This window comes from Punica granatum, chromosome 6 (genome assembly GCF_007655135.1).
Source record: "Punica granatum isolate Tunisia-2019 chromosome 6, ASM765513v2, whole genome shotgun sequence".
Lineage (NCBI taxonomy): Eukaryota > Viridiplantae > Streptophyta > Magnoliopsida > Myrtales > Lythraceae > Punica > Punica granatum.
This window is the reverse complement of record NC_045132.1, coordinates 17341532-17485710: the sequence shown is the minus strand read 5'-3', so window position 1 is coordinate 17485710 and position 144179 is coordinate 17341532. Positions and strand designations below refer to the sequence as shown.

General features: G+C 36.8%; 12 protein-coding genes, 1 long non-coding RNA gene and 1 pseudogene across 18 annotated transcripts; 8 read left to right on the top strand and 6 right to left on the bottom strand.

Moving 5' to 3' along the window:
• Positions 1–1575: 1575 nt before the first annotated feature.
• LOC116211590 lies at positions 1576–2429 on the bottom strand. Its single transcript, XM_031546038.1, has one exon. It carries the CDS (start codon positions 2315–2317, stop codon positions 1799–1801), a length of 519 nt encoding a protein of 172 aa, XP_031401898.1. The 5' UTR covers positions 2318–2429; the 3' UTR covers positions 1576–1798.
• An 8490-nt stretch (positions 2430–10919) lies between these two features.
• Positions 10920–11249, bottom strand: LOC116212207. Its single transcript, XM_031546776.1, has one exon. It carries the CDS (start codon positions 11247–11249, stop codon positions 10920–10922), a length of 330 nt encoding a protein of 109 aa, XP_031402636.1.
• Positions 11250–15696: 4447 nt separating this feature from the next.
• Positions 15697–16587, bottom strand: LOC116211618. Its single transcript, XM_031546073.1, has one exon. The coding sequence runs from the start codon at positions 16570–16572 to the stop codon at positions 15928–15930; it is 645 nt and encodes a 214-aa protein (XP_031401933.1). The 5' UTR covers positions 16573–16587; the 3' UTR covers positions 15697–15927.
• Positions 16588–41125: 24538 nt separating this feature from the next.
• Positions 41126–42083, top strand: LOC116210094 (GATA transcription factor 23-like). The gene is made up of 2 exons (XM_031543905.1): positions 41126–41451; positions 41560–42083. Exons 1-2 carry the CDS (start codon positions 41368–41370, stop codon positions 41761–41763), a joined length of 288 nt encoding a protein of 95 aa, XP_031399765.1. The 5' UTR covers positions 41126–41367; the 3' UTR covers positions 41764–42083.
• Positions 42084–44395: 2312 nt separating this feature from the next.
• On the top strand, positions 44396–45674 carry LOC116209823. The gene is made up of 2 exons (XM_031543540.1): positions 44396–44659; positions 44870–45674. Exons 1-2 carry the CDS (start codon positions 44483–44485, stop codon positions 45455–45457), a joined length of 765 nt encoding a protein of 254 aa, XP_031399400.1. The 5' UTR covers positions 44396–44482; the 3' UTR covers positions 45458–45674.
• A 644-nt stretch (positions 45675–46318) lies between these two features.
• On the top strand, positions 46319–47270 carry LOC116209824 (histone H1-like). Its single transcript, XM_031543541.1, has 2 exons — positions 46319–46464; positions 46556–47270. Exons 1-2 carry the CDS (start codon positions 46417–46419, stop codon positions 47015–47017), a joined length of 510 nt encoding a protein of 169 aa, XP_031399401.1. The 5' UTR covers positions 46319–46416; the 3' UTR covers positions 47018–47270.
• A 10965-nt stretch (positions 47271–58235) lies between these two features.
• Positions 58236–59297, top strand: LOC116209978. Its single transcript, XM_031543750.1, has one exon. It carries the CDS (start codon positions 58352–58354, stop codon positions 58802–58804), a length of 453 nt encoding a protein of 150 aa, XP_031399610.1. The 5' UTR covers positions 58236–58351; the 3' UTR covers positions 58805–59297.
• Positions 59298–70946: 11649 nt separating this feature from the next.
• LOC116211184 (protein DEHYDRATION-INDUCED 19 homolog 2-like) lies at positions 70947–75704 on the top strand. Of its 3 annotated transcripts, XR_004157626.1 has the most exons (6): positions 70947–71313; positions 71416–71567; positions 72448–72525; positions 72653–72891; positions 74235–74484; positions 74730–75704. XR_004157626.1 is itself a non-coding variant. In XM_031545437.1 (5 exons), the coding sequence occupies exons 1-5, from the start codon at positions 71247–71249 to the stop codon at positions 74347–74349; spliced, it is 651 nt and encodes a 216-aa protein (XP_031401297.1). In that variant the 5' UTR covers positions 70947–71246; the 3' UTR covers positions 74350–74672. The 3 variants fall into 3 exon arrangements, 2 of the variants coding, with proteins under 2 accessions (XP_031401297.1, XP_031401298.1); XM_031545437.1 differs by lacking the exon at positions 74730–75704 and having other exon boundaries at positions 74235–74672; XM_031545438.1 differs by lacking the exon at positions 74730–75704 and having other exon boundaries at positions 70948–71313; positions 71419–71567; positions 74235–74672.
• A 41-nt stretch (positions 75705–75745) lies between these two features.
• Positions 75746–76940, bottom strand: LOC116212206 (annotated as a pseudogene).
• A 10906-nt stretch (positions 76941–87846) lies between these two features.
• LOC116212465 (L10-interacting MYB domain-containing protein-like) lies at positions 87847–90566 on the bottom strand. Of its 3 annotated transcripts, none has more exons than XM_031547093.1 (5): positions 90379–90566; positions 89413–89753; positions 89232–89325; positions 88618–89114; positions 87847–88429 (listed from the first exon to the last, which is right to left on the bottom strand). In XM_031547093.1, the coding sequence occupies exons 1-5, from the start codon at positions 90560–90562 to the stop codon at positions 87908–87910; spliced, it is 1638 nt and encodes a 545-aa protein (XP_031402953.1). In that variant the 5' UTR covers positions 90563–90566; the 3' UTR covers positions 87847–87907. The 3 variants fall into 3 exon arrangements, with proteins under 3 accessions (XP_031402953.1, XP_031402955.1, XP_031402954.1); XM_031547095.1 differs by having other exon boundaries at positions 89413–90132; positions 90379–90525; XM_031547094.1 differs by having other exon boundaries at positions 89413–90268; positions 90379–90499.
• A 4682-nt stretch (positions 90567–95248) lies between these two features.
• On the top strand, positions 95249–99679 carry LOC116211629 (nicotinamide adenine dinucleotide transporter 1, chloroplastic). 2 transcript variants are annotated; one of them, XM_031546090.1, is made up of 9 exons: positions 95249–95705; positions 95941–96036; positions 96210–96316; positions 97192–97240; positions 97344–97450; positions 98064–98158; positions 98255–98343; positions 98421–98528; positions 99169–99679. In XM_031546090.1, exons 1-9 carry the CDS (start codon positions 95636–95638, stop codon positions 99207–99209), a joined length of 762 nt encoding a protein of 253 aa, XP_031401950.1. In that variant the 5' UTR covers positions 95249–95635; the 3' UTR covers positions 99210–99679. The 2 variants fall into 2 exon arrangements, with proteins under 2 accessions (XP_031401950.1, XP_031401949.1); XM_031546089.1 differs by having other exon boundaries at positions 95251–95705; positions 98421–98515.
• A 5194-nt stretch (positions 99680–104873) lies between these two features.
• On the bottom strand, positions 104874–106641 carry LOC116210374. The gene is made up of 2 exons (XR_004157490.1): positions 105924–106641; positions 104874–105454 (listed from the first exon to the last, which is right to left on the bottom strand). It is a non-coding gene; the product is annotated as an uncharacterized LOC116210374 (long non-coding RNA).
• Positions 106642–117902: 11261 nt separating this feature from the next.
• Positions 117903–126053, top strand: LOC116211613 (kinesin-like protein KIN-14I). Its single transcript, XM_031546068.1, has 19 exons — positions 117903–118314; positions 119522–119688; positions 119778–119921; positions 120004–120240; positions 120340–120405; positions 120849–120917; positions 121141–121206; positions 121338–121463; positions 121585–121666; positions 121783–121878; positions 121958–122131; positions 122228–122334; positions 122473–122651; positions 122820–122981; positions 123221–123474; positions 123920–124083; positions 124173–124367; positions 124827–125299; positions 125647–126053. The coding sequence occupies exons 1-19, from the start codon at positions 118191–118193 to the stop codon at positions 125774–125776; spliced, it is 3015 nt and encodes a 1004-aa protein (XP_031401928.1). The 5' UTR covers positions 117903–118190; the 3' UTR covers positions 125777–126053.
• A 1860-nt stretch (positions 126054–127913) lies between these two features.
• Positions 127914–128776, top strand: LOC116211753 (pathogenesis-related protein STH-21-like). Its single transcript, XM_031546263.1, has 2 exons — positions 127914–128187; positions 128296–128776. Exons 1-2 carry the CDS (start codon positions 128004–128006, stop codon positions 128592–128594), a joined length of 483 nt encoding a protein of 160 aa, XP_031402123.1. The 5' UTR covers positions 127914–128003; the 3' UTR covers positions 128595–128776.
• Positions 128777–144179: the final 15403 nt, after the last annotated feature.

Below are 144179 nucleotides of genomic sequence, written 5' to 3'. Positions count from 1 at the left end.
AACGAGATGAAACTTTTTCTGCCATGTTTCTGATATTATTATAAAGGTCCACACAGATTTTCAGATTTTTCTGAGCGGTGAATCTTCAGATAAAAAATATTTACCCTTTTTTTTTGTATTCTGATTTTGATAGTTTTTTGTGAACCATCCGATCTAAAAAATAGCTTAAACTTTTAACCCATATTCCTGATATTATTATAAAGCTCCACACTAATTTTTAGATTTTTCTAGGCGGTGAATCTTCAAATAAAAAAAGGGAAAAATAGTCTCATATAGCACAGTTTTACCTTATTTTCACTTCCTAGCGCGTTTTTAAAAGTTGTCACGATCTAGCACGAATCACCATTTTACTCCCTGATCTAGCACACCGTTACACTTCGTCTAACGGTGTTTAATGGTTTTTAGACAGAGTTTAACGGTGTGCTAGATCCGGGAATAAAATGGTGATTCGTGCTAGATCGTGACAACTTTTAAAAATGTGCTAGAAAGTGAAAATAAGGTAAAAACTGTGTTATATGGGGCTATTTTCCCTAATATATATAAGTAAGCAACGGCTTCGTCTTATATTTATTTTATTTCATAATTTATTTTTTAAGGAGTCGGAATCGGAGTATCTTCAGCAGAATTTCTATAGGTCTCTGACATCAAAATATTATATGCCGAGTCGAATATGAATTTACTTCAGGGTCAGCGCGGGGAAAGAACATAGAACATCTCCTTAATATAATGTCCATGAAATGACTTGGATACCATCCAGAAGTTCCGCGACATACTGCACTTCTTAGGTTGTAAGGGACCTAAATGGCAATAGAAGAGTAAGAAAAGTAAAATAAAATAGCATGAAAATTCTATTGGCAAAAATCTATATTGAAATATCTTAGTTTTGAGTTTGCTTGTATCATTACATTGAAATACCATGAATACGCCAAGGGGGCGGTGTGCAATCCCCTAAAATACTGGGTGTAGTGCAGTGGCTAATACGTTCACCTGGTAACCTAGAGATTTCGAGTTCGATTTTCATCAGTGGAACTACCTGTGTCCCTTTATTTAGATTTCCTTTATATTTCCTTATACCAGGCCATGAACCTCTTATTTTAACCAAAAAAAAAACACTGCAAATGAAGATATATCAAATTTAAAGATATATTACTAATTAAAAGAAATTGTAGCTTGTAGTGTAGTTATGCACGCTCTCAATTAGTAATGAAGAGATTTTAGATTTGATATTCACTGGGACCATCCGTACCCGTTTATTAACTATTATGATTTCTATTTCATTATATTAAGCTCATATGTCTCCCTTGTAACTTAAAAAAATATATATTACTACCTAATATATAAAAGATCCCATGAGTATAAAAGTTTTCCCATAATTGGTAGATTTTCTCAATCAAGTATTCTGTCTCTATTCACCCAAAAAAAAAATTGTCCTATCTCTATTTCAAATAGAGAGACAGATTTTTTAGACGGAAATTTATGTCTTTATTTAAAAATAGAGATAATTTTTCTTCATAAAGACAGATGTCTCTATAAACGTGATTCCTGTAGTTTATTAGGGAACGGGTGATAACTGAATTGCATCCATACCAAAATCATCGTCAAATTATATAAGAGCACTTCGAACTCAATATGATGAACTCTCAGTATATACAATATAGTACCGCAAAGCAACAATGTCTACAAAACTATATAGCCGAAAAGAGCTAAAAATATCAACGGGCCAGGACCCGAACATGAATGTACGTATGATGAGCTTGCCCAATGCATTTTCCGGGATTTGGATGATTAGTAACAATGCTCATTGATTGTATTGCAAGTATGAGATCTGCCTTTGAAGCTTCATCTGCTCGTAGAACTTGGCAATGAACTCCTCGGCTCTGAGGTCGATATCTTCGCCCTCGTCCTTCTCCTCATAATCAAACCCTCCATCTTCTATGAAGCTTTTCCTCACACTATCGCATGATTTGCACCCGTAAGCAACGTCAGCGCCACCCTCTCCATCAAAATCATAATCAAATTCAATTTGAGGATTAATGCAGGGGATGCGGGGCACGAGGAACCGCATAGAGTGGGGCCGGTGCATCGGAACGTGGAACACGGGAGTCTTATCAAAAGAGAGCTCATACTTCCTTATGTAACCGATCTGGTCATTCCTCCGACGGCTGTTGATGTGTCCAATGTTCTTCAGGAACTTAGGCACGAGCTGGAGCTCCACCATGAGCCGCCTCCTGAAGACCCCGCCCTTCCGGGCCCAGAACAGTACGACCCGCAGCAGGCTCCACACCCTCTGTCCGGCATTCGAGCTCTTTTTCGGCATTGTCGTCAGTCAAGTGCGTAGAGTAGAGAAGGAAGCTAGGCTGTCGGCAAAATTGTTTGCAATGGAAGCCTTTCTTTTATTGGATAAACTGCAACGGAAGATTTATATGAAGAAGAGAAGGGAGGAGATGTTTATATATATGAGTGATGGGGTGAAAAGGAAGATTGTGGGAGACGCGAGGGAAGGAATAGGGACAGAGAGAGGACAGTTAAGCGATGCGTGTGAAAACTGGGAAAATGGGCGGCGGACTATTAATTATTACACTGTTTCGGTGGACACACGGCTTAACAACACGGCTGGCCAAATGACCAACGGTAAGGTTAAGTTGTCACTGTGTTTGTCAATATATATGTGGACGAAATATTGCTCCCTATATATTGTTTCCATCAAGGATTTGATAAGAAGGGACTAGAGTGTTGGAGTGATTCATACATACGGAGAAGGAAATTTATGTGTAGATTGACTGACATGAAATTCTTTATAAATATCTTTGAGTATATTCTCCTTTTACTAGCCGCCGACTAATCTAAGAGCGTTATTATTTAGCATTATCAATGGGGTCTTTATGCCCCGTCTTTGGCTTTCTTAATTTTTATTTTGCATCGGGTCATAGGGCCTCGTTTTTTTACTATCGAAAAAATACGAAATATATTAGAGAAATATATTCGGATATTTCTAAAAATATTATTTACTTATTTTATATAGGATCTTTTATGGTTGTTAAAAGTGCCTTGGTGGGTGGAGCCCTGGACACCTTGTAGGGCCAGTGAGAGAGACTGAAATCATGGGCTGGTGATGCTGCGATTTCTCGAAGAATTCTCTGGGTTTTGTTCTTGTAATCTCGGTTTAGAGTGAGAGGATTCAGAAAATTGAGAGATTGATTTAGAAACTTTTCGGGATTGCATTTGTAATGTGGCTGGGATGAAGACATATCTCTGACCGCTGTAATATTTGATTTATTCATCTAGCAAGGATTCTTCTGCTCTATATGTGAATGTTTTCCTCGGTTTTAAGGATTTTATCATGTATGCCTGATGTTCAATTTTATTTTTCTATTATCTCATCGTGTTTTAGGCATCTTGTCACTACATTGTTACTGCATTCATTCTATTCCTCTTTTTCTTATTTTAAAAGAGATTCATGAATTTAGTAAGCGGAAACGAGAATCATAAATAAAGGGCTACGAGCAATCACATTAATATGAATCGAACCTTAGTTCAGAGATAAGCATGTGTCACTGCACCAAATTATCACATCTTCCTTCTCTTAATGTGCCCATTAATTTCCTAAATATTATTTAAGATGGTGGATCATCTCATAGAATTGCGGGAATAATGTATCTTATGGTTTTTATCTTAAAAAAATAAAAATAAAAATAAAAATAAAAATACAAGAAGCTGGAATGTGTTGCCATTCATATGCTCTTCGGTTGACGGTTCGTCCAATCTGTATAATAATAAGATTTCAGTTATTTACCGAAGTTGTTAACAAGTACGAGATTATTTACAGCCAATAAATTAAGAACAATTTATGATCTCTCAATATAATAAATTATATTAATACTACATTAAACAAGAAAAAAAAGAAATAGATTCAAGTTGCAAACATGACGCTTCATCTCCATTAGCATTCCCTTTTTTTTCACAGGGAAGTAGAATTACATTGTAGACTTCGTGAGAAAAATAATGTGTCAGATTCTGATTGAAAAATTTGTATATAACAGAGTCATCAATGGAAAATATACAGTAGGTCGAGAGGATAAATAAGACATTGTCATAGTGTATTTTGGTCAATTTTAAAATTTGAATGATGTGATAAATCTGACTATTTGGCCACTCATACACCATGCAGTAACACAGAAATATCCGATGCTGTCTCATTGGTGGAGGAATATTTGGATGGGAAGTTCGAGCAATCATTGAGCAGCCACATATAATGTGAGTTGTCAATCTTTTGGTTGGATGACAACTATATATATTACGTCCAAATCCGCCGTTGCATGACGTACGTCCACTTCTGATGATCGGCTTGACCAAAATGCTGCTGGATACACGCAGTAAAGAGAAGATCAATAATTTTTTTGGTAAATAAATTAGAAGAACATATCGGTTTTCCTCGGTTAATCTTATGATTAGAGGATAGGATACTATTAGTTAATCAGGAATAAAAAATTTGTACAGAACCGCATGTAACGTGGGCACAACATCTAGTATATATCTATACATGTAACATTCGGATTTCTTTTGTCAAGTAGCGTGAAAGAGCAGATAGTTCAGTAATGATATATGGGGGCATCATGAATTGCAGTAAGCTTGTGCTTGTTTAAACTTAATTTTAAGTAGTGAAAATTTAGTGTTTAAATTTTTGGCATCAGATGAAGTAATTAGTTGATTGATTAAGTGAAAATCATTTGGTTGGAGCAAATGTTGAAATCTGAAGTTCTTTCGTGTTGTTACTTGCCGGCCCAATATTTTCTCTTCTTTTCACTTATACCCAGTATTTAATATCTTGTAATTTTTTTTTCCATTTCTGAAAATAAAAAATAAAAAGGAGAGAGCTCTCGTACGATCAAGGTCCCACAAATAGAGAGGGAGTGGTGTTGGCCCAGTGTCCGACCAGCACTAGCACAGACGAGGCCACAGGCAACGTTGCTTGGGCGGTAGTGGCCAGCACGAGATCTATCATTTGACACCGCTGATGTTTTCGTCACAGGAATATGGAATGGCAGCAAAAATAAAAACCTTGATGCCAAAGAAAGTGCCCTTTGGCGACAAATATATAGCCACGAAAAAGGCATTGTGGCACATTACTTATTTGTCCTAACAAATATATGATCGAGGGAACAACTTTGGACTACTAACCACAAATTGCTCGTAGTTATGATGTACCTCAATAGTTAGAAACGCAACTATCATAACAAGAATATAGAATGGCGCCAAATAAATAGCCTTTGGCGGTAAATATATAGCTATGACATCGGTTTTGTGGCAAATATGGTATTTCCTCCCACAAATATACAATTGAGGCAATTGTTGTTGCCTACTTACCACGACTAACTCGTAGCGATTACATACCTTAGTATCTACAAATGCTATGATCGTCACATGAATACCCATGGCGCCAAAGAGACACTCTTTAGCAGTAATTAGATAGCCACGATATCTTATTTGTGGCAAATCACTTATTTCTTCTCACAAACATACAATGGTGGCAACTGTTCGTGGCCACTAACCACGGCCTACTCGTAGTAATGAAGTATATTAGTAGTTACAAAGTGTTTTATCGTAATAAAAAGTACAACTGGCGCCAAAAAGATACTATTTGGCGGTAATCAGATAGCCACGATATATAGTTTATGACAAATAATATGTCTTCTCACAAACATGCAGTGATGACAACTGTTTGTGACTACTAACCACGACCTACTCGTAACAATGAAGTATATAAGTAGGCACAAATCATTTTCCTGTTACAAAAAGTGCGACTGGAGCCAAAAAATTCAATTTGGCAGTAAAATTATATTCAAGAAATTATATTCATACTAGCTAATATTTCGGTCGTTGCTATTGCAGTGCTTTGTTGCCACGATATACCTATTCGTGGGAATCAAAATTAAGAACGGCCACGAAAGCCCACAATGTGACTATAAGGGAAGTTATTGCCCAAATTGTCTTATTCGTGAAAAAAAAGAAGAAGAAGTCGTGGCTACAGAACCGATCCGTTACTGTGAATTTGTTGTAATTAATTACATTCCACCACCTGCCCACTAACACCGTCAATGTTCTCTGACGTGGCAAAAAAATCGACATGGCCCAAATATTAAAAATAAAAATTTCTTTTTTGTCCTGTAGTAATTCTTTTTTAGTTTTATTAAAATGAAATAAATTTTTTTTTGAGAAAAAAGAAAAAAGGCTCTCCTCTTGATCTCTCCCCCAAATCCCCAACCTTCTCTCCACATCATGAGGCGCCCCCTGAGGTCCAGAGCTCCGATATGGAGAAATCACCGAGATTGAAGGTCACGTACGCGGAGGCATCTAACCTCGATTACCAAGAGGGGGCAAACGAGGCTGCTGCCAAGGTGGAGGGGCGGTGTTTGAGAGGGGTGTTGTGATCGTTGGCAAAATTGGAGGTGTATCTCCTTTTACACCTTGTGGTGCTGGTCACCCCAGGAAGGTTCGATTCTAGTGGTCAGTAGGGCCGATGCCATAAGAAAAATCGCCACCGGAGATTGGATCCATTGGGTCCGGGCCTAGTCGTCGCTGGAGATCACTCACACACACACACACACACACTCTTTCTAATCTGAAGATTTGTGAACTAATTTCTGGACATGGGACTGTTCTTCAACAAAAGCCCAAAACTTTTTCTTTTCTGGTTTAAAAAGAAAACAAAGAGAGAGAGAGAGAAAGAGTTGGTTGATTTGGGAAAGATTAAATACAGGGGCGGGCTCGAATTTGATTTGAAACCTTTTGTCGATCTGGGAAGTGGGAAAGGGATAGCGGGAGCTAGAGAGGATTGTGAAGGTTAAGTTTTTTTTTTTTTCAATTCATTTCTATTTTGTGCTTTGCCGACACGCCGTAGGGCTAAGATCCATTAATGTTTTCAGCAGATCTGGCTTCTCCAACTCGAGACCAGGCGGGAGAAGTTCATGTCTGTGCCGTAGATGGATGGACAGTGGCGGGAAGGGTTTGTGATTTGCACAATTCGAAAATTTAAAGTATCTTGAAGGGTGTTTAGGTCTTTTTGTCAATTTAATTTGCTTTCGTCTTATCTCTCTCTGTTTTTTTTTTTTTTTGCCATATCAGATGCCCTGTCATAAAACACTGATAGGGTTAGAGGGCAATTAACGGAATATAATTAATTGAAATAACAAGAAGCCCAAGCCCAAACTCAAATAAGCATATCTTGGATATATCAAGAAAATATTCTCATGATGTGAAAAAGAGAAGATAATATATCTTGATCCATAGACTATGATTATTATTATCTTAATTAGATAGTATATTTTATTTAGATAGAAATTTATTTAGAGTTAAGAGTTTTAAGTTTCCTATTTTGGAACAATTACTTGTTTTGTTTTAAGAAGTTACATTATAAGAGTCTATAATATATTTTTCTATTTTAGTATCTTCTTAATTGTCTTAGGCCAATGTATATGTAGTCCATCTCATTGTACCGGAACGGCTAGAACTCTATATCTCAAGAATAATAATGCTTCTTTGATAAAGTTGAGAGATTTCTCTTTTTATCATGGCCCTTTGGGGTGTTATTTGTCGGGTTTAGACGTGCTCTATTCCCTTCGACTCTAAATTCAAGTTTAGGCGTGAGAAACCGTGATCCATGCTGCGTCAGTTGGTATTAGAGTAGGAGCCGCCTAAATCTGATATGGCGAACGTAGCGAATCATAACTTTGATAAGTACAATTAAAGTATTGAAAATGATTTTTAGAAAAATAAAATTAATTTAATTTTAAAAAAATTATTTCAAGAAAATTTATCCCGTTGATATATTTTTCTGACTTGATCTTTCATTTTGATAGAATATTCTAAACAAAAAATAGAGAAATGAATCTAAATTTTTACTAAAAGTTTACAAAATAATTAACAGAAATATTATTTTCATGAATAGTCTTGCAATGACACCCATAACTCGGAAATCCAGAAAAATCCGAACCAAATTGATCAACAAATTTCGAAAATTAAACACCTTAAGGGTCAGGGTTAAGTTTTAAAGAAATAAAATTAGAAGAAAGTTGATTGAATCCAATTTTATGCATATATAAATTTATTTTAGTAATTCATATTATATATTATAATTTATACTTAACAAATAAAAAAAACCAATTACACTTTATATCCCACCTAAGGTGGAAGAGTAAATTTAATTTCAGTTGCAACTGATAAGTTGTATTGATAATCGATATTAGATTTACATTTGAAGTAACTTATCTCTTTCTTTTTAACGTGTCCTTGAGGAGTAAGAACGAAAATTTACCTAGATCTCGTGAAGGAGGACATTGACCGCATGAGGATTGTAAGCTTGTGCAGCAATATTAGCAGGTGGTGGCGACAGACACTATAATGACAATGGATAAAATGGTAGCCAATGCATGTGAACTTAAGAAAAAGAAAAGAATAAAAATAAGGAGAGAATAAGAAACCTAAGATAAGAGAAAATAAAATTAAGTAAAAAAATTAATAAAACATATTCGTCTTCTCGTTCTTTCATTTTTATTCTCCCAAATGCATACTTTTATAATCATAGATTCCCATAAAAAAAATTGATTGGACTTTGAAAATAAATTATCGATGGCATAACGTCTTAAATAATTTTTAAATAAATTAATATAAATTTTGAAAAATTCGTCAAAAAATATAATTTTTTAATCACAGGATATAAGTCAATAATTCATCAGAAAATATCAATCTATAAAATAATTTTTAAAAATTCTTAATATAAATTTTGAAAATCTATCGATACAAATGTAAATAGAAAACATGGTAGAGAAACCGTGAGCGTTGAATGGAGAAGTTATTTCACATTTGATACGTTTGTTAGAATGAGTAATTTTTAAAAAGAACATGCCAGGTAGTTTCTATAGTGAAAACTTATGAAATTGTGCCTTGAAATTGAAAGATCATGAGAAAGTATAGGTATAAGTTGATTTTTGAAACTATAAAAAAATAAAAGGATTATGGTCAAAGAAAGAGAATACAGGAATTTTTTTTTAATGATTACCAAAGTCAAAGAATAAGAATAATTAAAGGAGAAGTAAATAAAAACCAAAATAGAAAATAGAAAAGATACAAATGTAAATAGGAAAGGGGAAAGAGGAACCGTAAGCATTGAATAGAAAAGTTATTTCATATTTGATGCGTTCGTTAGAGTGAATAATTATAAGAAAGAACATGTTAGGTAGTTTTATAGTGAAGAAGTATGAAAAATGTGACTTCATAAAAGTTATGAGAAAGAATACATAAAAGTTAATTTTTCTATTAAAACGAGTGAAAGGATTACATGCTATTGAAAAGATGTTTTATTTAGTAACATTCGTACCATTTGAGTAAAGGGAAAAATAATAATATTATTAATTTACCAAGGGTAAAAAGAAAAAAAAAAGTTGGAGAAACACTTTGAAAAGGGTCGTGCTTTAGAAGAGATGTTCAAAGTTTACTCTGTTGAGGCAATATATGATAGAACATATGAGCTAGCGACTGTTGAGAATGAGCGATGAATATAAAGTTAAAAGTGTGTGAGAAAAAATCATACTATCAAAACACATCAAAAGTGTGGAAGTAAAATGTATGAAAAAAATGTAAAAGTTTATGAAGGATATTGGTATTTTTTTGCACAAAAAATTGAGAAAATAAGAAATTTTGAAAATAACTACCTGATCGCTATAAAGAATGTATGAACTTATTAGGACAACAGAAGTTGAAAATGAACATATGATGCAACGAAATTTTGAAACTATAAATCGTTATGAAATAATAATATAAAAAACATGCATGTGATGCAATGGCTAGCTTGGTTTAGAGAGATGTAAGATAATAAAGCGTAAAAAATGAGCAATGAATAGAAAAGAGCCGGTTTATATATATAGTTAAAATGTGCGATCAAAAGTAACAAGTCAAAAAGGTGTGAGAAAAATTAATGAAGGTATAAGGGCATTTTTTATATATTAAAAATTGGAGAAACTTGCCATACTTTTATATGATATAAATATATATTGATTATGGAAGAACTATTCATAAGGACAAATTATCTATTCTGTATAGTAAACAATTTAAAATAATACAATAATGAGAACTCGTATATTAACTGATAATACAAGATTAATACGACAACTTTAAATCTCATAGCTAGAATCGATTAATCAATTAAACAAATAATCTAAAGTATTAACTATCTTAATATATAATGATCAAGAATTATACAAATGAAATTTATGATATGCGCAGGAATATGGATCCTATATATGAATTCTAGGATATAAATAGACAATGAAACCAAACGGATTATTATTTTCGAATTGAAGATAAATGAAATTAAGTGGAGTAGAGTTAAAAAAATTTGTGAAACCAAACGGGCCATTATTTTCAAATTGATATCAATTGATTAGGATTGAGCTCGTAATCACTAAATTTCAAATTGGAAGACTTTTGTCATCATACCAAGCAAACTCCCTTACCCTCTTTAGTTTGACGACCACGATGACACCAATTTCTATGTCAGATATAAGATCTTTATTTATCCCTAACAGATAAGATCCAAATAATGCTCCAAAAACATACAAAGCCAGTAGGAAAAATAATTTCAACTTCTTAATGAGAAATTACATCACATACTGTCCCAATGGTCCCCAGAAAAAACACTGGAGAGAAAAGAAAATGAAAAAAAAAAGAAAAAAAAAAGGTACAAACATCAATAAAGAGGAAAAATTGGCATTAAAATCAAAATATGAGAAATTTCACCTCCTCAGCCCTCAAAGTCAAAGTGTCAAAGCTCAAGTGCCAATCCCCCTTCCAATGTCTCGTTACGTGTTAGTCTATCAGCTGGGGCCCGCACCAATGCAAGCGACACGTGTCAGGATCACAGGGGCTCAGTAACCGTGCACGATCTGGGAGCACTTGTCCTTGATCCACCTGATCCCTCTCCTCAGCGACGCCTTCAGCCTCCCTTCCACGCCATACGCCTTGTACCTCGCGATCCTCTTCTTCCTCTTCATCTCCGGGTCCGTGAACCCCCACGGCTTGGCCGCCGCCGCCGCCGCAACGCCCGAGCCCTGGCCAGGCCAAGTAGCCCGGGTCGGACCGGGGGGCGGATCGAGCGGGTAATGAGGGGGCCGGCCAGCGCTTTTGCCGCTCACTATCTCCATCCTCCGGTCGCCGCCATAACCGTACGGCCTCTCGGCCGAGCCGAACCCATCCATCATCGGGGAAGCGCCGACTGGAGTCGAAGAGAGGAGCTTTTGGAGGGGTTTTTAGGGTTTTTAAATAGAGGGCGGAAAGAGAGGGAAAGTGAGAGATTCCCAGCAGGGGAGGGAAAAAGCACTTTTCTTGTATGAATTAAATTTAATTAATTAACCAGATCAAATTAAATTAATCTGGGTTAGGGGGTTAATAATATGATAGGCATGTGGTTTGATCAACATTCCAAATTTAGCTTAATATAATTACACGAAGCAGCATTTAAATTTCATCACAATGCTAAACATGACTGTCAACATCTATAAAAAAATCCTCATCACATTATGATAAGGCACCTTTACTGGCCCGCCGTTGCACACATGAAAACTTGCCACATAAATATTTAACGGGAATTTTATATGAACATCAATGGTCATGCTAGAACTGGGAAAGAAATTTAAATTATATTTATTGTTGTGTAATTATGTAAAACATGTATTAAATCTGAGACATCAATCCAAACATGTCTATCCATGATATTGATATTGACCCCCATTAATTAAATATCAGAGAGCAAAGAATTTTTTTGAAAATTTTTTAAATTTGAAAGATTGAAGTTAGATGTAAATGAAATTAAATTAGTGGGAATTTGAGATGAAAATTTTGCACCTTTTTGGTGTAGGGGGACAGAGACAGCCTCGGTTTTGTCGATCTTTTGCTGGGCAAAATCATGTGTTTTCATTTTTTTCTGATCGGAGGAAAAAGGTCCTAGTTCGCTTTAATCGATTCTATAAAAGACCAAGCAAATTCATTAATAAAAAGTTATTCAATTACAATCCTCCAATTGGAATATTCAAATTTGAAATGAAACTCCATTGAGAGCTTTTCTCCGGATGGAGTTTTGTAAAGTAAACAATTCATACACAATTTTCTCATAATTCAAACAAGGCCTAACATAGTAGCGCATGATTTTGTCTAATAACTTAATGGTTCCAAATTCGATGCTAAAATAAACCATTTATTAAATATTTAGAATTTATATTTCATTATAATATATAGAATCATAACCTTCCTTGTAATCGAAAAATTCTCATATTAAGAGTGGCGGGTGGTTTAATACGGACGTGCCTTGCTTAATGTACTTCTTACAATATCATCTCAAAAAGTCCTTGTTAACCGCATTTGTCCCCCACTGGATAAGCTTATATCCCCCTCTAATCGAGCTTCGTTTTAGGGAGAAGAGCAACTGACAATGTTGTCATTGTTCGAGAGATCCTCCACTCCATGAAAAAAAACAAGGCAAAGGATGGAGTAATGGTTATTAAGCTAGACTTAGATAAAGCTTATGACCACCTCGATTGGTCTTTCATCCGTGGGTTTCTAACTCTATTCAACTTTCCCTCGAAATGGATTAAACTCGTTATGAAATGTGTGACCTCCACTAACATTTTTGTCCAAGTAAACGGAGGACAACTCGAATCTTTCAATCCCTCTAGAGGCATTTGTCAAGGGGACCCCCTATCCCCGTACATCTTTATCCTCTAAACAAAGGTCCTAAGCTTCACGATCACAAGGGCGGGGGCTCCAGGAAATGGAAAGGTGTTAAAGCTTCAAGATCTGGCCCTATCCTCTCACACCTATTTTTCGCAGATGACCTCATCCTTTTCGAGAAAACTGATCTCAAAATGTGCTCTTGTATTCTCGATATACTCGAGACATTTTGTTCCCTCTCAGTCAAAAAATCAACCTAGCCAAATTAAGAATATGCCTGTCATCAAATGTCTCTGATCAAATCCAGTCTTGCACTGCGATGACATTCATATTTCACTCACCACAGACATTGGGAAATATTTGGGTTTCCGGATTGATATGAGAAGTTGAAGTACTAGTTATGACTTCATTGTTGATAGAGTGAAAGACCGCCTTGCTCGATGGAGAGCAAGCACTCCATCCATGGCTGGTAGACTCACCCTGATCAACTCGGTCACATTGACAATCCCCACATACTTCATGCAGTGCGCCATGCTCCCAAAAAGAATCCTCAATTCCCTTGATAAAATTAATCAAGCCTTCCTTTGGGAATCCTCAAATGAGAGAAGGAAACTTCATATGGTCAATTAGAACATGATCATTAAACCCAAATCTGAAGGGGGACTAGGGATCAAATCTATCGAAGGGCATAACAAGGCACTCGTCGAGAAATTTGCTTGGCACACTCTTCATGTCGGTTACGCCTTATAGTGTACGATGCTAAAGGGTAAATATATTGATAGCCTTAAACTCCCTAGGAATTCTCAAACATCTTCTGAGTCTTGGAAAGCTTTAGTGCGAGGACGAGATCTCTGTCACAAGGGCATTCGATGTGTTATTTGAAATGGCCAAGCCACTCGATTATGGTCCGACAATTGGACAGGGTTCGAGCTCTTGAGGTCCATCATTGCTGGCCCTTTAAACTCTGAAGAAGAAAACAACCTTGCTCACCAGTTCATTGCCCAGGGAACATGGGATCTCTCAAGCATGTCCATAACTCTTCCTGATAACGTTGTCGATTGCATTCGAAGTCACCCCATCCAACTGAACCAATCGACCGATGACCAAATAGCCTAGAACTTCTCCCAAGATGGGCGGTTCGATATGAAATCAGCTTATGACATTGCAATGGGATGGGACCCAAGCAGAACTGAAGGGAGAAATTGGGATTGGGTCTGGAAAATAAAATGCTGGCCGCGAATACACACATTCATTTGGCTTGTGGTAAAAAATGGAATCCCTGGCTCCCAAACTCTTGCTCATTTCGGTCTTTCAATCAACCCTCAGTGTTCCCGCCGCCTTTCCTCTTCGGAATCCACATAACATCTCTCATGGAATTATGATTTCACGAAAGAACTCTAGAATTCTCTTGGCCAGCCTCTATCCAAACGTGCCACTTCAACATCCCTTCTAATTCGTGGCTTCGTGTCAATTGCCAAGCTTATGAGTCCCATGCCCATCCCATTCCTTGGTCCATCAGATTCCCATTTGCTCTTTGGCATATTTGGTTAGATAGGAATCATAGAATTTTCAGAGGAAAACCATTACACCCGAACTTAGCACAACTCAACTTGAGTCGTGCAACCGAATCTTATAAAAGAATCCTTAGCATGATATCCAAGTTAGATGGATTCCCCTGAGACCAGGTTGGTATAAGCTTAACATTGACGGGTCTACGCTAAGTAATCCCGGTAAAGCGGAAGGAGGAGGCACCATCCATGACGAAAATGGCCAATGGAAGGTAGGCTTCACCCGTAGGATCGCATGGACCTCCAACATCACAACCGAATTATGGGCACTCTAGGACGACCTTCAATTGGCTACCGATTACGGCCTCACATATCTAGAAGTGGAACTTGATGCTCGTGTCGTTTACGATATGATCTGGGGTGATAGCAGGACTAATGTACTACTTGAATCCCTCATCAATGACTGCAGGTGCTTGGCTAGCAAATTCCACAGACTCCAAGCTAGGTATATATATCGGGAAGCTAATTACTGTGCGGATACCCTCGCGAAGAAGGGAACTATCCAGCAAGCTCATTTTGTTATATTTATCTCAGCTCCTGTAGATTTGTATTTTGTTTATTTTGCGGATTGTATGAGTATATCATGTACCAAGATGGTCAGTAGACCATCGGACCTCCTCTAGTTTGGACTTTATTTTGATTGAATGAAGAAGTATGCCTAGCTTACAAAAAAAAGACCCTAGCCAGGATTGGAAATTCACGCTTTGGAGCCCCGATTTCCAACTCAAGCACTTTGGTGGATTTGGGCCAGAATTCGATTGAATTCCGGCCCAAAAAGAAGCCCAAATGATGGAATTGCAACTGCGCAACTGAATTTCACCGGATTTGCATTTCCAATTATACTTTGCTTCCGCTCCATTTCAGTAATGAATATCATCACTCCTTCAGGAGAAGGGGGTAAAAGAAAATAATAATAATAATAATAATAATAATAATAATAATAATAATAAGGGGGAGAGAGCATGAAATTTTGAGGTTTGAGCTTGGTATGATATAATTATTTCTTGATGAAAGTATATAAATATAGCATCAAGTGATATTACTGCTCTTTCAATAAAATAAATTTAAACTACTAGTAATTACACTACTAACGTTGTTTAGTTCAAGTGATTTAACGTTTATTTCCTTATGTAAGGTCTCTTGTTTCGAGTTTTGCGAATGGAAAAAATCTATACTATGAGAGTTTTACTCCCTTAGCAAGCTACTCGGCTCGAACTGAATTAGTCGTTACCTATTGGACTTTTGAATAGTATAGTACACACTGGGGAAAAAAATAGTAACTATACCAAGGCACATCATAGACCATGTACTTTTTGGTTCATTGTTATATTACTGGGTTTTATTAAGTTAATCCAATGAAGTTGATGATTTATATATCAACCAAATCAAGAGAACAGTTTTTTTTTGGGGGGCGGAATTAATCAAGAGAACTATTTCATTCAAGCAAAGTTTACTTATGATATAAGCAAGCTATCAATCTGAAATAATTTTAGATGAACATCCGGTCGGATGAGCTACTGAGGGATCTAACATAAGGAATTCCTCAAACATTCAGAGGAATGACGAGCTAAAACTTGATCAAACATCACATGGAATTTCTCCTGACATTTCAAGTCGGCCATGGATCACTCTCAAGTCTCTATTATGACGTCGAAAGTTTGAGGTGAAGATCAACACCGGCATCCATTTCTGGTGATTTTCTAGACATTGTGCTGTGCAATGGCGACACCATAGCCCCGGCAACAGGAGAAAGCCCTACACGCCGCGGTACGTCGAACACATGAGTGTGAGATGGGGGAAACGGAGAGAGCAAAAATGGCCGCGAAGAACGGGAGTGATCTCTCGTTGGGAACTCAAATCTGGCAACGGCACCATTGCCCGAGATCAGAGCACCACGGAATAAATAATTGGGTGGTGCGGATCTCACACCGTGGGGCATGATCACCGGAGTCCCCGCCAATATGCACCGCGGTCTGTGATCCCCGTGATGGTGATACGCCCATTTGGCCCTCTGACGCTCCCTCTTGTGAGCGTTCTGATGGCCCCCCAGGGCTTGAGAGTTAGCGAATACTCGGCGGCAAAAATGGCACTCGAATTTTTTGCTGATAAGATGGTCATCCTGCGTACTCTGGACAACTTCTTGCCTTTCAGGAATCCTCTCAGGCTCAGCTATTCGGAAACCGAAGAGCTTAACCGGAGAAGATGGACTATGAGGAGATGGTTCCATGGAAGAGAATTGACCTTGGCTGGCTAATTTTGCTAATTTATCGGCGGAGGCTTCTGCCATGTTATGTGGTGTGTGAATGTTAAGATTGAGATATCTCTTGTCATATATATACTGCCAAAGTGTAGGATACATAGTATGATATACTTTTTATTTGCAAAACATAGATATTGGCTTTTTCAAGTTATGGTTTTGTATTGGAATATTCATATAATGGTATGTACATCTTATACATTTTTCGATTAAGAAAATGACACGTCAGCCCAATATAAAAGCGAGATATTGAGAACTCAACGGTATCCTTAAAGAAAAAAGTATGAATGCCGACGTCAGAACTGAATGCCTAGAGATAGACGCTATGTCCAAACCAAATAAAAAGGAGAGTTAGTGCAGCACCAGCCATCACGATCCTCAATTCGAGATCATAGATTAGATGATAAGCGAGATATTCTATACTTGATTAATTTCTTGTTACTTATACTAGATTTATAGACATCTTTTGTATATCATATGCGAATTAAATAAATTTACGAACTGTAGGGCTAGCTACGAGCAAGTCAACCATGACCTTGCTGGCTATCATTCCTAAATCCTGGTTCAAGGATTCAGTGCGAAAAGCTATCGAGACTGGTCCTTTTCTAGAGCCCCCCAAATGGGAAGTGAGATTCGGAAGATCTAAACATTTTCTTCTTTGCTTTTAGAGGAAAAAAGAAGGGGGAAAAAAAAAAAAGGAGCCAAAAAAACACGGGGGAGAATTTGTCTTTGCCTGTGAGAGGTTCCTTTCTTTCACAACGCGGGGGAAATTGTCCTTACCCTTATTTGATGACTTTATTGAGATTAGATCGATACGTCTGGTCTTAGTCTCGACCGAGTTGTTTTTGCCCATTTCTTCTTCATGTCTGCTTGCTCCATACCTTTTCATGTCTCCATATGAGGGAAAAAAAATGTTGATGATTTTAATTACAAAAAATATTGGAATTTGATTCGTCAATCAAGTTCAAGTGTTCAACATCGTAGTATGGATGCTTAATTACCGGTTGCAAGGGTCTTGTAGCCACTGATATTGTCAGCAATGCTTTGATCGATTATGAGAGCAAACTATGGAAATATCGAAAGGTTAAAGATGTGCGAAATATCGGCGGTTGTAGATGGAAAGCAACTGAGTGCTGTAGTTTGAGGCTGCTGACATTGATGAGGGTTACATGAAGATAACGAATTCGCCAATCCGAGTCATTGCTAGCAACCAGAATTTTCAATAAGCTCGAGAGAAATCATGATTAAGTTATGGATAAGGGGGAGAGCAGAACCGAGATAAAGGTTTCGAGCTGAAAGCGAATACGCGACTTCTTGGCCATCGAAAATGTTTGCTTCCGTCAGAATTACATTAAAGAGAAAAGGAAAAAGAGAACCAGACCGACGGGCTTGTGGGGCACGTAATACATAAGTCATGTACATAAAACACGAGCTCCTGAGATGATATTGAATATATAACCGTTTGGTTTTGTGCCCTGAATTGAATTCAAGTCATATTTTCCTTTCCCGGAAAAAAAAAAGGTTGATTTTGATCCTCAACATGTATAGCTATTTTTCTGTTTTCGTTCCAAACCAGCTTTTGTGCTGAATTTAGTCCTGCATTTTTTCCAATTTGTTCGGTATTGGTTTGTCATCCGAATTTCCGTTCAAAATATTGATGTGGCATTTATTAAAATAAAAATTTAATTTAAAAACAGAAAAAGAAAAAACGAAAGCCTTAAAGGAAAAAAAAATATGGAAACGAGAACTGCAAGGGTGGAGGCCGGAGGGGTTTGCCAATGGCCAGCTGCCGGCCCTTCCCCATAGAGGTCGTGAGGGTGAGCTCTATGATTGCTGGCAACCTCAAAGTGAGAGGGATTCCTATTGATGAGGTTCCCTTCCTATCGAACTGGGAGATCTCAAGTCGAACTAAGATCTCTAGATTCGGAATGAGGGGCTTCGCGAGTGACCAACCCTCCCTCTTTGAGGTCGCTGGCATTGGGCGCTAGCGGAAGAGGTAATGGCTAGCCACCAGCGAGGGGCCCCCTCATTCCCATGTTGTTTCCTTTTCTTGCTAGTGTTTTAGTTATTTCATAATATAAAATTTAATATTTATTATAATAAATGCCATTTCAATATTTTTGGACAGAAAATTGGATGGCAGCTTAAAACATAATAAATTAGAAAAATATTAAGAACGAATCTTTATCTAAAAAAGTTTAGGACGAAAACAGAAAATAGTTCAAATAATTGAGGATTAAAATTAATATTTTTTCGGTGTGAATCATGGTATTCGGAAGTCCAATTTGACTCCGATTGATCCAGTCGAGCCAAATCGGATACTACTAAGAAGTAAAACTCTCATGATATGGATTTTTCACATTCACAAGGATGCAGAAAATCCATGCTAAAATCAAGCTTTTCCAAATTCTTTCTTTTTATATTTTGTTGCGTTTTGTAATTGAATTTACTGCCCTTTTGTCATTTTGGATTAAATAAAGTCATTCAAAGCCTTTCAAAGAATAAACGGCAAAAGAAGGAATTTTCGAGGAAAGAAAGAGGGGAGACGGACTATTCTCTCCTCATATTTGGGCTAAAAAGTGCACGCACATCATTGCTTGTACTTCGATCACATATATAAACACCAACAAGAGGTCACCGCATCCTTTACGTGTCGACTCACTGTCCGATCGTCCATATATCAATAGATATAGCACTGTCGGCCGCTCATCGTGGAGAAGGGTTTCCCAACTTTGTATTAAGCACAGTGTCTCCCATATAGAAATTATAAAGATTTTAGAGTTAAATAGTGCTGCGTTTAATTTTAATTGAATTGTAATGATTGTGTTATTGACTTATGAGAAAAAGTATGAAAAAGTAATGAATAGTTAAGAGAAAGTGATGATTGTGTTATTAAATTGTTGAAAAGATAATGAATAGTTGAAAGAATTTAGTATTCAAAATTGAATGGAGTATAATGGAGTTATATGTGAATTTATATATGTTGCTTATCCTTTTGAATTGGAAGAGTTGATTTTTGTTGTATAGTCAGTAGAGTTAAAGTTAAAGTTAAAATTTTAAAATCAAATTGTAAAAGCAAACGAGATGTAAGCGTATCATTTTAGCAGTAGATTAAGTGAATCGACGACCTCGAACGCTAGTATATATGTGAAACCATCAAGTTGCCGGTTATGATAAATATGACTGCTTAGGAGCTAGTACAGATAGATCAGTCAATATAGTGCCAACTAAATCAAAATGATAAGATGCTTTTTATTTATGTATTAATTAACGATTGATTCAATCAACAACTCATATAATGATTTTCTTAGACATATACCAGCCAAAATTAAATTTTCTCCATTAAACGGCTGATGTAAAAGTTTGCTATCTTCCTGTTACTTAATCCTTGAAAATTTATATATTTTTCAATGTTTTCTTGCCAATTTGATGTAATTTGTTGAAAGAATCCACTCGAAGAACCAGCATTCATACATTTATTGATCTTTTTTTTAAATTTCAGCCATTACTTTATTTTTGAACGTTCTTAGACCTTTTCATCCCTCTTTGTATTCCTTCCATCCAAATTACAAAGAACTTCAAGACATTATAGCTATCCTTGGGTTGGACGAATTATCAGTCTAATTTGCATTTCAAGTTACTCAAGAGACCAGATAGCTTATGAATTTCTTTTTTGGCTGAATAGATTTAGCTTAAGAATTTATCAAACAATTTGTGGGTACTGTAGAAATTAAAAGAACGGACTTAGGAATTGTGAAATATCCACATACGATGAGTGCACATGAGACAGAAAACATATAGGAGAGTATCGATACATAAATTGAAAATTCTCCATATATTATGAAATGTAAAGAAACATTCTATGAGACCTTCTATAAGGTCCATCCGCACTTCTACATCCCGATATAGGCGCAGGTTAGTAGTCATGACGCAATCATGATGTTTTAAAGAGCCAATAGAAGTAAAGGAAGATCATCCTACTTCATCTTCAAAGTATACTCTTTGGATTGATTATTCGTGTGACTCATGCAGAATTTTTTTTGTCCAAGCTCGATTCATTGGATACGCATATCGATTTTACTGTGATATACTTAAAGTCCATTCAGAGATTCTTGTCAAATTCATGAATATCTTACTTATGGTGGTCATTTAGAGGGGAAAAGCTAGGGAATTATTCTTGAGCATATGAACTTCAATGGAGCAAAGGCTTATCTTTTGCAATAGGAAAACATCAATCCATAGTCAAACTACGAATAATGCGATTCTCCAAACGCATCATTTCAATATTTAATCGCGATTAAACTCTTGATCTAAGTGTTATTATTTAGTAGTAAATGGAAATGTTATTGCGCGCCATGATAGATAAAAAGGTAAATGTGTTATGGCACTCTCCTGAATGAACTTTGGTCGTATATGTGCATAACTTCTACATGCTAGGAAAAAGTTAACTTATGTTTTTATTATTGATTTTCTTTCTTAGTGTGCCGAGCTGGCCGTTCTATAAGTCATTATTAGGAGAAGCATATTAATTTCTAATCATCTTCATCCACCCAATCAGTCTCTGCTTTTTGTTAAATTTTACTAATAGAGAGATTTTGAACGGTAGTGCAATTGATATACTGCGCCACAACTCGTATAAGTATTTAAAATTTAATGGAAGTACTTAATGATTATATTGATACTTGCTCGGAAATTAATTTCAGTCAACATGATAACATCACTTGTAATCTCACTTAAAAAATAAATAAATATATATATATATATATGAAAAGTAATATTCTCTTTATCTTTTTTCCTGTATTTCCCTTCTCATTATTTGCCCAAACAAATATATCACTTAAGCTCAAATAAAGGAGGCATAGTGTGATGATAGTATCTTATAAAAGTTTCAAGTTCTAATTCTCATCATAAAATTAATCATTTCTGTTTATTAGATTTTGTATATCATTGTATTAAATTTATAAGCCTCCCTTCTATTTGTAAAAAAAATATATTAATTAAACGAATAATTCTCAACAATATACATATCTTTTTTTTTCTTTTTTTTTTTGCTCAAGTAGTTAAATGGATCCTTTATTAATCCACAACAAAAATAGATATACGGTAAAATGCCCGATCGGAGATTACAAGACTAGAACAAACGGTTTATCCAACAGGCAAACTACAAAGGATAATCATAAAAACATCAGAGAGGATCAAATACAATTGTAGTTTGTTATTTTGAAATCGTGAGCTCCGAGCACTACCTGCTAACGAAAATTTCATCGTGGACCTTCGATAGTAATCGATGAAATTCCACTCCATGATGAAGTCGGGTAGTCAGGGTGTCTTGAGCCAGTATCCGAGCGCAAGATCCCACCAACAATCGCAACCAACAAACATAATTAGTCTACCAAATCCCTAAGTAATCAAACCAAGAAGTCTAAGGCTCCTTGGTTGGTTCAGACCAGCGATTAAAACAGCCCAGTTCCTAAATGATCAAACCAAGGAAGCTCAATGCCCTTTGATCAGTTCAAACCAGCGATCACGACAGGGGAGCTGAGACCTACAAGACCAACATATCAGGCAAGCCACAAAGTCGGTTTTGAAGTCAGGAAATAGGACTAACGGATCGGCAGTGTGATTGTATATCTAGGTCGGTGAGGATACCATCGTAGGGGTGAAAAAGCCGTAGAAGAGAAGCCGCCATTGGAGGGGAGAGAAGGGTCAACTAGACAAGTAGTGGCATTGGGGAGGGGTGACGACAGTAAGAGGTGGATGATCGGGTCGGGGCGGAATTATCGGAATGGGGTCGAATTGCAACGGATCGTGGTTGGATCAAATCAAATCGATCAGAGGAAAGGCAGGCTGCCGACTCCACTCACCACCCTAGAACTGATAAAAGGGAGAGAAGGTGCAAGCACCGGCAGGGAATAGAAGGTCGCCACCACACACACTAACACCAAAAACGGAGAGGAGGGGAGGAGGCCCTCTACGACCACCGGGACACCATCAAATACCAGCTCCGCCTCAGATCGTTAAGGAGGCTGCCATTGAGGAGCCCACTGTGGAGGAGCTTGTCGATGTTAAGGAGGCTGGCGAGAGCTACTTGGAGGAGGAAACTGTCACGGAAGGCCACGATCGGGTCTGGAATTGGGTCTGAGGATGACTAGCGAGTCGTCCACCAAGATTTGCGACCACACGTGAAGGTGGCCGGCGAGAGGAACCAATCATCGCGAATGCATTTGAAGCAACAAGATCGCTACTCCCAAAAACTCCTAAAACGCCATCATTGTGTTTGAGGAAGGAGGGAGAAGAGATGAAAAGGGGAGGGAGTCACCAAGTACGAAACAACCAGGAGAGGGAGGACTGCTCCAATTGTCCGATCTCGTTAGCAGTGGTGCCGGACGTGCCTGTCCGAAAGTGGACGCACCAATAAGATTGCTGGAGTTAAGGTTTGCTGAGTTGGCTGTAGAGAGAAAGGAGAGGAAAGAGATTCATATCATTCTATTGCAATAATTGGAGTTATAATCACAAATTCCGTTATACTTATCTAATGTATCATGCGTAATTGTGCATGGAGCGCGTCTATTTTCAAACGGTGAGGCATCAAAACAGGACAAAAAAAAGTAGGAGGGATGCCTCCGCCACTGCGAATTAATTGGTGTTAGATCGTGGGCTCTCCTACAGTCTTTGGGTTCACATTGAGTCGTACCAAAATCATTTTAGCTCCCAAATATGTCCCCACTCCTGCCTAATATCTCCACCACCTTTTCAATAAAAATCAGTTGTTATTATTTTTTTTATAAATAAGATCCATAAATTTAATATAATAAAATAAAATTTAAATAATTAATATAATAATACTGATAATATCATTTTAAAAATCAAATTTAAAATCTTTTGGTTATCATATGAGAAATTGCGCTACTGTATTATGACATCTTTCTCAAATATCAATTATCAAACGAAAGCCAAATCGTCATCCCTTCCCCTTCTTTCATTTTGTTTTCATTAATATTAGTTCTGTTTATAAGCTATAATTAATTAGTAACCCAACTCTACAAATTCATGTCCTCGCTGAACATGATTCAATCGGTCATCAGGAGAACACGCCCGTTTAAAATTAGTGATATTTAAATCGAGCGAATATGTACCGAATTATTTGAAAGGTCAAGCTTGTTCATCGGATAAGTGGTACTCGATGAGTTCAGCTCCGGTAAATCAAGTGAAGGTTTTACTCTCGGTCATTGATCGTGCGTACTATGGAATCTAGAGGGATCGATCGACGCGAGAGTTGTCTGCCTAGAAGACATTGGGGTTCGGTTGCATTATGTATGTGTGGTCCCATTTTTTTTTTTGGGACTACCCCTATTTCAAGAATGACACGAGGAGCATTTTGCAACGTCGGTTGGGGCATACAGCAACTTCGTCTTAAGACTTCTCTCTATATCATGCCCTGTCTGAACAATTTCAATTGAAAGTACTATGCGTTGTGGCTATTGAGTACGAATTAATGTAAGGTCATAGGTTCCAAATTATCAATAAAGGGCTGTCTTCTCTTTGGATCTGCCCCTCTAGAAAGGGATATCTCTTTCGATGTTGTGGGGCTGGAAAATTTCAATGGGAGAAGATACATTTGCGTCACCCTCAGTTCTATGAATACAATTAACGATGAATTAATATTCAAAGAATTTAATCGAAAGGGAATTGGATTTAGAGTTCGTTTACGAGTGCAGTGGAAGGTTTTACAATCACTTTTTTCATGGAGAAGCAAACATTTATGGATATGGATCTTCGACTTAAATTCTTAATAAATTACTTAAAATTCGTTATAACAAACTACAAATTAAATTACTTAATAAATTACTATAGAAGTGGATTATGCTCAAAGGCACTAGCTTGTTTGGACTGATACATACATACCATAATCTAGCTAGCTAGCTAGCTAGCCATGAAGTAGTGGGAGGGACACCTTGATTGGGTCTCCCCAAAGCCATGTTAGAAAAAGGTTGGGAGGTATCTTTCTGATATGTACCTTTGCCAGGACAGCTTCAGTGGTTCATGTGTCTTCATTCATTAGATGAGAGGGACAAAAGAGGGGGGGCTAAGCAAAAGGAAAATTTGAATTTGATCTTCAAATCTCTCTCAGTGGCTATATGTATATATAAAGTAAAAGGATAATAGATGAAGAGGAATGTCTAATTAAGGAACTCCACCAACATGGCGTGGCCCCTATTGATACGAGGTAAGGGCATGGAGATTTGTTTGCCCTAATGGGACAAAACCAGGATGAAGTGGAAAGGGAACTCTGAGGTTGTGTGATGGGATAGTCTATATCCTTTGTAGGTCAATAATAGCGCATATTGGATGCGGGTTTGGTTAGCTTTTGGGGTTTGACGTTCCAATCAATGAAATTACCATAGCAATTTTGTATTTCTTTCTCATCTTCCTTCTCCAAACATATGTCGGGGTTGTTTGAATTTGTTTCGAGAAACTTTTGGTGGATTTTGAATCCCAGAATATTTATTATTATGTGAGATCATACGGTGTTTATGCATTAATTGTTAATCTCCTTTATTGCAACTACCTTGAAAATTCATTCAAAATGCGGATGGATATTTAATGAGTCACCACTCAAATTGATCAGGTAGTTTACCACATATTCCATACTCTTAAGTATGATAATGGGCCCGAACCATGTTGCATCAAGTTTCTTGGTCGTAGAACATGTCATTGGACCCGAAACAACTCTGATTATATCTTGGGCTGCATCCAGAAGCACATCACAAAGTCATAGAAGGTTTTCTTCAGATCAACTGAATTGTACCTTGCCGTGGCTAAGGATGAATCAGTGTGCAATCTTACAGCGTTGCGTTAATTGAATCTCTTAATAAAATCAATTATAAATTCCCCGTACTGTCTATAGTCCGAGAATATAGGAGTTCGAGGCATATACATAGGTCCAAAATCCAACTCTGAGTTGATTCGATGGCATTAATAGGAGGCCATCCCTACAGATATCAGCTCCCATTCAAGGATGTGGGCTCTTTATGTTTGCCCAAGGGGTCAGATCTTGGGCGATCTGCTTGGGCTTGGGCTCGGGCTATACTTCGAAACTCCTAAACCTTTTCAGAATTTCCGTTCATCGTATCAAAGGGTCAGGACAGGGACACGACTAGGACTGACCATGTCATGGAAGAGGTTGCTCCTGGCAAATTGGTGACTGGATGCTGACTTTAGTATAAAAGAGAAAGTCATGAGAACTGAATGACCTCTTGTCGATGATTTGTTGGGGAAAAAGGTCGGGATTGTAGCCATATGTTTCCCGCCCACAAATTATAAATATACAAAGGAACTTCATTAATATAATGTTGTTGACAGTATATCCGTCCTAAGTTCGTTGATTCAGTTCCCGAGATATGTCCCTAGGACGTCAGTCGTGGCTTGTCTAGTTACACAGAAGAATTGCTGCCCGTTAGAGATGTAATGTGTAAGACTAGTGATTTCACAGGGAAGAATGGAAGGATGTTCTGCTACACTGGTCACTGTTCTGCTTCACTGCTGAAAGCCGGAAAGCTCGAAGTTTTTATCTCGGAGCGGTTTTGGTCTGTTCACATTTGTTAAGAACTTTTAAGCTACTGCATTTGCAGCCCTGGCACCGGCTGTCTTCACTACAGAATCCTGGATGGAGGCCCATGCCGCTTTCAAGTTTTGCTTGCAAAACTAAATGCCGTCCTGTGCCTGAGAACCGAGGATCTGGTGAACAAGTTGCGACAACTGTGTATTTTGAGTTTTATTAAGGAGTACTGTTGTCTTTAAGCAGCCCATGATTTGTGCATATCTTTGGAGCAAATTGAGCTAACTTACAACAGTAGGACTTCGACATTACAGATCCTTACTCTGAGTTAGCAGCTCTATGTTCCTTCTGTTATTAAATTATCCTGCTCTCGAATGCTCATCGTTCTCAAACGATTGTACTCCACTACTCATCACTAGTTTTAACTTTCGGAGACAAATTCGTTTCTGTAATGAATGATACCTCATGATGCTCATAAGAGAAGATCATAATTGAGCCTTTCGCCGGATCACCAATCAATCATCGATAAAGAACCTTGATGTTCAGTAGAACTCACTACACTTTATTATATACTTTATATAGTTATTAGTATGCATAAGATATTCTTTAAGGTAGCAACAATAAGACAGAGTGAAATGTTACCTTCTTGTATTACTCTACCTGTTCCAAATAAGAAACCTTGCTTAGCCTACTCGGTGGGGCCCTGAGAGTCATATCCTCGGAGCTTCTGCCCTTCGATCTGTTTCCACTGCGGCGGCTGCTGCCTGAGCCATAATATAGCGCTCTGTGCGCAACGACCCGCCCAAACTGGGATCCAGCTTGGCCAGTATTTGTCTCCACTTCATCAGTGCTCAGATTTTCGCTCGTGGCATTGCCGTATTTGGAGCTGGACGAGCTTCCACTCTGCAGGCTTGCTTGTATCTCCTTTGTACAGGATTCTCCACTGGCCATATTGCTGTATTTGTTGTTAACAGAAGCAGTTAAGAAGAGGAGTGCTGTGTGATTTATATACGGACAATTTAGATAAAGTACACTATCTAGAGGAAGGGGCCTTACTGCAGTGGCCCAAGAAGTCAACTCGGAAGAATTTTTAATTTCGACCTTCACTTGTGGGATTTATATGCCCCTTTATTTTGCTTTTGCTCTTATCTTTGTAATAGGCCCATGGGTCTCCTTTCAAATCAAAAAAGAAAAAGTATATTATCCAAATAAAGCGAGGATCTAATCCAATTCTTACATCGAAGATGCCACTCGTCATGGTTTCGCCCTATTCAAGATAAACACGTAACGAAGTTGCTGCAGACCAATATTCGGCTTCCTAAAATACCTTTGCCATCATAACATAGTTTAAGAGTGAAATTAGTCTCAGTCAATAGGCTGAGAATATCTATAGTGATTTCAATTTTTTTAGATACTATATTTCCATTCTTTGGTGCATGCCAAACTAATAAATATGATCTGAAAACCACATACAGCCTCCAATAGTTTCCTTTTTTATGCAGTTATCAGGTAATTTTTATGTGCATTTATTTTAGTTTCCTGTCAATTCTATTCTCTATGATATAAATTTATTTTATGACAAATTCCGACAAAGTGATTTGATCAACTCCGGCATTATGCTGTATGGGGATTTAAAACGAGTGGATTCAAATATTAGGATTTATGAATTGATAAAGTGAAATCGAAGTAATTAATTCAAGCTTTTGAGTTAAAAGTTAATTGTACAGCCGAAAAGAAGAACAGAATGTATCTTTAATTAATTGAGAAGCTACATATTACATCGACAATAGTATATTCCCCATTATTATATTATTATTATTATTATCTATCATAACTTTTTTCGGCCTTAGACGAGGACATGATTTGGCCCATAAAATCTTGAATGATTTAGAAGAAATCTTTAAATGGAAAAGCTATTACTTGTGATTAAAAAATATATATTACATATGAATATATATATATATATATATGTTAATTGATCTTATTGCATACTATATACTAAATTATTATCACTTCTCATAAAATTTCCCCTAGAGCAAAATTTTTTCTTGCGATGGTAATGGGAATTATTATTGTTCTTTTATTCCCCTTTTCCTGTTCCCTACAGTCTTTGTGCTTATTCTTCAAGCGGCATTTCTTTTGTTTTTGGAAAATTCTTATGTGATTGTACATCATCACGAGACATGAGAAAATATCAATCAGATTATAACAGTTAAGTTTATTAGTGTTAATCACTTGGATAATTACTATATATGGTTCTTAATAATAGCAATTTTGTTATTTTTTTTTGTCATATTATTGTAAGGTAGGACCATGTAAGATTTTTTCCCAAAAAGTTTCCTAGGAAAATACTATATCAAATTTCATAACAAAAAAAAAAGACTGAGAAGTGAATTTATTCCCGCCCTGGCTGGTACTTTACCTTATCGATATCTAAGAATATGTCTTCTCTCTTCATCGTAATCGAATCACTAAGGGGTTAAAGAAACAATATAGCCTACTCTTTAAGAATTTATGTCATGATTCTAGTCAAACCGACTAAGTTGTACCAAACCGAATAGAGGTTTCTACGATATATATGTATGTGATCGTTTCATTTTTGTAAAAAAGATTAAAAACAATCAATTCGTTCGATCTGATTCAGGTAGAACCGACTTGAGACTGCTACATAGTGGCATTAAGTGCGGTATGTTAAATCAAATCTTGGTACGGTTAGAGTCTTTGATATTCGAAACGAGCTCACACAATTAACTGGAAATAGATTGCTTTGCCTACGTAAATAAGATCTGGCAGTGTGTGTGAACAAACATAACTGGAATCCACCAAAAAGCTTCTACTTTCATTTTTAATGCGCTCTACTTTATGAGGATTGAGAGGAATGGCGTGGGACTCAATTAATCCATTGCCTCCCCAGTTGAATAAAACACGACAGCTACAGCTCCTTTTAGACTTAAAAGACTGCGGTCGTGTCGGAATGACTCCAAATGATAGGTAAATTAAATCTATGATATCTCCATTCACAGTGCCTTTAGAAATATCCTCCTCTTTTTTTCTTTTTTTTTCTTTTTTTTTTAGTGAATGGAATTGTGGCTGAAATTGCATGCACTCCTAGAATTACAGCTGAGTTTCTTTGAAGAAAAGAATTCCATGCATGATCAGATCTATGCAGCTTGAAGAATCTCACGTAAGCTGGTAAACGAAAGCTCTTCCTTGCTCTAAATAGTAAATAATTAATCCATTGCCTCGGGAAACATTAGTCTTGGATACGTTTCTTGATAGGAACATCATCTTGATGTTAATCTACCGATAGTGCTAGATCATGGTCCTTCGAGAGTACATAGTCGCGGTCTGGCTTCAGCCGGCTAGCTTGCATCTCGTGGAAGAAGAGCGCAATCATAGCGTCGAACGAGGCAGAGTTAAAGGGCCTCAGGGGCCACAGCCATGGCGTTGGTCCAGTGACAACAATGACACTGCTCGTGCCCGGCCCGTCGTCGCAGTTACTTGCAACAGCCATTGGGCCCTGGGTCTGGCTGTCTTGTGGGATCCTTGGCCTTTGCAAGTGATTGTTAGTATGCCTAAAAGTTTTTCATTTTCTATTTTTAGTTAACTTTTTAATTAAAATTAATGTGTATCATCTATATATGCAACTTGTCCTAGATTATTCGTTTAAAATTGAAATGCCGAAATGATTGAAAATTGTAAAATCTGACACACTTAATAAGACTTAAGTTAAATTGAGCACATAATCCTAAATCCATATGGGTTAAATTAAATATCCATTATCTACCATATACACAAGGATGAAGCCAGAATTTTCTTCCAGAGGGCAAAAATAATGAATTGATATATATAAAACGCAAATATTCATTTTAGCTGGGGCAATATGATAATTTAATATCTAATTGTAGGGCAAAATCTTAAGAAAATAAAATTTTGGGGGGCAAAAACTTTCAAGAAGATTAAAATTCAGAGGAGGGATTTTTCCTCCTAAAGTCAATGTGGCTCCATCTCCTCGTATACATACCCTTAATGGCATGGATACACGTCAGTGGCTCCGTTTCCTTATAAATTGGTATAATATTAGTCTTCATGTTCAATTCCATGCAAGCTCAACACATAACTAATTACTCCGCCGCCCGCCCGATTGAGCATGCGGACTTTCTATAAGTTAAGCTGATATTTAATTATTCAGAGATAGAAATGTAACACTCCTTCCGTATTCCTAATTCCCCGAGTTCAATGGAGAGTATGCATTTTTAACCAAATTAACCCTAAACAAAGCATCGAGCATGCATGATTATAGATATGGATATCTTTCCGAACTATGAACATCTCCTTGTGAAATGATGATGAGCATCCTTTTTTATATATATATTGTCGGGTCAACTAATAGCGAGACATAAACCTGAACCAGTTATATTTATTACAAGTAAATTATTTATTTAAAAAAAATACAGCTACTTCTTGTAATGGTAATGGTTTTTATAATAAGAAAAATGAAAGGAGACCAGATGCTGCTAGCTAAGCTAAGGTCAATAAAGACACCAAAACGGACAAATCCGACCATTGCATTATGTTTCTGGCTGTAATTAATTGGTCATTTCCAGGACCGTATGGCCTCTCTTTTTCACACCAAAGCGGACAGAAAGTGTACAACCCTCAAAATTTGGGAATAGTGTCATCCACTTTATTTGTCAATAATTGGACCATTATTGTTGTCTTTTTGTTGGCTTGCGCCTCTTAATACCCCCACTAGCTCCAACTAAATTCAAATTCGATATACGTCAATCCACCAAGGAGTAAAACTATTTCAATCATGAATTTTCTCCATTTACAAGAATCAATTCATAATATTATTTAAGAAAAATGAGTATTAAATCACATGAATCAATTCATATTAGTAATCAACTATTATGTTATTAAGATACTATACTCATGTTCTCGGGGCTACGTGAAGTTAAAGCATAAAAAAATGATATAATTTTGTGGAAATTATGCTTAAAGTTCTAAAGTACCCTTTAATAACAATGATTAAGAGTATATATATTTTTATTATAAGAGAAATTCATTGATCTAATATAATAAAATATAAATCTTAGTAACTAATAAAGAGGTACGGCCGCACGGCACGAGAACCGGATCAACAATTTCTTGGTTGACAAACAATAGCGTAAATTAATCATAATAGTTCTTGCCCATTTCAAGAGTGGAAAGAGCAAATTAAGTAAATGGAGTGAGGATTATATATTTTTCTGTATATATAGAAGCAATTCTAAATATTCAAATTAATCTTCTTACATATCTATTAATGACAATAACGCACGATTTAGATGTAAACCTTGGAGATCATATTAGCCGCCCATTAGTTGTCCACTAGATTACACTAACGCAATCTTAAAATTTGCTTTCTCACGCCTCTTTCTCAAGATAGGTCTCTTTGTCCTCGTTTCCAAATTCTTACTCTAACCGTTCTACCATGGCTTCTCAACTTTTCCAAAAGTCGATCGGCTTGCCTATTTGGCGATTCTTGCTGTGGCCCCTATGCAATAGGCTCTCTGGAAAGTCTAACTAAGCTCGATTGGATGAAACACAATCGGAATTTTAATATTATGATACCGCTGCGTCTTTGTAAGAGTTTAGCAGACTAAATGTGCGTAGTGATTGAGTTAGTGACATCAGTTCTTATAATTCTATGTCAACGAGTAGAAATCATTCTACTTTGATTAGTTCACAAAATTAGAGAAGGACAAACAATTTTTTTTTTTGGTATGGAAAACAAAATTAATTTAATTAAAAAGTTTGCTACGTACGAACGTCTTACCTCCATAATTAGTTTGAAGTACTTTCCACAGTTAGTAACGGCGGTTATTTTAGCATCTGGTCCCGTCCACTATCCAATGAATACGATCCCTCTGCCACAGTGGAAAAAACTATTATAAGAAATTTCTGCTCTTGCCCGCACGTCACCAGGGCTTTTTTTCGGGTATATTTTAATTAATATTTTGGTAAATATTCTTTAGACATATTATAAATGATGGCTGGTAGTATTTGTAGTTGATATTTGATAAATCACATTTACGAATTGAATACTAATGATGAAGAGTATCGAGCATGTAATAGTTAAAACATACATTCTTTTATTTTAAATAAAATATATATAATATATTTTTATATAATTAAAAAGTATTGGGCCTTTGACCGACAAAGCATATCCAAAACCCATTGTCTCCCTCCATTGTTCAACGTTCCGCTCGAAATCTCACGCTATCGAAACTCTGCTACCTAAAGTTAATGGAAAATAATAACAAATAATTAAATTAACATTACATACAATTTTTATTTTTACTAAAATTATGGATACTTCTCAGCTCAAAATGTCACGAATTCGGGTATGCCATTGCTGGTAACGGCGTCATCGTCGCCTGCCTCTCCGTGGTCGCCTCCATCGTCTCTTACCACTCGAACTCTTGCGCTCTCAAAGGTCTGCTACCTGAAATAAATGGAATAATGACTAATAATTAAATTAAACACTTTAAATACAATTTTATTTTTGACTAAAAATGATAGATACTTTTCAGTTCAAAATAGCAGCAAACTCGATATGTCCTCGTCGACGTCTGCCGCGAATGAGGTTAATGGTAGAATTGAATATGGCAAATTGTTTTGATCAAACAAAGACTTAATACCTCTAGAGATTCCACTTAAATATTTTTGAGTTGAAGAGTCCGGGGAAGCCTGAGGCTCTAGCACCGGTGAGTAGGTCGCATGTTGAACCACCTTCGTCGAGTTTATTTCCTCTATCGGGGACCTCGAGTCCATGAGTTCTTACGCCTCATCCAAGCAATTACTATTGTCGTTCTCCTCAGCTTACTCATTTGTCTGCGAAAACCTCGTGCATATTGCCTTTGGCCGCGACCGCCGTCACTCCTCTAACCTCCACAACTCTCTCCCGCTGATCAGGATGGCAATATACCTAGGAAGAAGAAAACATAGACCCAGTCTCCCCACGGATTGCCTTCGGGAATATACATTGGAAGAAGAAAACAGAAACACATTACATTCTTGCAAAAACCATATGCGTAAGGAGAGGGTTTGCACACCGATGGGATTGACGTTGCCCATAATTCAGCTTCAGTCCCCATAATTTTGATCATCCTCTCGTTCTCCAAAAACAAATGGAAATGACACAAATGAGAAGGAATATTATAGACTAACTATTTCAGTTACAACTTGTACACAAATTTATTAGGGAAATATTAATTAGAATAAGAAAAGTATAAATGTAGAGTAATTAAACTTCACATGGAAAATAGAGAGAAAATAAATTGGTCTTTATTGCAATAGAGATATTTTCATATAGATACATCCGAAGGGACATGTGATTAGGAGCCAAGAAAGGAGAGAAAAAAGCTGACGTGGCAAGTTCTTATCGAGTGAATGGAGGCCTTAATATAATATAAATGGATTCTTCGGCAGTTGAATGTCATCGCCTGACATGGAGAAGTCCTTGGGATTGCATCGAATAAATAAATGGTGGTCGCATCAGGAAAAGAGTAATGAGTCTTATCTGTAAAATATGATGTAAGAATTTGATTAGACCGTGCATTGCACGGACTCTATCAAAAATATTATTATAGAAAATTTCATTTATTTATAATACAAGAAATTGTATTCAATAATATGGATTTTAAAATTACAGATTTATATAACATATAAAATTTGTTTTATCCTATACAAATTTTAATATAATATGAAAATACTTAATTTATTTAAGATTCTTCACTATTTTCACTTTTACACAATATTAATAAATTATATTTATTTTATATGTATGTGAGGATATTTCTGTTCGTAAAGATAGACTTGTGAGGATATTTTTGTTCTTAAAGATATACCATATGTATTCTTTTAAATCCTATGATGATTATATGAATTATATTATAATAAGAAAAAAATAGTTAACTCTAAAAGTGAACCCTTTCTTTTTCAGATCTATCCATTAATCATAATTACAGTAAACGTGTAGAGTTATATAAAGTAAAAAATTGCATTATGTTTCAGTAATATAAAAATTTCATATAACTAATAAATATATAATTATATATATATATATGAACAAATATAAGATCACTTATCTACCGATAATTATTTAAAATAATTACCAAAATAGATTTTCATAACATATATATTTATCTATCTATATATATATATATTATTTTATTATTTATTTATTTATTTGATAAATATTTTGTTAACGTCAATTAATTGTGTATATTTACAATTAAGGCACTATTTAATTTACTTGTATTCAAATATATATATATATATATATATATATATATATATAGATTATAGCTAGCTTGACTTTGTCGAAATTATAATAGTGTCCCAAAAGAATGATAAGCCCCAGAACTTTACATATGTCAGATTGTTCTTGGGCCAGGTATACTATTTTCAATCCAACCCTTCCGGAACGTTCCTTGCCTCCATTTCAATGGGAGCAATTCAGGATGCATCTGGTGGCATGGGATAAGACCGCCATTGTTCTAGGGGCAACGTGATTGATTTGAGCCTAGTTACATTATTAATATAACGACGTGCCACATGTTAATCGCCTGCATGCCCTTAGCATCGGCGACGCTATTATATAATCACTTAGTTATGTGTTGACGCAATATTTCCGATTTCCAAAATATGGGTAGCCCATTGTGGGCCGAAGTTGATATGATTGCGTTCAGACCATTTTCAGAATCGGGTTGAATGTTTTGAACATTACTTTGAAGCTCGAATGCAAAGCTAAATTTGGTGGCCCATTCATGAAGATATAAATAGGTTCCATGAAGCAAGTGGAAGACACACACACACACACACACACACACATCCAACCAACGACAAACATCAGACTCCGCTTCATTCTTCAGCAGCACTCAAGTTTCAGCACTTCTGTTTTCAGTCGTAGCTTTTCTTAAATGTTCCGACAAGTAGTTATTTCATTCCGACAAACAGTTTGTTTATATTTTTGATGCTCCGACAAGCATCAATCCTTGTAAATACTTGAATAAAACTCGTTCTTTTATATTTCTTGCCAACTTATTTTCTCACACTCATTTAATTTATCCTGTTTTATTTAAATTTTCACGAATATTTTCTAAGTCATTTCGCAAAGTAAGGCCTGAACCGATTGTTTTTTAGTTGAAGTTAGGATTTTGCGCACGAACACTTTCGAGACATTAGTCTCTGGCACGCTTGCAACACGTGATCCCTGGTCACGGATTTTATTTCAACATGATGACATTGAAACAATTACCGAATAAATAACTTTTTATTTGTGTGAGTATCTTTTATCGATTATAAACAATATTGCCATGACAAAATAAGGATAATTCTAAAATAGAAATCAATCTCAATGTTGTTCCGTTGTCTGGGTTAATCTTATAATGTACCATTTTGTTAGATGGAATTAGATGATGTGGCCCTTCTGTGTGCTTGGGAGTTTGGAGTAAGGGTAGACTGCGAAACGTGTACAAAGTCACTAAAATTTTACAATCTGATTTCAGAATCGAATTTAAAAATTTTAACTCTAATTTTAACTCTACTCACTATACAATAAAAATCAATAACACAATTATTACTTTTTCATTTTTCTTCAATATTTTTAACCATTCAATTTAATTTTTAATAATAAACTCTCTCAACTATTCATTACTTTTTCCACAATTTAACAATACAATCATTACTTTTTTCAACTATTCATTACTTTTTCATATTTTTTTTCATAATTCAACATTACAATCATTACAAACCAATTAAAATCAAAACTCAACTCAACTCTACTCTAAAACCAAACACACTATAAATGACAAAGATATAGAAGATGTTATCATGGGGGTATTTTTTGTTTGTTTATTAACAACTTTTCTTATTTAACGATTATTATAAGAGGATAAATTAGTTTAGTCAGAGTCAATGAAGTGAAAATAAAAGGGGTATAAAATTTCACTTAGCGCCTCTGAACTCCAAGTCAAGAGGAGGACCAATGTACTAACGGCTTGATTTAAAAACGTTATTACAGGTATATAAAAGGTGAAATATAATTACTAAAAAATAAGTGATTACTTTAAAATAAGTAAAAATGTATAAGAAAAAGCATATCGACTTACCAAAATTAAAATTATACTTAAAGTAGAGAATAAGTGAAACTAGTTTTCATAAAAAATTATTAACACATCGAAAAAAACACATTTGCAATCGGTAAAATTGACTAAAATTATGATTTGACATATTTTACTAAAAAATTTCTTCTTCTTAAAAAAAAAGATAAAATATACTTATTCAACCTCCAACCACATCTAGGAACCGACTCTAAAAACTTTACAAATGCAATTTTGTTTCTTTCAAAAATAAGATTTTTTTTCTAAAAATAAACCCGAGTTAAGCCCGCAGTTTTTTTAGTTTGAACAATCTAAGCACTTAATTTTTTAATGATGGATTTGTTTGGTTTTTAAATAAAAATTTTACTTTACCCAACTCAACTTTATTCTTCCACAAATTTAATACTGCAATTGTTATTGTTTTGTTTATTTTCTTTATTTACTAATAATTTTTCACTCATACTTTTTCCTAACTATTTTATAATTAATTTTTAATAATAAATTTCTCATCTACTTTTCCATACATCTATATATACATACATATATATATTCTTACACATTTATATATTTGTTAACACTTATAATCATTACACAAAATCAAGTTAAGTTGGATTATGATCCAACTTGAAAACCAAACGCAAGCTTAATTTCCCCGGCCCCACGGCCCGAAGGACATGAGAGGCAGATAAGTGGCAGTCTTGACAGTTTGGACCAATGGTTCGGAACCATTATAGCTTTTGAATCTATATGTATATATCTATATTAATTCAAACTTCTCTCACTTGTCACGTAAGTATTTTGAACCGTCCTTGAGCTATGCATCAATTGTCTCTTCCAATCTCTCAGTCTCATGAATGTATTTAATAGAGAAGATCGGCACGAATAATTATCATTAATGCTTACCATGTACAGATAATGTATTTTAGTCGTGTATATATAATTTCCATACTTAGAACTAGCTTCTATAATTAGATCTTTGTATACCACTATTTATTCTAATGAATTTCACCTCATAATGCAAGGGAGGATTCAACCAATTCTTCTCTAATCTTTATGGTACCGAGCATCAAATCGGAATAACACCGGTATTGCTTCTTAGCTTCTCTATTAGTATTTTCCTATATAATTAATACACTCTTCGATTTGTGCACTACCTTTATTTCAAAAAAAACCATTCCGAGGAAAAATACATATTCCAAGGCATCTTGGTTATATTTGGTAAATGTAATAATTCATGTTTATTATTTCAATTTATGATAAATTAATTAAAGGCGCCCGCATAATGCACGGACAACGTGACTAGTCTATATTTATTCGAGCTCATCCAACGATAGTTTTCCATTCGAGTTGTGAGAACTCTTCCACGTGGATCTTTTGATTAAATCCTCAGCTCTTGATTCACTACACTTTTGGTTGCCAAAAAATAAAATTAACTATAGAAGTAATAATTCCTTACAAGTGTAAAATAATTATTTTTCTAAATGATAAATATATTTTAGTGATTATTTTTTAAAGGATAAACATATTTTAATAATTATTTCTTAAAATATAAATGCATTTTAATATTTCTCAAAAAGAGAGGAAAAGTAGGGGCTCAGATAATGAAATTCCGGGTATGACAATCAAGAAGTATTCATGCACTATTCTTTTTTTTTTAATAGACTATACATGCGTTGCTCTTTCTACTCTAAGCATTAATATTTCGATGACAGCCCAGATTAAAATAAAATTGTGAAAAAGAATTCTATCCAAATTTAATTATAATTTAGGTTAATTCTACATCTTACCGAAATATATATAAGCTCATTTGGAGTTTATAATAAATTGAAGTGTAATTTAGTAATATTCATGAAAGATCATATATTTCACCATAAAAATATCAGTTCAAAATTTAAAATTCAATGCAAGCGAAATATTTTTCTATTAGGGAATAGTTGAACACCTTTTTAAATAAAATTAACATGACATATTAACTAAAAGTAAAATATTGTGGATGCCTGCCAATGTGAAGAAAATTGAATAAAAGAGGAGAGAATTACGGATATCAAAGGTACTTGGTGGTCGTAGGCCAAAACCACAGGATTTACTACTCTAATTGGCTCAAAAGAGTACATAGAATGTCTAGTATTTATAGGTTCGATAAAGCAACAAATTAGAGAATATATAATCTTAAAATGATAAGATGACATCAATAAGATATTGAAAAATCTGAAATAAATCCCTAATCTGATTGATCTGGTGCAATCTTATTCAAATATTCTAATTCCTAAAATATCGAGAAAAAAAATGCCTCTCACACTCTCTCTAAGATGAGCATGCGGCACAATGAAAATGCTCAGTCTTGCATGGAAAGACAAGTTTGACGTTTAATGTGCTCCTTGCAGCGGCAGATAATGACTATAAATTGACTTAAGCACCTTGCCCAACAATCATGAGAAACCGACTTAAGCTCCTTGGCTTCGGAGCTCAAAGAATAATGGTTGAATTGAGGCATTTTGCCTTCAAAGGTTGCATAAAACAGTTTGAGCATCCGATTTCAGAGGTCGGAAGAGAATGATTTTAGTCTTTTTTACTTCAACGATATGTTGTTGTCATCTTTGTTATCTCATCGTCAACAAGTCCCACCGTCAGACTATGATACTATGTAAAATTTTCAGTAGGCCTATCATGACAACGTGAAACTTTGACACTTCTCTTACATGTGGCAAGTGGACTTGAACACCCATTCTTAAGAACTGACTACGAGTCGGGGATTCGACTTTCGTGCTCAAGACATAATCACGAGGTGGGCATTCCTTTTCCAAAGACAAGAGGGGAAACAATTGCCTACGAGGCAAGCTTTTTCTCCACGGTTCAATTTAAAAAGACTGTGTTCTACACCTTGTGACCAACACGAGTGCACTTAATTGCGCTCGACAAAGAGACATGAGACTAAGTGTGTGAAATCTTATGCAGTCCTGCGGATACGTGAAATCTATTTTGATACTATGTAAAAGTTTTACTGAATTTAAAAGCTATTTACCCCACTATCAACCTAAAATCTCGAGCTTGACCATTGGCAACCTCTGAGGGGGACCAGTACTTGCCGGCTAGACTCGCACTGCCCCTTCCCTCTCTTCCCATTCTAACCATTCCCTTCCTTTTTTCATTAGATTTTTAATTATTGAGAATTATTTATTGTATTCAAGGCTAGACTTGTAGAAGGAAAAAATTGATGGCATGACTAAAACTAAACAAACCCAAAGGAGTTGAGGATAATCAACGTTGGTTGGTTCACATAATTTAGTTTTTTTTCCTTAAGTAAAGTCTTGAATTCAAATTTTATAATTGGAAAAAATCTACGATGTGAGAGTTTTACCTCTTAATGGATCGACCTAACTCGAACTAGATTAATCGAGATCCAGTAAATTTATGAATATTAAGGTATACACTGAAAAAAAAATTGAGAATAAGGTTCAAAAAAGAAAAGGTTAGGACGAAATAGAGAAGGTACCAAAAGTGGTGAACTAAAGTTGACTTTTTACTAAAAGAAAAAAGAGTAAATAAGAAATTCGACCAGATGGTAAGGAGTTTATTATTTTCCTTAAGATTTCAGGTCAAACTTTGCGAAGACACCCTATAAATGACTCTCATTAATGTATGTTCCTAGCATAATTAGCCCTTTTGGACCAATCCAGGATGGATTAGACTAGATTTTTTTTTTTGAATCTCGATATCCAGAAGAGCAATTGGACCTAGATTAATCCAGTCAAGTCAAGTCGACCCACTAAGAGATAAAGCTCTTGTTGAGAATTGACTCAACAATCAACGAAGAAAATGCGGAAGTAAGAAGAAAATGCACAAAATATACGTGATAAACCCTCAAACGTTGTGGAAATATTTAAAGGAAACATCCACAGACAAATGAGACTCGACAGTGACTTCTTAACCAACAACAATCATGCAATGAAGTACAATACGAGTGCGTCCCACACAGGCGCAATGGCCGACTACAAACAAGGAGCCCTAATCCTCAAAGATATATCCATCTCAAGAAAAATCTCACTCTCTAAACGCCCATGCACTTTACATCAAGGATCTCGATACATATATATAGTATCCCAATTCATTCTCAATGAAAAATTCCTATTTGATCTCTATCGAAAATAACTATAAATACAAGACTCTCAAAATATTCTCTCACCAATGATAGATGTCTAAATCCACAAACTAGTAAACAGAGTTGGGTCAAAATTCAAGACACAATTTTTAACAATTCTCTCAGTGTGAATTTTCTACATTCACAATTACTCGAATCCAAGACATTGCTTAAGCAGAATATGTGCTGAACCGCTTGAACTAATCCAAGAAAAGAGATAAAAAGATAAAAAGGAATGAAAATCTAGAAAAGAGATATACTAGATTTAAACTCGAGTAATGGTAACCCTAGAAAAGAGATAAAAAGGAATGAAAATCTAAAGTACTTGTTATATGTGAAAAACCTCACAACCCGTCTAGCCTGCAAATAGAAGTTCATTTTCTGCAAGCCCAATTCTTATCTGAAAAAACTAGGTCCCAATATTTTTCTTAGAAAAACAAAAAGATTTTTAATTTATTTTATCTTTTTTTCCCTGTGGAAAAATGTGGGCTAATCAAACGTGCGTCTATTCAAATGGTTTAATACTTATTTTCGCTTTAGTAAAGTCTCGAATAGTCCTTGTGAATGTAAAAAATTCACGTTATGAGAATTTTACCTCTTAATGGACTGACCTAATTTGATTAGATTAGTCAAGGTCTAATTAGACTTTCAGATATTAAGTTTAAAAAAAAAAAAAAGTGGGCCAGAAGATTATGTGATATATATTGGTCATCGTATGCGCTAATCTTTGTCTTCGATAAACCTCCGTTTATCCTCCGTCACTCCCTCCTCTGCTTCTCTCTCCTCCTCAACCGAAACCGATAAACCTTATTTTTCCAGCAGATGATCTCTCCGAGAACCAGTTCCTAGCCAGACTCTCCGATCAATGGTCAGATATCGCGATCAGCCTCCCGCAAGAATCCGTCCATCAACCTCGGGGCAGCAAAATTAGGACATCATCTGTTATTGATCACTGATCAGACTCCAAGAAGAAGAAGATGAAGAACACCCAAGTGCCGGAGTGCGTCGAGTGCCACACCACGAAGACACCGATGTGGAGAGGCGGGCCTGCCGGGCCTCGGGTACGTATTAGTATTGCTTTCATCCCGATCGATCAATCTATCAATCCCTTTTCTGTTCTATTGGTTTCCTGATCGATATTGTTCGGTGATGGTGCTGTGGTTTTTCAGTCACTGTGCAATGCGTGCGGGATCAAATACAGGAAGAGGAACCGGGGATTGCTCGGCTCGGAGAATCGGGTATCGAAGAAGACGTCCGAGGATAGTAACAGTAGCAGCAGTAACAGCAGAGGGAAACAGAGGTGGAAGCTGAGGGAGGAAGAGGAAGCTGCTATACTCTTGATGGCTCTGTCCTGTGGCTCTGTTTCTGCATAAAAAGATTACCGATGATGAAGCAATCTCCAATACTTCTGGGTTCATTTTGGTGATCCTTTTTTTGGCTCGGAATTCGATGGAATCAAATCGAATGATGAAGCTGTAAATGAAGGAACTGAAGATCAATGAAAGAATGTTCTTCAGAAAATTGAAAACAGGAACTTTTCTCTATTTCTTTTATTTTTCTTTCTATGTTGTTGGGTTTCTTGTCTTGTCAGTTCTCGTGTTGATACTCTAACGAGTATAAATTTATTTTGGTCCATCTTTCCATTTATTATTATCCCTTAAATGAGTGGAATTGTTTTTACTTTTTTCTTCGAGGTCTTAAGACTCTACTAATAGTTTGAGGTGTAATGATATGTTTTTTTTTTCTAAACATTATTCTTAACAAGAATGGTGCATGAATATAGAAAAATGGAATCAATCCATAAGAGAAATTTCATCTATGAATATTTATCTTGAATAGAGAAATAGAATATCAATGGTCTATGATATGTATATTTCGATGGATCTTTTATCTTTGTTGGATACGTTTGATACGGTTGACACTAATAGATATACAGAATCATCTATTCGTTATTATATTGTCCAAAGTAACTTATTTGATGTTTTCTTATAACATTTCGTGGACCATAAGGTGGTCTTTTTTTGGTAGTAGATATACAATGATAAAGGGGAGGATATATTAAAGTGTCTCAATAAGTTATGCTTAGTGCTTTAATTAATTTTGAAAAATAATTTGTGTTTTGCTTGGGCAATACACAACAATAGACTATGGAGATGTCGATAGAAAGATCCAAAAGCCAACTACTTCCGATCCCTATAATTTGTAGACCCCAACATTATAAAATTACGACCAACTTTATCATGTACCTACTTTCTCTTTTACTCCTTTTTTATGTCTTTTTCCGATTGAAATTCTAAGAGCAGAGGAACCAAAATAATGTCTTTCTCATTTTACTTACTTATTTATTTATTTAGCTTTATAATCTTATATAAGTTCCGTCCACTATATATTGGGCATTGCTCATCTATAAGGAAAAGCCAATTGGTGCCGCCACAAAGTTATATTTAATGTACTCTCAACTCTATAAATTGCTGAGAAAACTCTTCCATCATTATCGAAGATCAATTGATAAATATATATATATGAGTTTATAACTTTTTAACAATTTTTGTATTGGTTTTAGAAATACATATTCATACCAGTTAAGTATCGAATTCTCTGATTAGAGAATAAAAAATCTTTAGATTCGATTCTTACAAATAATTTCTCATGTCCATCTATTTCCGTATTTCCTATCCCCTAATTAGGTCAAGAGGCAATCCTTGTCCTAGAAAAAAATAATTCAATTTCTTTTCTGAAAGTTCAAATTGATTTCATTTCTTGTTGAGTTTTTGAAAATAGAAACAAAATTTCAAAATACTCAATAACTAACTATACATGAAGATGAGCAAATATCCAATTACCATACAAGTGGAGAATATCCTTGGTCAGTCTAAAATTATAAGCTAAAAAGCTCGGTGAGCATTATCTACGTATGTGCCTAATTTTGTCTAGTCACAATCTTCTCATATACGGGATTTTTCTTTAGCCTCATCTCATATACGAGATTAAAATCTTATTTGAAAATGGAGTTGAGTTAAATTCTAACTATGTATATAGATATATTTATATTTATATTTGGTTGTAATAATAGGTGGAGAGAGAACAAAAAAGTGATGATTGTGTTTACGGTAATGAATAGTTAAAAGAAAATAATAATTGTGATGTTAAATTGTAAAAAAAAAAGTAATGAATAATTGAAAGAATTTAATATTAAAAATTAAATTGAATGGTAATTAAGATAAAAAATTAAAAAATGAAAAAGTAATAATTCTATTATTGAATTGAAGATGAGTGGAGTTAAAGTAGAGTAGAATAAAAAAATTGTTCCAAAACTAAACATGACCTTTGCTAAAAATAGTTCAAATCTATGAAGTCAAACCACAAGAATAGTAAACCGAATTCTCAATGTCAAATTTTTTTCTAAATTGACGAATTGATAACCGGAATTAATTTATTCCAATAAAAAATCTATCTGGTCTCATAATGACACCGAAAAGTATATTGATAGAAGGTTGTGCCTTTTTTCTTCCTTTTCTTTTTCTTTATTCCTTATATATACGTATTACCATCATGAAGGATTGAGAAACAAGATGTAATGTGATAATACACGCTCGCATTTAATTAAAAGGATACAAACTTAATTTTCACATACAATACCTATCATATTCTTTTATTAATTATTAAAATTTTTATTTTATTGTACGAAACATTCTTATTATCCGAAAATTAAAAAAAATTAGAATGCTAGAACCATCTAGGATAAAGTGAGGAGTTCACTAGAAGTCCTGCACCGAGACAAAAGCCCACCCCACACTAACCCACTTGGGTTCTAGCAGGTTCTCCTCACTTCCCCAGAAATCAAAAGACGAGACCAGAAAGCGACACGTCAGCATACACCGTCAACAATTGGACACACCGTCTCCTCTCGCCACGTGGGAAACCCTCATACGTGTCCTCCTCCGCACCATCTCCTCCTCTCCAGAAAGTACCACTCGGTCCCTTTTCTTCGAGAGTGTATGTTGTCGTGTTGTATTGTCCGAGAAAAAAATAAGACTGACAGGACATTGTCATCGTAATCATCTCAGCGAAGCGGCAACTTTGGGGAATAATATGCAACCGTTAAGGTTAGCAGCTGCCATCGCCGGACGGAGGGCTTATACCAATTACTGGGCCCCGGCCACCATCGGTCAGCGGCTGGCGGTGTCGGCCTCGTCCGGGCGCAACGCTGATCCCGACGTCCACGCCAGGGACTATGACGAGCCAGTGGTTTTCTCCGGAGAGCCAGAAGTACGTTGACTCAGTTTTTCGTGGTTCATTTCAAAATTTCATCTATCGCTATGCAAATGGATCATGTGATCGTGTAGGTATGATTTGTATGATCGAAAAGTAGAGGTACATTTTCTTTGTAAGTTTATCGGAATTTGTTTGATCGAGGTACGCGTTCATTGCACAAGTTGGTTGTAGTATGAAAATTAACACAGCTGTTGATCATTGCAGGAAACGAAGAACGTTGCGGAGCCTAAGCCAGCAGCTGAGGCTCCCCAAGAGGCCCAACACAAACCCAACAAATCAGCGTCCTCCGACCCCTTCGCGCATCCGAAGCCTCCGCACTTGTCCTCCCAGCGGCTCGAGTCCTCCGGAGCATACAACCCTTCAGAGCCCAACACCGAGCAGAGACGACGCAACACTTCATCCTCTGCCAACCTCGAGTCGGTGTCCTGCGCCGGGCTCGATGGCTCCCCGTGGCCGAGCGAAGCCGAGGATGGTCAAGGCAGGGCGGAGCGTAGCAAGAGGGGTGACCAGGTCGAAGATGACAGCGACTACTATAAGCACCACCAGGCGTCTCCGCTGTCGGAGGTCGAGTTTGCCGACACGAGAAAGCCCATAACGAGGGCCACGGATGGAACAGCGGGTTCTTCGTACTACGGTGGGAACCCAGACGTGGTGGGGTGGCGGCCCGAGCAGCTGGACACAGCGGAGGAGGCTCTTCTCAGGGCCGTCAGGATATGGCGTGAGTCGGCCATGAGGGGCGACCCGGACGCACCTCAATCCAAGGTGTTGAGGGCCCTTCGAGGTGAAGTCTGACATGTAAATTTGTTCTAGCTGTGTGTGAGTGATGCTTTGACGATTTTGTGGTTGTGTTTGTTTTCGATTCGTTCCTGTCGTTCTTGGCCGATAATGTAGACAAGTTGTACTATGTATGTTTGTCTTAATTTTTTTTTTTTTTTTGTGAAGGTATTTGTCCCTTTGTTATGTCAAGTAGATGTAGCCTGAACATAGGTTTAGTCGAAGCAATTCGATATTTTCTCTCTCTTAAAATTTAAAGTTTTATCCTTTTATAAGATCATTCTGAACAAGTTGGATTAATTAGGATCGACACGAACCTTCGGGCCTTCGGATAGTGGGCTCATACTGAAAAGTAAAAAAAAAAAAAAGAGGAGAAAATGTGGTCTGGGGATTTAATGTGGGATCATCATGACCATTGTGTTATCAGTACCATCATTCTGATCAAGGACTTACGACCAGAAGTACACTGATTAAGGGTCTATGATCGGAAGCATGAATTGCAAATCGGTGTAGATTAATCTAGAAATTCGGCACGTTCAATTTCTTTAAGCTTATGAATGGATAAATTTACGAATAGAGAAAATTTATAATTACGAGGGAGTTACATAATTGTAGTTCATTGGGCTTTTGTACAACAAAAGGTTGAGCAAGCATGCATGCCGGGCTGGACAGTTACGATGGACAGACAGGAGCCCATAGAAATAAGGCTTTGGGCTGCTCTTCCAAACCTCATTTTGGTCCGAATTCCGCCAAAAACCTAAGCCGTCTGATCAAACAGTTTCAAAATTGCGGGCCTCCCCAAGGAACGGCCGAATATAACGCCACGTGTACCCATACCTCTTGCCGTGGTGCCACATCATCACCGAGAATCCGCCAAATAAGCATTTCAAATTGCAGAGGCAGGAGCGTTCTTTCATTCACGTCCGCTCGCCGATCGGATAAGTTACTAAGAGAACTGCAAAAGGAGGCCGACGAAAATGGCAAGAGCGAATCGCGCTGTCGCCCATCATCCTCCGTACTCCGAGGTTTCATTTCGGCAGAATCTCCCGTAGAAAACCAGCGTTTCATTTCGTCGTTTCGCTGACCGACCGGGGACTTCGATTTCTTTTTGTGCAGTTAATAAGCGAGGCGATCCTGACCCTGAAGGACAGGAGGGGATCGAGCCAGCAAGCGATTGCGAAGTTCATCGAGGACAAGTACGGAGCAGCCCTCCCGTCGAATTTCAGGAAAATTCTGTCTGTCCAACTGAGGAAGTTGGTGAAGTCCGAGAAGCTGTCCAAGATCAAAAATTCCTACAAGGTCTCCTCCGGTCCCCAGAGGCCGACCCCCTTGGTCACGAAGCTGAAAGGGAAGAGAGCGATGAAGAAGAAGGAGAAGAGCAAGACGAAGATCAAGCGGTTGAGTCAAGTACAGACTCCAGAGGCTCTGAAGGGAGCCGAGAAGGGGATGCCGGAAAAAGGCCAGAACCGGAAGTTGAAGCGGTTGAGTCAGATTAGGACTCCCGAGGATCTAAGGAAGACCAACAAGAAGAGGAACTTGATTGCCGGGAAAGGAAAGGATGTGACTTTGAAGAATTAGGTGTCCTTCCAGAATGGCTAAGAGAGGCAAATATGGACGTGGATCGATTTTTTTCGGAATCGATCCAGTTCTCGTGTTACTCTGATGCTGTATCTGTTTGTCTTTAGTTTGCTCTATCTACGTGCTTGTCTTAGTTTCTGCAGATAATGCTTATGTGGCAGTGGATGTATATATCTGTTTGGGTAATATTTTGATCCTTATATTATGGTTGTTTTGGCAACAATAAATGAAGCAAAACAATTTAACGAACAAACATGGGCATAACATTCGAAGTTATTGATCGATATGTTGTCTAAACTCTTCGTTCATCTCATGTGTTAGCTGATCTCTGTCGTGCTAATGATCTAAGAGCCAGTTTGCTATGAGGGTGCTCACAGGGTTCCACTGGGGATACCTTGCTATTGATTCCTCGATAGCTATAGCCTACATCAGACGGCGTGGACGGCAGTATGAGAGGTATTGAAGAGCAAACTCGGTGATAATGTTTACTTGAACAGCTACTTGATCGAGACTTGCTGGGATTGTGTTACATATATTGTCGATAGTCCAATATATCATCACTTAGTAATGAAACTTGCAGGCAATTTAGAGCACCAGAAAGGACAGACCAGAGAGGATGCAATTTTATGGTAATGTTTATACTCAGTTTAGTCACACGTGATTCTTTTTGATAAGTTCAGTCACATTTGATTCTATTGTGCCATAAACGGTTATTTTCCTTGTAATTTCGGCTAGAAGGCAACACGATTTAACTTCTCCAATGATCTCAGACCCATCTGCCAAGGGCAAGTACGTTGTTTATTGATTGCCTGTGTGGTCAGAGATGCCAGGAACGATATGATCATACCATGGAAATGTCAAAACACATCTTAGGCTGATGCAAAATTAATTCCGTACACATAAAGTATCGTTGGCGATGTTGATACACCCTTCGCCGAGGCTGCGTCCATCCCATTGGGGCTTGGCCGATCCTCTGCCACTATTTGGCCGTGGTTGGTGCCACTGACTCTCCTAATGCTGGAACCGCTCTGTTTCTGCTCTGTCATCATAACTTGTATATATTTTTCGATGCGAATCCTAGTATTCAAAAGTCCAATAGGCCTCAACTAATCTAATCGAGTCGGATTGACCCATTAAAGGATAAAGCTAACATTTAAAGCAAAATTAACCAAGTTTTTCATATTTAAGGCAGTTTCCAAAGTATATGTTTTCTTCTCCAAGAAAAGTTTAAAATTAGTCGTATTTGAAATAATTGGTTAGTATGACCAGCTTATTTACTACGAGATTTTATAGTGATCCTACCTCATGTGAGGAAGAATTAATTAGATTGCGATAAATAAATAAACGGGGTGCTATATAAGTGATGAATCGTCATATTCTTTTTTGTGTGAACTCTAGTATCAGGAAGTCCAACTGAGCCCCCACGAATCCAGTCGAACTGGGTTGGCCCACTAAGGGGTAAAACTCTCGCAACATGAATTTTGTACATTTATAAGAACTCGAATCCGAAACTTTACTTAGGTGGAACAAGCATCAAACCGCTTGAACCAACCCATGTTGATAATTGTGATATACATATATATGTATATGTATGTATATATACACATTAGTTATAGCATTATGGTTGTTCTTTTTGACAAGAGATTATTCGATGATCCTACATCGTCACGTGACGTAAGGAAGCACCAATTAAAATTGTAATAAATTAAATAATAAGTACTAATCACTCCATTAATTATGGTAAGTTTTCTCAATTGAAGCAAGCTTATTGGTTTTTTTTCACCACATCATTATGATGTATGGTTGTTTATCTTGTGACTTGTAGATGAGGCATGCTTGAAGAGTTGGAGCATAATCTATTTCTAGACAAGAATATGTTCTTTTTTTTCCTATCTGAACATTGATATCCGAAAATTCAATTGGAACCCCTATTAATCCAATCAAATCGGGTCAACGCACTTAGGGATAAAATTCTCCAAGCATGGATTTTCTGCATGGACTCGAACATGAGATCTTGTTTAACCAGAACAAACGTCGAACCACTTTAACCAATTCATATTGGTCAGTAACACGTTCATTTGAAAGGCCAGTTACTAATTCAACAAAAAACAAAAACAAAAACAAAAGGCCAGTTAATACTTTCCCGGAGACCCATTTGATAATTTTCTCTTACCTTTTGCCTTTTTTTTTCTTTTTTTTTTCATCTTTTATATGCGGTCAGATTATGTGCTGGTCAATTGATACATACTCCTCAATTGGTCCATCAAACCTCCTTTGACAAGTCAGAGCAAGTCATCCATACCCAGCTTGGGAGATTTACAGGAATATCATCCTAAATCTTGATCCAAGGAGGACTTATCTTTTCTTTCGATTTAAATAACCTTTGTAAATGTTGTTTAAAGTGAAGGCAAGAAAAGTTCTCTCCTAATGTACATACCATAATATATAAAAGCAAGCATAGTAACTCTCATCTTTATTACTTCTCTTCTCTATTATTATTTCATGGGAAAAAGATAATTTTTGTCCAATAAGTTTCGCCTTTAGATCATTTTGATTCTATAAGTTTAAAAAAGACTGAATCAATCATATACATTTGGTTCGTTGGACCGTTTTGATCCGTTTCGTAACTTGACATAACAGAGCCGTTGGAGTGAACTTAACACTGTTAATTTTGTCCCGTGTCTATTAATTATTGGTTTAAATTTAAAATATTTTAAACAATTAAACAGAAAAATAAAAAAATAATTTAAAAAAAAAAAAAGAACCCAGTCCTTACGAGCTAGGTTCCCATCGGCAGGGGGAGCCTCTGTGAGGTCGCTGGGAGGAAGGTGTGGCGGGCCCCCCACCATTAGTCCCCCCTACCGGCAAGGAACCAGCTTGAAATGGCAGGGTTCTTTTTTTTTTTTTTTTTTTTATTTATTTAAATAGTTACGTGGACAAAATTAATGGTGTTGAGTCTACATTAGCATCTCTGTTATGTCAAGTCATGAAACGGAATAAAATTGTCTATCGAACCAAATATATAGGACTAATTTGACATTTTCAAACTTTTAAGATCAAAATTGCTTGAAGAGTTATCACCGAAAAAAAAATTGCTTGAAGAGCAAATTTATATGACCAAATTTGCCTTTTTCCCATTAAGATTGAATAAAAACTATCGTCTCACTTTCATTTCCTAAAAGTACTTTTAATAAAGAAAATTTTACTATAAGGGAGATCTGTAAGTCTAGTGTAATAAAATAAAAATCTTAATAGTAAAATAAATTTAATTAATAACAATTACTAAATCATATGGTTATAATTGTAATTCTACACAACTAACTACCGAATTTCTCCAATTTTCTCTCACCCACGCAGTCAATCACCCCCTCTCCCTTCCCCAGCATTCTCCTCTTACCATCCTCTTTTACCATCCATCTTCTGCGTTTCCCCTTTTTTTCCCCCCTTAATTTTATTAAATCAGAAAATTGATATTACCAAATCACCTCTCAACCTAAAAATTAACTATAATTTTCTTAAGTTATCTTTCTTATCGATTTAATTACTTAAATTTAATCATTCATACGATGATGTACTATAATTTTAGTTTTTTTTAATGTTTTTAACTGCGTGTAGCACGAGTAAGTTACTCTAGTATTAAATATGCACATGATCATCAGTTTATATCCCTCCACTTGCTCTAGTATTAAATTTTCCACTCATTTTTCGCCTTACCACTTGCATGAACTTAGTCCTATTGAGAAATGTCCTGCAGTGACGAAGTATACTTTCAGGTTAGAGTAACGAGAGAACAGAGCTAACGAGTTTCACATGGAAAGTACAGAAGATAACAGCAATATTGTCAATTAATTAATGAAAGAACCTTGGCTGACCCAGCCCTCTTTGATAGTTGATTTCATATATATCCCTAGAGAAAGAGGATCAAATTTCCCGAATCAAATTGCATGTGATAGAGAAAGAGAATGTGATACAATGGCATGGTAGAATAATTATGGGATTAAGAGATTTTGAATTCGATCCCGTTTTTCTTTTATTGTCTTTTCTCAAATTATTTTTTTTTCAAAGCCTATAAGCATTGTTCTTAACCTGAAAAAAAGAAAAAAGAAATTGCACATGATCGAGTATCGTGTATAAGACTTCCATGCACGACAGTCCAAGCAGAGACCAGGACAGCGTGGGACTGCAAATGACGATTCATAGATCCACATCAATGAAAAGATTCAGCCAACCTATCCTTATTAAATTATACTTAATTTTTTTAATAATTAATTTAATGTTAAAAATAGAAGTCAACATAATATATATGTCCAATAATGTTGTAAGGTATCTTAAGTTGCTTCCTTTAATTGAGATAACACAACTCGCGAGTCACATCCTGTTTTTTTAATGAATAAAAAAAGATTAGTTCATCGAGATGCGATGCTAAGCTCCTCAAAGTGTTGTTTTATATAAAAGAATTTGATTCTTTTATTTATTTGGAATCTCGACTATTCCTCAAAAACATGTCACTGTACATATATAGATTTATCAAAAATAAAAGCTTGCAGTTACTTTTTTTTTTCTTTTGACATGTGGATTGTAATTTTTGACCTAAATTTGTTAGTTTGATTCTAAGAAAATCATTAATTTTCCATCGTTTAGAATGATATTTTTCCATATATTACCGCCCGTTCTCAAATTATTTTAGTCTTACAAAAAGTTAAGAAGTTCAACTCATTATATTTGACAAAAGAATTTTGGACACAAATATTGAAGAACATTTCATCCTAATGAATCGCTTGATGGCTGCTCAGCCAAATTTGAATACTATTTGCATTAAAACTAGTTTCCCCTTTTCTCTTTCTTTTTTCCGCCTTTATTTTCTGGGGCCTCCCTTTTGTCTGAGACTGATGATGCGTCTCTATCCTTAGAATCCGATAAAAACAGAAGAATAATTCTCCCTTTAATTTCCGTAACTTTTCCAAAAAGTAAAAAATGAATGCCCTCAATCAAGATCAACGCAGATTAATTCAAGTGATTCACCGCTTATTTTCCTTAAATAAGATTTTCGGTTCGAAAAATTCATATTAGTAGAGCTTTACACCTTATTAGGCTAATCCGGCTTGATAATTTGGTAAAACACATTATACTTTTGTATGAAACTCATGCTCAATTTTGAAAAGAAGAAATTCCAATCTTTTTTTTTTTGATAACGGGAGGTTTCGACATTTACTCATAATTCACACGGTCCATGTGAACACCTTACAAGCCCATGGAATATATCAGTCTGGTCACACAGGCTGTGTAGGTGGTCTAATAGGGAGTATTCTCCTGCATGGTTCGTAAGGTGACTTGAACTTGGAACTTTTTCAAGAAAGTTGCGCTCTTTAACCACCAGTCCAACTTTTTTTGGTTGAAAAAATTCCAATTTTTACTTTCCTATACCGTAAAAAAATGAATCGTGTGAGCAATTAAACCACATACTTTCAACAAAACTTTGTTTTGGGGGCCCTTTTAACTTTCGTTAACTTTTCCATTAAAAAGAAATTAAATTTAGAAAACTTAAAGATGAGCAAATTGAAAAGAGAAAAGAAATAAAGAGAACAGATGATCATAGGGATCTAGGGAGGAGCAATTAGAGAAGCCGTCTGTGGAGAATCGGTTTGCGTCTGTGGAGAAACGGTTTGCACTGGCAATGGACGAAATAAAAATCCGCCATAAGAAATCAAATCACACCCATAAAGTACCTACACACCACCTGCAGTAGACGAACAATGAAAAATAAATAAAACAAAAACTCAAATGTTTGTGGAACGGGAGGAACTCACTTAGACCATAGTATTAACGTGTACCATTTTTGAATAACCAAAGAACCAGACTGATCACACATAACAAGTTCAACATTTAAATGGCGATGTAATCATGCCAGAGTTCCTATTGATATTAATAATTTGATTCTAGTATATGGTATTTGTCTTTAGTGGCTGTATGGTCGTTAAAATAATTAAGGAATTCTCGAGGATTATAATGAGCTTCGGAAATGAAATTGGTGTAATTGTAGATGATAATTATAATTGTACGAGTTGAGATTATTGTGATGCGTACTAGTCAGGAAATAGCTAGATGATTGTAATTAATTTGTATTTATATATGGCTGTAAATCGTGTATCCATATAACTGTAATTTGTAGCAGTCGGCCTTGCTTAGGCACCAAATTGCCGTTCTTCATGGAATTGAATTTTCAGACAAAAAGTTATTATAATATTGTAATTTTCCAATCAATTGATTTTGCATACTGAACATTATAACATTATATAATCATCGTTATACTCAATAATCAAATATACTTGCATGCCAAGCACGCATAACATTTTCATATGACTGTAACATAGCTCGAAGATGATTATAATTTGTAGTAGCTGAAATTATTTTTATTTGTACTAGATTGGAAATAGATAATGTATAGTAATTTGTGCTTGTATATAGATGATTATGTTTTGTACTAGTAGGAAATTGATAATTGTATTCTGTAATTCGCATATGTAGAATTTGGGAGATGACTATATATAATTAATTTGTATTAGTTGGCTTTGATAGAAAGCAAATCATCATTCTTCATAAGATCCGGTAATAAATTATCAAACAATGACATTATTGTAAGATTGTCTTTTTTTCGATCCATTTATTCTATATAAAGAATAATATTTTTTTGGCAAATATTGAATAATATTGACTATAATCTAATAATATCTCATTCGATAATATATTATTCAACTAATATATTATTATATTATCGTTCATATTTTTAATAATTAAATATATATAATTGACCCTAAGTTGCCTCAATGTCATTTTGCACTTCGATTTTTATTCCTTGTAATAAAAAAAAGGAGATATGGTATTATTGGGCTTTATTATGGTTTTATAGCACTTCTAAAGGTTTTATTCTTTTAATGAATCTATGAAATTAAATGAAAGTCTTTTGAATACTTATTCCTTTTTAATGTACTTCTCATCAATTTGAAGCGAAAATGGAGTTTTTTTTAATTATTTATGAAAATGGAGATTATAAGAACTCTATTCTTTTTCTTTTTTAATTACGAAATACTCTTAATTTATTAGTTGAAACTAAATTTTATTCAATATAAGTTGAAAATCAATGCAGTTGTTAAAATATATCTACATAAAGTGTGTTATCCGTCAACTACACTATACCTCGTCTTGGAAACTTTTTAATATCATTTGCATCATTACCTTGAAACTAAGCTGGGATATATATGTATGGTCAAATAAGTTGATTGCCCCTGCTTGAAATTAAAGAAAACATTCAATTTGGTCATCGAAAAATTAGTTTGCCAACAATTTAGTCCCTCAAAGAATTTTGCCAACAACTTGGTCCTCGAAACATTAGTTGGCCAATAATTTCGTCCTCAAAAGATTAATTATGCGAACAATTTGGTCTCTTAATGAATTTTGCCAATAATTTAGTCCTCGAAAGATTAGTTGGCCAACACTTTGGTCCTCGAACCATCAGTTGGCCAACAATTTGGTCCTCAAAAGACCGTTCCGACAATAATTTAGTCCCGATGTTAACTAACCATTGACGCTGTGACGATGATTTGACCTGAAAACTTATATGACACATCATTAACTAACGGCAATTGAAAAATTATTAGTTAAGGATGTGTCATATCAGTTTTTAGGTCAGATTGTCACGATATCGACTGTCAATTAACGTTGGGGCTAAATTGTCTAACGGAACAGTCTTTCGAGGACCAAATTGTTGGCCAACTGATCTTTCGAGAACCAAATTGTTGACAAAATTTATTGAGGGATCAAATTGTGAGCAGAATTAATCTTTTGATGATCAAATTGTTGGGCGACTAATTTTTCGAGGATTAAGTTCTTGGCAAAATTCATTGATGGACCAAATCATTGGCCAAATTAATTTTTTGAAGACTAAATTGTTGGCAAAATTCATTGAGAAACCAAATTATTGGCAAATTGATATTTCGAAGACCAAATTGAATGTTGTCTCTTGAAATTATCTAAGGAAACCTCATCAAGAATGACTCTATATCAAGGTGAGACTTTTTTCCTGCCCCTTTTAGGTCAGCAAATCCCCTTCACCCACATAATGGTTACGTCATCGTATCCAAGCTGGAGTTACATATTTAATTATCACGTAATAGAATTAGGGGGTGCAGTCCGGGTACTCTGTAAACCTGTCCTGTAGGTAATCCATTTCAAGATTTTAGAGCCGAAGTCTATCTTGTCGAAATATGAAATCGGATCCTACCTGAAAACATATATTATACCACAATTTCTTAATACCATGTAGGAACTAGTATTTTTTCCTTCAAACACAATAAGTAAAATATATAAAATCGAAAAGATCTCATCCATATCATCCACAATAACAAAATAAAGTTGAACATCCACGATTAGATTTGTCTGGACGAGTAAGGGAAGGCCAAAGGGGAAGAGGAAGAAAAGAGGAAGAAGAGGCACAGGCCGACGAATAGAGATTCGTGGTTTAGACATAGGACTTGACTCTTTTTTTTTTATATATAATTCTAACTTTATTATATTTATCAAATATGAAATATAAATTACTATAATATATATATATAATAAACAAGGTTCGAGTATAGATTTCGGTTCAGGTTCTGGGTATCTTGTACAGTAGAACTAAAATCGAAACTAGAACCCATTTGCATCAGTTTCTTAAATTGTTATCCAGATCATACCCTATATTTTTAGTTGAATCTACCTAAATCCTATCACAACGGATAGATTTCAACGAGTTTATTTAGTATCGGTGCACACCTTTAATTAGAATTTTATATGATATGGATTCATATTAGATTCCACGTACTTTCAGATATACATTTATAATAGCATATTGTATTTTACATTATTTTCTATATATTATTGTGATTCGAACAAATCTTAGGTGGCGTTTGATAAATTAAGTGATTAAAAATTAAACATTTAATTAGATATGAAAAGGAGTTTATAAGAAGATGAGATAATTAATAAGGATGAGGAGATGTGTTTTGAGGAGTTAAAAGCACCAATAACTAAGTTGCACAGAAAAAAAAGTATCAATAAATGAAAAATAACTTATTTTATTAAATTAAATTTTTTGACTCAACTCATTAACTAGTTTTTGACTTAAATATTAATTAATTTAGACACTCATATCTCATCTTTTCCTCATTCCCCTATTTATTTTTCCATATAACTAACTTATAATTAATTTTTAAATATTTATTTAATTAAATTAAAACAAATAAACACCCTTAATCAATGCCTGTTTAGGGTGCATTGATCGATCTCAATGTGGTTGGCCTCGATTTGTTGTAGACATAAATGGTGGTGGGATCTATAGGAGAAAGTCAAATGGGAATATTTTAATATCATCCATAATTGCAACCTGTGAGTACCACAAATCAACGGTTATGATCTTCTCCATGCAAATCCTTTCGTTCCGCACCATATCACATTTACCATTAATTATTTCGTCGTGGATTCTGGGCAAGGAGCACCTTCGTTCCCCTTCTCATTATTGACTGGGGTCCATGATAAAATAACATGTCAAGAGCGAATTTTACGGTTTTAAGGCGGCATATCATAATTATAATTGTCTTCATTGATGTATTTTTTTCACTATTTCCCTTTATCGTTTGTCCGGAAATAATCCGTTTTATTTCGTTGTTGTAATATCCGATTGAACTTTTTTTTTCTCTGCATCTGTTTGTGGATTTTTAATAAAATCTACTTAACAATTAGAAAAAAATGGACACCTCTCTCTGTCTCTCTCATTAATTAATAAACCCACCACCCAAGACTCCGTAAATCAAGACATATTAGACTCTCATGCGTTCACATTCAGTGATGAGATTTATCTACTCCTTTATTTTATATTAAATTTCTTCTATAAAAAAAATTGCACTTGGTGTACATATACATAAATTCTTGCTCATGCCCTTAGCTACATGAATTATAACACATCAAGTATGAGTCGCAAAACATGAACCTCCATCTTTTTCAAAGAGATCATGAGATGTGCTATTGTCATCTTGGTTTTGGTCATGATGTATTTTCTATGAGTTAAAAGCACTATAAAACAAGTAAAATTCACCCACTGAAAACTCAATTTACCATAAATCTCGTGGATTGGATCTCAATTTTTCATAATCGTTTTTTTGTCTCTCTTAAATTTTGTCAATTTTACAGCCACTTTAAATCTAGTGAAGCTGTGCGCTTTTGCTTGGACATGCATGAATCTTCGAGCGTAAATTGCAACCATGCCGCTCATAAATGCCCATTCCTTGGTCCGGCAGCTTTTCTAATGATTATGGATTAAATACTTGTATCACCATAATAACGTTCATATCGTCATGACTTTTCTAAATTCCCAAATGAGGTCGACCTTATCGTTATAGGACCTTGATCCATAGGAGTCACGAGCTGAGTCGAGCCTGACGTTATGTGTATTGCCCGTTTTAGTGAAGTGTGGCGCTTTGCATGTCCATCTATCATATTCGTGCTTCATTGCAACCATGACGCCGGTCTAGGAGTGATCCGGCAAATACTCTAATGAAGCAATCAAACGCTACTTATGTCAATGCAATTGCCACGCTCGCATTGTCATAACTATCCTAAATGTCCTAAAAGAGGAAAAATTAATGGGCAGGACCCGACCTTCTGTCGCTGCCATAAGGAGTCACGAGTCGAGCCGAGTCGGGTCCCCCTCTCATCCATCCTCTCAACCTCCGTCCCAGCGCTTTTTCTCCGCCATCAGCCCCGCGTGGGTGCCAAATAAATGAAAGCGTCCTCTGTACTCCCGGTGCTGCGATCCTCACTCTCACCCACAGGCTGGCACGTGGTACCAGTGAGGGAGAGGGCGTATACACCCGGATCGGGCAGCAGTAACCCTTCCGCCATTAGTATCACCTCTTTTTTTTTTTTTCAAGTTTTATGTGCTGTGGACGGATTAATATCTCGAAACTTAACTGGGTCATGACTAATTTAGACTCGAGTCTGGGTGGCCGACTAAGAGAAAAAATCTCTCAATTGTGATCATCAATTTTTTTTTATTTACAGAATTTGAACTCACGACTTCACGTAAAAAAAAAAAAAAAAGTATGTGTCGAACTTCATGAACCTACCCACCTGGGTCACCTCCATGGTTTTTAGTTACAAGTACGAACTCTATTTATTAGTTCCATTCCCTCACCCACCTCCCTCCTCTCTCTCTCTCTCTCTCTCTCTCTCTCTTTCTCTCTCTCTTTATCTTTTTAATCTCTCTTCTTCCTTCTCCCAAAGCTGAGTAGCGAGAAGCCAACAATGGAGGGCGTCTCCGTTAATGTGTACAAGGGGCTGAGGGGCTACTGGGCCAGGAGGGGCTACCAGCGCCTGGGCAATGGCGGACGGGCCACCCCCGCCGACTCTTCTGGCCGGAGCCGGCGGCGGCGGCGGTCCTTCAGGTGGCGGCGCGTGAAGGTGGCCCCGCGCGTCAAGCTCATGAAGCTCATCATCCGGTCCCCCAAGCGGTTCCTCATCTGGCTCCGGGACGCCTACGTGAAGATGATGATGGGGTTCGCCACCTCCCGGGTCTGCAGCGCCGGGTACGGCGGCTCCGTGGCCGACGCCGACATGAGCGGCTTCGGGAGGGGCCCGCTCAAGGAGTATGACCAGAAAATGATCGTCGAGATCTACAAATCACTGATGGTTGCTCAGGGCCAGCTCGTCCCCCAAGCAGGGGTTCCCCGCTCCGGGGTCGTCGTCTGCCGCCGGTGATAAGTCAAAGCGGAGAGGGGTACCTAGATTCCTCAAAAGCTGGACTCTGCCCCAATTCCCGGCAAGCGCCGCAGGAGTCTGCCCGGATATTCCGGCCCAATGCAGCAAAAGAACCGGGGGTGGATTGACAACTCGACGAGATGGGCTTCCGACAAATCTCAAGGAAAGATCATTTTTCTTATTTTAATCAATTAATTTTCTCTCCGTTTCTTGTAACTGCAATACTCGTAAAATTTTCTTGAACAAGGGGTACTTTTTTATTTTTATTTTTTCCCCATTGGCCAATAATTTTTTATTTTTTAAAGAATTATAGTTTTCCATAATAATAAATCATGAGTCAAGTAATTAGAAACGTCGAGAATAGTGATGGCTCAACGTGTGTCGTAGTTGACAGGGTGATGTGAGATGTGATCCTTGTTTGGTGTCTCATCAATCGAATATTATGTAATGGAGTAATCAAATTAGGTAAGGAGAAGAACCCAATTAAATGTGCTTTCCGGAGGAAGAATCTACTCTATCGAACATCTTTTACATGATTGAGCTCTTTCACGACCGGATATATATGTTCGGTAGTCTATATGAAATACATCGATAATAGAACGATGCATACATTATTTATTTCGAACTAGATCTATCATGTAATTGCAAGAACACTTCATATGAGTAAGAACTCCTTTTTTCTTCTATTTTGGATTCTTTTTTACCTCTTTGGTGGGAGTAAAAAATTTCTTCTGGTTAATCACAATATTTAGGCAAGACTATTATATGGCAGTAAGTGGTGTCTTCTATTGTAAGCTCAATCAGTTGTCCAAATATTCCTAACCTAGTGCGTGAACCAATTGAGAAATCGCCATACCAGCAGGCTGGCTATAGCTGCAGTGTAGATGTTCCAACCCACTTGAAGCAGTTCGTGGTCAAGGTAAATGATCATCATGTATTAGCCTCCACGAATAGATTGACAGCACCTCATAATCTCTTCGAAAAATTTTTGTATGAAATATTTGTAGTGGATGCGGCATTTTCTTATCTTGAAACTCAAAAAATTTACCGGATATGCTCAGCGCTCCACAATATCATGTGTGCAAGTCCACCCAGTTTCCCGGACTATTAATCTGTTCGAATTTCTTGATTGTTCCATGTACAGTTTCTTGATGTGCTGCATGTATGTCTACCTTGAATTTGCTTGATATGAGCATTACCGGAGCCACAAGTAATATGTATACACGAAGCGCCAACTATATATTAAGTGCATGCATTATATACATGAGGTGGAGGAATCTTTCCAAGTCCATTAAGTTGGATATATACACCCAAAGCTTGCAATTTTGATAAACTTAAAACCAATGACTCATCACCCTGCCACTTATATTTTTATAGGCATGATATATATATATATATAAATATATAAATATATGAAATTGCAAGCCTATCTAATCTCCTAGCTTCCCCTATATTGAAGTATTCATTGGGTTTTGTTTTTGGCCAAGTATTCATTAGTTAGGGAATCTTATTTGGCCAAACTAGTTGGGGGTATTAATTAGCTAGAATTCATGTCAAGTCCATGAACTTGCTAGCTTCTTATAAAGTGCTAAAATTTTCCGATTCTCGGCTACCTAAGTCATGCAAGGGACATTACCTGCAATATAGAAGTCCTAAACCAGTTGAAAGTACCTTGTGGGACATGACCGAGGTGACCTCTAAATGAGATTAATTAGTCTTATCTTTTCTTTTTCTTTTTTTAAGAAAGAGAGTGTAGTGTAATAACGCAATCTCGCCTGTCAATCAAGAGATTATATGTTCGATTCTCGTAGTTAGATTATCTTTATTTCTTTATTAGCTATTGAAATTTTTATTTCATTTTAATAAATTCATAAACTTCTTTTATAACAACCGAAAAAAAGACCCCCGTCTCACAAAAAATAAAATAAAATAATGATAGTACATAGCTATCATAATCTCGGAATTTCCCTATGATATATTAAGGTAAATTTTACTTTAGTATGTTAAATAATTGTACACGGTGTAGAAGAACGTTTGACTTTTTCACCCACTATTTGACTAAGAAGAACTATTATAAGAAATCACGATACGGATGTCGACATATCTGAGAGCTTACCCTTCCAATAAAAAAGTGCATACCTATATATATATATATATAAACCAAATAGGGAGGCGCCCATTGCCTTCCCAATAAATGAGAACCTGTAATTGGATACCAAGCCAGTTGTACGCAGAAACTTTATCAATAATTTGAGCTCTGCATGACTCAAACCGGACTATCCGCTAACCGCTATAAGCCATTCCCTTCAAGTAGTTCGAGCGGCAGCTTGAGGTTGAGGATGCCAACGGAGGGACTGGATGTGGCATCAATCGTCTAATCGAAGAGGAAGAAGAATCCGATTACTATTAGGTATTATTTTGTGTGTTGCATCGGTGCGTATGTCCAGTGGAAGTGTATTTCAACAGCCTTCATTGTGCACCGATTTTCTCTATTTGGGACTTAGGAAAAGTATATGGGCCCCATGTTAATAAATTATAAAGGTTGAGGCCTCTGATGATTAACTCGTAAGCTTCTTTTCTTTTAAGTATTGGTAGGGTTGAGAGATTAATGAATTGTTAATTAGTCCATGGGCTCATTAGGAATTCTCGAGGCCATAGATTCAAAACATTGTCTTTACCAGTGGGAAAGTATGTAGAACAATTGGGTTGGATAGTCGGAGCCATGCCCGTGCTATCAGGTCGGGCGGTCATGGTGCTAGGCCAGTGCCATGCTATTGGACCGGGCCGAACATTGCCTAGCTGTAACAGAACATTGCTCTCCTGCTTTCTAAGCAAGAGAAAATGTAGGATATATATTTGCACAAAAACAAAAAATGATCGTACTTTACTAATGAAGATTGGTCGTTCGTAGATGGCAGTTTCTTTCGCAGTGCGGAGGTAGTCCATATCGAGAATCGAAAGCTCAAATTGAACTAACACATGCGAGGAATACCGACCCTTATTGATATGAGGATGAATTCGTCATCCAAAGTTTTTTTTTTTTTTTTTTATATTAGTGTCATCATATACATATATATTATATATATATATATGTTTAAAAGTGAAATTCACTCCTAAAGTATTTAATAGGTTAAAAACATCAATTTGTCTTATCGATAAATATTTTTTTATAAAATTTTCTTATGTTATTATAAAATTTGAGAAGAATTAAAAATGTTTTTATTTTTCTATTACTTTAGCCACTATATTCGATATAAAATAACGTCGAGATACAATATATAATTTTAAATTTCTTGTATAATTATAAATTTATATATTAATTATAGTATCCATATATGCACACTCTGTACATAGTAAATACACTATTTAATATGTACAAGATCAAGCTCTTTCAAACTTATATAATTTAGAAAAACATTAATAAGTGATAATAAATGTACAAATCGATTCTAGATAGAATATTATATGTAGATAATTAGCTAAAACCTGATTTATATAAATAACAATGCATAATTTCATACATACAATAAATTTTAATTAATATTGTTCAAATTATCAATAGAATGAGTAATTAACTAAATAATTAAAAGAAAGTTCGTTTTTTAAAGATCTAAATAAATTATATAACTTTGTTATAATGATAGGATACGTTGCAATAGATAGCACGCTAAAAGAAACAATTAATTTTTTATTGATGTAATTTTAAAGGAAATAAGATTATTGCCAGCAAACTAATTTAATGATACTAAGGTAATTTGAAAATAAGACATGAACGGATTAGTAAATGCATGAATGGATTATTCATAATAAATCGTTGTAATATATTAATGATTAAATAGATGTTTCATTCATATTGAATAAGACAATGAGTTGCAACATTATTATTGAATTATTTATACCTAGTCTAATGTTATTGAAAATTATTGTTTTGAATTCAAATTAATCAATATTTTATTAATAAGAAATATTTGTTAAAAATATGAGTAATTCCCATAAAAATGACAACAAGTATGCGAAGACGAATCCGTACAGCACACGGGATAAAAGATTAGTCCAAAGTAAATTTGTCTTTTTGTATGGAATTATTATTTTGTATTTTTCTAATTCTAGTGGGAATATCATTCTATCTTGAATAGTAGGGGTGATCGGTTTTTTTATAAGCATATTGTCTGCTTTATATGTCTAAAGTACACGTTTGTCTATTGCGATCAATGTTTTACTTATGTGGCTACCTTTTTTTTTATATATGTTCTTATCTATATTTATTTTTAAGTCATATATGTTAATTATCTATTTTGAAAAAAATGATGAAAAATTACCGCACAACGCGGGATTAACTAGTCTAGTTAGAATTAAGCCAACAAGCCCTTATGAGATGTAGTGATTTGAAAACCCTCAGCTCGTGGATAATCGAAACTCTTCAAATGAAATTAATGTATTTGCCTATTTTTATCTCCTCTTCCTAATTGGTTAAATGAATTTGATCATAACTTTTAATTCGACTAAAAAAATATATCTCTAATTAGTTCAAGTTGTTTGTACACATTAAAATATTTTCTTGAAAAATGAAAAAATATTATGCAAGAACATGAAAAGATGTCTCGTGATATAAAAAGTTTTCGTACACTTTAATAGTATTCGCACTAAATTTCCTATAAATAGATTCACAAATTAAGAATCTATTATAATATATAAAAGCCGACAAGCGCTTATGAGACACTGTCATTGCCAAATTATCAGCTCATGGTTAGTCGTCTTTTAGACTGCTCAGAGAATTTAATTCCGAATAGGGATATTTGTGTGTTTACCTTATCAAATTTCGATTAAATAATTTTTTGTCATATTTCATTTGATATATAAATATTCAGTGAATTTTTTATATATGTCCATATTAATTGAATGTATTAATATATAATTACGAAACCCTTTGAAAATTTGAAAGTCTTATTGAATTTTAAAAAAACTCATCGAAATGCGAAATACTTTTTCAATATTCAATGTACCGAAAATCCTATAAATGATGGACTTGAAAATTCATTATATATATATATATATATATATATTCTATTTGCTTTAATTTTTTTTATAGACCTTTACATTTATATGATATTTCTTTAAAGTAGATTTTTTAGCTATATATATAATGTTGTCCGCATTCTTAAAAGATTAGAGTAGATATTTATTTTAATTTCTTTACACGGGGATACAAAAAACTTAAAATTGTAACAATTGGGTACACAAGTTTTCGAAATTATTGCAATCAAACCTATTCCGTAATCTCCCCTTCGACGCCGTTTGCCCGAGACTTACGTGGCTTATGACGTGTCAGAACTTATCCGACGTGGCACTGATATAAACTTATGTGTCGGGAGGCAGGATAAAAGGTGCCACCGTGGATCGAAATTTTTTTTAAAAAAAAAAAGGAAAAAAAACTTGAAAACTCCCCAAATCACGCAAGATCGGCATCTATGTTTTCATGGATTCTCCCAAATTACTCCCAATCTGCAAGGGTGGAGATGTTGCTACTATGAGAACATCATGGACGGAGGCAAATCTAGGCCGACGATGGAGGCTGAGACTAAGGTCGAGGGTGGTTATAATGGTCGGAAGAAACCCTCAATGCAGAGGAAGAATGTTGCTCTGTAATAGAATGAGAAGTAGAACAATATATAGGAGCATATCACTCCTGAATTTCAGTCAACGATTCCTCTACATAATATCATTTATGTTTCCATTTATTTGCCTTGTAATTTGGCTAATTTATTATGTAATTATTTCATTCCTTTTTCAGTCAGTCAATGTATTGTATATATACACCACACACTTATATGAAATATAATTTTCCTTGCTTTCGTTCTCCTCTAAATGGTATCAGAGCAGTAAGTACTCAAACGAGTCAATCCACCGAAATGTCTGAGAGCATCGAGCAAACCCCACAAATTCTTTCGGCCACTTTTCCTCTTAAAACATCTGAAACCTTGATTTCGATTAACCCCTCCTCCCAATTGCCTATCAAGCTAACAACAAACAATTATGCATCATGGAAAACGCAGTTTAACTCCTTGCTGATTGGCTATGATCTTGTTGGCTATATTGATGGGAGTTTTCCGTGCCCGCCAGAAACTATAACCAGAGATGGCCAGACAATCAAAAATCCGGCCTACATCCTATGGCGCCGTCAGGACCAGCTTCTTCTTCATGCTATTATTGCATCAATTTTTGAAGGAATAATGGGACTTATTTCCTAAGCCAAAACCTCTGCGGAAGCGTGGGCCATGTTGGGCAAGCTATATACTAATCGATCACGCTCTCGGATTATGTCACTGAAAGAAACTTTGGCAATGAAGTCTCGGGGAACTAAAACTGTTTAGGATTATCTTCAGTCGGTCAAGGCCATTGCAGATGAACTCGCCTTAGCCGGGGCATCAATTACTTCTGATGATGTAACTATCCATGTGCTGAACAACATTGGCCCTGAGTTCAAGGAGTTGGCAGCAGCTATCCGTGCAAGAGAACAACCTATCGAATTTGAGCTATATGATAAGTTGACTGATTACGAGCTTTTTCTTCAGCGAGAAAGCTCTCACACTGATAGCCAACTGATCACTACAAATCTTTCTCAAAAGAAGGGTAGGGCCAATGACAAGTTCCGCAAGAATCGGCAGAATCACGGAAACAATTACAACTCTGAGAGGGGCTCCTCTCCCTGGCCAGAAAATGCTGGAAGACAAGATCAGCCCTCTCAAGGTCGCAAGAACAACCATAATGGCATTAAATGCCAAATCTGCGATCGATTCGGTCATACAGCTACCCAATGCTTCCGACTTCGTTCCAATTATCCAAGCCCTTCGGCCAACTACGCATTATCAAGTGATTTTTTATCCTCCAAGTGGATCATCGACTCTGGTGCTTCTCATCATGTGACAAAGAATCTTGGCAAGCTATCTATCCATAGCGAATACTCAGGTCCTGATGAAATACACGTCGGAGATGGTACGGGTTTGAATATCACTCATACAGGTTCTGCATATCTCAAATCCCCTTCCACTTCCTTTAGACTAAATAACGTTTTGTGTGTTCCCAGCATGCAAAAAACCTTAATCTCCGTTGCAAAGTTCTGCAAAAATAATAGTGCCTCCATTGAATTCTTTCCCAATCATTTTCTTGTGAAGGATCTCAATACGGGGGCAGTGCTCACGCAAGGCCAGAATAAAGATGACGTTTATGAGTGGCCTGGCTCGCAAGCAAAGTCTAATCCTGAACCGATGGCTCTTATTGGCTTGAAGACTTCCATGGTTGATTGGCACAATAGATTGGGTCATCCTTCACTTCGTATTCTCGAATCCTTAGTAAAGTCCAATAATCTTCCAGTTTCATCTCATGAATCTAGAGGTTCCTTTTGTAATTCATGTCATTGCAATAAAAGCCATCAACTTCCATTCGGTATCTCTTCTTTAAAAAGTCGTGGTCCTCTTGATGTTATTTACACTGATGTTTGGGGTCCTACCCATATTACTTCCATTGATGGTTTCAAATATTATGTGATTTTTGTTGATCATTACACAAAATATATTTGGTTTTATACCATGAAAAATAAATCAGATGTTTTTGCCCTTTTTCAAAAATTCAAAAGAATTTCTTTAAAGCTTCCATTGTTACTATTTACTCGGACGGAGGTGGTGAATATAAAGGACTTAAATCCTTTTTTGAATCTCACGGTATTACACATCTCACAACCCCTCCGCACACACCGCAACACAACGGCACAGCCGAACGCTGTCATCGGCGCATTGTAGAAATGGGTCTTACATTGTTACATCAAGCCTCCATGCCATTAAGTTATTGGACTTATGCTTTTCGTACGGCTGTCTATCTCATTAACCGACTGCCCACCCCAATTCTGAACCATATCTCACCGTTTGCTAAGCTTTTCGGGGATGTCCCAAATTATCTCAAACTTCGAACATTTGGGTGTCTGTGTTATCCATGGCTTCGTCCTTACAACTCACACAAATTGGAAGCTCGGTCTCGACCATGTGTTTTTCCAGGTTATTCACTCACTCAAAGTGCATGCCATTGTTTAGATCTCGTCACAGGACGTATATACACATCTAGACATGTTGTGTTCAACGAAACTTTTTTTCCATTTACTAATTTGCCTCAGTCTCTTCCGCGTGTCACTTCTTCCACTCATGAAGCTTAGGATCCTACCATTCCTCCTATTTTTCAGGTGCCAATCACTCATGGTTCTCATACTCTATTGTCACAAGAACAAGGTTCAGGTGATGCTGCGGCTGCTACTTCATCAACTTTATCTTCATCTAACATTGACAGTGAAGTTTCGCCTCCCATTTTGAGTCCATCACCAGCCCCACCCTCACTCCCACCACCTCCTCCTCATCCCAGTCGACCTCATCCCATGATAACTAGGTCCAAGAATAATATTTTCAAGCCAAAATAGCTCCATCTCACTACCAAACACCCCATACCCGAATCTCTTGAACCGACATGTGTTTCGCAGGTTCTGCGTGATTCAAAGTGGAGAATGGCTATGTCCAAGGAATTCAATGCACTGGTGAGGAATCACACTTGGGACTTGGTACCACGAGAAAACTTCAGAACATCATCGGATGTAAGTGGGTTTTGCGTATAAAACGTAATGCTGATGGTTCCATTAACAGGTACAAAGCAAGATTGGTTGCTAAGGGCTTCCATCAACGGCCTGGATTAGACTACACCGAGACTTTTAGTCAGGTTATTAAGCCCACCACTATTTGCGTGGTACTCAGTTTAGCTGTATCCTCTGGCTGGCCAATTCGACAATTGGATGTTAGCAATGCTTTCCTTCATGGCTCCATTGATGATGAGGTATATATGGTCCAACCCCCTGGATTTGTTGATAGTAATCACTCGACACATGTTTGCAGGCTTAGAAAAGCTTTATACGGACTTAAACAAGCACCTCGTGCTTGGTATCAGGTATTGAAAAACTTCTTGATGGACTATGGTTTCACGAACTCCAAGGCTGATGCATCTTTGTTCATTTTTACAAGTGGTAACACTTGGATATATTTTCTTGTCTATGTGGATGATCTTCTTGTTACGAGCAATGATTCAACTGTTGTTCAACAATTGATTAACGCCATCTCTAGTCGATTCTCCATCAAGGATCTTGGCATGCTTCACTACTTTCTAGGAGTTGAGGCAACTCCAACATCCACTGGTCTCTTTTTGAGTCAGCATAAATATATTAGAGAGCTTCTTGAACGGACAGATATGGCTAGTGCTAAAGAAGTTAATACGCCTATGTCTTATTCAGCTTCTCTTTTACTTCATGATGGCTCTCCTCCTGCTGAAGCAACTGAATTCCGCTGAGTAGTGGGTTCACTTCAATACCTATTCCTCACTCGACCAGATATTGCATTCTCAGTTAACAAGCTCTCTCAATATATGCATGCTCCTACTCATAATCATTGGACTGCTGTCAAACGTCTTCTTCGTTATTTGAAGCAGACAATCTTCCATGACCTTCATATAAAGAGACAGTCTTCTATTACTCTCAAAGCTTATTATGATGCATATTGGGCAGGTGATAAGGATGATCGCGTTTCAACCTCGGGTTATCTTGTTTATTTGGGTGATAATCCCATCTCGTGGAGCTCGAAGAAACAACGATCCGTGGCTCGCTCGTCCACAGAAGTTGAGTATCGAGCTATCGCAACCACTACTGCTGAACTTGCCTGGTTCAGTCTCTTTTACAAGAGCTTGGAGTTTCTTCCAGTCCTCCCACAATATATTGTGACAATATTGAGGCCACGTACTTTTGTGCAAATCCCGTTTTTCATTCTCGAATGAAGCACATCGCCCTTGATTATCATTTTGTTCGTGAAAAAGTAACTGCTGGTGATCTTCACGTTGCTCACATTTCGACAAAGGACCAGCTTGCAGATGCGTTGACGAAACCTTTATCTCGTCCAAGACTGGAAATTTTTCGATCCAAGATTGGCGTTCCTGATGGAAGCACCATCTTGCGGGGGCGTATAGGAGCATATTACTCCTGAATTTCAGTCAACGATTCCCCTACATAATATCATTTATGTTTCCATTTATTTGCCCTGTAATTTGGCTAATTTATTATGTAATTATTTCATTCCTTTTTCAGTCAGTCAATGTATTGTATATATACACCACACACTTATATGAAATATAATTTTCCTTGCTTTCATTCTCCTCTAAACAATAATGTGACCCCAATAATGTTGCTCTGAAATGGAAGTAATGGAATGCGAAGTAGAAGAAGACTGCTGCTCAGTAATCGAATGATAACGTCCCTTCTGTTCTTTCTTCTCTTTTCGCCTCTTTTTTCGTACTGTTTTATAAGATGCAGATGAAAAGAGGGACATTTCTTTACCGCAATTACATGTGAATGCTTGTGCGCTTATAAGCGCTGAATCATACAGAGGGTCTGTGCGCCCTTCTCTTTTCGAAAGAGACATTCATCTTTGTCGTTTCAGATGTTCATAGACTTCCTCCATTGCTTGTCGAAAGCTGCTATAGAAAACAAGATTAATTTGACAATTCATCGAGGGGCGATTGAGTCAGCAGGCTCGAAATAGTTCCTTTGTATCATCTTGAACGTGGACAGTTCGGCTCATTCCTAAGCTAGTAGAAGAATTTTGGTCAATCGCCGAGGCATCTCGATTGTCAGCCTAAACCAAAAGATCACCGAGACATAGAATGGCAATAGCACGATGATATGCTTCGAGTAAACATGTAAAGGGAGAGAATGGCAGGCGCATGAAAGACGACGAGCACAGACAAATAAGTTTATCGAATCGTCTTTCTGTTCTCTCAAACGGGCATACACAACAGTTTATGAAGTTAACTTCACGTAATGCAACCCATACCTTTCGGCCATCCCAACCATAATTTATATACCAGGACTATGCGTTACCCTTTTTTAAGTAACTTGTTCAGTCATGTCCTCCATTTTGATTCGGCCTAATCTTGTCGGAAGATAAATGTTAAAAGTAGCAAATTATAAGTGAAATCCATTAAAATAAATTGCGAAGTGATTCGTGGAAAGATTCTTCGTAAGTAAGACGTGGTTAGGTTAAGACTAATCTCTACTCGGATGTCAGTTTGTTGTAGATGGGAAGTGTCCCGAGAAGATTTCGATCCCCTGCACTGTGCATGTCCAGAGCAACAATGGCTTGTTTGAGCCCAAATGACATTAATGAGTTAGTGGACGCCCATTCAATTCCATAGCCTTTGATGGACCTCAGACACCTAAACTTGGGTGGAATTGTTGCTTCGGTGCTCCTATTTTAGATGGCCCAAAGAAATGACCCCCTATAAAGGGTTTTCAACCTAATTACTCAGACGTTCGGATCGGATTATTATACTCCGTTTGGTTTCGCAGTTAAAATCGCAAAAAATTTAACTTTAACTTTTAACTTTAACTCAACACATTACACAATCATTTGTCATTTTCCACAATCAAAATCAAGAGTTACTTTAACTCTAAAACCAAGCGCACCATAAATGTTGTTTTCAATTCGATCTAACCATGGGAAGGTCGAGGCTAAACTTGGATCGGATCGAAGTTTATCAGTCTGTTCTAAGTTATCATTTCCTCAATACAAAGTTAGTCCGCCGCAACGCCTTTTCCAAGAAATTCATGAATGCCTCATCTATATCTGAGTTGTGCAGGACAGATGCGACTGTCGATGGCAGTGTAAGTCCATATTATTTTTGTCTAGAAAGGCCAGGCCCAGCGAACCTGAACTCACTTCACGTCGCCCCCGGCGCTCCGGCATGAGAGTCGGGGCATGTTTCCCCAGTCAGGAGGTATGTTCGAGCAACTCCGAGCAAGAATTATGTACGCGTATTCGATCTAATAATTCAACGTGCCGTGGAAAAACGATGACGTGGTGGACGAACAATAGAAAAAGATGCGTGAAAGAACGACGAAGGAGAGCGGAAATGGACTTTCGACGGCTGGCGTGGACCGACATTACTTTCGGTCAGACTCCCCGGACGGAAATACCCCCTCCCGAGTCGCATAAAGCCACATCTTACCGAGGGTAAAATGGTCATTAAACCCCGAGCTTGGTCGAGAAGGTAAGCCTGTTCTTCGTCTGTGGTGTTGTTCGTTCGTAAATTGCGAGTAGAGAGAGAGAGAGAGAGAGCAGACTCCTTCCCAAAGAAGGCGACTGATCGACCAGATATACACATATATATACACGCGTATACATATAACACACATATGCACATCGAGGAATCGCATCGATTCAATCTTCCCAATCCCGAACCGCCTCAATAAACGCAGGAGAAGATCCGAGAGGGGAAGTGAAACAGAAACCCCCACGACTTTGTGTATTTGACTTCCACCTCCGCTTCCCCTTTCCTCCTCCGATTCAATCTTGGCAATAAGGATTTCATGGATTTCACCACATGGGGCTTGGACGACCCATCAACGTCGTGGAGAACCCTTAAGTCTCACTATGGTCAGAGTCCTCTTATTCTCTTCGCGTTTCTTTCTGGGCATTTCCGTTTCTTGCTTAAATCGGGAGAATTGTTGATTGATTGAGATGGGTTTGTGTTGGTAGCAGAGGAGGTGGAGGAGGAGGAGATAGAGGAGATGGAGGACGATGGGGCGGTGTATCCCTGCCCTTATTGCTCAGAAGACTTTGATGATGCCGAATTGGTTGAGTACCATATCCGGGAGGCTCATCCTTCCAAATCAGATTATGATTCTGAGGTTTGATTTCATTTGCCTATCCATGTTTGCTTCGATGTAATTGACGTTTTATCTCCGGAAAATGATGGGAAACCTGGCATTTGAAATTCTTGGGTACCTGTATATTTCTCGTCTGTCAAGTGCAGGGGCATGGTTTCGAGCTTTGCGAAGTGTGTGTGTGTGTGTGGTTTACATATTGCTGTTCCTGTTACTTATGATGAAATAATTACTTGGGAAGTTTATGGAATTGTATTTGCAACTGTTATTTGGATGAAATATGGAAGCTTGGGTGGACCATATGTATGGAATTATTCTTCTTGTTTTTTTCTCACTGGACAACTTATATATCTATATAGATAAAAGAAGGAGAGAAACCATTAGGAAGGTTTTCCTCGCCCGGGGGGGGGGGAATCATTTAGCACGGAAAACTTTAAGGAAAGTTTTTGGTTTGATTGGGTTGCTTATCAGGTTCTAGTTTCCCATTAGATGAATTTCCTGATCAAAAGCCCTATATGAGTAAAAGCTGTGGCTAACCTGGAAAGGTGACAATCTGTTACAAATTATTAGGGGTAATGGCCTTCTTGGTCTTAGGGAATGACATGGGATCATAATGAACTTCATATACCGATTGTGATGTCGTAGAATTGCTATCTTCTAATTACAGTGTTTTAGAACAGGCCACAGTACCTGTGTCACTTCTGGTAACTTTTTTTTTCTCTTTTGTATTATTTAATTCATTGCTTCTCTGAGTTTGATGTTCGTCAATAGCAAATGAAAGTTCGTTGATGACATACATGTGTCCTTGCTTTTGTTGCAGAAGATTCTTCTGTCTTTACTCTTAATCCTCACTCCTTTTGTATTAGATGCCATTATTAATGAAAGCAAATATTTGTGCTTGCAGACATGTCCAGTTTGTGCAGCAAGGATACGGACCGACATGGTTGAACACCTCATTGCGAGGCATCGGAGCAGTCTTGATATATCCTTTATGTTACGTGGTCCAGTTATGTGTTTCAAATTTTTTACCCCCTCTGGTTTCTCATTCTCTCATATTTTCTGCTTGGCTTTTAATTTATATTTTTGAGATTCCTTAACTCGACCTTTACATGGAACAATTGCTGAAACTTGTGAAAGCCGAGAGCTATTCAGATTCTTCTTTATATGGGGAACAATATCGTGCATCTTCACGGACTAGTTCCCCTGAGGCTGAAGCAGCATTCGGTAAATTGTTATCGTTTATTTGTGAGGTGCCCCCTGCAAATGAGGTTGAAACTGTACAGTCGAATTTGTCAACGTCAGTAGTCTCCTCTTTGGAAAAGTTCCCTAATGAGGAAGGGGTGGAAAGGTATGCAGTCCTCCATGTTTTTGTGCTTGTTTGTTATTGCATGTTGATTTGTTTAAATTATCTGAAGCTCACGTTTCATTTAGTTGTTGATCATATTTGTGTTGTTTGCGAACCCTATATAGCATTCTCATGTCACCGCCAAATAAATTGGACATTTGCAGAGGGGAAGAAAGGGACTGGTATTCTTGCCTACGTATCTGCAGAGTCTTAACTCATGTCGTTTGTACATTGTTTAGAGAACCTAAAAGCCTGATTTTTTACACTGACAGTTGTTTGTTTACATAAACATTTAGTACTTCTCGTTCTCTTTCTGACGAGTTTCCCTTCTGTCTACGGAAAGAGAAGTAATTGTGGAGGAAATTGTTTGTGGAGGGGCTTTGGAGACCTGGGAGAATAGCATATATTTCTCAGCAAGGATACAAGGAAATAGAACTTTTTAGTTCTTTTGAAGTTGATTTTCAATTTTCAATTTTTGCATTCTTGAAAACAAGTAGTGGAGAAAGATAGTTGGAGGTTAGGTCTCGTTTATTACTAGGGAATGAGATGGAATGGAATGAAATGCGATGGTATTAAGAGATCGATAATGATCTTTTTGTTGAACATGACAATATGAAAGAATATAATTATAACATTGGACTTACTCACCAAGATATCGTTATGTATATATTCATAAATATATGAAGTTAGAAGAAAATATATGATAGCTACAGTAGTAGTAGTTGAAATGAGATAATGACCACTACTTAAATCTTTTCCGAGGGAATGTACATTGCATCAAATTGACGAAAAAAAGGTTATCATGAGGGAATGCCCTTTCCAACTCATATAAGTGACACAAAATGAGGAGATGGAGAGGAAGGATGGAACTTTGATTGCATTCCCACCTACCAAACGGGACCTTTTATCAGTGATATCCTGTAAGGTTTGTTATATTTTTGAGAAAAGAAGAATGATTCCAGAACCCATATAAGCATTTGTTTTCCAGTCCTTATTAAGGAGCATGCCTGAGTAGACCATTAGAGAGAAGCAAAGATGAAAAACTCTATGCCATGTTTGCTTTGAAGGAATGGAAGTGTATAGAAATAGAACGATGTAGATAAACCTTCATATGTTGGCGATTCCATTGCTTTTCAATTGTTTATACCGAACATGATCCTGTGGCCTTAACGGTCAGGACTCTATGAGCTTCTACACTGTTCTTCAGCAGTCTACCTGGTCACCTTCCAATGAATGCATCACACTAGAATTTTCCGTTTTTCTTCTATTACTAATTTCTCTTTCTTGTGAGAAATTATTAGTTGCTTGTACTCATCAGGGCACTGAATCTTACTCTTCATATTCAGGTCTGTTCACCCATCTCCTACATTGGAGGAGAAAGCAGCAGACAAGGAAGCTAGATCAAGATGCGAATTCGCGCAGGCATTGACTCTCTCTTCCTTCTTTGACATGGACTTTTGAGGGAGAGGTTGCGGTTTTCATCTTTGCTCCTAATTCTAAGTCTCAAAAGATTCAGCACTTCGTCCTGTCGGGTACTTAGGATGCAGTTCCTCGAGATGTTCCATTATAGGTGAAAGCACAGCAGGTGTTTTTAAGGTATTTATGTAGCTCTCTGCAAAGGATACTTTGTTTTAAGTCTCTAACAATTGTTTTGGGGGCGTTTGTGCATAAATGGAGATTGTATTATTACGTTCAATCTCCATTCCTTCTGCAATCACCCGTGCTTCAGAGATTGTTTAAACTTTTCTGTGATTCATGCTTCGATTTTAGCATTCGAAGTTCTACATGTCACTGTGATCATACACAGATAACTAACTTAAATGGAAATGCAACATTTGTAGACTTGAGCTCGATATGAAGTGCAGGCCAACGCAGTGAGGAGTTTCTTGGAAGAAATTTGTTAATCGAGTTTAAAGGCTCCTTATCCTCTTTCCTCTTCATTTGAGAGATATCCTTCGGGAATCAATTGGAATTTATGTAGACAGTTTATCGTGCGAGTGAAGAGTATTGGATTACGAGGGTTGATGTTGCGGGAAACATGAGACCAAATGATATTGTCATGCGAAAAGTAGACCCTTCTTTATGGAGACTCGGTCTCATTTCTTCGAACGACCATGTAAAGCGTAAACATTGGTCTGCAAAAGTGGAGCGAAATGTACATTTACAAGTCGGAGCAAAGCTTTCGTGTTAATCACTTCATTCGTAGCTTAATGTCCAAAGCCAAGGACGTCTTTGTCCTCTTTCTGATACTCTAGGAAGTCGCATGCATCCAGGATAAGCTCATCGTCCATAAGCGGCAGCTCCTTCACAACCTCGATTACATTCTCAATTGGGATCTAGTGTGGTTCAATCGTCCTCTTTCCTTGCATCCAATGAATACGTAACTGAAGTCACCGTTCCGTTGAGCCTTTTCGCTTGCGTTTGTTGATTGTGGTCCATTGCACGCTTTCTTGGGGCGTGTTTTATTTCTGACTTCTGAGCTGCCCCTTCTTGTTCCTCGCTTGTATTTGATGGATAAGGTGATTGAGACCCCTTTGATGCCTGTTGATCTTCGGCTGGTGGTTCATCGTCTGCATTTCGGGCTGAACGGAGTTCTTGATCATTAGTGCTCAGGTCACATCATATCATGCACAGGTCCTTGTAGTAAGGAACAGGCCGGGTCATGAACTGCCGTTCATCTGTGTGTGCCTGCAGGTAGCCATTCTAGGCTTGCTGCTTAAAACTTAACATGTTATATCGGCAAACCGCGTTAAATCCAATGTACTCAGCAAATTACGAGCAGGACAAGCCGGGAGGAAAAAAAGAAGGTTTCGGAATGTCCTTTGTTCAAGTGTATATCTCTTTTTGCTCAAACTGTCTATCGAAACATCAGCAGCAGCAGCAGTCTAGACGGCACAATTGAAGCTGATGAGTCTACCTTGATATAGTCCTGCAAAACATAATCGTCAGCAATCACCATCTGCCAAGAATCATCCCCCAAGAACCCGTCCAGTTCTCGGAAATTCCTTCTATCACATAATACTGCTGCCTCAGGGTCTTGTATCGGTTTTCCAGGACATCCACCTCATAGCCGAACCCGAACTTTGCATCAAGCAACGAGCCAATCATCTCGCTCCATGCCTGTTTTACGAAAACGCCATCAACCCGGTTGCCTCTTCGCACATTGTCCAGCATAAGGTCAATAAAGTACCCGTCCATCGGAGGCTCCCCGTAAGTCCGGGTACGAACTCCTTTGCTGGCTCGCATCATCACATTCGGTGGAGGCCCAGAGACTCCGTTAGGAACAGAAATAGTGGAGTCCTCATCAATCGTGATATCATGTAGCGAGTCCACGTTCCCATCTCCCATCTGTGATGCCATCAATGTCGACACTCAGGCATGTGACTATTTCAGCAACCAACGAATGTGACAACTCCGATTCCACATTAGCTGTTTCAATTTTTAAACTGAAGCCATCAACGTATCTCTCAGCGAGACAGTAACAGATGATCTCCTTTCCCTTATACCTACTGAAGTTACTCGACATAAACAGAAAAAAAGGGAGCGAAACCAACCTTTCTGTTTACACGATGAATTTCCATAAATCAAGCATAAATCACTGTAGTATGGAATGCTCTTGATTCTGTATGAGCGTGCACGATATATGTCAACAGTCTATGAAGATTAAAGAGAAGATAATAACAATGCTATCATCGTTGAGACTGATTCACGAAAACCTTGATATACTCATCATAGACATCATTTTCAGTGGTCACTATCTCTCGGGTCTCGTCCCAGTAGAAACCAGTCTGGTCCAGGAGGCTCCTGATACCCTGGTAGAGGTTCCTCAGCAACATGTAGCGGTTCTTAAAGACGTCCTTCTTGTAGTTCGATCTGAAATTTCGCGTTGAGCAGCATTACCATGTGCTTCCAGGCTCGCTTGCGAACGAGTTGTCATCAATTCGGTTCCCTCTGCTAACCTGCTCCAGCATTAAATCAATGAAGTACCAGTCCATCTTGGAAGTCCAAACCGTCCTTAGACGATCATTGGTTGTCCGAGCATCAAGGCCCATGTTTATATACTATAGAAAAAAAGCAAGGAAACTGTGTCGCTGCAAAGATGAATCAGTTGAGCTCTCTTCTTATTACATGCTGCCAGCAATGGAATGCTTGAGAGCATTATCCCCCACCCGAACACTTGGGATGTCGGTAGTCCCAACAAACAGTGACCTTGCCCCGTACTTGCTCCATAAAGTAGAACAAGCTAATCTTCAGAAATTGAATATCTTGTCCTTGCCATAAACAACGTGCACATATTGGATTTCCGGGTTAAGGTGTGCGCTGCCCTCTATCCGGAGGCGGAGCCAAACCGTAACCTAGGACCACCCTAACCTTGATGGTGTTACCGCTGTCGCGGGCTTGGATATTGTTATTCTCATTTTCTTTGTGTCATACATCTACTGGATCATGTCAAAGCCCACTAGCCCAGTGAGAGAGAGAATGGCCATTTGCTTTATGAAGACTTGGAAAGTCTTGAATTAATTAGTATCAATCAATCGACGATTCCGCCACATGGTATGTGAACTCTCAATTAATCTGTTCATGGAATTTGAGCTCTCTCCCTTCTTCGGTGATTCCGCCACATGGTACGAAGAAATAACAACAAACGAATAAATGAATGAACTTACAAGTACATAGGTAGTGGATCATAAATTTGTATAGTGAGAGAATTTTATTAACTCTTTCTTACCCGTCACTATGAGAAAAACCATTTAAAATTTTCTCATTCAGATGACTATATATTATTGTTTCACCTTTTCATTCTATCAAGTTTACCGTGGCTTCCGGTATGCCTTTACTTATCAGATATGCCTTTATCATAATAAAGACAGCGCAAACTTGAGTCCTCATCAATCAATACATATATATTAGCAGGAGAGTGCAATGAGGATGCACCATTTCAATATCCTTGGCTTGTGGTTGAATGACTTAATTATCAACTACTGGAGCAATCGATAGTGTCCCATATATCGACCCGCTATCTCGCATTTTAGGGCCATTTCTCTCTGATATATCCTTCCTCTCCCTGCTAAAACACATACATTAATAGTCTCGAGGTCCATAACAAACACATCATTACTATTTCTTTTTCGGTTACAATAGGAGGCTCATGACCTAGTACAAGGAAATGAAAAGGAAATCTAAATAAAGGGGCACAGGTAGTCCCACTGATGAGAATCGAACCTGAAACCTCTAGATTACCAGGCGAGGGTGTTAGCCACTGCTCTACATCCCCTTTCTCACGCATCATTACTATTTAATTTCAGCACAAATGCAACATTAATAGTCTCAAGGTCGATCTCAAGGGCAGCGGGATGCAGTTAGAAGCTTTTGGAATAAGTTTGTTAATCGAGTGTGAAGGCTCCGCATTCTCTTCATTTCAGAGATATCCTCAGGAATCAGGAATCAATTGGAATATGCGCAGATTGTCTATCGAGCGATTCAGGAGTATATGAAGGTTGATCTTGCAGGAAAAAAAAATGTGAGCAAACGATGTAGTCATATAAAAATGAGATTGCCTGTTTTTTTTTTCTTTTCTGTATTTAAAAAATATAAAGTTGAACTTTTGCTATACTCGGCCGGCTCGGTCTGCAAATAATATAACGCAGGGATCGAGTCATTCTTGAGAGCAATAAAATTTTGTTCTACATATCTTCGAATGAAAATTGATTGGTAATTGTCAAAAGAAAGGAATTATTGAATTGTTTACATCACCGATGAGATCATATGAGTAGTTATGACATATGGCAAGTGGCAAAAGATGGCCCACAAAGCTATTTGCCCACTTGCATGTGTAGTTGCATGCAAGTCCGATATAAAGGCTACCCTCCCCCATGTAAAAGGAGGCCAGTCGAGAAGACATTCGAAAACGAGAGAAAATGAGAGTGGTCGGATGCTTTATTTTCTGGTAATGGTCGAGTACAAAGGAATGAGCCCGAATGCTCCTCAATTATACGTGCAACAACATTCCGATTTTTTACGTGCATAGACAAAAATAATAGATAAAATTTATGTTTATGGGATTGATATTCTACACAAATTTCATCGCTTTATGTACGAGATTTATTGATTGAAATTCAACGACAAAGATATTGTCAATTACCATAATTATTTTGTCAAGTCAATCACCGTAGAATTCATGAATTAGTAACTACAATAGCAACTTATCACTATTATTATGTGATACTTTATTTTGAGAGATACAGTTGAGTTAAATTATTATATATATATGAAATAGATTAAAATTTATTATGTATAAGTTAGTATCTAAGAATGACCGCGACAGTGGTTCAAGACGAACCTTTAGCATTAATCAATTTATTAAGAATGATGAAAATGGGTAAAAGTAAAATCATGAGAAGTCGAGAAACAATCTCTTGAGTTCTGTACTTGTTAATATCAGATATGGTTATAGAATGTATCTAAATATCTATAATATAAAAGAAAAGTCTGACTTGAGTGAATTACGAAATAATCCTGTATTATTTCTAAAAAGAACTCTTATTATTAACTCTAAGGGACTCCAAGAAAATAAGATATATTAGAGCCTGAATCTTTCTTCACTTTCTCTTCTCCGTCCTTCATCTTACATATATTTGTTATTTTAAATAATTTATTTTAACTTTTATATATTCATCTAAGTTAAACAAGTTGAGAAATGGGTGTAGCGAAATAGTGTACATCTTTGCCTGTCAACCATTAGGTTACTTGTTTAATACTCATTGTGGAACTACATGTACCCCTTTAATTAGCTATTAAATTTTTTTTATTGTCTTGGGCCATGAGCCTCCATTGAGACAAAAAAAAAAGTTAAAAGTTACATTTGAACGAATTTTAATTTATGTATTTTTTTTTTGAAGATACCATATATTCTATTTGATAAACGGATCATTATAGAGAAATTTCAATTTTACAAACGTTAATACGATATGAAGTGATTCTAGCTAGATTTGAATCTCATTGGCGGGACTTCCTCCATTTGTATTTCAACAACTGAAATTTCTTTAGTAGAGCATGATGCATAAGAATCTCGAAATGGCCGAGGATCAATTACTTGATTCGATCTGGGAGAATCTTCTTTTCAGTGAAAAATAATATAAAATGTGATTCAAGCGGTTTGACGTTCGTTTTTCTTAAATAAATTTAAGGTTTTGGGTTCGAGTCTTGTGAATAGAGAAAATCTAAATTGTGAGAGTTTTACGTATTAGTGGGCTGATCTGGCTCGAACTAGATTAGCTGAGGCCCGTTGAACTTCCGGAAACCAAGATACATCCCGAAAAATAATATAAAATATATATTTGGAGCATTTACAATGACCACGACTGACGAGAGCTACAAGGAGATGATTTATAATCATTTAGCATGTATACAAATTGCTGGCGAGGAAACTCAAGCAAATAACTCCTATATAAATATAATCCAGAGGGAGATTAATTGTCAGCAACTCGAACAAAGCTTATGGGCACCAGTACTCGATCGATCATGATCGCTTCACAAAAAATTAGCACCGCCTTTATCGGTCTCTTTTTTCTTGTTAACATTGCGACTGGTAGTCTGGATACGACTGTCGTGTATTCGATTTGTAACCCCGATACATATATTGTCGGTGGCTATTTTTCTAGAAGCCTCGATACTGTCCTTGAGGACGTGGTATACGGAGCTCCAAGTAACGGTTACGATTATTATGCTGAAAAGCAGGGGATGGAGAGCGCATATGCACATGGAGCTTGCAACGGGGCCTTGTCATCTTCAGAGTGTGAGAAATGCTTGGACACTATATCGCGTAAATTATTTGATCTTTGTAGATATAGGTATGGTGCACAGGTTCAGCTCAAAGACTGTCGACTAAGGTACGAAAATTATTCATTCAGGGAATAGTACCTTAAAAAAGAAACTAATTATAGGCTGTGAAACTCCGTAGTTTTTGCGCTTTCTGTCTATCTTTATTGTAAGGACTCCTTCAAGTACGAAGGGCATACAATGATCGTACTCCGCTATCATCATATATATCCTCCTCATGTTGTTAGGTCATCTAATTATTTACGGATATTATTCCGATAGCGTATCAGCTCTAAGTTAATGATGTAAACCGTTATTATAATAAAGAGAAAGCGCAAACTTGAGTCCTCATCTATCTATATCTTTATCTATAAGGAAGCAGGATAAAGATGGATCTGGTCAGATGGCCTAACAATACTCCATTTATGAATGAAATTTTCTCGATTTTTTTAGTTAAAAAAAAGAGCAAATTTTTAACTTTTCAAAAATATGTAGATATAGATTTGTGGGACCATTTATCATTTTCTCGATGTTTTTAGTTTTCTTTGAAAAAAATATGTTTGATTTTTTTGTTTTAAAATTTTTAAAACATATAAATATAGAATTGTGAGACCGGTTATTATTTTCTCAATCTTTTGAGTTTTTTAGAAAACGAATTTGATTTTTTCTTGAGTTTTGAGCCTAGGATCGGACAATAAATATAGATTATGGGATCGGTCAATTATTTTCTCAAGTTTTGAGCCTTTTTTAGAAAAAACAATTTTTTTTATTTTTTAAACATATAGGTATAGATTGATAGAATCGATCATTATTTTTCTCAGATTTTGAATTTTTTAAATTATAAATACTAGAAAAAGGGGTACTTTCGATTTTTCAAACACATTCGATCAATAAGGTGGTAATTACAAAATTGAACTTTTACTCAAATAATAGTCAAAGATGCAAGATGTAAGATTTTATGAAAAGATCTAGATAAAACAAATTACGTAAGATCATATTTGCTTTTCAAAGAATAAATTGGATCAAATTTTCTTAGATATGATATGTTATATTTTCTTAAAAATATTGCTACCAATACCACTATAGCTCTTCAATTTTTCACACGCACTTGAGTTTATATTAGTACGTCTAAAAGTTAGACTTTCAAAGGTGAGTTCTTCAACTTTTTGTTTTTTCTCCTACATAAACTTTTATAGAATTTTTAGGATTCTCTAATTTTGTGTATGTGGTTAACTATTAATATAAGACACAATATAATACCATATATTAATTTTAATTTATAATCATGAAAATATTGGATTTTTCAAAACATATATCGAGTTAGCTTCTACTATGTTATTTTTTCTTATCCTATTCGTGAAATTAAATTACCACTAGTATTATATGGCTAATAATATATTGTTATTGATTGCAAATTACTATTTTCAACAACAATGCGTATTTTATATAATAAAATTAGTGGAAAAAATATCATGTTTAATCCCATGCAACATATGGGCTCCACGATTAGTATAATATAAAGCAGAGATGTAGTGGGTCCGCCCATATGTCCTTAGAACTCCTGGATTGTTGAATGAAATTTTCTCAAATTTTTTAGTTTTCTTATTCTTTTATATTAATCTTTTAACAAAAATGATGTTTTTAAAATTTTAAAAGATATGGTAGGATAAAATCCAATTTTCTCCATTTTGAGTTTTAAAATTTTTATGATAATTTTTAATAAAAACTAGTTTTAAATCTTAAAAAGATATTTTTTTAAAAAAATTAGAGTAAAACATAATGTTTTCTAACTTTCAGATAAGATATTATTGATTACACAATGTTTAATTTAATAAATTGTGAATATTTGAATTTCATGAATAAAAGGAATATTTTCTATAAGATATCAACATAACAAAGTATTTTTTTGGATTTGGAAGGTCTTATTATCTATATAACATTCGATAATCTTGCACTTTTTGTTTAAGATAAAAATTTAATATACCTAATCACATAAATATTAGTATTAAAATAAATATGTATTAACATATGTTTTATATATAATATAAATGTATTTATATATACTAGTGAAATAGTACGTGTATTACTAAGTCATAACATATATTGAAACAAAACTATTATATCTTATTTATAAGGCAACGTTGCAATTGGTCCAATAAATCTAATATATTGTCACTGAACAATGAATTCACTTCAAGACGTCCCTCAATACAGAAATCAGCAAAGGTATAGCCCGATTTCGGTTAAGATTCAAATTCAAGCTCATCCTCATAGACATCGGAAATGCGTTTCCAAGATCTAGCTCAAAAGTTGGCTCACCAGTTGAATGTCATTCTCTCGTCTTTGCAGATTTCCAGGTAAAATATGACCACTGTGAAAACAATACCTCACGTAACAAAAATATGGCATGTAAAATAGCCACAAGTGGGATGTCTTAATTGAAAACCAACTCTTAGAGAAGGGATTTTTCTTGCTATCATTGGCGTGCACCGGTAAATGTACAAACCTATTAAGATCTTTTGTTGTTCAGTTACCAAAACAAAAAAAAAAAAAACAAAACAAAACAAAAGAGGGGAAGAAGAAAACAAGAATTGGCCACTATCCTTGAGGTTTGCTTGCACCTCACATCATTTTTTATCAGATTGATCCAATCAAAACCAGCATAGGCTTTATCTATATACTCAAGTTTGTCCTGCCTACTGCCTCATCAATTTCATTTGGTTTTGGAGTCTTAAATCCTGGCGATGTTCCTGCTTTAGACTGAAAATAGGCATGATATCAACAGGTAGCTCAGCAGGAATGACAAGCCATTAGAGGCACTTTCTAGACGAGGAAGAAAATCTACGTCGAAGTTACCAGCCTCAAACCATTCTATAAAATTGGAAAAAAAAACTATAATATCAATAATTAAAATGCCCCAAAATTTTATCCTGAGGTTCCTTAGAATATAGGATCGAGTTTTTTAAGGGAGTCAGTTGAAGTCTCTTGCATCCTGCACTGCCACAAACACCAATTTAATCAACTTGGATCCCATTTAAAGATCAGGACAGCAGCATGGACTTTGCTTATTGTTTCACGCCTGGCACATCACTTCCTTTCCGCTGTAATCGATGGATGGATCCAAATCACTTGACATATATGGATGGCAAAATGGTAAATGCATGATCAATCATAAAAATGTATTTACAGTGAAACGGAGTAAGACAGGAAGTTTCTTATTAGAAAACACAAAAGCAGACAATGTATTTACGGTGAAACGGAGCATGTGCTTTCACAAACGTGCAGTAGGAAAATATGGAAGCACCAGATATTATAGAGGACCAAATATAAGATCTGAACATCAGATAGTAATCCTAATAATTCCTCCAACTACCAACTTTTGTTTCTATGGATATTCGCATACAGAAGTTCTTGTCGAGAAAAAAAAAAAAAGCATTCCAGTAAGGTCAGCTCGATGAACTGCAGAGAAAGAATTCCAATATACATTATTAGTTCTGCGACATGTTTCAAATGGGTAGACTGGCAGAGGCGAAATGCAAGAATGATACTTCAGAGTAAGGTTGATCTTCTCTATGCTGAGCTACCTTACTGGGATGAAAAATTAATGCTATTGGACTGCCCTTTCTGTCAAGAAGGATGATCTCACAGCAGAGATAGCCAGGCTGACCAAAGAGAAGGCATAGATGTTAGGTAGTGACAATAGTTTGGGAGGAAAGTAAGCAGTACTCCTTTTCATTTTATTAGTCTTGCAAAAGGGGGCACAACACCCAAATTTGAACAAAACCACTCCAAGTATCAGATCACTCATAATAGGTGTTCAGTAATTTCCCATATATAAGAAAACTTCAAGGGTGCACCTCAGTGGAAGAGAAAAGGCATTTCGCATTTTTAGTGATTAATGGAGACAGCGGATTGATAGAATGGGAATTGATAGCATCATTTTAAGTCAATCGCAAAGCAGAAAGAAGGTTGCAATGGAATTATGAAGTGGTTTCTTATGTAGAACAAAATATAGAATGGTCTAGTTCCATCTCCATAAGATTCCAAGAAAGAGTGGTAGAATTATGGATTCATAGGTATGTTGCTCATGCACGAGCAAAATGAATGCAGATTTGACATAGTTAGGTACTTGCAACTCAAGGCATCTAAAGATTTCACAATGATTTTGCCTTTTGAAAGCTGCTCGATTCGTCATCAAAAGCATCCTGCAAGACTCTTTTTTTGTTTTTAATATAACAAGCATCATAGTGGATAAGTGCAACAAAAGGCCATTTAATGTTTCTAGTTTGCAACAACTAAGCGAAAAAAACTATACCATGGAAGAGAAAGCAACAAAGGGTAGAGTTCTTCAAAATAACATGTAGCTACTGTAAGGAGAAATTAGATTTAAAATAAGAAGAAGCGCTTAGTAGTTACCGAAGGAAAGTGAGAGTTCGCATCATTAAGTCTCACCTTTTTCTTTCCCTGTATATTACTGCTCGAGAATCCCCAGATTTGAAACGAGTAAACGGTCGCCAACAAGGATTCCCATGGAAGCAGTAGAACCGACATCTTGATTTTGTTAAAATGCATTAGCCGCATTAAAGATGAAAATTTTAAAAGGAAATAAATACTCAGCATATGATCTAATTAAACACCTAATAAATCATTCTCTATCTAATTAAACACCTACTAAATCAGTCTCTTTGAGAATGTAATTAGACAATTAGTTAACTCTAAGCAACCACTAACCTACAGCTGATCTGGTAGCAGAGGTACATTTTGGTTTCCTGATTACATCACTGGAAGGGTTTGCTTGACATAATCAGCCTATGCATCCCCATGACCTGAACAATCCATCAAATAAGGAATATCGCCAACAGATACTCTTTGATGCTTCAACTTTAAAGAGTAAAAGGAGAAATAATTGATAAAAGCAACTTTTTTCAATAGGCACAAAGTACGAAATAACTAATAAGTTCCTATAAAGGTCTATGTTTTATGCAAGCACAACATTGTCACTGTAGAGTTTACATCATACATAGAGAATAAATTATAATTATTGCACTGCAACCACGAATGCAAACATTCTACTGAAAGGCCCTATGCAAATTTCAGTACAGAAGCCAAAATATACATTCCAGAAGAGTCGTTTTAAAGCAGAGTTCAACCATATTCAGAGCCTCTTCTTCGGGAAAGACAGCATCAGGACGGAGAAAAGCTAGAATGTGGCCTTATAAGTACAGATATTTTAGCATGGTCTGATTTCGTTTCGAAAAGCAAATCACTCATCCAAACCGATAGTTGTATAAATACATATATACACATACATATAAAGGGGCACAAAACTTTGAAAGTAGAGCAATGGCTAATCAGGTAAACATCGGACGGGCAGAAGGGGACACCAGTGCTAATCAATGGATGGATGCAACAGCATATACTTTCAGCGCAGTTGATTGGAGGCGAACACTAACCTTTTTGGCGTAAAATCAAATGGTCTTAACTACAAATCCTTCCTCCGAAGATGGAAAGCATCCGCTGTTTATAACATCATATCAGAACAAGAACGAAGGATCTGCAAATATACCAAAGAAGAAGAACGTTGTTGCATTTGTTCTCGGAAGAAGACCTCTCAGAGAATGATATTATCAACCGCATTCAGGAATAATAATTTAAACAAAGAGAGGCGAAGAACGAACAGGTGACTAAAGCAACCATAGGGTAGAAAATATACAGATAATTTGAAAGTCAGACAGCAAAGGATTGAAAGGGAAGATGTCAAGAGCTCTCGTAATGTAATTAGAGAAGTTTTATAGATAAATTTGGGCCAAGCAGCAGTTTCCCAATATCGGCACCCACCCCTTGAACATATAAAGGGAACTATCAACTTCTGAAACAACGATCACTTTTCTTAGTCCGTGCACATAGTATAGGCGAAGGTTGTTACTCGTCCAAGTTTGTTTGATTCTGACTCTGTTCAAGCCGGATGTTGCTAATAGGCCCGTTTCTGATCATATTCCTATATTTAAACCCCTTGGAACAATGATGTTCCACAGTTATCAAATACCATTTGGCCTCGAAGAACTTGACTCCTGTGGTTCCAGTGGTGCCACTGGAGCCATTTGAGGGTCGGGAATAATGCCTGATCTACATTCACGCAGAAGGAAAGTTATTTCAGTGCCAAAAAGACAAGGGCGTGACAATGAGAGAACGCGGAATACAAATTAGTTTCATTTGTAAAATGCTTTCTTTCCCATAAAATTGATAGCATGAAACCATGGAAGCATAACGATTATGTGATGGTATCTTGTCACAGAATGCGTGGGGGTACAATCTAGTCTGAATTTTATTGGTAAAATTCAGTTAACATCAGTTGTATATATATTTGATATAATATTTTTGTATTGATTAAATTACGATTTAAATCAATAACTATATTTTTTTCAGTAGGAATAACTAATAATTATATATTTTTATTTACTTTATTGTTCGAAATAATCATAAATACGATAATTAATACAATTAATAAAAAAAAATCACGATTTGTATTATATAGATTTATATATAAGCAGGAGAGTGCAATGCGGATGCGCCATTTCAATATCCTCACCTTGAGGTTGAATAACTTATCAACTACTAGGGCAATTAATAAACCGTGTCCCATGTATCGACCCGCTGTCTCGCATTTTGAGGCCATTTCTGATATCTCCTTCCTCTCCCCGCTAACACATACATAGTGTAGTACCAATACCGGTGAACGGGAGGATGTGATGATTTAGTTATTCAATACGGCTATGCAATAATAGCTGCTCGGTTGATATAGAACAAGCACATCATGCACTATTATACTCGGCGCAAATGCAACATTAATAACAGGTTGGCGGTCGACCTCAAGTGCATCGGGGGTGCAGTTAGAAGATTTCTGATTGCATTTGTTAATCGAGTTTAAAGGCTCGGCAACCTCATTTCTCTTCATTTTCAGAGAGATCTCAGGAATCAATTTGTATGTGCGCATATAGTTTGTCGAGCGATTGAACAGTATTGCATTATTATATAAAGGTTGGTCTTGCAGAAATAAATGAAAGCAAACGATGTAGTCATATAAAAATGGACTATATATATATATATATATATATATATATTTTATGAAAATTCGTCTTGTTTGCTCAGATCAAGCGGTATGTCAATATATTGGTCTGCAAAAGAGTAGTGAAATGTGCATCTACAAGTCAGGGCGAAGCTTTCGTATTAACCACTTCTTTCGCAGTTTAACACCCAAAGCCATGAATGTCTTAGCCTTATTATCATCCTCAAGGAAGTCACATGCATCCAGTATGAGCTCATCGTCCATATCCGGCAGTGCCTGGACAGCCTCAACTACAGCCTCGACTGGGATTGAGTTTTGGCCCTCGTCCTCTTTCCTTACATCCAACAAAGGTGTAACCGAGATCGGCGTTCCGTTGAACCGTTTCTCTTGCCTTTCTTGATCGTCCTGGTCCAATGAATGCTTCCTCGAGCTCGTTTTCAGTGGTACTTCCGAGCTGTCCCTCTGTTCTTCTCCCGGATTTGATGGAGAAGATGATGGACACTCCTTTGATGCCTGCTGATCTTCAGCTCGTGGTTCATCTACACTTCTGGCCAAAAGGAGTTCCCGATCATCAGCGCTCAGGTCACGGCATATCATGCACAGGTCCTTGTAGTAAGGGACTGGCCGGGTCATGAACTGCCGTGCATCTGTATGTGCCTGCACAGCCATTATAAGCTTACTGCTCAGAACTTAATTTGTCGAGATGCCAAACTGGAATGGACTCCTTCTCAGCAAATTACAAGCATGAAAACCCGAAAAAGGATTGGTTTTAAATAAATAGTTGTGTTCCAATCAGCAACCACAGTCCATCCATGCTGCACGCAAGTGAAGCCTTATGAGTTTACCTTGATATAGTCCTGCCAAACATAATCGTCGGCAATCACCATCTGCCGAGAATCATCCCACGAGAAACCGTCCAGTTCTAGCAGATTCCTTATCACATTATACTGCCGCCTGAGGGTCTTGTATCGGTTTTTCAGGACATCCACCTCATAGCCAAACCCGAACTTAGCATTGAACGAGTCAATCATCTCACTCCATGCCTGTTTTACAAAAATGCCATCTACCTGGTTGCATCTCCGCATTTGATCCATCATGAGGTCAATAAAGTAGCGGTCCATCGGAGGCTCCCAGTAGGTCCGGGTACGGCTGCTTGTACTGGTTCTCACATTCAATGGAGCTCCAGAGACTCCATCAGGAAGAGAAATACTGAAGTCCTCATCAATAGCGATATCATTTAGCGAGTCCATGCTTCCATCTGTGATGCCATCAGGGTTGATAGGTGCGACTATTTCAGCATCTAACGAATGTGATGACATCTCTGACTCTGACTCCACATTAGCTGTTTCAATCATGAAACTGAAGCATCAGCAGTGTGTTTTAGTGAGATAATCTCCTTTGCCTGATGCCTACTGAAGTTATTCGACATAAAAAGAAACAAAAGGGAGCGAAAACTAACCTTTCTGTTTACATGATGAATTTCCATAAATCAGACATAAATCTCTGTAATATGGAATGCTCTTGATTCTGTACGAGCGGGCATCAGGATGTGCCTGAAACGAGATATGTCAACAATATGAAGATTAGAGCAAAGGAAAACAATGACAATGCTATCATCACTGGGACCGATTCATGAAAACCTTGATGTACTCATCCCAGACGTTATTCTCAGCGGTCACCATCTGTCGGGTCTCGTCCCAGTAGAAACCAGTCTGGTCCAGGAGATTCCTGATACCCCTGTAGAGGTTCCTTAGAGACTTGTGGCGGTTCTTAAGGACATCCTTCTCATAGTTGGATTTGAATTTCGCGTTGAACAGCATTAACATGTGCTTCCAGGCTCGCTTGCTGAACAAGTTGTCATCAATTCGGTTCCCTCTGCTGACCTGCTCCAGCATAAGATTGATGAAGTACCGGTCCATCTCAGGTGTCCAAACAGTCCTCAGGCGATCATTGGCAGTCCGAGCCTCGAGGCCCATACTTACTATGGACAAATAACAGAAATACTGTCAGTTGCAAAGATCACCCATTTGAGCTTGCTTTTCCTTACATGCTGCTAGTACTGGAATGCTTGCAAGCATAACCACCCCAACCAAACTCGGGATGTAGACAATCCGGACAAACGGTAGCAACAGCGTACTCGTCCATTAAAATGGAAGAAGTAATCTTCCCAATAATTTAATGAGATTTTGTTCCTTTCATCCCATAATATATCAAAAGTTCCTTCCTGGCTTTAGTTCACCTCTCATCAACTGAAACCCTGTTTGGTAAAATCTTCCTGAATGTCTCGTCTTTCCCATTAACAAAGTGGACATATTGGATTTCCAAGCTCAAAGTGTTGCGGAATCCCATTGCTCTCTGCTCTATTCAAGAGAAGCATCCGGTTCAATTCATTGGATAAGCTTTCCACGCACTCATCACTTTAACCCAAATCAGTGATTTCAAGAAATGACCCATCACCCAAAATCAGTTCTTCAACGTAGAAACAACACGACCGCTCTTGATCAGACACGACATGAAACACAAGGATGATTTGAAGAATTGCTTTGGGTATATGGAAGATTGAGCTATGAGGAGTGAGACAGTAGCAGGGAATAGTTTCCACTCACCTTCTTCTCTAGAGTCGCTCGGGATAGATTGTGCCGCCGGGGAACGGGTAGATAAGGTTTTCCGGGGTAAGGTGGACGCTACCTTCGATTTGGGGGCGGAGCCAAACACAAACCTCGGACGAGTCAAGACCCTAACCCTTGACGGGGTTATTGCTGTCTCGGTCTTGGACATTGTTATTCTCATTTTCTTTTATTCTTCTCCGGGAGAATTCACTGTGTGTTTGATTTTAGAGTTAAATAAAATTTAATTTTGATTTTAATTGAGTTGTAATAATTGTGTTGTTGAATTATGAAAAAAGTGTGAAATAGTAATGAATAGTTGAGAGAAAGTAATTATTGTATTGTTGAATTGTGAAAAAGGTAATGGATAGTTGAAAATTTTTAGTATTAAAAATTGAATTGAATGGTTAAAAGTTAAAGAAAAGGGGAAAAGTAATAATTGTAATGTTGATTTTTGTTGTGTAGTGAGTAGAGTTAAAGTTATAGTTAAAATTTAAAAACTTGATTGTAAAACCAAATAATCTGATTATGGGTTCGTTTGTTTTCTAAATATTTCTTCTCCACTCCCTTTTCTTTTTTTCCTTCCTTCCCACAATCATTCCTTTTCTCTTTTTCTCCAATTTTTTTTTCCCTTTTTTTTCAAACTATTTTTATAATTAATCTTTTAATAATAATTTTTTTTCTCTTTTCACATATATATATATATATCAATTTTTATTAATAATATTTTTTATCTATTTTCACATCTATATATACATACGTATATTCCCACATCAATATATTTTTCAACACTCGCAATCATTATACAAAATCAAATTAAGTTATATTACTCGAAAACCAAAAGCAAGATAAAATTTTGATTAAGTTTATAAGCAAATGAGCCAATATCAATAAAAAAAATGTTGAACTGATAGAATGGTAAGTTTTCTGAACCTACGATTTTCTTATTAACTACTCGCATAACTTGCGTACTGTGCGGGCGTCAATTTTACTGAAATATTATCAACTCAAAAAGAACTTTCGATAACTAGTGAGAGAAGAAATGGGAAAGCAATATGAATAAGAACTTTTGAGAATCTAAAAGAATTAGTAGGAGAAAAGTCCGAAGAAGAAAAGAGCCAAATATTATTTAATGGTAGAAATAATAAATTTAATCTGTAGCTTATGTGGCAATTTTCCTTGCTCGAAAAAGTTTGCGTAACAGCTCATCTTGTATGAACGGAAAATTCTAATAAGAGTAATCCGAATTTCATAATATAGAATATGTAGATATAGATATTCAATGTCAAAATCCACTTGCCCAGTAAGAATGGTAATTTGGTTTAAGAAGATTTGGAAAATCTAGTGTATTTGGTTTTAGAATTAAGTATAATTAAGTTTTGATTTTAATTGGATTGTAATGATTGTGTTGTTAAATTATGAGAAAAAATCTGAAAACGTAATAAATAGTTGAGAGAAAATAATGATTGTGTTATTGAATTTTGGAAAAAAATAATGAATAGTTGAGAGAAAGTAATGATTGTATTGTTGAATTGAAGATAAATGGAGTTAAGTAAAGTATAGTTGAAGCTAAAGTTAAAATTGATTTGTGAAACCAAATAAGGCTATCAATCTGAAATGTGAGAAGGATACCTGATTCTTTCTTTAAAAAAAATCATTGGCCAGTATAATGACACTTGTTTCAACACTTATATTTAAAATAAGAGATTTTACATTTTATTTTCACAAAAAAAATTCATAAAGAGAGGTCTAAGATAACTAGGATCAAGTCACGTTTTGGGTTTATATAGCAACTTCTCAATTAATCTTCCTCGATCAACAATCTTCGACATATTTAAATTCCGACATATGTTTATATCAAAAAAAGAAAAAATGTATAACAACCTCTCAGTTAATATTTTTGTGAAAATTGAAATCTCTCCCTTATCCTTTCTTAGGAGATATCCTTCACATATGACATGAGGAAATATCAATATAAATGTACAACGAGTAAATGAGCTTATCAACACATAGGCAATAGGTTAAGAATTTTATTAGTTCTTTCTTATCACGTTACCATTAGTGTTATCAAAACCGGATCGGATATCGAACCAATCGAAGCATGGGTTCACAGGTTTATGGGTTCAACAGAGAATTCGATGAGTCGGACCACACGTTTAATTAATTAATAAATAAATAATAATATTACCAATGTAAATAATTATAATTTGATAAATATGCAATAATTACAATATTCCTAAGAAAAACAATTAAAATATGGTAATGAATAGACATTTAGGAAGGTGACTAAGATAAATTATAAAGGAATGGTAAAAAGTGCACAATAAAAAGTTAATAGCTTATCAGATAAGTTGGTGAAGTAATAACTTGGAGGTCTAAGGTTTAATCCCTTCTCCAATCATAACTATTTTGACAACTTTTAAAAATAAAAAGAATCCATAGAGCTAGCCGGTTCACATGAATTTCCTTGAAAAATCGGCCGGTTCTTTGGGTTCATTCGTGCACTTTGGGTCCACAAGTTGAATCGGATTGGTCAAAGCACCAGTTACCAATCGAACTGGCTGGTACCAGTGGTCAGCATTGCGAAGGACCGTTGAAGATTTTCTCCTTTCAATGACTATATATAATTATTTCATCCGTTAGCTTTATCCCATTTACCGTGGTCTCTAGTATATGTCTTTATTTATCTAATATGAAGGGTTGATGTTGCTATGAAATTTTCTTGTTATCCACTCATGTCTTGAAATTTGTATATTGATTTTTTTTAAATCATGATTCCTTTACCTTTTTAGTTTCTAATTAAAAGATCCATAAGGTTGGAAGACCTTATTTTATATTTATACTTATTAAGAAGATCCTTGGGGAGTAATCTCAATATGGATTCATAAATAATACTTATTATTATTATTTCATATTGTACTTTTCATAGGTTTGCAAAGCAAACAATAATTCATATGTTTGTAATGCTCTATATAATTCATTTTCAATTTTGATAAAGAGACTTACAACCGAGAAAATAACAGATTTGAATTCATAGGGTAGTCATTTATCTAATCTTTAGAATTCGAAAATTTATTTTTATTATAAAAATAAGATTTTGATTATTTTATATTTTTGTCAATAAATTACTTTTTGTGATTATAAGGGAATGTCATGGACATGTACAATGAAATATATATATATATATATATAGCTATAAGGGAACATGAGTAGTCCCACTGGATATTGAACTTGAAACTTCTTAATTACCATGCGAGACAATGTGTCATAGCGCTACACTCTCTTAAATAATAAATTACCTTTTGTATTAGCCTTGCATTAGCATTTTTTTCGGTTACAACGAAGGCTCGTGGATATAGCATTTTTTATGAAAAGTTTTGAAGGCTAAAATCTATTACATATATAAAAGTCAAGAACTCATTATTGTATTTCTCCATATTTCCAAATTTCTATTTTACCCTTCCATGTATATAGACATTTTTCTTAATTCATATTTTGTCGATTCAATGTACGTGGACATCTTCCTAGATTGCATTCACTATTATATTCACTCATTCAATGTATGAAGACATTTTTTATTTTAATATAACTTGACCCTTCATATTACTGTTTGTTGAAAGAAGAAATAGTGCATTATAGACATTCAACAATATATACCTAATTCATTAAAGTATTTCGTACTTACTAGTATAAATTGTGCCTCCTAAATTTAAAAAGACACGTTGCATATATATATATATATGCCTCTCTATCACTATTTCTTAATAATAAAAATCATTTTAATTATATCTACTATAAAATAAATAAAATCACAACATAAAAGGTGCTAGAGAATCTGATATGTTCATATTTTTATTTATACTCTTTTCACCATGCGATTCTTTTAGCCATCTGCTTATCCGCTCTCTGCTTCACATTTACTTTCCAAAAAATACTCTTCAAACTTTCAAAAGCATACATCTAAATCCATCGTTCTATCTCCCTAATGTATTCCTCTAAAATATAACGGGCACGTACTTTTTTGCGCATGTTAAGCATTCACACTAATCGCTTCATTCTAAATATATATTTTCATCAATAAATCCCCTTTTCATGTATAATAATAAAATAAAAATTATAATAATTTATAATTTATAACATCTACAAAAGTATAAATCTTTTAGAGTGTTTCTTGATTTTTACTTTCTAAAAATACCATTTCAACTTTGAACATCTATATCCCTCTATATTTCCATTTAATTATAATTTTTTAAGATATAACCGCACGTATATTTTCATGTAAATTATATCTTGCACACTAATCATTAGTTTTTAAATGCATTTTTCATTAGTAATATAATGTACGTGTGTATATATATATATATTACCAATTATAAAAGTATGAAAATCCTTTTCGTTATTATATTGTTTTTAGTTTAATAATACCTATTGGTACTTAGAGATCCTTTTTAAATTAAGCTTGTCGATTCTAATTTTATGAGATAAAGAAATATATTGTCTTTACATTTTTTATTCTATTATCACTTTCCTATAATTATCTTTTATCCATAAAATACCATCCGATTTTATATTCCCATCAAATTTTCCCTTCCTGATGCACCACTTTTGGCAGCCGTCAATTAATTTTTGAGTGTTCAACTTTTTTTTTAATATAAAAAAGAAAAACAAAAAAGCAGAGCGTTTATTTTCCGCATCTGCGATTCTCGAGAAGGTGGGTCCCATTTGCGGCGAATCGTATGGTCTGAAGCGATTGGTCCCATGATGACAGGGAGCTCAGACTCCACCAATGCCTAGAAAAATATAATAATTAATTGAATTAAAAAGACCCAAAAATAATTAATCAAATAAATGGAAAAAGATAAATAAAATTAAAGATAGGGAAAGAAATTGAATTTGAGGAGAGAGAGAGAGAGAGACTGGAGGAAGGAAGGAGACGACGAACACCCCTTCTTCGTCTTCTCCTCCTCCTCTTCTTCGCCATTGCCAATCCCACTCGATCTCATCGAAGCTTCCCCGCGGACTCAGTCTCCGTCTCTCCGCGTCTCGCCGAGTCGAAGCAGTAGCTCGCCGCCCAGCCTTACCTTTCGTCCGGTTCTGCGGTCACCGACTCTCCCCGGCCGCCGGCGACTCCCTCCGCTCCCTCCTTCTCTGGCCATGCGACTCTGGTCCTCGGTAATCTCCGCCTCGAGAGACGACTCCGTCGGCTCCGCTTCGAGATCCTCGCGCTCCCGCGCTTGCGCCGACCAAGGATTTTGCCATGTCCACAGACGCTCACGCCCCTAGCTCCCGGGGCCTCCTCTGCCACGCCGGAGCCGGCGCCGCTGCCGGTCCGTTCCGTTCCGTTCCTCGCTTCCGGTTCTCATTTGCTTTCGCTCCCCTCATATAGGAGGGAGAGGAAAGGGTTAGGATTGATCATTAGGACTGTGGTTGACGAGGTCAATTACGATTGCCCGAGTCTAAAACATGTGCCTGAGCTCCAACATCGTGCCCGTCTCTGCTTGGTTGGCTTTGCGGTGAAATTTCGTGATTGATCAGTTGACTGAATAGTGAAATTTGGTGCAGGTGTTATTGCTGCTACGTTCGTGTGTCCTTTAGATGTTATTAAGACTCGATTTCAAGTCCATGGGCTGCCAAGCCTCGGTAGAGACAGTATCAAAGGTTTGCTTTTCTGCTTGGCCTATGCTTTTTCCCCACCTGTTATTGGAATGATTGGTTGCTGAACATGTTGTTTCCTTTTACAACCGAGCAGCTGAAATCAGGCTTTAGTAGTTGTTATCACCATACTTGTAACAGAAAGCTTATACAGTTTTCCTGTCTTTTGTATGGTTTAGGGAGTCTTATAGTTGGTAGTCTGGAGCAAATATTTCAAAGGGAAGGCATCCGGGGAATGTACCGTGGGCTCGCTCCCACTGTGCTGGCTTTACTCCCCAACTGGGCGGTGAGTCATTCACTTACTCATTACCTCTTTATTATGCATTTGGTTTAAATCACGAGCCTTGTGCTATTGCTAGCCTCGGTTTGACTGCGTTGAAACCTCTACATCCCAACCACCTGCATGTCATGTGTTCCCTCTAGGCAAAGTGACTTTCCAAATTCAATATGCTATCAGCATCACCGTCCTTAGGCAATGAAAGAAAACCTGCCGGTGCTGGGTATCTGCTATTGCATCTCCAGGCCAGTGGCAAATAATTGGGATCCTAACAGTGAAATAACTAATGACAACTTTGGAGATAAAGCTTCATTACTGGCAATATTTATCGGTTCTGAGATCCTTGAGAACAAAGAGACCCAACCTAAACTGTGGCATTATCCTGGTCGCTTTTTCTGATAATATACAAATTACAATCCCCCATGGTTTTCTGATTGCAGTTTTCTCCTAGCATAGCTACCCATGTTGGGTTCGAAGCAGGATACTGGGAGTTGTATAGTTCATACAGCGATTACATTGAGCACGTACTGTTAATTCTAGTATGAACGAATGGTCTATACGGGAAACTAGTATTATTGGCTGATATCTGGGGCTAGAGGAGGATAATTTGCTGAGAGGGTCGTGACCAAAACATCCAAGCAAACTGATGATGAACTGTTTGCAATATAGCTCATTCCTTTGCAATTATACTTGTGAATATGCATGCCTTGCCAATTGAGGTTCAATTCTGCTTAAGATGTACATTGCATCTTGTTATTGAAATTCTAGTGATCCATTCATGAACCACCAGCCCCACTACATGTTTCCCTGCTTCATGTAGAGGATTATATTTCTTTATTGATTTATTCTTCAATGACTTTAAGTGACATTATTCTGTTCCACAGGTGTACTTCACAATATATGAGCAGCTGAAAAGTCTGCTTGGTGCGGATGGTTAGTTTGAGATCATCTTATGTTGGTGATTGAACAGAGAAGTAAACCCAATTATTTTTAAATAGTGAGGTTTAATTTAAACCTTATGCTGTTGCACCTGCAGAGACAAATCATCTGTCAGTAGGTGCAAATATGATTGCTGCTTCTGGTGCTGGTGCTGCTACAACAATTGGCACAAATCCCCTCTGGGTTGTTAAAACAAGACTTCAAGTGAGTCTGTTAAGTCATATTTATATACACACACATAAATACAATTTATGTTTCTGCCTAGTATACACCGGGTCATGGGATGGGAAAAAAAAGCCGTAGGATGCCATCCATAGCAGTCTGTTCTTTTCTGTTGTAATTACCGTCCACAGTTTCCTCCAGCTTTCCTTTATCATTGCATAAAATAATCTCCTCTGGTACATGTCTTTTTGAACATTTTCAAAAGCGTTGTTAGAGATGGTTTTGAGTTCAGACTTCATCTAGTTACATGTTGCACAATGATGCTGGCATGATTTAGATATCAGTATAAGGATAAATATAGAGTATGTTTCCCTTTTCCTTTCTATATCCAGTACATTTGTTTGGTTCTTTGATGGTATTTTTTGTTTCCTCAACATTATTTTGACCTCACTTCTAAATTTTTTCAACACTTAGTGACCAATTTTGTATCAGATCTTGATGAGACAGAAAAAGGTTTGAATGGAAGAAATATGAACAAAATATGCTTTGCTTTGTAATTATCAGTTGAAATGGTTATGTTGGATAATTTTAATCTTAGCTGAACCATAGGGATCTTGGACCTGAAAGTAGTTACATTTTGTTTTCCTCTTTTTAGACTCAAGAGATGCTTCCCGGGATTGTGCCATATAGGAGCACATTGTCTGCTTTGAGGAGAATAGCGCACGAGGAGGGTATCCGTGGATTGTACAGGTTCGATATCTCATGTCAAAACTCCTGGGTTTATCTTTGTACTATGCTTATGTTCCTGAAAAGAAACTAATATAATTTACTGTGATGTTTTGTCAGTGGTCTTGTTCCTGCCCTGGCTGGTGTCAGTCACGTTGCCATACAGTTTCCTACGTACGAGAAAATTAAACTTTACTTGGCCGATCAAGGTTAGTTCTAGTCCAACTTCCTGTCATCTATGGATGCATTAAATTCTAGTGCTGATACACATTTTCTTTTCAAACAGAAAACACTACCATGGATAAACTTGGTGCAAGAGATGTTGCTGTCGCATCCTCAGTCTCTAAAATATTTGCATCTACTTTGACATACCCACACGAGGTATATTATCAAAGCAATGCATCTCTTTTTCCTTTCCATCGTTTCCTCAATTGTTGTTCTTTTACTTATGCTTTTTGAAATGTGTGTCGTAGTTCATAAGTTATATAGGTTGTTCAGGCTAGGAAGAGTGTTTGTGGCATTTGTCACGATCTTGCATGTATTGTTTGCACTCATGGATTTTGTTGATTGCATATGACTATTTCTGACTCTCCCTTTCTAGTCCTGCATAATCTGAAACTCCACCAATATGATCATGCAACCTAAGGCTCCTGTTATACATGTATACCAATACCGTCAATCTCATTGCTCGTGCATGGATAAAGCCCCTCAAATTGATAAACACCAAAAAGATGTTGCAAATGTAAACATGTTCCTAAATACAATCCACTGATCTGTTGTAGTTGCACTGCTACTTTAGCACTATATGGAATCTTGCAACCATCGCTTGCTGCTTGAACAAAGCTTTTGGAAGATGAAATGCGGATATATTAGCCTTTTCATTCCAAATTAAAGGCCAATCTTCGTATTTTCGCTTTGTTTCCATGTTAAAGCGCTATACAATTAAACAAAGGGGGGAAAAAGGTGGAGAGGAGATAGAAAGGAGATAAAAGTGAGTGCTGCAGCTTATTTGATGTAATCGTATTGCCTTGCAGGTGGTGCGGTCAAGGCTCCAAGAACAAGGCAACCACTCTGAGAAGCGATACTCTGGCGTGCTTGACTGCATCAAGAAAGTATTCCAACAGGAGGGTGTCCCGGGCTTTTACCGCGGGTGTGCCACCAACCTAGTCCGAACCACTCCTGCAGCTGTCATAACGTTCACCAGTTTTGAGATGATCCATCGGTTCCTTCTCACATTGTTACCTCCTGATCAACAACCTCACACATTGTGAGGCTGGGGAAGGCACCCGAAGCAAAGTTCGGGATTACACAGATAAAAGGATTGGTTCTGTATTCATACTGCTAGCCTTTTTAGGAACATTCATGGGAATTACCACTGCCTGCCTTAATGATCCCAATCAAAGAATCTGTAGCTACGGAGATAGAAGTTCGATGATGATGACGAGATCGTTCGGAAACGTGTTTTCAAGGACTGTCTTCTAAATTTGTCAATTGCTGAACTCTGGTTAGTTGGTTTTAAGATAATGACATGATTTGGGCATTGAATTGGGGGGTTTTCTTTACCACAAAGACGAAATCATTCTTTTGGGGAGACAGGAGAATGTGAGGCACATGGACTGTTGATTTTGACTTTCAAGAGATGTTTCCTCAAAAGAATGATTCATTTGGTGATGTGTTAAAGTTAAAAAATGAGTCCCCACCCGAGCCATCATTTTAATCAAGAAGATTTGTTAAGCAGCACTAAACAAGTAGTTCTCAACTTTGGTTCTTGCTTTATTCAAGTCTTCTACTTCTATTTGTCAAATCAGATCCCTCGAGTCAAAAAGAGGACCTCGATTTAGTCCCTTTTTATCTTATGTTTGGTAGGCCGGATATAGAGTGGGATGGGATTTTAGGAATCCCAAATCCATATTTGGAGACAACGGGATAAGGATTGGGTTGAGGATTTACTAGGATATAATTGTTAAGAGGTTAATACCAGTTAGGGGGTGGGTTAAGGGTGAATTCGGGGGCGACCTCGCTAGGTGCAGTGGTGGTCGGGGTTAGGGCTCCCATCGCTCTCCATGAATAATCGCAATCATTGATTTTTCCTTTTTTTTTTTAAAAAAGAATTTTTTTAAAAAAATTTAAGACATTTTCTATTTTAAAATAAGTATTTATGAATGTATTTGTCTTTTCCTAGATATATATATATATATATATATCATAATCTTTGGTACACCTCAAACGCTTGATTAGTCCATTTTATATCCTTAGGATTTCAAATCCCACATCTTCTCATGTCTATCTCCATCTCTAACTTGACGATCAAACGTAGCCTAATTGGTTTTTAGTGCCAATGGAGGAATGTAATCATGACAGCCAAACACTATAGTGTCGATCGTGGCTTCTTTGCCTTCATTCATTACCAGATAGGGACCCCTCGACCAAGACCATGGATTCTCGATACAAGGTTAGGGACACCTTCAATTGAAACCGAAGGTTGCCACATCAGTGCATGGGTTATTCTTCTTTTGCTGAACAGTGCGTGGGTTATTCGACATAGTTCTTTCATGTCAATCAAGGGCTCAGAACCTCCCCTTGTTCCGACAACTAAGGGAATTTGTCACGAAGGACAAAGTTATTATCATTATTATTACCCTCATGGGCTTCATTGGACAAAATTACACTGGAGGGGCTTATTTTGGAAAGTGCACGAAGTTGAGGGACCATGATGCATTATTTCTACTTGTCTGTCCCACCAAAAGTTGCAGATTTGAAGTGGCAAGTACGCGCGGTGTTGGTGCCAGACTAGGAAGCCATAAGAACAGGAAAATCAGATAATGCCACATGGGGAATTATACTGTGCAATCAATTTATTCATCGCATCATATCGTTAAGTAAATTGCTAAAAGTGTGTAAAAATTAAGTATTTAAAAAAAAAAACTAAGTAAAGTAGTTTCAAATTTGTTTACTCTTATTTCATATTTTGAATATTTTGCTCCGAAATATGTGTAATTTGCTTTGAAATTTGTACAACTTATTTTTCTTTATTAGTAATTTACTCTGATTGTATAGTGCAATCAAAAGTTTCGATGCACCATAGACGTTCCAATGGTACAGTCAAATACTTTATTAAGGCTCCGTTTTTTTTCAATGTTTGATTTTAAAATTTTAACTCTAACTTTAACTCTACTCACTACACAACAAAAATTAACTCTTCAAAGTAAAAAAGGTGAGTTCCATACATAAACTCACATACAACTCCATTATACTCAATTCAATTTTTAATATTAAATTTTCCTAACTATTCTTTATTTTTTCACACTTTTTCTCATAATTCAACACCACAATCATTACAACCCAATTAAAATCAAAATCAACAAATTAAAATCAAAATTCAACTCCCAAACCAAATACAGCATAAAAGTTCAAGTAGACTTTCCTCAAAATTTATGTAGTTTACTAACTCTCTTCAAATTCCTTTCTTTACTTCAATTACGAGTAATTTATCCCAACTGATTTCTCATATATATTACGTATAATTTACTTGAAATACATTTAATTTACTTAATATTGTTCTATTTTACTATCACTTTAAATAATTTACTTTGCATGTATGGTAACATTACTTTAAAATGATTTCACCTTAAAATCTTCACCGTAATCACATCTTTTTTTTTCTGCACAAGTATACTTTGGAATTTTTTACATGATTTTATTTTCAAAAGCCAAATTATATAAGATGGATATTATATTATTACTTACGTATTATAAATTCCAGCTTATCTAACTAATTATCAGAACAAATTTATGTAAGTCAAAATCTATAATATACCATGTATTGTAAGTTCATTAACTGAAGGGATAAAATGAAATATAACTTTCAATAATTTGAAATATATGTATATACATAGATTTTGCTAGAGATATACCTATAATATAGATATATTGTTTTCCAATATGATCCTTTCTGTATATAAAATTAATATTAATAAGCTTACATATATCAAGAGACAACCTTTCTGTATTTAGCTTACAATATGATCCTTTCTGTATTTAGAGTTTCTCTTGATCAATTTCACTTATATAATTTCAAGAGCCTTCAATATATACTGATACAAACGAAGTAGGGCTTCTAGTAATTGATCAAATGCATGTTTGAAGCAATGAAACAGAACAAAAATAATAAAGATCAAATCCTATTTTCTAATACTTTGCAAGAATGGAGATGATCTTAAATTAGGTTGACTAGTTAATACTTTATTTAAGGAAAAAATAAATTTTATAACCACCACTTAATTATTCTAAAGTCACTTTAAGCTAGGATGAATAAATGAATAATTTTAAATTTCCCCCGTTCTCTCTTTCACTCTTAACTTTCTTTCTCTCTCACGAATACTTCAAATTTTCTTTAAATTTGTCTTTATTAATTTTGTTAGATGGTTACGTAACACCACGTATAGCGGAGGTCTGACTCTAGTATATAGCAATATAATTTATGGATAAAGATGACGTGATGATGAGGTGCTAATACATTTGTCAATTCCCATAAGGTTAGCAATATCAAAGCGTGTTCAAACTGATTGTTTTACAAGGTAAAAATATGTGATAGGTCGGAGAAGTCAAAGAAATCGCTTCTAATTATAAATGTATTGTTGTCACGGATTATAAAATATTCATTTTAAATTAATCTTAGGGAATTAATTTTTCTTTCTTTTTTATTTATATTCTTCTCTAAATTTATTCCTCCAAAGAAAGTAATAGAATGTGTTTAAACTTTTGAAGCACAAAACTTTTCATAAAAGTAATCAAGTTCATTTTCTAATTTATAATGAAATATCATTTCTCCTATGTAATACAACAATAAAAGCTAATTATCTGATCAAATATAAACTCGAAAATATAAAATTAATAAAAAGAATTGACGAGCAATAGATAGAACAAATAAATAATACTTGCTAATTTATAATGTAATCAAATATAGGAAACCTATTCCGATCAAAGACTAGGAATTATAACAATATGAAAGAGAGAATTAATATAATTAAAAAATTAATTGAAAAAGGAAAATGTTGTTTTCCAATTTTTTCGATGTGTATTCTAATATACGAAAACTCTATATGCGGACTAATCCAGTTCGAGTAAGGTCTGTCTAGGATAAAACTTTCCGAACGTAGATTTTCTCCATTTACCATACTCGATCCCAAAACTTTACTTAAATGAATAATCACTGAAGCACTTGAATTAACCCGTGTTGATGAAATCTTTTTTTTTTTTTGGATTACATAGGGAGGTCATAGGCACAGTACAACGTAATATAAATCTTGATAACTAATAAAGGGCAACGGATGTTCCCAAATGAGTATCAAACCTAAAACCTCTTGGTTACTGGGCGAAATAATGTGCCACTGCGCTACACCCTCTTTGATTCAATCTTCTTTTTAGTAGTGAAGAAGTAGCATAATTCAAAACATATAACTTTCCAGTGATGCATAAATTAGTAGAAAATCTTTGGTGATTTTATCTCGATACGTGATAGACTTTAGATTAGTTTTTTTTATTAGATTACACTCCCCGGAACTTAACCTCATTCTTATGAAAAATTCACTGCTAAAAATGGCCATATTTAGTGAGGGCAAGACCCCTCGCTAATATCTTAGAAAGGCTTAATCCTCGCTATGGCGAGGGATATGTCCCTCGCCAATTCCCTCGCTATTAGCGAGGGATTGTCCCTCGCTAAGCCCTCGAGTTAGAGAGGGATGTCGCTCGGCCTACGAAGCCAAGTCATTATTATTCATCTCTAGAGCCAGCTCATTTTGTAATAACCCTAGAAGGTTATCCATGCCGGCTTGTGGTATATTATAGTCACATTTTGCGATAAGATATCTCGCGGCACTTGAAAGGGCGAAATGCCGCTCGCAGCCATTCCATACAAGTCGGTTATAACTATCCAAAAGCTTGTAAAATTTCTTAGCCTCCGGATTAGGATCTTCACCACGCGTGTCATGGCCATAATCCTGTCCCATCGCATCATAGACCATGTCTCCGTACCTATTTAGGATCTTCACCACGCGTGTCATGGCCATAATCCTGTCCCATCGCATCATAGACCATGTCTCCGTACCTATTTAATGGATTATGAAGATCCTCAAGTGCAGGATAATCCAGTACGAATCCAACAGAAGATGACTCCATAACTTTGGGACACTCCTCCCCATGATCAGTCAAGTACCAATAATTTGAAACCCAATGGGTTTGGCCTATTGGTTAAGGTGCACCTAAGTTTGCACCCGATCCCGGGTTCGAATCCCCTTGGGGCCACCAGAGCGCCTTTGGCGTGATTACCTGCTCCATACGCTGCCAGGGGTTCACGGAGCCCCAAGGATTAGTCGGGCAAAGTCTGGACATCCTGGGTTAGCTAAAAAAAAAAGCACCAATAATTTGCCTTGAAACTATTCTTGTACAGATCAAGTTGAACATCGTCTGCATACATGAAATTTCCTTTAAATTGGCACTTTAAACATGGACCGATAATCTTTCTTAGATCGTTCTCCGCAGCAAATTGCTCGGCGCATTTAATAAATTCTCTCACCCCATCCATGAAGGTTTTCTTAATACCTCCTCTATTAGAACGAGTCCTATCATACATCCACTCATGATATGGTGGAATATTCAATCATAAACAAAAACGTATGACCATATATAATTTGACAACATATACAGCTATAAAGCGAAAACAAAAAAAAAAGTGCATCAATTTAGGAATGATAGCATCATTATTACTTTGTAGCAATTAATAAGGAATAACCAAATCCACAATGAGAAGATACAACATTTCCCCAAAGCCCATCCTCCTTCTCCACAATTATTTAATGGGGTATTTACCTAAAATGGCCCATGGTTTGTCCGTTTTATCAAATTTATCATATGCTTTTTTTTTGTCAAATCTATCCCGGCGTTATCTTTTCCGTCGACATCTAACGGCCGTGCTGACGTGGCGCCTACGTGGCAAGTGTGGCCCACTATCTCTCCACGTGCCACGTCAGCACGGCCGTTGGATGTTAACAGAAAATATAACGTCGGGATAGATTTGATGCAAAAAGTAAACCATGGGATAGATTTGACAAAAAAAAAGCATATGATAGATTTGACAAAACGGACAAACCATATGCCATTTTAGGTAAAAACCCCTTATTTAATTCATAAAGGCGACTAACTTAAAGTCATCAACAATCAGTACTTGATTTGCATTTTAAATATATTTATCGAAATTCGAGCATACCTCAACCTCGTCGTAAGCTCAATATAGGAGAACGCTCCAAAATGCAATCCACGAACCTACAATATTATAAGTTTAATTTGTTAATTAATTCTCAAATATTTTTAATTAGAATTATCGCCAGAAAATCTGAAAGTAAAATAATGATATTTTTTCATGTGCTCAAATAAAATTATAGAATTGTTTCATAAATTTGCTTTTAGTAAAATGCAGCAAAACTTCTTAATAATTTTAATAAGTATGCATTATTATTATATATATGAAATTACTATTTAATAAAAATATATTATAATGTATAAATTATATTATAAAATTTCATTTAATTTTTTAAGCTTATAATAATTGCATCACAATTTGGGTATAATATCAATATAATTAATATATAGGCAAAATTAGTTATAAAATATATTTTGATTTTTCATACAAAATTTTAACTAATAAATTTAGAAAGTATACTCAAAGAAAAAAGAAAAAAAATACACAAACAAAGTATATGAATATATATATACACACATATATCAATGTAACCTGTGATATATAGCCGGATCGATCAAGATTGGGGAAGTCAACTCCAAGAGGGAGCTCGGGAGGATAGAAATTAGATCTAGACTAGAGGGGATTGGGAGGCGGTCGCCGGTACTGTGTGCAGGCAGAAGGTCGATGCTCTGCGGAGGCAGATTTGCCCTCTAAAGGGTAGTAGCTGTGTGCGAGGGCAGAGGGCAATAGCTAGTGAAGTAGTTGTGTGCGGGAGTAGAGGGTAGTAGCTAAGGGATCGGGAGGCGGTCCCAATGGCTACTTGTGTAGCAGGGGCAAGGGCAGCAGCTCGCTGCACCAAGGCAATGTGGAAGTGGCATGTACTGTGCAGCAGGGGCAGCAGCTTGTGCGAGGGCAATAGCGAGGGGATAGATAGCAGCTCACGCACAGTGGATCGGCAGTGGGTGCAGTAGCTCACGTAGTGGGTCGCACCCGAGGACGCAAAAGCAGAGCTATATCCAGGGAAAGATGCACGGTATTGATCATAAAAGGCAGTGTTGCATGCACAGTGGATCGAAGGAGATAGAGAGAGAGAGCTAGGGATGGACAAGCTTAGAGAGAGAGGGGGAGGGCCGGGAAAGAAGAGACATGTCTGTAAAGCACAGGCGATAATGTCTCGGGTGAAGGGGGTGCAGCTAATTAACAATCAAAGGTGGATCGCAATTTAATTTAATTTATTTTTAAAGTTAGTTAGGGATTAGTGAGTTCTCCTATCCCTCACTAAGGATCCCTCGCTAATCCGCCAGAAAATAAGCCCTTTGAAGTAGTGATTGACACTCCGCTCCCTTCTCTTGTGATTTTCTAACAATTAACCCTATTCTTCATATACATTGACACTTCAGCCTCATTTGACTATGATGATTAATGCCACTAGAATATTTGATAGAATTATGATATCCCATTAACTTTTATAATTACTTTATTTTTAAATAATAATAATAATAATAATAATTATTATTATTATTAAAAATTTGAAATATTTATAAAAAGTTAACGCAATATTTCACGGAATATTCCAGTAGTGTTAGTTAATATAGTCAAATGGAGAGTATCAATTTTCCCCGAGAATGTGGCTAAGGCTGATTGTCTTGTGGGGTTTGGAGGGGTAGGGTGCGGTGGGGTAAGATGGGGTTCCGAATTTCATGTTTGGCAATGTGTTTTTTAAGGAGGGGAAGAGATTTGGTGGGATTTCGAATTCTACGAAATCCCTCCAAAGCCCCATTTTCTGGTGGAATGAGGCGGGCTATCTTTTTTTCCTTTTTTAATTATAATGGAAAAGACCTTTGTATCCTTATTTTCTAAAAAGTCATATAAGGCTATTTTAGTCTTTTTATGCATTATAAACTTCCTCACCCCACTCCCACTCCCACTCCCACCCCACCCCCACCCCACCTCTTACTAATGTTATCCAAACGTAAGATTCCGAACCCCTTCCCTCACCTTACCCCACTCCACCCCTTACTAATGCTATCCAAACATGAGATTTGGAACTCCTCCCAATCCCACCCCTTTGTACACTCAATGCAAACATAGCCTAACTATCATATGATAAAATCTCAAAGAAGGAGAGTCTCAATTTTTCCTCAGAATAGGCTCAGTGTCATATGAGGAAATTTCAAGGGAGGAGGATGTGGTTTACATTTTAAAAAAAAAATCATTCCATTATTAAAAGAGAATATAGCGCAGTGGGGCACGGCTTCGCCTGCAAACCAAGAGGTTCTACGTTTGATACTTGGTGAGAGTACCTGTACCAATTTATTAGTTATTTAAGATTTCTATTTTGTTGTATAAGGCCTATGGCCTCCCTTATAATAAAAAAAATCATTCCATTTTCAATATTATTTTTTCTTTCTTAGCAATTTAAAATAAAAAATTTGTCGAAAATTTTCTATAAATAAATATACCCAATATTGTTCATTGCCACAACACGACAAAGCCAACCGGAAAGGTGAGGTTAATAAATAACCAAACTCTCTGCATGTGGAGGAAATGAATCATTCCACGAATGGCTTAAGTCACCAAATTAATCAAATCACAATTATAAGTACAAGTTGTCTTCGGCTCAACAGTCCACCATTGAAATTGCAAATTAATATAACCTCTCCCCTTCACCACGAGCTGTCCAATACATCTGTTGGCCAAGCAATTTAATCATACAAACTGTCCACAGGAGATGGCTTCTTCCTTTATCGGAGTGAACAAAAACATCTGCATTCCTCAATAGAACATACACCATTCGCCTTTTATCTTATGGGTGGGGGGCGTTTTCTCAAACACACATTGATTTTTGCTATAAAAATATCTTCTCCAACTCAATGCAACAGTGCTCTTTGATGCTTAATTCGATTAATTTGGAAGGGTTGTCCTTTTTTTTTTTTTAGACAACTCATGTTTTGTCAAAAGGGTATCCTCACAGCTTTTCTCTTTTTCTTGGGAAGAAGATCTAGGCGAACACTTGCATGCTTATAGGCTCATTCAGTCCATAAAGAAGCTTCTATGTGTTCCAATTCGAGTACAATTCGTGCATTTAGGTTTTTCTTTTGTACGAACATCGCATTTTGCATTGGTTGGGCTTCATCGGATCACATGATGATGCATTGCGCCTATAGAATAGATCAGTTGCGCATGCATGGCTGGGTTAAGTTTGGCTCGTTATAGTTCACTTCGTGGTGGACTTATTTGGTCGAACACACGATCCCTTACTTGTAAAATAGTATTGCTTTAAGTATCGCAATTCATGCGAGATTTTTATTGAAGAAGTGTGGGGTGGCTCATTATCGGTCTCAAGGGGGACCGACTACTAACAATAAAGAATAAATGTGGGTGGTGAATATAAAGGTGGAATTGGGGAACCATTATAATTAGAAAGAATGGGGTGGGGAAGAGGAATGTGAGGACCAAAGACTATTAATAGTGTTTTTATTTTTTATTTTTTTGTTAATTCATCATGGCAATGGCCGGCACGAATAGTATATATGTATGGAGAAAGAGAGAAAGAGAGAGGCAAATAAGAGGGAGAGGAGGGTTTTAAGGATTTTGGCTTTGCGGTTTGTGTTTGGTATTTCCATTCTATCGTCGATTTATAATCCCATAAGAGTTCAAATTTTCTTGTCTTCAAACGGTAAGATTATCCTCGTAAATCTCCTAAATGGAACGTGAATTGTTACTTTTGAATCGTTCGGAAAACCCTAAAATTCTAAGTTGAACCTGACCACTTATAATTAAAAACAAAACAAAACAAAAAAAAGTTTTATGGGATAGGAGTGCTTTGATTTCATCATGTACTGAGAATGCTTATTTGCCCCCACCACATCATCAGTATGACAAAAGAAAACATTGCATGATGATATTCTTTCCCTTCCCTCCCTTTTCTTTTCCAGCATATAATGGGCTTCTTTATTTACCCATCTTTTCTCTTTTCTTACTTTTTTTTTTCCTTTCTCCCTCTTCCATCAAATTAGATCAATCACAGATATAAGCAACCACAATCCAATTTGTTTCTTGACCCTGAAGAATAAGATATATCACCATCGAATCGGATGGTCAACTTGCCTGGCGAGCCGATTAATGTAATCCTCTAATATTTTGACGGGATAAGGCGATACAGTCGGGGATGTGCATTCTGTATTAAAACCTTTTTTTTTATTCCTAGACAACCTATTAATGGGTCGAGGAGGTCTAAGAGTATTTTGGTCTTCCAAGCATTCATTAATTAAAATCTATTTTCTTTCATAGTATCAGTTTTCATGAACTTTTATTGAAACTTCGTGATTATATCTGAAGTAATCATTTTTCACAAAGAATCCCAATATGCCCATGCTTATTTGTCTAAGTACCGTAACAAGGAACATTCACACGTGGCTGCAAAATAAAGGATTCGAGTCTTAGCTAGCTAGGATACTAGTACAATTTATTTTATTAGAGGTGGAATTAAGGAAGACTGCAAACTACTAGGATGTTTGATGTTTGTTGACATACCAAACAATGTAACTGTCCTTTCTTGAAGACAAAGAGTGGGATTTTTTGTTTTAGTACCCAACACCCACATTGGAGACTTTTGGGGCTTAAGTTTACTGAGTGTGGCTATACAAAGGATATTGATATATGGAATCATCACCTTTCCTTTCCTTCCCTTTCCAGCGGAGAGAGTTCCCTCTTTTATCTTCTCTAATCTCATCCTCTCTCTCTCTCTCTCAATCTCTCCAAAAGCAACCAAAAAAACAAAAAAACAAAAAAAAAAAGGGAAAGAGGAGGCACTTTTGATTTTTACCCTTCTGGCCCAACAAGAGACAATAATTACAATCATGAACTTATCCCCTCTTTAACTTTGACAATTGCTTTGGCATTACATATATTCTTTCACTATGCACGTGGAGGGCCTTTCCCCTTAAAATTCCATTGCCATCCTTCTAAAAGGAAATATAGAAAAAAAAATTAAAAAAGAGGAATTAACTTTTAGTGATGCAATTAGTGACATATTTATTAGCACAAAGTCATTTTTCTTTTGTATTAAATTCCCATTTATTTTGGCTTATTTGAGGAGTAACTTGCAGAACCTTATAATATCAAAAGTGCTTCGATATGAATCGGTAGCATGTATGAAGGAAACCATCATAATTTCTTATAGTATGCGTGATTAGCACATCATCTGTTGCCAGATATATACTAGTGAAATAGATCGAGTTCTCGAATCGGGGTAAATATATCACGCGCTTTTTTTTTTATAATGATCAAATGCAATCACAAGAGAGAGGATTGTGAAAATTCATGCATTTACTGATCTTATGATTTTTTTTAATGTACAAATAGTGCCTATAAGATAATGTGTGGGGATTTGCTCTCAAGAGCTTATCATAGCTGAAAATTCATGCATTTACTGATCTTATGATTTTTTTTAATGTACAAATAGTGCCTATAAGATAATGTGTGGGGATTTGCTCTCAAGAGCTTATCATAGCTGAAGGGACAGCTTTTCCACTGAACTTCCACAATGGATGTACAGTGGAGAGTGATCAGAAGAAGTATAACTAAATTTTCATCAATGCAATTATTTCATCAAAAGTGGGAGGAAAAAATAGGGAATAAAAAAACAAAAAACTTATGAAGAACGTAATTATTTCCATGAGGGGGCATCAACATATATAGCTGTGTCATGTTTATTATGGGATATAGAATAGGGGGGAGGAAAAGCAATTAATCAATCAATTAATTAAGTAAGTAATCCCCTAGCTTTACAATTAACTTAAATACGAGGATAAAAGCTAACCTTTATTTAGATTGAGTCATATTTACAATTATAATTCAACAATTAATCAACTTTCGGGTGCCTTTTCAAGAATGCTGATCAATGATTCCTGTTTAATGCTTAAACGCAATAATAAAGTTCGAGAATATATTAAAGTCCTTCAAGGACAAGCTTCTAGAATTCTAATTTTTAAGGCTTTTATCCGTAAATTTCCCTAAAAAAAGATACATAGCACACATTGGTTTGGGAAAATTTTATATTCCAGTGACAATAAAAAGTGGATAGTAAAAAAGGATGTAGTGCAATGGTGTATGTACTCATCTGATAGTCAAAGGATTATCTATTTGATACTTAGTGAAACTACTCATGCCACTTTATTAGTTATGATGATTTTATTTCATTGTATCAGGCTACAAACATTCATTGTAATCGGGAAAAAAATCAAATATTTGGAGCAAGGAAATCCTAATCCAACATTATGTATTGGAAATTATCTATTTACCAAGACGTATCAGAGCAAGCACATATAGTAACTCGAGTATGAGGCATCTCATTATCTGAATTGCATTTCTGGACATCAAACATAACTATCCTTCCTTTTCTATTCAAATATCCACCTATATGTCTTTATTTGCAAGACGAAAACTTAGTAATTAAAACTATATTAAGATATCTTTGGGCCATTTGCACGGCCTGTACCTAGAGTGTATGTCATGTGAACTTGCAGGGTATTTACGTAGACTATGAGATTAGTTGGAAATTTAGACATGCTCGATATCCAATAAAAGAAAGGAAGAAAATGATGATGAAGAAATATTTAATGTAAAGAAAAATTTTACATTTTTTTTCCCATTGAGGGGATTCTTTTAATGTACTATTTTCTTTACATTAATAGATATATGTAATAATGAATAAAATTAATCAATTTAAAAAAGACACTGGAGTTTTAGCATATAAAGTAAGAATATCATTATCTGTAACCGAAAAAGAAATTACAATTCAATGGGTGGCCATGCTTGGTGGTCGAAACCTAAGGTCTATTGGAACAATGCAAAAAAAAAAGGGTAAATTGCACTGATAGTCCAAAAAGTTTTACAAATGTTTCAATATATTACAAAAAGTTTTTTTGCTACTTGATGGTACAAAATGTTTCAAAGTTGTTTCAGTATAGTATAAACCGTCATCTCACCATTAATGCCGTCAAGCTGTCCTTTACAAAACTGTAAATTTTGCACCATCATGTAACTTACGTAAAATATTTTGTACTATTAAGTTACAATTTCAAAACATTTTGCACCATCATGTAACGTCCCACAAAAATCGGTTTTGCACAATCAGCGTCGACTTGACGGCGTCAATGACGAGATAACGTTTTGTACTATACTGAAATAACTTTGAAATATTTTGTAACATTAAGTAGCAAAAAAAACTTTTTGTACAATATTGAAATATTTGTAAAATGTTTTAGACCACCAGTGCAATTTACCCAAAAAAAGCCCTATTGTGCAACATATAAAGGTTTTGTGGACGGATTTACATGTTACTGTGAAATTATATGGAGTTCACCTCAACAATGAGGATTAGTCACATAATAATCACATAAACCCATTCTTAATTTGTCACTTTTATATTTTCTATTTTTTATAAAATAATTATATATTTTCTACTTTTATAAATAAATATATAATATGTGTGGGGTGTCTGTGGACCACGCGCGGAAGACTGGGAACCCTGATCTTGTGGTCACATATTGTCCCAGTCTTCTACGTGTCAAGCTACCATTGGTCAAATTGGGTACATCCAATGGAGCTGTTAGTACCTTAAAAATCCTGATCGTTGAATTATGAGAGACTGCCGAATTCCCGTGAAAGTGGGCCCGGTAAAGATGCTGTGAGTTTTTAATACCTCGGTCCTCCGAACCTCTGAGGTCCGGGTCCGAACCAACTGTTTGAAATTTTTGAACGTTAACTTCTTGTTGACAATCTTGCCCTCCATACAAGATCTTATGGAGCACTCTACTACACAAAAGAGGACGAAATTTTATCAAAGTTATCTCCAATGCACGCAATATTCGGGGAATGCACATAATCAAATAGGTACAAGTAAGGACCAAATCTTTTATATTCAGCTTCTCCGAATTTTGTTGTAGTCGTAAATAGTATCAGAATTAAGACTAACTTTCCAGTTCATTTCAATTTCTCCATCATTTTAAATCTTTCGATTTTTCAAGGAAGGTTCATTATCCTAATAGGAGATTATAAGTTGGAAAAAAATGAATACAATTGTACGAGAAATACCATTAGTAAGAATCATCTGCAGATAATGTTGTTTCTAAGTCAAAAGAGCGTCACTTACTAAATTTCATTAATTCTTATTGAAACTTATTCTTTCTTTATATAATGAGTAAGTGTAAAATTTTCACTGAGTTTACAAGTGATTGGAATCATCTCTAATCTAAGAGTTCGAACTGATAGGTTGTAATATCACATACGGGACATGAACTCTTAATACCTTTCGTTACATGATAAATTGCGACCAAAATTACAAGGTGGACTTTCTTCTTCCATGCTTGGACTAAATTGACTAAATTGATCACAAGTTGTACATTCGGGCCTGACTGGCCTGAGGGCACCTTGGCTACTTCAAAGCTGGACTTAACGTTGTGTAAACCCACAAGCGTAACATGCTTTAATATCATGTAAAATTTCTACTGGCCTTAGAGAATTTTTTTCATTTTTAATTCAAAATTTCGAATTGATAAATTATGAATCTTATAAACTCATTGATTATATATATATATATATATATTTATATTTGACGTGGATTTGTGACTCAATGTTTTTATTTTCAAAAGTTGCATGAGAACTACAACTTTAGGATCTTGATAAATCTGTTACTGAGAAAATCAAGAAGCAAAAGATAGATAAGTGATTTCATATTACAAATTACAATGTTGATCCCTCTTAAACTCGCTTGTTTTACTGAACACTCTCAAATTTACTTTTTGAATTACCACACAAACGTAGTTTTTCCATGAAACCCTCAAATTTGTTACCTTTTGATTTTAAAATTTTTGGAAGGGCCCAAGTTCTATGGTGAAGCTCATAGGATTCTCTTCATGGAGCTTTTGGCATTCATGACAACCATAGCTTTTTTTTTTTTCATATGGGAGGGTCATTGGCCTCATACAAGCATAAAAAATAAAGCGAAATAAAAAGGTATACATATTCCACTTGTAGGATCGAACTTCAGGATACTTTGGTTCCGAGTCGACATTTTATACTACTGCACTAAGACCCATTTCTCATGATTACCATATCTTAAAATTGATTATTTTCGTTGTTTGTCCTCTAAGAAGAAAGAAAGAATTAAAATAGATAATTGGTTTGAGATATAAACCTTTCAACCATCTTTTTTTTTGGTGTGTACCTTAGTATGTTAAAATTCAATGAGCACTGACTAATTCATTTCAACCCGAATCGGCCACTTAAGGCATTCAATAATCTTTTTTCCTTTTCGGTAGAATTTGGCCTTCAATAATCTTTTACTTAGATAACAATGCTAACTTCCTCTTTTACCTCATTTTCTTATATATAATATATATATGGGTTAATTATTTATTTACTTTTTTTCGGTGGATCATTTATTTATATGTTTGCTTGGGCATTTTCCTCCCATATATATCTAATTTAAATTAATACTGCCATATAGATATAGATAATGGACCCTCGTACGCCCAAACCCAAAGGCTGGCAACTGTTTTTCAACCACCACCTGCTGCCAAGTGAAATTGACATATTGCCCACCTCAATTCCATTGTTGGGGGCTTTCTCTCTAAAAAATCCATTCTAGGGTTCTTTCCTCTTTTTCTTTTTCCCCCTTATATCGCACCATGATCATCGCGTGATGTACAATTATTGTACATAATTCGCAGGAATTTGTTGAATCATATATTCAACATTTGAAAGTCGTAATTCTTCCAATTGTCAAATTATATATATGCTTGTTTATAGAGATCGAATTGACATGGCAGCGTGGCATGAAACTGAACGGTATCTATATGGTTCGTTTAAGCGTTGGATAGCCTGGTTCCTATAGTTGTGGTGGTCAACACGAACTTATTATATATAATCTTTGATCAACAAACTGAAAAACAGGTATTGCTATTGATACCATATTAAACCAAAAGCAGAAGAACCAAAGCTCACCCCTAAGAGTGGCACATTGTATATATTGTGTGTATGCAGCACATTGTATATGTATTGTGTCGTAATGCTCGACTCTAACATAATTAGTTTAAATTCTTTTAGAAGCGAATGCTTTGAAAAATTCCACTCTTGTAGCAGCCATAATGCTTCGGATCATGCCCGCTTATGGCAGTTTCTGGCCCCATGTTTTGGGTGTGCCATGGGACAGTATTTCCGCTACAATGGAATAAGTACATCAACAATCTAGGATAATCTTAGTAAACCAGTTGTGACATGATATATCGGTAAATGTCATTATTGTCATTCCAACCACTGGGCCGTGAGGCTTTCTTAGGCGATGTTTTCTACTACTCTCTTACAAAGAGCCGCTAAATGATCGGATTAGATTGGTTTAGGGAGCTTGACCGTATTGCCCATCATTGAAGCACAAGCTAAGACCTAATGATCTACGTTCCAACCAATATGATCCTACTTACCGATGAACAAATTGTTTTGGAAACATAGCTCTTGTATTGTCGGAAAATTAGGCTTTGCTATTAACGTAGTCGCGTCAAGTTCGTGTATACGCCTATATGGAATATAAAAGAAAATTAATACATAGATTATACTAGTAGATGGCGGAAATAAATGCCGGCGGGTAGACTTCTCATTGTTGGTAGAGAGAGCAAACCTATGAAATCGAAATACGTCAAAAAGCATATCTTTCTTGCCTTTGAAACTGAGCTCACTTCTGCCTTTTATGCTAATGAAGATATGAAAATTCCCAATCGTTGTTGGACATTTGGTGGAGAAATGGGCACCCTAGGCATTAGCTTAAGGATATCTAACTCTAGTCCACCAACTTCCAAATAAGAAACCTTAGAAAATAAACGACGATGCTCGACTGTTCAATTTCTAACTCAAGAATTGCTTTGAAAAAGAAAACAATTGGAATTAACCTCTCTGCCATAACTTGTTCCATACTATATAGTGATAGATCATTTATCTTTGCTTTTGTCCATCCCATAAAAAAAAAATCTGCAATCAATAAAGAGGAGCACTAAGAGCATAGGACTGAGAACAACTCTTTATACTTATTTTTGATTTGGAGAGGAAAAAAACAAGTGTTACTTTTGAATTTAAGGTCTAGAAATGGCATTTGATACGATGAATTAAATGTGCAGTAAGATTTGTGTTTAATAAAACTTTTCTATAGAATTAAAAGAGTGGTACGCATCTTGCCTTCTGCTGAGAGAGTCTAGATTTGATTGTTGCCAATGGAACTTCTTAAAAATTCATTCATCTATTTTCCTTTATCTATCTTTCTACCTCCATTTTAATTAAAAAAAACGAGATAATTTTATTTTACTTATGCAACTAGTTTTTTTATAAATATATAAATATATATATATTTATATAAGAATGTCCTTTCTACTTAAATTTAGTGATTTCTTCCTTCCAAAGAATGTCTTTGTTCTTCTAATGCATAAAGAGCAGATAGAAAATAATTGTTAAATTTATTTTAATTTTCCTGATGGCTTCTTTCATTCTCACGGTGGTTGGACAGTAAGAGTAACATCAAGTATCTTTCATTGGGAAGGAACTCGTTAACACTTCTTCTCGTTTGACGAGATTCTATAGGCAAAGAGGGAATTCCCACTGATTTTTTGGTTTCAAAAATGGAATTAAATTTAATCGCTTATTTGGATAAAAAGAGAGGGGACAGAAGGAAAAAAGTTGTATGAAATTTTCAAAAAAATTCCATATAAAATCCTTTCTAGAGGCACCGGTGGTTTGATCGATGAAAATCAAATTACCTTATTAGACGAATGCGCGTATCATTACATTACACCAATTTATCCCGTGTTCCTGCATCCATTAATTCCCCTCGCTGCTCTTGTTTTCCATGCAGAAATTAAAAGCTTTTAGACTTTGTTTGGGTTTTTTAATATTAATTCAATTTAACTCAACTCAACTCTCTTTTTTTTTCGAATTTAACAATATAATCATTACTGTTTTGTCTTTTTCTTCTATTTAATAATACTTTATCAGTTATATTTCTTCCTAACCATTTTTAAACTTCAATTTAATAATATTTTCTTATTCAATTTTTTTCTAATCATTTTTAAAATTAAATTTTTAATAATAAATTTTTCATTTCCTTTCATATGTAAATATACATGTATATATATTATTCTCATACATTAATATATTTATCAACACTTATTATCATTGTATAAAATCAAGTTGAGTTGGATTGCTATTCCCACTCGGAAATCAAACGCAAGCTTAGAGATCCGCCACGTGGAAAACTACCTACGGCTTCACGCGCCGGTTAAGGCGATTGAGCAACAGGCGCCGTCAAAAGTAACACGGAGCACCAATGAGCTTTAATCCGCCCTGGTAACACGCAACAGCGAGGAAATAACAAAAACAGAGGGGGACCCGAACCTGAGGTTCGGAGAGGAGGTTCGGAAAGAGGAGACTGTGACGGTGAAGAGAGAGAGCAAAGTGTATAAAGAAGAGAGAGAGAGAGAGAGAGAGAGCAGAAGAAAAGCGGAAAAGGTTTCATGGAGAATGTGACTGTGTGTAGTCTGTAATCTCTGTATATCATTTCATTCTTCTCAAAGCAACCTCTCCTCCATAATATCTCCCTCTCCTTCTCTCCTTCTCCCTCGCTGGGTGGATCCTTGGGTTGTCGAGATCGCCATCGATGCCGGATTCCACGAGTGGAGACAGAGACTGACGGACGGACCGTTGTGAGCTGATAATTTCAGGGATTTCCAGCTTGAATTGTACTCAATTGTGTGCTTCGGTGGAGCTCGGATAATGGCTGCGGAGGGGGCGGGGCTGGGCTTCTCGGTGGCGTCGGTGGTGGAGGATGTACTGCTCCAGCAGCAGGGGACGCGCCTCAGGGACGTCGACTTGGAGTCCAGGAAGGCCGAAGAAGCCGGTACTCTCTATCTCTCTCTCACTCTCTCTTTCTCTCTCTGTACCTCATTGTAGTTGTCAATATATTGAGCTGAGCTCAGTGAGCTTGAATCCATTGATGAAGTTGAACCAGAATCTGCGGCATCTAAGGCTGTTGCTCCTCGTCGGCTCTAATCATCTCCATTGGAGTTGATTGGAATTGGTCCAGTCCAAGGATTCTGATTTCGCCTTCCATGTTTCTCAATGAGCAATTGCCTTTGAAGAAATGATCAAGTATTGGAGATTTTCGATTCCGCTTTTCTAGACTTTCCGTCTTCTGCTAATATTCTTGACATTTTCCTCTTAAAAAAGCAATGAAATTTTCGTCAGAATTGGCTTTCGACCTCGGGAAAACGACAGCATCAAGATTTCCGTAACATTCTCTCGTTCTGATTTCCTGGAAATGTGGAAGGAGAAAAGGAACCGCAATATGCTTAGTTCCCTGAAAATCTAGCAGTTGGACGCTTGCCCTGTTTTACTCTGTTTCTGATTGTTATTTCTCCTCCATGATGTTCGCTAAAAGAGCCTTGGATGGGACAAAGCAGCAATAGAATAGAAGCTGCCATCGATCCCGGGGCATGCAGGCTTTAATTAGTGCTCTGCTGCTGCCTCTTCTTTGTGCCGTTCTTAACTGCAAAAGCTTCAATCAGACACCTTCAAAGCGAAGAAGATGATGTGGGTTTAATTAAGATGCTACTGTTCTGTCGTTCTCTGTCTCTGTCTCTCTCTCTGTCAGAGTGATTTCTTAAATTTTCTATGATAGATCTTCAATTCAGGTCCTGCATTCCTTGGATTTTATGGGTCAGTTTTGCCTATCCTCTTTCTTTTTCTCATCCAGTTTCGTGAATGAATTCCTTGGTAGAGTTGTACAAGCCATTTGGCTCAACTATTCAAGATCATCGCATCAACAATTCTATATAAATCTGTAAAATTTCACATAATATGTCTGTAGCATCCTATGTACGAAATTTGGCATGAACGCTATAAGTATCCTCTCTACCCCATTATTTTGTCCATTTCCTGCCACTACAAGTGGCACAGCATAACAAGGTGGCTATACTTGAGGTGTCCTATTTATCCTGTTCCCGTACAGATACGGTCACATCAGAATTTTTGCGTAGGATACTATGTTGCTGTTCGTGCATTTTGATATACTTACATGAAAGTGGGTATCCTTTTCGTTTCTGTAGCTGTCAGGAGGTATGAAGCAGCAGGGTGGCTAAGGAAAACGGTTGGAGTTGTTGTAGCGAGAGATCTGCCCGCTGAGCCATCCGATGAAGAATTTAGGCTTGGCCTCAGGAGTGGGATAATCCTTTGCAATGTTCTCAACAAGGTCCAACCTGGGGCAGTGCCGAAGGTGCATTCTATTTGTCCACCTGTATGCAAGCTATAAAGGTTCCTCGGCTGATCGATCTTTAGCTACTTACACTGTAATTATATTCCTAGGTTGTTGAAGGTCCGTGTGATTCTGCGGTCATTCCTGACGGAGCAGCTCTATCAGCATTTCAGTATTTCGAGAATGTGAGGAATTTCCTTGTAGCTGTCCAGGAGATGGGTATTCCTACTTTTGAAGCATCTGATCTTGAACAGGTTAATTACGGGTTTCACTGATTCTTCTTTATATTTCAATAAGTCCAACATCTAACTTTCTTCACCTTGTCGACTTTTGCAGGGAGGAAAAACTTCAAGGATTGTGAATTGTGTTTTAGCACTTAAATCATTTGGTGATTGGAAACAAACGGGAGGAAGTGGAGTATGGAAATTTGGGGGAAATATAAAGCCTGCCACATCTAGCAAATCGTTCCTAAGGAAAAACTCGGAGCCCTTTACAAATTCCTCGTCTAGAAACTCGTCAATGAATGAAAAGTCTTTGAGCGTGTTAGCTCCTGGCACGGACTCGAATAAAATGGTTGGTAAGCTTTGACTATGTTTGATTCTGCATTTTTGTTCCTTTCCTCTGTCTTCAAGCACAATTGCTTATCATGGCTTGCCAAATTCTCATTGTCAGTCTGGATCTTTGAGCATGCTGGTACGAGCCATTCTTTTGGATAAGAAGCCTGAAGAAGTTCCAGCGGTAAAATATTGATAACCTGTTGTTGCTAGTCACATGTTCATTCCAGAGTCAGTTAGCACGATAGGCTTATTGAAAAAGAATTATATCCTTCAGATACTAAGAGTTCCAATTAGTACTACTAACTACTCAGTAAGCACTAACAGTGCCATGCATGGTCGAGCAGCATGATAAATTTCCATGGCACAGTGCAACTGTGATCACATCTGCTTCAGATAGTGTCAAATGATGACTACTTTTCTGGCTCCTCAATTAACTGAATAATTGTATCATAATTTTACTTGCCATTTCCGGAAATGAGACCTTCAATATACTTCAAGGGGCAAATATTGTGCTCCCCATCTCATAGAAAATCTCATTTTAAATGAAGTCTGGTGTTATATGTCATGACTGCTTCGATTTCATCTGACTAAATTCTCTCTTGCTCTCTCCTTTTTTTTTAATAGTTGGTGGAATCTGTTTTGAGTAAGGTCACGGAGGAGTTTGAGAGTCGAATGGTAAATCAATATGAGCTGGTAAGTCATCCTTTTGCCATGCTTATTTTCCAACATGCTAGTTCTTAATCTCATAAACATAGGGTAATTAGCATTCTATCTGTTAAACTTCTTTTGCTGACTATATTTTTTGAAGCTACTCTGTCTAAACCATAGAAAGTCCCATCTCTTCGACTCTCTTACATCTTTCAGTTGACTGGATATTGAATATTGACTCATCCATTGTTTAATTTGAAATTGTCAGAGGAAAAGCTCCCCAAATGACTTTGGCGGCAAGAACCAGCTGAAAAGTACTTCAAATGATAAAAAGGTAGTTGAAAACCTATATTTCACAAGAGATTTCTTAAGCTTAAATGCTTAGTGAGAATAGATTTTTATTCTAGTGAAAGTGATATTTGACTGAAAAATGTTACTTAATATTGTCCTGCCTTCTGTAATTAGACTGAAGACAAGAATATCAAGCCACCGCGGAAAGATGAAAGCTGGACCAAAAGTTCAAATGAGGAATCAAAAGCCCTTCTGCAAAAACAAAGAACCATCTTTGATGAACAACAAAGTGACATTGAGGTAAGAACACGTGCATAACTTCCATATTTGATTTTTGGTGATTGTGTTGTGCTTGTGTTGTGACATATATTCTTAATCTGGTGTAACAGCTACTGCATTCAATTATTCTATTTACTTACAGGACTTAAAAAGTGCTCTTTATGCTACAAAAGCTGGCATGCAGTTCATGCAAATGAAATTTCATGAAGAATTTGGCAATCTCGGTGAGAATTCAAGAGGGACTTACAAACTCTTTCTCTTATTTTATTTTCCACATGTACAAGGATCTCTGAAGGATGAAGATGATAAATTTGACTTTTTTCCCCCTCTTTTTTTGCAGCTGTCCATATTCATGGCTTAGCACATGCCGCATCGGGATATCATAGAGTTCTCGAAGAGAATCGTAAGCTTTACAACCAAGTACAGGATCTTAAAGGTAACAATTCAGAACCACTTTCATTTGTACAACCTTCCTAACTCTACAAATTTATGATACATTCTATTTCACTAAATAGGGAGCATCAGGGTTTACTGTCGTGTGAGACCATTCTTGCATGGACAATCGAGTTATATGAGCACCGTCGAGAATATCGAAGAGGGAACCATAAGCATCAGTACCCCATCAAAGTATGGGAAGGGGCATAGATCATTTAACTTCAACAAAGTCTTCGGGCCATCTGCAACCCAAGGTCTGTTAAATTTTATATAACTCTCTCTTACAAAGACATTGTATTTCTGGAAAGGAAAACACTCGAGATTCCATGCCATTGCTTTTCCTATTGCAGCGGAGGTCTTCTCTGATACCCAGCCTCTAATACGATCAGTACTTGATGGGTACAACGTATGCATATTTGCATATGGCCAAACAGGATCAGGAAAAACCTATACCATGGTAAGGTCTAATAATTTCTTTTAAGTTTGTCATCTTTGTTGATGGGGCATAATGGTATAGATAGATATGTGTCTCATTTGGTATTATATGTTATTAGGAGAGTTTGATGCCGTCTTATATTCTATTTTGCTTGTGCAGACTGGTCCTAGACAGCTCAATGAGCAAAGTCAAGGTGTAAATTACCGGGCCTTGAGTGACCTATTCTACCTTGCAGAACAACGAAAGGACACATTTCGTTATGATGTTGCTGTGCAGATGATTGAGATATATAATGAGCAAGTCAGAGATCTCCTCGTTTCAGATGGAACTAACAAGAGATATCCTTGCCAATTTTATTATTAGATCAAACATTGCATTGAATATGAAAGTTTATGACAATGTGCATTAACTGATTTTTGCTTATCAGTCTACCCGGTAGTATTATACAGTTAAAATCCATTACTGATTGAGGGCTTTTCTAATGTTGAACCTTAATTCCTGATTACACTAGAAATCAGAAATAGTTCTCAAAAAGGACTCAGTGTACCTGACGCAAGCCTGGTCCCTGTGGCATCTACATCCGATGTCCTTGATCTCATGAATCTTGGGCAGAGGAATCGTGCTGTAGGGGCAACTGCCTTGAATGACCGAAGTAGCCGTTCTCATAGGTAATATTCTATTTACTCTGTTCATTCCATGATATGTCTGCCAGAGAAAATGCTTCTTTGACAGAGTGCACAAGCATTCATCTCACGTTGATTGTGATAGACCCGTACCAATCAATTCTTTGGCACATCTTTTGTAATTTAAACAGAATAAGGCAAAGAAAGTATTTAAAATTATCAATCTAGACAAGAATCTGGTCCCCAGCTGTTTCTAACAAATCTTGCTTCCCTTAATTTTGCAGTTGCTTGACTGTTCATGTCCAAGGAAGAGACTTGACCTCGGGGACCATTTTCCGAGGATGTATGCATCTCGTGGATTTAGCAGGGAGTGAGAGAGTGGACAAATCTGAGGTGACTGGAGATAGACTCAAAGAGGCACAGCACATCAACAAATCTCTCTCAGCCCTCGGTGATGTGATCGCTTCACTCGCCCAGAAAAATCCACACGTGCCCTACAGAAATAGCAAACTGACGCAGCTTCTCCAAGACTCACTAGGTAAGGCTAAGCAAGGGAGAGAATTCATGGAATCATTCATGCCACATAGATATGGCATGAAGTAATGTTCTTTTTATAAACATCAGCTCCAGTTTTGGAATTGTCTGCAAGGGTCATTCTTAACACTCTTTCTAATAGATAATATGTTTGGAAAAATGCTTTTGAACATCGAAATGGTGAGTGGAATCAGGCAGCTGGCATTGGTGGCAAGTGATTGATAGAAGGTAGAGCTAGATATGGTCGTGTGGGAGGCTGTGGCCAAGTAGAAATTAGAATTCCGTTTCTGAATGTGTGAAGCATGTGTTTTTCTATAATGCATTCTTAGAAACACATTGCCATAAGCAGTTTTCGCACACTTCCTTAAGCAAATTAACAACTAGTTTGTTTAGTTTTTAAAAGCAGAAAACTGCATCAAATGTGCTGCTACTGATAATTTTTGCTTTAGGTGGGCAAGCAAAGACATTGATGTTTGTTCATATCAGTCCTGAACCCAATGCTCTTGGGGAAACAATAAGCACATTAAAGTTTGCAGAGCGGGTTGCTACAGTTGAATTGGGTGCTGCCAAAGTAAATAAAGATGGTTCAGATGTAAAAGAGCTCAAAGAACAGGTCTGAATTTCCATATAACTGCATATTATACTTTTGTAATAAACATTAGCAAAATTGATTATTTACTTCCTATTTGAATTATGTTATAGATAGCAAGTCTTAAGGCAGCATTAGCAAGAAAGGAGGAAGAGCCTAAACATGGGCAACACTCTGTCTCTATGAAATCGGAACGACATAAAAGGAAAGGTTCAGAGTTCTCTTTTAATGCTAATCAACTGCCTTTGGATGCGATCAATGGTCAAAATAGTTGCAGGCAACCAATGGGTGATGTGGGCAACATAGAGGTATACCCTGTCTTCTATTTCTTGTTGTATGTTTCTTCCTTCAGAATTGCCCGTCTCTATTCGACTTGACAATAATTATCATGAAAAAATTTGCCAGTCTCTGACAGTATGACACTGTGTAATATATAGAAATGGTGATCGTGAAAGGCTTCTAATCTTAGTAAAACGTATCACTGAAAATTTAATATTGCATCTTTAGTATTTTTGCAGAGCTGATAAAGTTTTTCATTTCTCTTCTTAAGAAACAAAGAAACGAATTGGATTGCTAAGGTTAATCCATTGCGAGACCATTTTTACTGCCTTGCGAAAGGGTTTCATGAATTGATGTGAGCCTGCATAATGTTTCATGCGGCATTACTTCCCTTCAACTGTTTCATATGGATAGACAAACAGGAAAAAGATTCATAATGGACATAAAAATTGTTAATTCAGTCATATGATGGTTCTTCGATTCAATAGGTATTCCCAGACGCTGCAATGAAGCAGAAGAAACCAAGCTTTGACCTTGACGAGCTACTTGGAAATTCGCCTCCTTGGCCCCCAGTCCCTGGCCAAACCTACCGAGAAGACGAAAAGGAGATAGGGATGGGAGAATGGGAAGACAAGGTGATGGTGAACAAACAAGACAGAGTATCGTTAGGTTGCTGGGAGCCCGAGAATGCGAACTTGTCTGATGTTTTCTACCAGAAATATCTCAAGGATTCCCCCAAAATCTTCCCAGAGCAAACATATAACATGTTCATGGGAGGCAATGAGTTTAGTAACATGGGTGGTGATGATGTGGATGATCTTGATGCTGCCACAAGCGATTCCTCTGAGCCAGATTTGCTCTGGCAATTCAATCACACCAAATTGAATGGGATCACAAACGGAGTTGGACTAAAGGCTGGTAAACCTGTTGCATCAAAACCGACAAAGAACTCAGATCTGAGGTAAGCCGATCATTCTCTCACCCTGAATCTATATGTGTGTCTGATTAAGAGACCAATTTTACTGATAGCTTAAAATGTATAAGAAGTTGCACTAGGTAATGTACATATTATCGAAACTAGCTCTCACCAAGAAATGTGGCTTGACCCGCAATTACAACTACCATGTTAATGGACCGATTTTTTCCGAAAATGTTTAAGCTTATATCATTAACTCTTGCAATCAGCTGACTAATGTTAACTGGACTGAAATTAAAGCCAAAGGAGGTCAATGAAGGCCTACATTTTGCCAGATTCGTATTGCAGTAAATAGCTTGTTCATGTGTGCTAATAACTATTTCTCTTGGTAGGAACTTGAACACGATTCAAGGTCCTTCCCCATCTAGGAAGCCGTCAAACGGATCGGGTCTACCTCTGCACCAAAACGGAAGGCAGCAGAGCGGTGCGGACGGGAAAAGGAGACTCAACAACAGAAAATAACGAGATTCACGTATAGCCACGTAATAATATCTTATTCATAATTTTTTTCATTTTTTCGATTTTTTTCCCTCTAGAAAGAGTGAGAGTGAGTGAGATTTTCCTATATATATATCCTCTTCTTTTTCTTTTTCCCTTCTTTTTATGGGAGGGTTTTGTGATGTAATGTGCAATGTTTCTACAGAGCAATAAGGCCAGTTGCTGCTCCTATTGATTGTATTGTAATTAAACTCCTTCAGACCTTCTATATGGAAAAGAACAGAGGATCTTGTATTTAGCATTTGACCATTGAACAATATTCTTAGCAAGAGTTTCCTCTCGATTCTGTTCGTGTCACCAGTCGGACAACAGAATGGAGCAAGTTGAAGGATGGGCTGGGTCTCCGAACTCCGCCATGCCCTGGCCTTGCTAGTTCAACCTTGCCAGGTCGAGAGTATGCGAATGCTGACATCTTCCATTGTTTTGATAGCCACTGACCCTCTATGTGGACCGATGCGGATCAAGCCTCATCCTTCTCAAAGATCAACAAAAATCTAGAGGAGTTGTCCTAATGTTCTTTTTCTTTGGTCTATACATCTAATATATGAAAGCCCAATGAATCCCGACTAATTCATATTCAAAATGGCTTAACTCATTAAATCTTCATTCACAGTACACGAATCTAATATCTTAGTTAAGATAACTATCTAAATCAACCCATTTTGATTCAAAGGATGCTGCAATCGAAGAGGGCCAACAAGCAACACTACTCTTTTTCCTGTTCCCATCAGTCTCCATCACCAAGTCCGGTTTATGAGTCTTTTCATTTTTGTCGGAACATAGCTGGGGTTGTTTTGTGAAAATTAATGAGCCGTTTGAATTTATGGTTAAAGTTACAAAACTTTAATTTTGATTTTGATTATGAAAAAAGACAAATGAAATGAGATTATAAATTTGACTTGGGAAATGTGTGTTTTTGTTGTATAGTGTGTTGAGTCAAAGTTAAAATTAAAATTTTTGACTTGAAAAATATGTATTTTTATTGTGTAGTGTGTTGAGTTAAAGTTAAAGTTAAAATTAAAAAATTTTAACTTGCAATTCAAACATGCCCTAATAACATCTAGAGTATATGATACTATGCTCGACTAATTTCTCTGATAGTAGTCTGTTGTTTTATGTTGAAATTTCAAAAGAGACGGTTCCAATTTGGTCAAACGATTCGAGATGTCTATCCTCTTCTTGGAAAAGTAGAGGCCATCTCCAGCCGCCTCTAATATATATATACAAAAAATTTCCATTTTTTCCTGCATTAAGGAAAACGTTGGCTTATTATGCCTTTTCTTTATTGGTTTTTGCCCTAACTCTCGGAGCATTGGCCCTCGAATGGACCGCGATAAGGAAAAATAATACAGACCGACCGATTTCTGATTTCTGATTTCTGATTTCTGATATGATATAGGTCTTCTTCTACATTCCGTCGAAGAGAAAGCCTATCTGCTCGACGATTTTTGTTAAATTTGCACCGGGCGAATAAATACGATAAACTAATTGAGCCTTTATGAGTACCATCTTTCTAGAGTGAAGTACAATATATGGCCTCTTATTTCTTTTTGTCGTAAAACCACCCAATTTTACTCCTACGCTAGTCGGTTCAAAGAGGCCATATCTACTACGCGCAAGTATCTTTCGTCTAATACGCACAGTTCGAACTAGAGATGTCAAGGATAGGAAAATATTTTCATGCTCTTCGAGTCGACATCTTGTTGATAGTAATATAATACATACCGCGTCGCGATCAACTTCCTTAGCTACACGCGCAAGCAGTCCAATTCTTCCTCTTGTTTTTGGGAAAAATAATGATAAGTTTGTTTACGCCCGCCAGACCCTGAAATTTCTCACATCACGGAGTCCACTCTTTTACGTACAATATAGCTCATCGATAGCTCAGTGTCAAACCAGCTGGAAATTTATTAGTGGTAGTGAATAGGATCCTTTGAGATCTCAAAAAGGTCCTTTTGGATTTTCTTTTTTCTTTTTTCCAGTGGACCACAGGTATTCTAATTCAAGTAATCGATATTAATTATGAGACACTTGAATTGAATTTCGGACACGTGTATATATATACGGGATAAAGTCCGACTACTAAGAGCTCAGCTTATCATTCGTGCAGATTTCTCTCGGGACAATAAAATTCTCCACATTTTCTGCACTCCTTTCCTGATCTCTCTCTCTCTCTCTCAGTACAAACACAATGGGCGTGTTCACTTTTGCGCAGGAATTTGAGTCGCCAATCTCTCCAAGCAGGCTCTTCAAAGCCCTAATGCTCGATAGCCACACCCTTCTCCCCAAGCTCATGCCCCAATCCATCGAGAGCATCGAGTTCTGCGAAGGCCATGGCGAGGTCGGGAGCATCAAGCAGACCAACTTTGCTCAAGGTATGGACCGAAAACGAAGCTGTTCACTGCCGCTCCCTTCATTTATGTCGCCCTGATCTGCTCCGATGACTGGATATCATAACGTTGGTCTATAATTATATTTCCTAGGGTGCTTGATCAAATACGCAAAGCACCGGATCGATGAGCTAGACGTGAAGAACTGCCGCTGCAAGTACAGCCTGATCGAGGGTGACATAATCGATGAGAAGCTCAAGCGTGTGGAGTACGAGGCCGAGTTTACAGATGATGGGCATGGTGGGTGCATATGCAAGATATCGAGCAATTATTGCTCGGACCTGGATATCGAGTTCAGGGATGAGGACATAGAGTTTGGCAAAGATAGAGCCACGGAAGTGTACAGGGTTATTGAAGCCTACTTGTTGGCAAATCCTAATGCTTGTACTTAGCTATGTGAATCCATCATTGGCCGATGGCAGTCGGTTGCTTTTGTATGTTGTACGCAATCAAAATGAACATCCAACTTCTGCAAAGCACCTAATATCTAGCAACAAGAGAGATCATACAATTAGAACTTCGAAAGATATACGTGTTTGTAGGCAGCTAGCAGACCTATCGATTATTTTCAGAATTTTCCGCTAACTCGACCAATTATATGGAACGCTCTGCAAACACAGTCGTCTTGACATCAGGATATGTGGCACAGTGAAAACTTGCATGAGGTTATATCAGGATGCATTCTCGGTCTTCATCGCAGGCTCGAACACGGCAACAGGTGGTATACTCTAACAAGCTTACTCTCTGTTACATCAAATGTGGGATGAATATGAAAAATGACAAGGACATCAGCAATTTGCTAAGATGCAGTTCTTATGTCTGAGATAACATAAAATAATCCTATAGTAGTTATACATATACACGCATATGTAATTAAATTTGATAAAGTATTTTGATAGTTAAAATCTTTAAGATACTTTAAATTTTTATCGAGATTTCAAGGTTACGAATCTCCTATTGGCGTTATAATTTTGATTCATATAATACAAGATTTGCAAAGAAATAACTTAAGTAATGAAAATAACAAAATTTATGATTTATAATGCGTGCATCTCAAATAACAACAACAATTCCACCTATAAAAAATAACAACAACAAATAACAAAGGATATAAAATTCCTTTAATGCCAAAACAAAGATAAAGAATTCTTACCTAAAAAAACAAAGATAAAGAATTATTTTTCGGTATGAATCATGATATCCGGAAGTCCAATTGGGTCCGACTAATCCAGTTAAGTCAGGTCGGCCCACTAAGAAATAAAGTTCTCCCAGTGTGAATTTTCTACATTCATAAGAACTGGAACCTGAGATATTGTTTAAGCAAAACAAGCGCCGAACCACTTAAATCAACCCACGTCAGTGATAAAAAATTATTTGACTACTGAAAAAAGATAATGAACTAGTTTACCAACTGCAGACAAACACGAAACCCTTGATGATCAATTTACTTATTTGAGATATTCTTGATGTGATATTGACATCAAATTTTATAAGTATTCCCTATTACAAAGGATTTGAATGTAACTTTAAAAATCAAAATTAGTAGATATATTGGAAAGATATCAAAGACTAATGGAGAGAATCATGGAATATCGAAATATATGACTTGAAATGATTTAAGAGATCGTGTATTTCCCAGCCGGACAAAAAGAGATTGTGCATTTGATATCGTTCCAATAAGATAATATAATATCAACTTCACTATGCGAGATTATTTAAAAAAACCTAATTGTGTTTTGTCAAAATTATGCAAACTATAAAATAGATGCTGAGCATACAAAGATAAATCTGTGCAACGTGCGGAGTGTATGACTACTACATCTAAAAATGCAACGAAAGCAGGTGCAGTTGTGCAGTTGATTAAAAACAACAGACTATAAAAGTAAGTATTATAGGAACATTTCCCATAATAGTAGAAAGAAATAACCATAATAATTGAAGTGACTGGTATATAATATTAGTTTTTTTTTTCTTGAAGGGATAATTATATTATATGACAATGAATTAAAGAGAAATAACAGGGGCTATATAACGTTTGATATAAATAGTATATCAAAATATCCACTTAAGCTGAGAAATGAGGCAGTGATAAATTTGTTGTCAATGGCGAATGAAAAGCTTTTAGGTTTGATTCTCTCGTCATTAGCGTGATTTGTCGTGTACATTATATTCATTTTATTACTCCTTACTAAATCCAAGTGACTCCCGTGTCGCTCTAAAAGCAATCAAAGTACGGGCCGTTATTATTGTATACATGAAGTGATCTAACGCGTAATTAGTGAAAGAAAAAAGTGATGAGATTATTACATAACTAATTAGAGAGCTACTGTCCACCGAAAAAGAAAAATTGAGAGTTGCCGTGCACGGTGGATTGCCTTGCGTTGTTTTCACCTTCCACTACTCTCTATATTTTCTCATGCATGTGCTTCCTCAACAAGTTTTTCCATGTAATCTTTGACATGTTGTTTTTCTTTTTTTCTTTTTCCTTTTTGCGAAGGACATTATTGATCCTTAAAAGTTAATAGAGGGCGGCCCACACGTATCATTTGAGAAAATAAGGAGAGTGAAATTTAACCTCAAGAGGTTACAAAATCAAGTGATTTGACTAGTGATTAAAGAGGAACTCTTGTATCGACTTGATTTTCGAATCGAAATCCTTTGGAACCATCGGGATGCTATTGGCATGATTAAAAGCTCTATGCGCCGTCGGAGATTCACAGAGCCTGAGGAATTAGTCATGCGAAATTCGGACTCAGATCAAGAAATTTTTTTAAAAAAAAAAGAGTGAAATATATTTGAAAAGAAGTTATACAGGAGAAAAAGTGATAATCCGTTTGGTTTTACAATCGCGTTTTTAAAATTTTAATTCTAACTTTAATTCTACTCATTACACAACAAAAATCAACAACACAATTATTACATTTTTCTTTTTCTTCGATTTTTTTAACAATTCAATTCAATTTTTAATATTAAATTATCTCAACTATCCATTACTTTTTCCACAATTCAACAATACAATCATTACTTTTTTTCAACTATTCATTATTTTTTTACATTTTTTTTCTCATAATTCAACAACATAATCATTACAACCCAATTAAAATCAAAACTCAATTCTATTTAACTCTAAAACCAAACATACAATAAAAATCAAAAGTGAGAGTATTTTTTTGATTTCCTAGATAATTGTATTTTTTTCATTTCCTTTGCCGTACTTAAATCTTAATTTTTTGATGCAATATCTTATATTGTATTTCCCAAATCTTTTGAGAACTCTATGAATACAGGACGACGAGTGGTACATTCATTCAATCTCTTCATCGCTCCAGGGCAATCTCTCTCCTGATAGCCCGATTGATTATTTTCATAGCGTGATCATGACACTGATATACTCGAAATCGCTGTGTAAGTTCTGCTTCGACTTAGGCTTGGTGCATGCATTTTGATTCGTTCACTATTGTTTCTGGATCGATTCATCTTCCTGATATTAATCTCATTGTCTATCCAATTAGGGCGCCAAATTGACTCTCGCAGGAGGACGTAGCGGAAGGTCTATCATGGAGTTGATTATGACGACCGTTACGATGACTACAATGCCCACGACGAAGACTATAATGAATATTGCAGTAAGTGACCTTTTTGACTCCTTTCCTTTGTCGATGAATTAGACCAGTTTTAAGAGCAATTATTTTTCCGTCCTCTGTTGCATGCCTTGCGATATTTAGTCGGTTTCCCTTACTTTTGCTAATTAGTCCAAGTTTTGTTAATCAATAAAGTGCTCGTCGGTCGCAACTAGATTATAGGGGGATCTAATCTAAGTCCGTGAAGCGGTTCCATGTTATGTTAGGTCTTGATGCCATCAGTTCGGCAATTGTATGCCTTGATTTACTGTCATCTGTTCTTATTATGGATATTTTGGATTGTACAGTTGTATTGCATATTTGTTAGTCGATATATTTGATAGTATTAGATTTTAGCCCTACTATATTAATTAGTTTCTGTGCAGACTCAAATTTTAATCTCATCAGGGCCCATATGCACGCACCTTTGCACACGGCTTGGGAGTGTCCACCTTCCCATGGGACGCGTGACAGACACGCGTGAGAAGGAGTTGCCACTTATTGTTTACGACCCGAAGGTCGAGGTCCATTAAGTCGCCCGGGTCTAAGGGTACGGGGTACACCTAATTGCTAAGGCATATGGTCGACGAAACCCAAGGTTCCGAATTGGATTCTGTTACGTGCGGGTCAATATCCCGCGCGCCCTTTCGGTAATCGAGCTTGTCTAGGCTTGCCCTTTTTTAATTTATTTACCGCGTGATTTAGGGTTGCGCTCTTATCACCCATTTTGACACCGTAAAGCTGATGAATTAATCAATTCGAGTCAAGAATCCGAGAGAAAAGTAAGTTCACACATCGAGGAAACGGTTCGCTATCCTCGCTACGGTTCATCGGACCATGGTGGTCGATTCCCAATGCGAACCGAAGCCGCGAAGCATTAAATCTACTCGTCTTTCGGGTAAGTGAATCGATTCGATTGATTCTATGCTCAGACCTCTCGCTCGCTGATTAGGGATTCTTACAAATGAATGAATAAATGTACAAATGAAATTTCTTACAATATACTCTCAAAGAAATACAGAATACAATCGAATAAAGTAAATGGATCCCTAATCGGTTTGCATTGGACCAATATTCCACTCCGGCTCATCGTAAGGTTTCGAATGACCAAAAACGAAAATAAGATGCGTGCTCAGTGTATGAGGCGTTGGACCCCGTGCAATGCGTAACCTACAAGTTCAGGCTCGAACCGCAACAAATCAACAAGTGATAGCATAAAACAGAAGAAAACTGATAAATACTGATGAAACAGACAAAAATCGATAAATACAGACAAATACGGACAATCTGTGTATTGAGTCGTATTTACTTGATTAAGCCGATTATTAACTAGGGTTGATTGGCAAACAATTTTCCTAAGCTAAGCAAGCAAAAGAACATGCCAGGATGCAATGCTAGGTCCACTATGCGTGTGTGGGTTCGTTTTAATCTTATTATGTATAGCGGCATTGCGGCTTTACTGATTATGCCAAGAATGTGTGTTTTGACCCGAGATTTGGAACCTAAAGTCCCGCCTAACCATTTTCTAACGTTTGATTAAGTCGAATGAGTGGTTAGTCAAGTTTTGCGACATAAATGCAGATCTAATTACCCGAATCTACGGTAGGATGACGGAAACACTGAAAACCGAACGAAGTGGGCTATGCAAATGACACTTGCACCCGAACGGGCTGCCCGTCTCCGACCATAGATTGAAGTGTTTGGATCACCCTAACGCCTAGGGAGTCGGCGATTCATGAAAAGACGGTTATGCCATTGAACTGTGAAGTATGTAAAGTGTTCATGCAAAATTTAAAATCATGTGACGCGGATTATCAAAAGTTGGTAGCCAGATCGATCCCTTGGGTCCGTCAGGGTCATGCCGACCCCGAGAGAGCCGAGAAAACGATTGTTCAGCCCAGGAGTGGTCTAAGGAAGGTTCGTACACCCTGACCCGAGCAGCCTCAAATCGGGCCCAGACTTGAGTCAAGGCGCATGAGCATTCTCTAAATGACCATACTACGCGCGTTAAATGTCTCGATGCTTTCGAAATTGTGGGTTTTCAAAGGGCGTTTATGAAATTTCGTGATTCACCGACGCGATTAAAAATTAATAACCAGCTCGTGCGATTTATTTAAGCCAAGTGATTTACTTAACCAAGTTACACGTCCATTTCCCTGTGTGAAATTCTTTTAGTGATTATTGCCCTATGCCTTGGATATTACAAGTTTACGAAGCGATTTGTGACACGAAGACCAAGGCGGGTCCCCCGAAGGCCAAGAACGCTCGGTCACTGATGGTTGATGCACTCCTGGATCCTCATGAGGCCGAGATTGTCACCAATATCCAAATCCATGCACATTTACTTAAAAGTAACGCGTTTAACATACAATTTATCACCCGATTAATATAAAAAAAATACGATTACACACAATCCGAGAACTGATTTTAAACTAGACAAAGAGGCCATTTATCGCATATTCACACATCAAACACGATAATAGCACGTATTTTGCAAAGTCGGTGCCGCCATGCTCTTAAGAATACAACAAACACTCAAGCACTCATAAAATACGATATTTAACGGAATCGATAAAACGGCACTGGCTCATGAGACGATATAATGTAAAAACCTCGGGAAATGATTGATATCGAAGAGGAGGAGGGTTGGAAGTGAGAAACCATTCAGGGACTCAAGTAGAAACGGTTGGAAATCTTATTTAACCCTGGAAACTTTGAAGGAAAATGTCCAGGGACTGAATTGAATAATTTCAAGAAAATTGGGGCTCATTTGGAAATTCGGTTAAGGTCACATGGACTGATTTGGAACAGCCCAAATGTCATGGGCAACTTTGAAAATGTAAAATGTTGGCCAGGGGCCGTTTTGGATTTGTTAAGAAAGTCAGGGACTGAATTGAAAATTAGTGAAAAATTCTCTAGACTGGTCTGAATTGTCTAGAAAAATCAGTGGCTGTATTGAAAATGCTGAAAATGGCCCAGGACTATGTTGAAACAGATCAGAAAGTTCCATGCTAATTATGAAAACCGTGAAAAGCCTATAGGGACAGAATTGAAACATCATGAAAAGTTTGTGAAATCAAATTTTAAAAAAAAGTCTCGCTCATCATCACGGTTTGCAAAACTCACTTTTCACTCATTTTCGGGTTATCCCACAAACACATCCAGGGGAGTCCTAAACATGCCGCTAAGGTCGAGAATATTACCAATCCCGAGCCATTGTCGAGAGGCAATGCGTGAGGCTTCGGTGTCCACGAACGGTGGCAGGATTGGGCTTTCAAAAGGCTCCCACGGCTAAAAAAACAAAAACAACAAACATAACGCAACAGGAAAAGAAAAATGGAGACAATCAACAAAGAAAGAAAATGAGGAAAGAGTTGAGAGCCAGAGACGTAGCTCGGGGACTTCGACCAAAAGCAGCAGCAGCTACGGGCCACAACTTGATGACTACGAGCATCAGCCATCATAACAGGAGTTGCGCAGGATCGTGGAGCTCGAGGAGAATCAAACAACGGCAAAGATAACTCAAGAAAGCCGAGGGAAAAAGCGAAACAGCCACTCGACAACTTCAGGGAGTATTGGACGTTAACGGCAGTGGCTTGTAAGCTCGGCAACTCAATGCCATCAAGGATAGGAGGGGAGCGGAATTACAAATGAAAAGAGCAGAACCGAACATGTGAGGAAAAGAGGGAGAAACCGAAAAAAAAAAAAGAACAAGAAAAGGATAAATGAGCTGAGGCTTAGCTTCAGAGGCGGGAAAAAGGCCCGGTCGAAAGGAGAAGCAGCGGCAGCAGCCCCATCAAGAAGCTGGACGAGTTGTTGAAGCATCAGCGGTAGTAGCAGCTCCCAGTGTTTGAGGAGGAATAGCGGTAGCGGAAGCATGCTGCAAGGGGGAAGAAGAAGAGGAGCAAACGACAACCAAGAAGCTGTAGTAGCAGCTAAGGAAGGAAGAAAGGGAGGTCGGGGGTGGCAGCAAAGCAACGCATTTTGGAGACAAGCACGGGACAAGAGCATGGACAGCATGTAGCAGTTCAAGGGAGAGAGAAGCAGCATGGTCATCTCCCATGCTCTCTGCTCAGACCCAAGAGAACCAAAGGAAAAAAAAAAAGAGCCAAAAGATCTCGTTCCCAAGAAGAAGAAGGTGATCAGCAGCTGAGAGAACAAAAGAGAAAGAGAGCTAGAGAGAGTGAGAGTTTGCGTGAGGGAGAGAGAGTTGACTGATATGCCCCATTTTCCATTTTTTTTCTTCTGTTTTTTGTCTCTCCTGTTCTATCTTCTGCTGCAGGTTGCAGACGTGAGGGGAAGAGGAGAAGCTGCAGGGGTTGGTTGCTGCAGAAGAAGGTGGCGTAAGGAAGAGGGGAAAGGGTGCTGTGCACTCCACCTTCCTCTGCCAAAGCAGAAGAGTAGAAAGAGCAAGGTTGTGACCAGCAGTTCATCCGAAATTTTTCTGAGCTGCTCATGAACCTATGGATCTTTCTGATATTTTTCCTTGATCCTTACATGAGTTAGGCACATCTTCGAAAAATTTGAAGATCATTCGACCTCGGGAAGTGCACGAAGCAATTTTTCTTCAACAGCTGGCCAAAATCGGGAAATTTGGTCCTGATCTGTGAGGCAACCTTTAATTCTGTACTAATCTAGCCTAAAACGCATCCCATTTTTTTAGATTTTATGAATCTTCAGTGAATTGGGAATCCGAAGACGTTGGCCATGCTTAAAAATACGAAGAATTGAAATTTTTATGGATTTTCTCTCTCAACTGGTAGAGTTTGTCCCGGTTTAACTGTTTTGTGCATGGTGCGCTCGAAATTTCATAACTCTCTCTCTGTGTATCGAATCTTGGGATGAGTGACCTATCAAATTGAACCTAACTCGATCTCCTAGGTCAAGCATATGAAATTTGCCCTTTTAGGTTCAAGATTAATCATGATATGATGCATCGAATCCCATGCTCGAGTTTCTGTATTCTCTCTTTGGGCACCCCAGCTCCTACGAATTTTATCTCTTTACTCGAATGGACTCTCGATATGATTTTTGTGTTGAAATGTCCCTGACTCACCAAATCTTGATCTAAAAATACTGAACTTGGCCTAGGATCCATGAAAATAGTTGTTCTCACCGAAAAAAATGATACAGATCTGTGAGTTACTCTTTGTCCATTGCCTTCAATTTGAATATTGAAAACTCGTGTCTTACTCTTCGGGATCAACTGTGTGTGCCGTAAAATTCCATATGTTGCCCTCGCCATTTTTGTTAGAGTTATGGAATCATAGTCGAGAGCCTTGTTGATGTAATGTCCTGAAGCCGATGAACCAAAATGGGGTGCTTACAGTTTCCTTTTCGTGTGAGACTATACGGCTTATTTACTCAGTTCATCGACACAATGTAATTCAAGTTGGATCGTTCCAATCTTTACATGGTATCAGAGCGCCTACACTCCTGGACCGATTAAAACTTTTTCAACTACAAGATGTCTGATGTCAGTGATGACGAGAAGAGTCCAATGAAGGACATAGGCTCGTCAAAGGACAAGAAGATAGGAGATAACTCTGGAAGGAGCATGGAAGTTCTGCCAGTTTATCGCCTTACTTCATCAGATAGCACTGGAGTTTAGATAATCGAATGCACTCTCAATGGCGATAATTACCTTACATGGTCACGTGCAATGTTAATTGCACTCCAGACAAGGAACAAATTGGCTTTCACCGATGGTTCTCTCGAGAAACCGAGAGAAGATGATCCCTTAAGGAAGAGATGGGAGAGATGCAATTCCACGATTATAGCTTGGATGTTAAACGCAATGGAGGAAAGTCTATAAGCTATGGTTACCTATGCAGTAGACGTAAAGAATTTATAGGACGACCTCAAGGAGGGGTACTCTGAAGGAAATCGGTCTCAAATCTTCCAAATAAAGACCGACATATGCCTCCTCAAGCAAGAAGGATTGAGTGTACGAGACTATTATGGCAAGCTCAAGCTACTATGGGATGAGTTGGAGTTTTACCTTGAGCATCCGAGAGCGGAAACTGAGAAATCATTCCAGATCCTCATGGGACTTACCTCGGAACTCAATACAATCCGCCCCATGCCAAACTTGAACAAGGTTTACAAGATGGTTGCGTATGAAGAACGACAAAAGCTCATGACTAGTTCTCGAGAATCCGTCTTTGAAGCAGCGATGTTTCTTGTTAAGGAAGAAACAGAGAATGGAGGGGTAGGGACCAGCAAGTTGCAGCACAATCTAGAAGGGAAGTTGATCTACACAAATTATGGAAAGATGGGCCATTGAAGAGTTCTTGTTGGGCTTTAATTGTCTACCCATCATGGCACTCTAAGTCCAAGACAAATGCTAGAAAGGGGCCCGGACAGGGCCAGGCAAAACAAAGCAGTGGGCCATGAGGGAAGCCCCATTTTCAGCGAGGCCCAGATCGAGTGAATATGGCCCAAACCGTGCAGGGAAAGGGTTCACAGACTGAGCGACTGTAAGCCTTTTCGATGAAGAGTTCTAGAAATTGCTAAACATGCTCACCCAAGACACCACAGATTATAATCGACTTGCTGGTAATCAATTTAATTTTGTAACTTTGCAGAGCAAGTGGATTTTGGACACAGGAGCTTTGAGGCATATGATCAGGTGTCTTGAGAGCTTTTCGACATCTCTTCCAATTAAGGGGGCATCAGTTTATATTTTTAATAGGGGCATAATACAAGTCATCTGCATAGGAACTATGAAGATTGCTAATTCCGTCGAGATCACTGACATGCTTTATGTGCCCACTTTCAATTGCAATTTAATTTCTATTGCTCGATTATCAAAGGAGATGAACTGTTTTGTGACCTTTTGCTCTAATTTGTGTGTGATTCAAGACCGCACCTTGAGGAGGACACTTGGAGTGGGTGAACTTCGAGGAGGGGTCTATTATCTGAGACGAGTTGGCACCGCACCTCCGATATGTCATGCAGTCATAGAGAAATTCGCTAACATCTAGCATCAGAGGCTCGGTCATCCATCTCGCGCAATAAAGTTGAATAGTATTGATTTGAATTTTGAAGATAGAAGTAACAAGGAGTGTGATTTATGTCTTAGAGCAAAGGAGACACGCTCATAATTTTCATTTGAGTATGAATAAAGCTGAGTACCTATTTCAGTTGATACATTATGATTTGTGGGGACCGTATAGAATTAAAGCTAGCTGCGGAGCCAACTATTTCTTAACCATTGTGGATGATTTTAGTCGAGGTGTATGGCTATATCTGTTGCCAGAAATACCTAAAGCTCGGCGGTTCATCATTGATTTTTATAATTTAATCAAGAATCAATTTGATCGCGAGATTAAAATTCTAAGAAGTGATAATAGTCGAGGGAGCTACAAGAGTTTTTCTCTATACATGGTATTATACACCAAACATCTTGTACGGATACGCCACAGTAGAATGGAGGGGTTGAAAGGAAGCATCAACATATTCTCAGTGTAGCTTGGGCACTCATGTTTCAGGCTTCGTTACCAACACGTTTTTGGGGCGAATGTGTTTCTATTGCCGTTCACTTAATAAATATCACTCGTCGCCTTTGCTTGGCAACAAGGGCCCACATGAGGTACTTTTCAGCAAACCATCTAACTACTCGAATTTGTGAGTTTTTAGGTCATTATGTTATGTACACACATGGACCGAGGATAAATTCGAACCAAGGTCTCTGAAGTGTATTTTTATCGGATATCCTTATAGGAAGAAGGGTTGGCGACTTTATGATCTAAAAAATCGACATATGTTCATGTCGAAGGATGTTCAATTTGCGAAGCGATTTTTCATTTTGCCAAAGAAAATAGAGAATTGAACCAAGAAATGAGAGGGAACCCATTATTTTTGGATAGACATCTGCCGGCATCATTACTGGATGCTTATGAAGAGTTTGAGCCCAGCATATGGCAATCGGCCCAATCGAATGGGTCGCCATCAAGACAAATCAATCAGGGTCGGCCCGAACGAGCAGGAAACTGGAGCATCTACAGTTCCGGTTGGCAGCAACAAGCAACTCCAGAAATTGGAGTAAGGCCCATAGACAGTGACGGGTCCAATCTAGCTCAGCAAGCTTTAGAGACAACATAAACAGGGCCCAGTCCAACTCGGGGGACTTCGAAGATAGCTTAGGCAAATGAGCTTGTGGGCCAAAATTCAGAAGTGAGGGGGAGCCGGGTAAAATTAGCAAAATGGGGGAGCTCCTCTAAGCCGGGCATTTTCTTAGGGGGTCCAAAGTCAAGTCGAGAAAATTGTGGGGAATATGAACGAATGTCTGAACTGTATACGGGTAAAGTTCCACCAGAAGTGACTTTGCGGCGATTTGAACTTCCAATCTTCCCAAACACTTCAAAGACTTCATTGTTCACACTACGCGCCATGAGACCCCTTCTCCTGATTTATCCATCTCCTCGAACTCCTCAAGTATGCCCTATCCTATTAAGAGATTTATTAATTATTCGAATATCTCCAACCATCACAAAGTGTTAATGGCAGCAATTGATTCTGACAGAGAGCTCACGTCTTATCAAGAACTCGTTCAAGATCGGAGATGCAGAATTACAATGGCAGAAGAAATTCGCGCTCTTGAGTTGAATAAGACTTGGACGATTAAATAGATTCCCCCCGGCAAACATCCTATCAGCTGCAAATGGTGTATAAAGTAAAGCGTCGAGCTGATGGAAGTATAGAACGATATAAGGCTCGACTAGTTGCAAAAGGCTTCACCCAAGTGGAGGGAATTGATTATTGTGAGACTTTTACACCAGTAGCCAAGTTGGTAACTGTGCGGTGTCTATTGACAGTCGCAGTAGCATAGGAGTGGCAAATCCATCAAATGGACATAAACAACACCTTTTTGCATGGAGACTTGGACGAAGAAGTTTACATGGAATTTCCTCCGGGTTTCTTTGCTTCGAAGAACGGCAATGTGTGCAAATTCTTCACCAAGTATCGAGAAACTAATTCTCGAAGTTCACCGACGCACTTCGACAATATGACTTCATTCAATTAGGTGCGGATCATTCCCTTTTTACTTTCACTCGAGGGAACGTCTTTCTTGGCGTATTGGTTTATGTGGATGATTTGATCACAGTTGGGAATAGTCCTAGCCACTGTGACTCTTTTAAGGGCTATCTGGATTAGTGCTTTCATATAAAGGACTTAGGGCCCTTGAAATATTTTCTTGGCATTGAAGTCGCTAAGTTGAAATTTGATCTCTTTCATAGTCAATGAAAGTATGTCCTTGACATCTTGACTGAGTATGGTATGTTGGCATCACGACCATCATCTTTTCCCATGGAGCAACATCATCGACTGTCCACGAGTTATAGTGATTTGTTATAGGATCTAGCCAAGTACATGCATCTAATTGGGAGACTTATCTACTTGACCATCACCGGGCCAGAAATTAGTTAATCCCTTCATATTTTGGCCCAGTTTATGTAGGAACCACATCAAGACCATTGGGATGCTGCCATGCGGGTCTTTCGTTACTTAAAGCAATCTCTCGGTCAAGGAATTTTTTTGCGGCCTACTTCTCTCGAGCTTGAAGCATTTTGTGATTCGGATTGGGCAAGCTGCCCCTTGACCTATCGCTCTATTACAAGTTATTTTATCAAGCTTGGAGAATGTCTAGTTTCATGGAAGACGAAGAAACAAACCATAGTCTGTCACTCATCTGCTGAAGTAGAGTATCAAACAATGACAACAGCTGTTAGTGAAATCATATGGTTGCGGAGTCTTCTTTCTTCCCTTGGAGTACAGATGGCAGCACCAACTCGTTCATTTTGCGATTATCAAGTTGCGCTACACATTGCAGCTATCATGAATGAACAAAGCACATTGAGATAGATTGCCATTTTGTTCGTGAGCATCTCAAAGTGGGCGTCGTGACTACCGGCCATTTGCCTATGAGATTTCAATTAGCAGATATCTTCACAAAGACACTGGGTCGAGATCGCTTTCGCTTCATTCTCTCCAAATTAGGCATTCGTGACTCTCTTGCTCCAACATGAGTGAGTATTATGGATATTTTGGATTGTACAGTTGTATTGTACATTTTTTAGTCGATATATTTGGTAGTCTTAGATTTTAGCCCTAGAATATTAATTGGTTTCCTTTTTCTTGTGAGATTGTACAGCCTATTTACTCGGATCATCAACATAATGTAATTCGAGTTAGATCGGTCCAATCTTTACAGTTTTACTTTCTCAATATTTATTTCCTTGAAACAGGTGAATCTGAAGATTCAACCGAAGAGGCTATTAAGCTAGAGACTTAGAGTTGTCCCATTTGCACGAACGATAACGATGAAAGAATGAGTGCCTGCGAGATATGTAGGGTACTTCGAAATCCTCTACCCCAGGGAAGCAATGACATTATTCAAGATAATAGAACATGTATTGACATTACAGTTTTACTTTCTCAATATTTATTTCCTTGAAACAGGTGAATCTGAAGATTCAACCGAAGAGGCTATTAAGCTAGAGACTTAGAGTTGTCCCATTTGCACGAACGATAACGATGAAAGAATGAGTGCCTGCGAGATATGTAGGGTACTTCGAAATCCTTTGCCCCAGGGAAGCAATGACATTATTCAATATAATAGAACATGTATTGACATCTATTGTATGCTTCTTCTGCGTTTGGTTTCTATTGATTGTTTTGTTTCATCTTATTTAATTGATTAAATTTCATTTATGAAAAATCTCCACGAAGTGTGGTCATAGTAAATGAGTCATTTGGTATGTCAGCGATAGCTAGTACATCTGATAGCTCATCAGTGAGAACATCACATATCAGATTGGACCAGATTGGCTCGTCGGGCAATTCACATACTAGACTGGAGCAGATCGGCTTGATGAGCAATTCTAAATAGCAAGTAGTGTAGCCTTGACCTCTTTCGAGAAAAGAAGGTCAGATATGCAAGTTACCCAGCTGAACAAGCCGGTTCTTGGTATTAATTCAGCACCATGCCGCTATGAACCGATTTCTCAAGTTTATGTTTAGTCCACAAGAGGCGTTGACTTCATCCTGTTGGGTGGTAGCATCCAACGATGCCCTCACCCCCCATATCGGCAAAAAAAAAAACGAATATTGTTACTCATAGTCATTAGGACGAGTGGCCTCGCCAGCGGCCAATCGCCCTTCGGATGAATTCGTTGAGCGACCTCAAGAGGTGTCAATCTCATCCCAAGGGTTGGTGGCCACTGGTGAGGCCACCAGCCCTAGTGAGCCCCGCCCCCCATCTAAGCTTTTGGAAATTTTTATTTTCTAATTGTTTAATTAATTTTTAAACATGATATTTTTTGGGTAAAATACACTCCTCTCTAACTCAATCTTAATCAAAATACGCACTCCACCCCTATTCTTAATAGTGAAATTGCTAATCCGCTTCGTTGTCCATGTTGACCTAATTGAAAAAATTACTTTTTGTCCTTACTTTTTAGCTTATTTTTCAATTTTGTCCCAATTCATAATATTTTTCAATTTTATTTCAAGGTGACATAACCAGTCCACATTTGGGATCATATTATTTAAATCATTAATAAATCTATTGACATGCAATTTTTTTGTGGATGAAAAAAGTTTGGAAATATGAAAATACAAAAAAAAAATGCTTTTTACAAGTCTGTTCAAGATCTTTGATGATCATTAAAGTCTCTGATTACCTATGGTGGAGTATTTGCCATTGGCGAGGCTCTACTTGTAACATTAACATCTTAAATTATGACCTCTAAAATCTCGGTGTTGGGCCGATGTTATAAACCGTGAAAATAGTAGTACGTAACTTCGTGGGAGTGTTGGTTGTATTTACTGTGGAACATCAGTATTTGGTATGGGCATGATCTCTCAATATCAAATGTAGTGATTGTGGATATCAATTTCAATGAGTGGATATTTGGTCATCGGACACCCCAATTTTATTTTTCTGATGTATGGACACCCTTGCTTTATTTTTCCTGATGATTGGACACCATTTTTTCGACCGTTGAGAGCTCAATGGTTGTCCATTCCTGATGAATGGACACCCTTTCAAAATATTTTTTATTTTAAAAATATTACACATTAATAAGTTTATTGAAAATAATATAACCAAAGTGCATAAACTGTGTAATTTTAAAGATTAGAATAATTCAAAAGAACAAAGATAGGATGAAAGCGAAAAGAAAATAAAGGTTGTGGGTAAAAAAAAGTTTATCTTATTAAGTCAACAAAGTTAATGGGGGTGGAATATATATTTTGGTTAAGAATGTGATGAAGTGTCATTGTGTAAAACCTTAGAGGATGAGACTGCATTTTACCTTATCTTTTTTTAAGTTTTTGAAGATGCGGCAACGA

Bases quoted from the DNA above. Each gene is read 5' to 3' on its own strand.
- LOC116211590 (XM_031546038.1), bottom strand. From the start codon at position 2,317: ATGCCGAAAAAGAGCTCGAATGCCGGACAGAGGGTGTGGAGCCTGCTG.
- LOC116212207 (XM_031546776.1), bottom strand. From the start codon at position 11,249: ATGGATGGGTTCGGCTCGGCCGAGAGGCCGTACGGTTATGGCGGCGAC.
- LOC116211618 (XM_031546073.1), bottom strand. From the start codon at position 16,572: ATGGCAGAAGCCTCCGCCGATAAATTAGCAAAATTAGCCAGCCAAGGT.
- LOC116210094 (XM_031543905.1), top strand. From the start codon at position 41,368: ATGAAGAACACCCAAGTGCCGGAGTGCGTCGAGTGCCACACCACGAAG. The intron at 41,452-41,559 runs GTACGTATTAGT...GTGGTTTTTCAG, and splicing joins GCGGGCCTGCCGGGCCTCGG to TCACTGTGCAATGCGTGCGG.
- LOC116209823 (XM_031543540.1), top strand. From the start codon at position 44,483: ATGCAACCGTTAAGGTTAGCAGCTGCCATCGCCGGACGGAGGGCTTAT. The intron at 44,660-44,869 runs GTACGTTGACTC...TGATCATTGCAG, and splicing joins TTTTCTCCGGAGAGCCAGAA to GAAACGAAGAACGTTGCGGA.
- LOC116209824 (XM_031543541.1), top strand. From the start codon at position 46,417: ATGGCAAGAGCGAATCGCGCTGTCGCCCATCATCCTCCGTACTCCGAG. The intron at 46,465-46,555 runs GTTTCATTTCGG...CTTTTTGTGCAG, and splicing joins ATCATCCTCCGTACTCCGAG to TTAATAAGCGAGGCGATCCT.
- LOC116209978 (XM_031543750.1), top strand. From the start codon at position 58,352: ATGGAGGGCGTCTCCGTTAATGTGTACAAGGGGCTGAGGGGCTACTGG.
- LOC116211184 (XM_031545437.1), top strand. From the start codon at position 71,247: ATGGATTTCACCACATGGGGCTTGGACGACCCATCAACGTCGTGGAGA. The intron at 71,568-72,447 runs GTTTGATTTCAT...TTGTGCTTGCAG, and splicing joins AATCAGATTATGATTCTGAG to ACATGTCCAGTTTGTGCAGC. The intron at 72,526-72,652 runs ATATCCTTTATG...CTCGACCTTTAC, and splicing joins GGCATCGGAGCAGTCTTGAT to ATGGAACAATTGCTGAAACT.
- LOC116212465 (XM_031547093.1), bottom strand. From the start codon at position 90,562: ATGAGAATAACAATGTCCAAGACCGAGACAGCAATAACCCCGTCAAGG. The intron at 89,754-90,378 runs GTGAGTGGAAAC...ATTTGTCCATAG, and splicing joins GAGCGACTCTAGAGAAGAAG to TAAGTATGGGCCTCGAGGCT. The intron at 89,326-89,412 runs GTTTTCATGAAT...ATCTCGTTTCAG, and splicing joins TCTGGGATGAGTACATCAAG to GCACATCCTGATGCCCGCTC.
- LOC116211629 (XM_031546089.1), top strand. From the start codon at position 95,636: ATGTCCACAGACGCTCACGCCCCTAGCTCCCGGGGCCTCCTCTGCCAC. The intron at 97,241-97,343 runs GTTAGTTTGAGA...TTGCACCTGCAG, and splicing joins AAGTCTGCTTGGTGCGGATG to AGACAAATCATCTGTCAGTA. The intron at 98,344-98,420 runs GTTAGTTCTAGT...CTTTTCAAACAG, and splicing joins ACTTTACTTGGCCGATCAAG to AAAACACTACCATGGATAAA.
- LOC116211613 (XM_031546068.1), top strand. From the start codon at position 118,191: ATGGCTGCGGAGGGGGCGGGGCTGGGCTTCTCGGTGGCGTCGGTGGTG. The intron at 121,879-121,957 runs GTAACAATTCAG...TTCACTAAATAG, and splicing joins CCAAGTACAGGATCTTAAAG to GGAGCATCAGGGTTTACTGT. The intron at 123,475-123,919 runs GTAAGGCTAAGC...TTTTTGCTTTAG, and splicing joins GCTTCTCCAAGACTCACTAG to GTGGGCAAGCAAAGACATTG.
- LOC116211753 (XM_031546263.1), top strand. From the start codon at position 128,004: ATGGGCGTGTTCACTTTTGCGCAGGAATTTGAGTCGCCAATCTCTCCA. The intron at 128,188-128,295 runs GTATGGACCGAA...TATATTTCCTAG, and splicing joins GCAGACCAACTTTGCTCAAG to GGTGCTTGATCAAATACGCA.